The following is a 144,179-nucleotide window of genomic DNA, read 5'->3' as shown; positions in this document are numbered from 1 at the left end:
ACCTCTGGGATGACACCATGAAAACGAGGTATGGCTTCTCCTGGTCAGCCAAGGAGAGGCTGCAGTTACTCCACAGATGTTTTCTATTGTTTTTCTCGTGAAATCTCTGAGTGTAGTCACCAAGTACTTGGGAAATGAACTCACTTTAGGAAAAAAGCTTAGTAGAGAGAACTCCTTGCTCAAGTGGAAAACTTATAGAGGGCTTTATTTATCTGCCTATAATCTTAAAGAAGGAATTTTAAGTTAAATGTTATTAAAAATTTATTAGTGTCTTTAAGAAGCCATTTCAGGGAAGGCTTAGGTTAATATCTAATTCTTTATATACTTAAAATTCATCTATAGGTAAATTTAAAGACAAAATTTATGTCAGTTATTACAAGTTGCCAATGACTTAGAAATGAAATTCTCTCAGTGCTCTTGCTTTTTGTTCTAGAACTCCTTGCAAACATTAACAATAGTTATACATTAAGAAGCCACTGTCTCCATCTTGGCTTTGTGGCGTAAAATAGAAGCAAAGGGGTGGTTAACTCAAAGCCATGCACTTTCATTCCTCTGGTTTGGTCATTCTGTCATTCAACCTGAAATGTCCTTTCTTCTCAGTTTCTGCCTATGAACATTGTGTTTCTCTTTTAAGATTCAGATCAAATGTTACCTTCCTCTTTCTCCTAGGACAGATTTCTTAAAGAAAAAAAAAAGTCTAAGACTATTTTGGAAAGGAAGCAGTGATCACCATGGATTGTTGATAAAGACGCCATTCCACTCCAACCTTATCTCTTTTGGGGGAATTATTAACTCATGCAATAAAAAAGAAATGCAACAGACATGGTATCTTTGGCTATCAGCAAGTCTTTGATAAGGTCTCTCTTGATAACATTGTGGTCCATGTGATAGTCAATTAGGTAGATTCATAATTGGCTAGATGGCTGAAGCCAAAAATTACTGACTGATGGCCTTATGCCAGTGCAACTGCTTCCTGTGAAAATGCTGCCAGGGTTTGTCTTTGGCTCTATCTTACAGAAAAATTTTATTAATGGTGAAGCAGTCAGGATAGAATATTTTCAGGTGCCTGGACTTATTTCTCTTTACTTATCCATCTGAAGAAAGGCCATATGTGAAAATCCAATTTTCAAGAACAGACAAGACCTGGGAATTGTCAAGGGGCTTCTTTGGGGCTTGATTAAAAGACTAAAAAGGACACATGTATGGTGCTGACTTGGCAATTGAGTGGCAGTGCTGTGGGAAGAAGTGGCTGCCATGGTGGGACTTCATTTCATGGAAACTGATCCTGAGTCCCCCTGGCATGGATTCCAGTGGCTCCTGTGAGGAAAGGCTCACTGTTAATCTGTCTGTCAACAAGTAACAGTTTTCTGAACCCTCAAGCAAGCTGGACCAGCTGGGAGCAGACAGGGGCAAAAAGTCTATATGAAGGTAGTTTTCTGCAAGCATTACGGAAAACAAAATGGTCTCAGGACAGTGCAGGAAGTAGGACTCGGCCTAGGGCCTGAAGCACTGAAGTGGAACCAGCACAGATGCTGGCCGCTGGCTGTGGATTAAGGAGGTTTATTTAATTTTGTATTGGAATCTAGAGTTCTATTTCTTTTTTTTTCAAGTTTATTTGTTTATCCAGAGAAAGAGAGAGAGAGACAGAGAATGAGTGTTGGAGGGGCAGGGAGAGAGGGAGGGAGACTCCCAAGCATGCTCTGCACTGTCAACTTAGAGCCCGACATGGGGCTTGATCCCATGAACTGTGGGATCATGACCTGAGCCCAAATCAAGAGTTGGACATTTAATTGACTGAGCCATGCAGGTGCCCCTAGGGTGCTATAATTTCTAAAGTTTTATGTTATTGCATGGGCAGTTTTTCTTATCTCATATTTTCTTTGTTTATGTAGGTGAACAAAGGTTTTTATTTTATTAAAAAATGTTTAAAAAATGTTTATTTTTGAGAGAGAGAGAGAGAGAGAGTGAGCTCATGAGTGGAGGAGGTGCAGAGAGAGAAAGACACAGAATCTAAAGCAGGCCCCAGGCTCCAAGCTGTCAGCACAGAGCCCAGCACGGGGCTCAAACTCAAGAAGCACAAGATCATGACATGAGCCGAAGTCAGATGCTCAACCGAGTGAGCCACCCAGGCACCCCTGGACAAAGGTTTCTAGATTGCTCTCCTGTTTCTTAGGAAGAAGCCCCAGTCGTTTCTTTTTCCCAGAGGACAGAGCTCAGAGGATTTGTGTTTAGGAATTTCAGGTACCAGTTGGCAGGGCAATCTGTCAAGTCTTCAATCTGAATTCAGGATGGATCTGCGAAGCCATTTGAAGTTATAACTTTAGGTGAGACCTCTGAGTAAGTTTCTGAGAAGTGATTGAGGCAGATCAACAAAATCTCTGCAGCCATGCCAAGTATTTGCAAAATGCAAGCACCTTGGAGAAACACAAATATACATTATATAGCACACAGAATTGGGATAGGTCTTGTGGAGCTAAGCCATTTAAGAAAATCCCAGGATTCTAACAGCTAGGCACAAACAGCCCCAGGATCCGGGAGCAGCAGCTGCAGCGTTTAAATAAACATCCAGCCTCTGCACGTGTGTGCGTGGCAAGGCCAGTCAGTATCGCTTTTCAACCACACCTGCTCTCCCAGATGGCGACCACTGCCAGCAGCCTCTGCTCCTCAAGGAAGGACAGTCCGGGATTGTTTCACAGGCTTTACTGATGGGAAAATAACAACCCATCACCTCAGGCCAACACTGGGAACATTCTCATGCATTTCCTTTATCAAGCATTAGAAAAGGTCCTACTTTTTTTTCTTTTTTTTTCTTTTCTCCCCCCAAAAGACACCAGTTCTGAGAACCTCATGTCTTTCACCGTAAGCCTGGAACACAAGCCCATTCATTGGTACCAAAGTGGATTTGCACAGTTTCTATGAAAGCTGCTAGGGGCTAGGTGGGACCCTGATGACCCAGGGCAGAGCCACGGTACGAGAGCCACGGAATGGCTCTGTGATTTGAAAATACAGCCACTCCCCATGCTGTGTGGGCTCAATCTGAAAGGATAGCTCAACTGCCCATGCTCCTTGATTTCCGGAATCGATTTCCTCCTGGTGTTCCCAGCACAGCCCCGTCTGTGTTACCTTGCTCTGTGTGTTCTTTCTTAGTCTCTGATGCTTTTATCTTCCTTGCTTCTGAAATGTTACTGTCCTCAGAGCCACAACCTTGGCCCTCATCCCTTCTTCCTCTGCATGTTATCTGTGGGTCATCCAGATCCCTGCCTTCAGCCCCTCCATCGGGGGCATCTTCTCTTGGGTGTCTATGAGTCCCTCAAACTTCCCTTGTCCAAACTGCATTTTCTGTCTCAGTTACCAAGTGCCCCCGTCCCCTTCTGAGATTATCTGTCTTTTTTCATACCAGCCTTGTCCTCTCTCTCAGGTTTTTCTGTGTGCAGCACATTGCCTCTTGTTTTCCCATCTGGAAAAATCTTGATTAAAAAAAAAAAAAATTCCTGCTCATAGGCTGAAACCTCCGTGGAACTTTACCCATCTCCCTTCCCCTCTGCTGGAATTAATTGCTGCCTTCATTGGTAAAATAAACATTACCGCAACCTGCTGGGCAGGGAGGCTACAGATACAGGGTAAGTGCTGTGGGAGCAAGAGGCGGGGTGGGGGTGGGCGCTCACTGACACTCCATTTTTGGAAATCCCCCCAAGGTCGATTAGGGAGCTGGGAGCAGCGTGTGGCCCTGGGGGTTACCTGTGGAGTATTCCCTAAGCCGCCAGCCAAACACAACAGGGTTTTCTTCTTGTCTGTCCCTGCTAGCCCCCAATCCTGTCTGTCTTCTTCCAAACCCATCTATTGTCTATTTCCCCATTGGGAAGCTCCACAGATACAGTTTCGCTTCTCCTGTTTCCTCTTTCCAGATCTTAGAGTGAACTCATGACTTTAATGTCTTTATCTCCCTCAACATGACACGGTGATGTTGGCAAAAAAACCCACACCTGGCAAACTAAAAACAAGTATTAAATGGTGCACACTCGTAATGAGCCTCCAGGGTCTGCTCCCCTTAAAAACCTCATCAGAGATGATCCCCCTGCCCTGATGCCTGTGCATTTCTTCCCCGCGGGCTTCATTGTGTGACTCATGCTTTCTGAACACGCTGTCCTTTTTCCTGGCGAAAATGATCCCAGGGGTGCTGTGTGTGTAGCACACATCACTACATCATGCTTTGCGGGTTAACATGTCACATCCAACTGTTAATCCTACAGCTAAGTGGAGAGCCAAGGCCTCATTTGGGAGTTAGCACGCTGAGGGGAAGTAAGCATATTGGTCACTGCCCCATCACATGGAATCTGGCAGACCTAGGAACTGATTTGTAAGATGAACTCATGGACAGTGAATTTGTGGGATAGAAGGGAGTTTAGCGATCACTGAGTCCAACATGCTTATTTTACAGATGTCAGAATGGAAGCCCAGGGAGGTAAAGTGATATGTCCATGGTTCATGGAGAATTAGTGGCCAGTCGGCCTGATGTCCTGTTCAGTGGTGCTCTTTCCACTACTCTGTCATCTCTGGAACTCTGGTTGCTTGTAGCAAAAACCTTAACCTTATTATAACAGCCCTAGAAGGTAGGTTTATCCTAATTTATAGATGAGGAAACTGAGGCATATAGAAGATAAATAAATTGCCCAAGATCATGGAACTCTTCTCAGTCTAGACATTCTGGCATACAAAATGGGAATAAAAATATCTCAATCTATGGAATTATAGGAAATTAGGGAGATGAAATTTGTGAGATAGTAGATCATGAGGTGTTAATTTATGTGCTATTTTCCTTCCCATTTCCTTTCATCTTGGGACCCTATTTTGTTTAGGCAGCTATCTAAGAAGGAATCTGAAAATTGAGCCAGAGATCAAAGAAATAAAGTTCTTAACCCTTATTTTAAGTCCTTGTAGTGGATATTTACCTTTTTTCATCTGTCAAGAATTCTGAGGCTCTTCCTATTTTGGGGATCCCTGTGTCACATGAACTCCTGCCTGCCCCTGTCGAAAAACGTGGGGGGTGGATATTCCATCTTTCTGCTACCTGGCAGCCAGTTTATGGACATTGACCTGGGGGTGGCTTCTGCTGAAGACAGTGTGTGAAGGTGGTGACCCAGAGCTGCTGGTACACTTCACAGTCACCGTGGCCATCGAGGCAGGCAGCAAGACCCTAACTCTTCAGTGTTTGGTTTCTGCTGTCCAGCCTCTTTTTATTTTCAGCTGATTTTCTTACTTTCCAGAGATTCTGTGAACTGCCCAGTAATGGTTCAATAGGTTCCTTTTCTGCTTAAGTTAACGAGAGTTGTTCATACCAAGCACTCTGACTGGTACTATCCAGGTATAAGAAATATTTGAAACCAGACCTGCAGAACAAATTTCCCCCAACAGAGAAGTGACAACGCCCTCTGTGATGGAGAGTTGGAGAACTGAGATCTTGGAGGAGGGACTGTGTCTAGCTTCTCCCTCTCACTCAGCAGAGTTGACTGCAAAGGGGAATGATAACAGAACATACAGAAAAGTTTGTGTTCAAGAATAGGGTATAGAAATAGAGCCGTGGAAGGAGGCTGGTTCCTACATGTTTCCAGGAGTGGAAGCCATGAGTTAAGATGGCTTCATTGGGTGCCAGCCAGAGAAGAGGCCCAAGACAACCCACCTGATCCTCTCTTACCCCCAGAACAGCTGAGTTTTTCTATGTCCATGGAAGGCATGGAAGCTGGCCAAGAAAAAAAAAGGATACGACTAAATAGCACCCGTAAAGAGGAGAGCCAGTGGACCTGTACAGACATTAGGGTGCTACCAAGTGGTCTTTGCAGCAGAAGGTGGTAGTGGCTCCACAGTCAAAGACAAAGTGAGTGTACAGATGCCTTGATAGTGCTAGCCTAAAAGATGGCTATATGTGAGAATCAAGTGGGGCTAAACAACTCAGACATCCTGGGGAGAAGAGAGGACAGTCCCAACCAAAAATATCCCTATTGCCAATGCTGACACTACGACATTCTATGAGCCCCCTGGAACTCAGGTCAGCCCAGGGGAGAAAGAGAAAAGGAAGGGCAGGGGAACATCTGGAACTGACTTAACAAAAGTAGCAATGATTGAGAAAACCCCCAAGTACTGAACTTATCTAGAATAGATTAGATATATTTTTCTGCCATTGGTGGACTAGAGTTTGAGATAGAAAAATAAAATAGCATTTTTGTAAACCTGAGATTTATGGCCCTTGATTAAGAAAAATTGCTCTTAGTGAATCAGGCTTTGGGCAGACTTTATTATTATTATTATTATCATTACTATTATTACTATTTTAAATAACTTAGTGTCATGTTAGCCAACATACAGTGTATGCAGTGTAGTCTTGGCTTCAGGGGTAGATTCCCATGATTCATCATTTACATATAACACCCGGTACTCGTCCCAACAAGTGCCCTCTTCAATGCCCATCTCCCATTTTCCCAGCCCCCCGCCCCTCCGAATCCCACCCCCATCAACCCTCAGTTTGTTTTTGTATTTAAAAGTCTCTCATGGTTTGCCTCCCTCTCTGTTTGTGACTTATTTTTCCTTCCCTTCCCCTACGGTCTTCTGTTAAGTTTCTCAAATTCCCCATATGAGTGAAAACATATGATATCTGTCTCGGGCAGATTTTATTATTAAGAAGGTGTCCAGTGCCATCCTGGCTAGGAGACTCGCAAACATGCATAGTTTCATCTCTGAGCTACATCTCCGTGGCTGGTGCAGGGTAACGGGAACAAGGCAGCGCTCAACTTCCCAGAGATGTCGTACAGCCTGGTGCACACAGCAGAGAGTAGCCACCTTGGTAAGCGATGAACTAGGGATCCACAGGGCTGTCTGGGAAGCATGATGAAAAACATAGTCGTGAGAAACCGGCATCCCGGATACACAGTGGAGCCATTGGCAGAGAGCACCTGGAGAGCCACGTGGGATTCCAGTCCTTCTTTTCTTGCTATTTCATACTTGAAGCATTAAAAAAAATTTTTAAAGACCTTTCCAGGAGAGCAGTTGCACACTGGATATTGAGAGTGCCTATTAGTCCTTGTTATGAGCTTGAAGAAATGATTAACTGATGATCCACCTGGGTCTGGCAGACTAGTACATTTTAGAGAAGCTTAGCATCGTCTACAGGTTTTTACCACCATGACTTTCTATTGTTCGTCGAGATTCGGTTTTATGCAAAACATAGATATTCGGTGAAGAGATGGCCTATGCAGGAAGACGCATCCTGGTATGACTTATAGCGAAGACAATTTGACTTGGGGCCTTTTCCAAGTACTCTCCCAAATGAGAACTACCCCATGGAGGCTAATGTGGTGAAAAGAAAGATAGTGGAACGAACGCCTACTACCAACTCCTTCATTTCACTCACACACACAGCCGCGCGTGCACACACACACACACACACACACACACACACACACACGTTCCAGTTCCGGATCAGTGCAGCCCTTGGTGTGTCATCAGAGAATACAGCCCGTCTACATGTATGCTATCCTGCACTAGCCCTGGAGTCTGAATTGTGTGCTATGTGTGTTGAGGGTGGGAATGAAGTGAGATTGGAGGTAGAGAAAAGGCTTGAAGGTGTATCATGGGACTCTGGTAAGGTTGATTTTTTTTTTTCCCCCTGAGCCTAAATCTGGTGTTTTGGTCTGTGCTGAAGTGGAAAACACAGGCATCAGGCACAGTCCAGACACATCAAAATAGATGAACGTACCCCTTTGAATGAGGCTTACAGGATCTGGTCATTTGGGGGAACTTCAGACTGGGGGTGAGCCAGGAACAAGAGAGACCTCCAGAGACCCCTCTGAAACGTGAGCTGGGTCTGATTCCACCTTTTGTAGGGAAGAGTGAGGAGCTGGAGCCCTGCTAATCTTCTGTGGTGTATTTGGAGAAGCACGTAGACTCCACCAACAAAGCCGGGCCCTGAGCTGGGGACGTGGGGAGGTTTAATCAGAGCTCTGCGGATGACCTTTTATTTATGATCCTGACCAGTCCCTTCACCTCTCTGTGCCTCAGTTTCTTCTCACAGACAGCCACCTTCCTCCAAGGGCTGCTGGGAGGATTAACCGAAAATTGAAGCCTAAGCATTTTCACACATACAATGCTTCATGAGTGCTTAAGAACACTGCTATCTTAGTGGCATTATCTCTAAATATTAATCTTGTGCATATGTTCTCTACCGGCCTTGATAATTCTTAAGATATCTGTGTGGTAGGTTTAATGCAGTGGGAAAGAGTGTCAGCCCGCTGCGGGTCCTCTTTGGGGCCAGAAGTGAACTGAAACGGAGTCAGCGTGATGCCAGAAAGTCAGACACAAAGAGTTAAGTTAATCTTCTGAATTCTGCCTCCTTGCTATTGTGTAGGCAAATTATCCAGGTGATTAAATTGTCTTTTTCATCATCATGTTTGGAGATGTGTCTGTGTAGGTATGCTTGTGTGTGGTTTTGTGTCTGGGCAAGTGTGAGTTGCTAAATTATGTGTGAGTTAAATCATGTTTTGGAGATGTGTTCAGACTCAGAGTTTAACTTTGTGGCAAATTCTGGCTCTTTTGCTCTAGTGTTCCAGGAGCTGATTTCTGTTTCTCATTTCCTCTTCTGATGCCTCATCCCTTTCTGTTCTGTGCCTCTCACCATGTGGCTAGAGACTGATGGGCTGAAGTGATTAGGCCCCCAGACCCCTGAGCATCAGCCCTGCTTCAGCAGCACCTGCTACCCCTTTATTTCTTGTTTCCCTCAACCTCAGATCTTGCCCTTTTACTCATCTGCCATCTGGCAGCCCCCCTACATTCCATTCCATCACCACGGGGATAAGGCCAGGGGCAAACCAGAAATGGCAGTTGCCTTGGTTGACAGACCATCTTCCAGGAGGCCATGGCCCAGAAGGTCAGGTGATGATGCTGCAGCTAAGAGAGCATGTTGGCTGTGAATTACTAGACTATGTCTGGAAATCTAGAAAGTAGCATTTTTCTGTGCCCTGCCACTAAATTCCACTCTTCATGATTATTTTTCAGATAGGGATGTGCAACCTTTAAAAAAATTGTGGTAAAATAAATATAACACAAAATTTGCCCTTTTGATAATTTTTAAGTCCACGGTTCGGTGATATTAAGTACATTCCCAATTGTTATACTCTCATTACCAACATCCATCTCCAAAACTCTTATGATGTTGCAAAACTGAAGCTCCGTATTATTAAACAATTTTGATATTTAAAAATACATATTTCCCCCTCCCTCTGACCCCTGGAAACCAATACTATCTGTCTTTATGGGCTTGAGTACTGTATGCACCTCATTTAAATGGGATCGTATAGTATTTGTCCTTTCGTGATTGACTTATTTCACTTAGCATAATGTCCTCAAGGTTCATCTATGCTATAGCATGTGACAGAATTCCTTCTTTTTAAGGCTAAATAATATTCCACTGTGTGTTTGTACCATATTGTGTTTATCCTGTCATCCATCAGTGGCCACTTGGGCTAAGGACATAAAACTTGTATGTGAATGCAGTGTTTGGAGAGCCAGTATGTATGTGAGGTGGTAAAAACACCATGGACTTCATGGTCAGACCAACGTGGGCCCCCTGTAGCTCTGTTACTTCTTAGTATGACCTTAAAAAAGTAACTTAACTTCTGTTTAAAAGAGCAATTCTTAAAATTTAAAGCACATTTTACATACAAAAGAGTATAAACTTACATGTCTAGTTTAAAGAACGATAATATATTAATAACACAAAAATAGAACAGACAGCTATTTGCTAACCACATAGACTAAGAAACTGAGCATTACTCAGACCTTTGAAACCCTTCAGTACCTCTCCTGGTTGCCCCTTCCTGCTTCTATCTTGAACTGAAAATGTGTGGAAATTATTCCTTTGCTTTTCTCTGTAGTTATACCATACATTTAGATCTCTAAACAATACATTATTTAGTTTTGGTGTGAATTTTGAAATTTTTGTAAGTGAGATTCCACTGCTTTTTTTTCCCTTGTAAGCTTTAAGTTTTCAGATTCATTTGTGTTGAATTGTGTAGCTGTAGTTGATTCATTTTTATTATCTTAAAGTATTCCAGTTCCATTTATGGGCATAGGGTTCCTTTCCTTTCCTTTCCTTTCCTTTCCTTTCCTTTCCTTTCCTTTCCTTTCCTTTCCTTTCCTCCCTTCCCTTCCCTTCCCTCTCCTCCCCTCCTCCTCTTTCTCCCCTCCCCTCCCCTCCCCTTCCCTCCCCTCCCCTTCCTTCCCTCCCCTCATATAAACTGTACTTTTTTGAGCTTTATGCATATATCTTCTGGTACACGTATATAAGAATTTCTCCAGAGTATCTAATTGGAGTAGAATGACTTGGGCATGGACTATGTGCAAGTTTCATCTTATGAGGTAACACTCAATGGTTTTATTTATTTATTTATCTATTTATCTATCTATTTATTTAGACAGCTAGTAAGCACATGTGTGTGTGGGGAGGGGCAGAGAGAATGGGAAAGAGAATCCTAAGCAGGCTCTGTGCTGTCAGTGCAGAGCATGACACAGGGTTCAATCTCAGGAACCATGAGACCATGACCTGAGCCGAAACCAAGAGTCTGATGCTTAACTGACTGAAGCACCCAGGTGCCCCTTTTTAATTTTTTTCAGTTTTAAAGTTTAGCTCAATGGTTTTTCTAAAGTTGTGCTAATTCAAGTTGTGTTCCCACCAGCAGTGGATGGAAATCCCCATTGTGTCACATCTTTGCCAACATCTGGCAATGCCATTTAAAAATTTTTGTCAGTCTGGTGGGTGTGAGGTAGTATTATTCTTTCTTTTCAAATATTTAATCTTGGCCCACTTCACTGAGCACTTCAATGGTGATAGTGCAATGTATGTGGTACACAAATGAACATTTTTTTAAAACAAAATTATTCTATGAATGCGAACTTGGAACAACACGGATACTTGCTAACTCTCTGTAGAGATGGCTGATGGTTTCCGGGAATCAATGCTGTTGTAAACATTGATTAATCCCTTAGTTGACATCTTGATTTTGCTCAAGGAGAAATGGAGACTTTTTCCTGGCCCCCAGCTCCACACCATATTGTCAGTTAGTCACAAGTATTTATTAGGCGTCTACTGGGAACGTACAAAGCATGCAGAAAAGCAGGTCTTAATTTAATAGTAAAGGGGAAGAGAAACAGGAGGGTCTGCTGGGTTCCAGGCAGAGTGACAGGTACTTTCCTAAATGTTAATCCCCACAATATTCTCTTCAAGATAGGTGTAACACCTGAGTTCTTAGAGATGGAGAACTAGACCCAGAGAGGTTGTCAGTCAACTAAAAATATATTTTAGTTCTGAATGTGTTCCAAACATTGTCTTTGAATACAAAATGAATATACAAGGTTCCTGCTCTCAAGAATTTTATACCCAGTCTGGCAAGGAAACCAGATGTGAATACATCCATAATTACATTTCCATGTGTTAAGAGGTATGATGGAGGTGTATATACTAGATACAGTGAAGTCTTCTCAGGGAAGAAGAAATATAAACCAAGCTTTGAAGGGTTAATAAGCGCTGGTCCAGTAGCAAGAAGGGACATTTCAATTAGAAAGGTGAGCATGAGCTCTCAATATCAATGGATATTGAAATAGCATTCCCTTTCTCAAGAATGTACAAAGAGTTCAGTATCTGCTGTTAAGGAGTGGTAGCAGGGATCAGAAAGAGGATTTTTGGAGAACAGGCAGGGGTTAGATCTTGTGGGACATAAGGGTCCAGTGAAAGGAGTTTGTATTTTAGATTTTGGTTCTAGAAAAATCACTTGGATGGCTATGTAGATTGGAGAGACAAGGCTGGGGACAGGGAGGTTAGAATATGATAATGACAGTTCAGTCAACAGACAAGGAAGGCAGAGGCAACAAAAGTACATTTCAAGTCTATTCAGGTTTTAGTGACTACTGGACACGGTGGCTGAGAGAGCTGATGGTATTCAGGCATCATTCACTGAAATAGTGAATAGAAGAAGGTAAGCAGGTTTGGGTGGGATTTGGCAATGATTTTAGGGATGGCCAGGTTCAATTTGTGGTGCCTATAGGACATTCAAGCAGAAATGTCTAGTAGGCACTTAGAATTTGTTTGCTTAGAGTTTTTTTTTTTAATATTATTTATTTTGAGAGAGAGAGGGAGGGAGAGAGAGAACTTGTGTATAAGTCGGGGAGGGGGTGGAGAGAGAGTGAGAGAGAATCCCAGGCAGGCTCTGTGCTGACAGCAATGTGGAGCTTGGTCTCATGAATAATGAGATCATGACCTGAGCCAAAATCAAGAGTCAGACGCTTAACTGACTGAGCCACCCAGGTGCCCCCATAGAGTTTAAGTTTTTTAGGGTGACCAACTCACTCTGGTTTGCCTGAAACTTTCCCAGTCTTGAAACTGAAGGTCCTGAGTCTCAAGAAATCTTTCAGCCCAAAGGAAACTGGGGTAGTCTAAAACTCAGTAGAGTCTGGGCTAGAGAGACTTATGTGGAATTTATGGAAGTCAAGTGCATGGATGGGCATCCATAGGGAATGTGGAAAGTGAGTAGAGAAGGCAGCCAAAGATGATTATATATCAAAGATGATTATATATATTATATGGTGATATGTAACATATATGTTATATGTAGTTCTGAGAAAATCAACTTTTGCTGGGTAGCAAAAGAGGAGGAATTCATGAAGGAGCCTTAGAAGGCAACGGAGAAAAACATCTGTAATTGAAGCGGTGGTCAACTGTTGGAGACTGCAGAACATTGACCATAAGGTTGACGTTTAGAAGTGGTCAGGACTTTTTGTAAGAGCAGATTCATTTTGTAATAGGAATGAAATCAGACACCAGGGGGTGATTGAGGGCACATACTTTTAAGAAGTTTTATGGTGAAGTGATGAAGACAGAAAAGCTATCTAGCATAGGACAGAAGGATGAGAGAGAGTTTTGAAAAAAATTTGGTATGAGCTTATTTGTATGATGAAAGAAAGAAGTTAATGGAGAAAGAGAGATTAAAGGCACAAAGGAGGTATTAGAGTAAGTGGGAGGAATGGAGTCAAGAAATGGGTTGAACCAGAGCAGACCCCTCTTTTGAGACCAAAGGTATCAGAGCGGGGATGGGGGGAGTGTGCAGCAAGTGCATAGCAAGGTCATAAAGCCTCTTATCCACAGAGTTGGGATTTGAATCAATGTCTGCCAGACTTCAAAAGGCTATTACTTCCACTTCATCATAGAACAATACATTTAAGCTTAGTAAAAAAAAAAAAAAGGAATACACATATGCACAGTCACTTAGTGTTACACACAGACATATGTGTCATGGGTGAAACTGGGGAAGTGTTTGGAGCCAGGTGTAGTTCATCTGGGAGTGCAACAGGAAAGGTGAACTTTGAACAGAATTCTTAAAGAATAGGATAAGATGAGGCAAGAATGGATTTAAATTAAAAAGAAAAACAAGTTGTTCTTCAACTTTTAAGTAGTTCTTTTTTAAAGAAACTTGTTTCAATGAAATAAGAAATTTGACTCTTGTTCTTACTAGAATGTAGATTCTCAGTAGATGTAATGGACGTAGAAATATACTCATCCCCTGTAGCAGCAGGATTGCTGGGCCCTGCCTCTCCTGCATCCATTTTTCCTCTTCTTCCATAGGATTGAATTTTTAAGTGAGATCATGGCTGCGTTTCCTAATGACTACATTTTGTAACATTCCTTGCTAATGTTCTTGACCAAGTTCTGGCCAAGTGGATGTGATCAGAAGTGATATGGACAACTCCTGGTTGTGCCTTTAAGGACAGAGATGTGTGTCTTTCTTTCCCTCCTTCCTCCACCCTCCTGCCTGGAATGAAGAATAGCAAAAGTGAGCCGTGTTGGACCAGGCAGATAAGGGCAACATCCTAGGGATGGTGGAGAAACAATATAATTGGAATTTGAGTCCCTAATGCTGAGGGGCTACCATTCATAAGCCTTTGTTAATTTGGATTAATTTTCCAGCCTTTGAGCTATGTACTCCATTGCCAGTAATAAGACTAATAAGACTATTTTCTCTGCAGAATTAATAAACGTTTCCAGTATTATATGATGTCCGAATTCTTGGCTTGTTTCAGTCCTATGTTAAAGGCTTCCGAAGAGATCATCATCCCTGTGAAATAAAATCCCTTTGTCTGAGGCTTAACTCAGAGTGATACTTACATACAAAAGTACCAACTGGGAAGGATGGGACAGGCTCAGCCTTGGTCCAGATCATCCCTCTCCACCATCTTTAGTCACCATGCACAATAGATATTTTCTTCTTCATCTACCTCAGTGTTTAGAAGCTGCTGAGGTACTGTCTTATCGATTAGCATTGCATTTTGCTGTGAATAACAGAAAACCTGACTAGACAGTGACTTCAACATGTTAGGATTTTAACTTTCCCTGTGAAACAAGAAGGCTGGAAGGAGGCAGTACAGAGCTCCAAAGCGCACTCAAGGACCCCCTAGGCTACCTCTGTTTTCTGCCCAGCAGTTTTCAGCATGTGGTTTTTGTTCTCATGCTTGTCACCTTATGGTTCCACTTCAGGCATCACATCTGTGTTCCAGGCAGGAACAGGGGGAAAGGTGAAGGAAAAAGTGCAAGCCAAATGAATTGGCTCCCTCATTTTCATAAAAGTTTTATAGTGATATATAGCATATATACAGAAAAGTTCACAAATCACAAGTGTATACCTTGATGAATTTTTACAAAGTGAACACACTAATGTGACTGGCACCTCGAACAAGAACCAGAACATTCCCAGTAATTCCCAGTACCTCAGAATCCTCCTTATTGCCCCATAGGTCCCTCTTGTACAGCCAAAGGAACAGCATAGATTAATTTTGCCTGATTTTGAGCTTTATGGAAATGTACAGCATTTACTCTTTTGTGTCTGGCTTCCTTTGCTTAATATAATGTTTGTGGGATTTGCCCATATTATTGCATGTAATTTTAGAACAATTTATTCTCAATGCTGTATTATTCCAGTGTGTGAATATAAATTTTTAAAAATCCATTCCAGTATTGGTGGGCATTCAGATAGCTTGCAGGTTTTAGCTATTACGTAAATAGTACTTCAATATCTACTCTAATTCAAGTCTTCTGGTGAATATATGGTCGCATTTCTATGGGTATATCCCTAGATGAAGAATCTCTGAATTACAGATTATGCTTATATTTAGCAATGACACTGGCAAAAAATTTGTCAGAGTATTTGTACTGATTTACAATTCCTTCAGCAGGGTATAAAAGTTTTGGTTGCTCTACATCCTTGCCAACACTTGGTATTATCTGACTCATTTTAGCCATTCTGGTGGGTGATATATTGTGTTTTTAATTTTTGTTTTACTGATAACTAGTCTATCAACTAAAGTTGAGCAACTTTTCATATCTATATGTTTATTGGCTATCTGGATATTCTATATTTGTAAACTATTTGTTCATATTTTTTTGTTCTATTCTTGTTATATTGTCTGTTGTTTTCATACTGTTTTGTTAGAGCTCTCTACATCTTCTGGGAAGAAGGTGGATGACCACGTGCCCGGTCCTAGGAGGGGCCGAGGGCAGGTCCTTGGCCTTGGGCGGGACATGGAGGGCACACTGGACCACGGCAGAGCATTCCCGCCCCCCCCCCCCCCAAGCCCCGCCCTGGCAGAATCCTTTACCCCACAATGGTTCAGCTACCGATTCCCCATTTTGCTCGCCTTGGCCTTGGGGGGGCACAGGGAGGCCCTCGTCGCCTTCACTGTCAGAGCTGCAGCCGCCGACATCAGTGATCTCCAGCTCCGAGTCGCTGTCCTCCTTCCTGCCCAGTGCAGACTCTGGACCCCCAGTTCTGGGCAGTGCCAGGCAAGGGCTGCTGCCAGGCCCGAGGGGCGCTCAGGGCCCAGGCCCTCCCCTGTCGCAGCCAGCAGGGATGAAGCTGTGGGGCCTCCCCCTGTCCCTGCTGAGGGCAGGTGGCCCAGGGAAATGGGCAGAGGGTTGGGGTAGAAGTGTGGGGGGTAGAGAGAGGGGGGAAGCTTGGAAAAGGGGACGGTGAGGTACGGGTTATGGTTCCAGGGGTACTCTGGGAAGAGCTCTCTGCATCTTCTGGATGTGAGTCTTGTATTCGTTTTCTGAGGTTACCACTACAAAATACCACAGATTAGGTGGTTTAAACAACAAAGTTTACTTTGTCACAGTTCTGGAGGCTAGAAATCCAAGATCAAGGTGTTAGCAGGATTAGTTTGCCGTGTGGCCCCTGTCGTTGTCTTGAAGATGGCCACCCTCTTGCTGCCTCTTCACATGGTTGTTCCCCTATTCATGGGTGCCTCTGCTGCGTCTCTGTGTCCTAATCTCTTCTTACAAGGATATCAGTCAGATTGAATTAGGGCCCATCCTAATGACCTCATTTTACTTTAATTACCTCTTTAAAGGCCCTATTTCCAAATACATTCACATTCTGAGGTCCTGGGGGCTATAGCTTCAACTTTCGAATTTTGGGGGGACATGATTCCATCCATAAGTCTTTTGTTGGATATATATATTGTAAACATTTTCCCCACTTTGTTTGTTAGTTACCTGTTTATTCTCTTAATGGTGTTTAAAAAACACCATTATTTTTGAAATTCCAGTATAACTAACCTACAGTGTTATATTAGTTTTAGGTGTACAATATAGTGATCCAACAATTCTCTGCATTAGTCAATTCTCATCACAGTAAATGTAGTCTTAAACTCCTTCACCTATTTCTCCTATCCCCCCACCTCCCTTCCACCTGGCAACCATCAGTTTGTTCTCTATATTTAAGTGTTTGTTTGTCTCTTTTTTTCTTTGTTCATTTGTATGAGTGAAATCATGGTATTTGTCATATGGTAATGGTGTCTTTTGGTGAACTGAAGTTCTTAATTCTCAATATTCTTTATCAATTTTTTCCTTATAGTTAGCACTTTTGGGAAGTCTATTTAAAAGACTCTGCCCATTTCAAAGACAGAAAAATAATTTGTTCTCTTTTTTTCTAAAAGCTTTTGTTTTAGCTGTTACATTTGAGTACACAATAGGTCTGGAATTAATTTTTATTTATGGTATGAAGTAGTGGTTATGATTTATATTTTTCTATGTGGACCCAACATTGTTTACAACATTGTTTATTGAAAAAAACATGCATTCTCTATAGCATCGCAGTGCTATCCTTGTTGTAAATCGGGCATCCATATTTTATGGATCTGTTTTTGGGTCCTATTCCCTTTCATTGGTCTCTTTGCATATCCTTGAGTCAATACCACTCTGCCTTATTTAATAAAATGGGTCTTGAGAGCTAGTGGTTTAAACCTTGCAGTTTTTTGCTCCTTTCCAGGATTGCCTTGTTATCCTTTTCATTGCCATATGCATTTTATTTTTTTTATTTTTAATTTTATTCTAATTGAGATATAATTGACATATAACAACATGTAAATTTAAGGTGTTACAGCATGATGATTTGATACATTGATATATTGCAATATGATAGGCACTATGGTGTTAGCTAACACCTTTATCATGTCACATAATTATTACTATTTTTCTTATGGTGAGAACAATGAAGGTCTAGTCTCTTAGCAACTTAGAAATTTAACTACAATATTATTGACTATAATAATTATGCTGGACATTAGATCTTTAGCACCTATTTATCTACTAGTTGTAAGCTTGCTCTTTAAAAAAAATTTTTTTTTAATGTTTATTTATTTTTGAGACAGAGACAGAGTGCGAGCAGGGGAGGGGGACAGAGAGAGGGAGACATAAAATCTGAAGCAGGCTCTAGGCTCTGAGCCGTTGGCACAGAGACCAATGTGGGACTCAAACTCACAAACTGTGAGATCATGACCCGAGCTGAAGTCAAGACGCTTAACTGACTGAGCCACACAGCCACCCCCGTAAGCTTGTACTCTTAAACAACATCTTCCCATTTCACCCCTTCCATTCCCCCACTCCCACCACCTGCCCTGGTAACCACCATTCTACTCTCTGTTTTCATGAATTTGGCTTTTTTAGATTCTGCATACAAGTGATACCATACAGTATTTGTCTTTCTCTGACTGACATCTCATTTCACATAATGCCCTCAAGATTCATTTATGTTAGCACAAATGGCAGGATCTTCTTCTTTCTCATGTCTGTATAATAAATCTCTGAAGAATTGGTATTTTCTTTATCCATTCATCTGTGGCCACTTAGGTTAAATCCATATCTTGGCTATTGTGAATTATGCTGCAATAAACATGGGAGTGCAGACATCTTTTTCTTTTCCATTTCCTTTGGATATATACCGTAGAGGTGGGATTGCTGGATCATATGGCAGTTCTACTTGTAATTTCTTGAGGAACCTCCATATTGTTTTCCATAGCGGCTGAATCAATTTACATAACTACCAACAGGGCACTAGGGTTCCCATTTCTCCACATCCTTGACAACACTTGTTATCTCTTGTCTTTGTGATGATAGCCATTCTAATGAGGTGATAGCTCATTGTGGTTTTGATTTGCATTTCTCTGATGGATGCTTAGTGATGTTGACTATCTTTTCATGTACCTATTGGCCATTTAGATATCTTCTTTGGAAAGATGTGCTTACTCTGCCATTTTTTTTTTTTTTTAATCACATCGGGTTCTACCCTGCCCTGGTGTCCCCAGTACCAATGCCCCAGAGGCTGACATGCACGCTTGCACTGGGAGGCTGTAGAGCTGGTTTTTCATAGGAGCATAGGCAGCCCTGCCCTGGGTTGGTACCCTGGCTGCCGGGCCCCAGCTGCATCTCTGGGCACTTGCCCCCCACTTCCAAGCTACACAGCTCCCTCCCAGGCCTTCCAGCCTCCATCTTGTCCCAGCCCTGACTCTGCTTATTTTTGAATCGATTGTGGTTGTTATTGTTGAGTTATGTGAGTTCTTTCTATTAACCCCCTATATATGGCTTGCAAATGTTTTCTCCCCTTCTGTAGGTTGCCTTTTCATTTTGTTGATTGTTTCTTTTGCTATGCAGAAGCTTGTTAGTTTGACGTGGTCCCACATGCTTATTTTTGCTTTTGTCATTGTGCTTTGGGTATCATATCCAAAAAACCATTGCTGAAACTGATGTTAAGGAGTTTCTTCCCTATGTTTTCTTCTAGGAGTTTTATGGTATCAAGTATTCTGTTTAAGTATTTAATTTATTTTGAGTTAATTTTTGTGGGGGTTTGTGATAGGCGTCCAATGTCATTTTTCTGTATGTGGTCATCCAGCTTTCCCAGCACCATTTATTGAGACTGTCTTTTCCCATTGAGTATTCATGGTTCCCTTATCAAATGTTAGTTGACGGTGTATGCAGGGGTTTATTTCTGAGCCCTCTAGTATATTGGTCTATGTGTCTATTTTTCTGCTAGTACCATACTGTTTTGATTACTATAGCTTTGTAGTATAGTTTGAAATCAGGAAATGATTTTATTCTTCTTTCTTAGGATTTCTTTGGTTAGGATTTTTTTTTTCTGTTTTTGTGAAAAACACTATTGGAATTTTGATAGGGAATGCATTGAATCTATGGATGGCTTTGGGTATAATGGACTTACTAACAATTAATTCTTTAGATCCATGAACATGGAATATCTTTGTTAGTGTCTTCTTTAATTTCTTTCATCCAAGTTTTGTAGTTTTCATTGTACAATCTTTTACTTCCTTGGTTAAATTTATTTCTAAGTGTTTTATTACTTTTGATGCTATTGTGAATGGGGTAGCTTTATTCTTTTTTTTTCAGACATTTCATTGTTAGTGTATAGAAATGCAACTGATCTCTGTGTGTTGATTTTATATCCTGCAACTTTACTGAATATGTTTATTACTTCCAACAATGTTTTGGTTGAGTCATTAGGATTTTCTGTATATAAGATCATGTCATCTGCAAATAATGATTATTTTATTTTTCATTTCTGATTTGGATGCCTTTTATTTCTTTGTATTTACTAATTGCTCTGGCTAGTATTTCTAGCACTATGTTGAATAAGAGTGGTGAGATGGGTCACCACCATCTTGTTCCTGATCTTAGAGGAAAGCATTCAGTCTTTCACTATTGAGTATGATGTTAGCTGTGGACTTGTTGTATAATCCATGTATATTTTAGAATCAGTTTATCATTTTCAACATGCAGAATCCTTTATATGACTCTCTTTTAAAGAGGTTTCCTGGAAGTTCCAACCAATGACTTCTCATTACATCCTATTGGCTAGACCTATGTTACATGACCATCCCTATCTGCAAGAGTGACTGGAAAAATGTAATATTTTTAGCTGGACATATCATACTCTGAACGAAATTGGGATTTTCTTAGGAATAAAAAAGGAGAATGGACATTGCACAGGCAACCAGCAAGTTCTGACTAAATTGCTAATTCTTTCAAAACTAGTGGGGATAAGGGAAGAAGAGAATAACAGTTACCCTCCCTGCTTATTAAATGAGCAGAATTCCAGGGCTTTTGCTGTCATAGTTGGAATCACATTGGTGCAATTCAGGGGAATTGATGGTTCCTGTTATTCTCTTGTCTGTTAGGATCAGGCTGAACAGCAATGAAGGTCCCAGCAATTAATCTGGTAAGACTATAGGGGGGCCCATGGTGGTTTCCATTGATGATTAATAGGCCAAGAAGATTTTCTGCCACACCATCACTTTCGGTTTGATGGACCTAGGGTGGACCCAGAAAAGGTTCCATGGTGGGGTGGCTGGGTGGCTCAGTTGGTTGAGTGTCCGACTTCAGCTCAGGTCATGATCTCACGTTTCATGGGTTCAAGCCCTGCATTGGGCCCTGCTGCTGACAGCTTGACGCCTGCTTCCAAATCTGTGTCTCCCTCTCTCTCTCGGCCCCTCCCCTGTTTGTGCACTCTCTCAAAAATAAATAAATAAACTTTTTTTTAAAAGAAAAGTTTCCATGGCATTATAGCCCAATTCATCCACTGCTAAAAGAAAATTAATAGTTTTGGAACAAAAGATTATAAAGATACTTCAGGGAATGAGCTTTTATTCACATTGTCACATATAACTTAATAAAACTAAAAATAAAGCCAAACCTTTAAGTCATTGGACTATCTTGCTTATATTTTTAGTAGGATGATTTTTAGTATCCCTCATCAACCCTAATTCACTCTTTCCACCCCACATTTTAAGATTGTTTGAAATTAGTGAACTTAGGAGCAAGGACTAGTAGACAGGGTAATCTGTGCCTTGAAAGAAAGAAAATGTGAAATCATCTGTTCTCTACTACACTGGTTTAATCTATTCCCTCTAGACTGTGACCCAATCTAACAGAAAGTAAGGAGCCCATATCTGCATACTACGACCCTGCCTTCCTATCTTTATTAGAAAGGACCAAGAATGAAAAAGCAAGCTGTGTTATTCTGGTTTCTCTGAGAAGCAAACACTAAATGGGATTAAATGTGCAAGGATTTTTATCAATTTATTTTATAATTGTTAGATTAAAAATTTAGACAAAAACTTTTCAAATAAGTCGATTTCTCACATCCGCATCAGGCATTTTCTGTGTCGTGAGAGCAAAACAAATATAGGGCAGGATCTCTGACCTGTGACTTGTTGACAGATTCACAGATGATCATGTTCTTGTTTTAAAAACAGGCAACCTAGGCACATAATCAAGATATCAGGTATCTGAGAATCAACTTTTCGCTAGTAGTTTTATTTTTATTTTTCACACCATCAGGTCCTAGGATGGGCAAGCACAAATCTAAGTTCACCAAAACGTCACCCAGACAGGCATGAAACTGACAGCAAAGGGCCTTCAAACCTGATTTATTCTTCTGTCTTCTCTCTAAATCACAATTTGTGCTGATAAGGTGACTTAATTTATTTAAAAGTGAAATGGAGAAGCTCAAAGAAAATTGAGTGAACCCCAGGTTTATGTGTTGAAAACCTCCATTAGCAGCTGGGCCACAGGCAAAACGGGGTGGGAGAAATGCAGCTAGAAACAAGATTAAGAGGTGATAAAGCTCATGAGATAGTCTCACTTAAGTCACCATTTTACTGCTTGAAAGGCCTGGCAGAGGAGGAGGATGTTCTAAGTAATCTATTTGCTGATTCTTTTTCCCTCTTCGTTATAAATGATTTAGCTCATGGCTTTTCTGCTGTTTCCCTCAGGGAGATCATCCTCAAAAATATAATAAATAAATAAAAGTCATCAATACCTGAAGTTTTCTCAGATGAGTTTCATTTTTGCAGATAATTCTCTTACTGCATTAATCTTCCTGGAACAACCCTGAAATTCTTTTCCTTCATGCATTTGCTCTCCTGAGATACCTACAAACCATTATTCACCATTTTAGCCTTCCCTTCATCTGGCTATGGTTCTTTCTTTTCTCAAGTGTGGGCAGGTCAAATCCTTTGAGAGAATTTGCTGCATCTATAAATTTACCAATGCTTTTGGTCGCTTCTGTTTTTCACTTGGCTCTTGAACAGTCCCACAGCCTGTGACTAAATGACACATACTGGTGATCTCTTCCCAAAGGAGTTTATTCAAAAGCAACAGAATTGCACGTTGAAATCTATTCCTGCAGCAGTTTGAAGCTGTGAGCCCTAGCTCTGTGAAATGGAAGATTAGACATCCCCACAGTCTACATGGCTTGAAAATATTGCAGGATGTTTGGTAAACATAAAAAGCAGTCTTGGGAACATCTTCAGCATACAGGGGGAAGTTCCAACACATTTCACAAGAGAGAAAAGTAATGCAGAGAAAGAGGAATTTCAGTCTTCTCTGCTGATTACCCCTCCCAGAACTCTCCCTGCCCTCCCTCCAAGGGGGTTACCAAGGGCAGCTGGCTGCAAGGCTGCAGCTGTTCTTAATTGTTGATTTTAGCCTTGCAGTGGTCCCAGGTGGGAGAGGATGCCATATCTGCCCCCTGGAATGGACTTACAGGTGTTTGAGAAATGTTTTCTTTCCTGTGGGTTACTTGACACTCTAACAGACGAGCTATTATGATATACTGGCTGATGTCAGGAGACCCGGGTTTAATAGTCCTTACTTTCTCCTTCCTCTTATGTATAGACTTGCTGAAAAAGATCTGCTTTCTGTGGATTTCCCCGTTTATTCTCCTTTCTGTGATCTCTGCAAACGGGCAGGATACGTCGACAGCAGAAGTGAACATCAGGTATAAGATCTTTATGAACTTGCTCCAGGCAGGCGCTGATTAAAATGGGTTCCATACTGAAAAGCCACTAAAAGAAAAACTGAGTGTATTCAAAATTAACTTAAAAAAAAAAAACAAACCCAAAATGCTACTTGAGTAAAAATAATGAAAGCTGGTTTTATTTTTGTTTTGCCTTGTTTTCTTTTTTTTTTTTTTTAACATTTATTTATTTTTGAGACAGAGAGAGACAGAGCATGAACGGGGGAGGGGCAGAGAGTGAGGGAGACACAGAATCGGAAGCAGGCTCCAGGCTCTGAGCCATCAGCCCAGAGCCCGACGCGGGGCTCGAACTCACAGACCGCGAGATCGTGACCTGAGCTGAAGTCGGACGCTTAACCGACTGAGCCACCCAGGTGCCCCTTGCCTTGTTTTCTAAGAACAAATGTATTAGGACTTGGGTTCTAAATACGGCTGGGCATGTATTCACGTTTGTTCTGAGGACGTAATGACGAGGTTTCATTTGTGGGCTGTGGACGTCATGTGTGTCACATTGAATGCATTAATCTGAATATATCGATACTAGGGCAGTACTCCTGCCTCCTACACACCCCCTTAGGTTTCAGGTAACTGGGGCTCCTTCCTTGGGCCCCATGCCTGCTCTGGCCCACCTCTGACCAGTCCCTCATACCTCTCCTGACAGCCCACTTCTACACTACGCTCTGAGACCAGTACCTAGACTTCCCTGGCCCTGTGTCTACCCTGGGTGTGCGCCTGTGGAGTGATTATGTTTGGAGGTGGAATGAAGGGGTGTAGAGCCTGCACATGCTGGCTGGAGTGTCCACATGCATGTAATCAGTGCTCCTCAGGTGGGCAAAGAAAGGGGCACCTGAGCCTGGTCTCCATATGTGCTTTTGTCCGGATATTACAAACGTTAGGGATGGGCTTCTCCTACTGGCTGGTGCAATACTTCAAAAAAGGTAAAGAACATGAGTTATGATTTAAAATTAGATTATTTCTCACTCATTTTCAATCTGAAGGCAAGTGCACAGGAAATTAGTCTCAGTGGAAACAGAAAGTGAAACTGACCACTTTGGTTCCCCCTTTTAAGATCTATGAATTGCCTCTCTCAGCCAATGATACATTTATTCACATGTTAATTTGAATGTTTGAAAGTTATTGATATTTTAGTAAAGTACATTGGAAGGATCAAAAGTAACATTTTGTCGGAAAATGATAGATGTTGAACAGTATTTTAAAGACCTGCAAATTGTACCAGGGTCTTGAAGGCTGTTCAGGCTTAGGGTGACGGTAATAAGCCTAACCACAACTCTGCGTTATATTAGTTCAGTTAAACACCTGGACACCTGAATTTGGTTGAATACAACCAAATAAAAGGCTCCACAAATTTCTTATAGTGCCCCGCCGAGGAGGGCTGAGTAAATATTTACTGTATTTTAAAAATTGATCCCATGTTTGGTCAGAGTAGCTCACCCAATAGCCCGAGATGGAATCAGCCTAAATCTCTTGATGTTTCAGTGGCACTGAAAGCCAGCCCTAGCTTCCAAAGCCAATGGCTCCCATGATTTGTCAGATACTTTGGTGTAAGAAAGCACAGTTAACTTTTCCATTTACTATGCAAGTAGATGCAAGAGTGCACTAAAATCAGTGTAATTTGGCTCCCTCCTAGAAAAGTGGCCCCAGTTAAGTCTCAGCTTCCTAATGGTGTCAGTCCATTCAGTGGGCATTGACCCCTGGATCTTCCGTTCAGTGGTTTCAACTGGCCTCGGTTAAACAATGCGTGATGATTTCTGTTAGATTCTTTCCAGGAGGGTATATTATCTTTCTGTGATTGGGGATGAGTTTGGGAGGGCATGAACAGAGGAAGAGTTATGTAGTCAGAGGACTGATAGGATCTGATGAGGGTCTCCTGTGACTTTGCCTTAAATCTGGGATTTCCCCCCAGATGATCTTAGTTTTCTATCTTGAGTACCCTAATTTGTATTTTATCTGTTCTGTTCCAAAATGGCCTTAAATCTCAATGTTTTTCAGATTGTGAATCTTGACCTATTAGTGGTTGTTAAATTGAATTAATGGGTCAAAGCAGCACTGAAAAGTATAGAATGAAGTGGAATAGAAATTAGCAGAGCATATCTTAGGCAGCAGAAAGGAATTATTATGGCAGAACTTTTGTTTCTGTTGTGTGTGTATGAGTACTGAACATTGCTGTAAAACATTCTTTGCATGAGTTGTGATGAGAAAAATGTGATAAAGCACTGATTTAAGGCAGATCGTTTGAAGGTAGAGTTTTAGGTATGTGATAGGCATTAGGAGAGAGAGCTTTAGGGGCAGGAGACCTTCTGTGCATAGCTTCCACCACCCCCTCTGAAGGCAGTCAGCCTCCCACTTTGCCAACTCATTAAGGTCAAACCTTTTGATGTTGTTCTTTTATCCTTGCTTTGTAGAAGACCATCATGAAATCAAAATATTTTCAGTAAATAATAGTTTTCAGCTTATAAGATGCCCATGGTAACCCACTTGATTATGCATTCTAGATTCTAGATGCTATGTTCATCCCAGAAAAGAGGCCAGGTTCAACTCTCAGCCTCTAAGAAGGCCTCCAGCAGGGTATTCTCTAGTCTATTTTGATGAGTCAGTGTTAATATGACTACTGCCTTGAAGGGGGTGCACTTATCTGAAAGTATTTCCTGTTTCCAATTAACTTTTAAGTTTTGAAGGTATGTTGCTATTACTTGGCCTAAGTAAGGTATGATTGGCTATATGACATCTCCAGTAGCCAAGGGTTTATTCAAAGGGAGTGAAACAAGCAGGTGGCACTGGTTCTCAAGAACAAAGGTCATGGGGTGCCTGGGTAGCTCAGTCGGTTGAGCCTCTGACTCTTGATTTTGGCTCAGGTCATGATCTTGAGTTTGTGATCTCATGCTGGGCATGGAGCCTGCTTAGGATTCTCTCTTTCCCTCTCCCTCTGCCCTTCCCCTGATCTCTCTTTCTCACTCTAAAAAAAAAAAAAAAAAAAAAAAAAAGAATAAAGGTAACACATAGAAGGAAATGGTTCCTGGATGCTAGGTAGTTCCGTGGAGGCAGGGATGGCTCCATATCTTATTGCTTACTGGCTCATGGAATACTCCACTGAGGATCACAGACAGACTCAGGCAGCCAGTTGCCTTTTGAAGGGACTGTTTTTGGTAGTGTCATTCCATTACCATTCCAGGGGCCCAACTATTCCACTCTGGAATTGCTAACAATTCCCTTCATTCCAAATCAGTGCTATTTGTTACAAGCCTACTAGTACTTTTCCCTTGGGGAAGCATAGAGACAGGGTAGAACTCTTTGATGAAAAGAAGGGGGTTTACTCTTGGGCATTTAATTAGTAGAATCTATTTTCAAGCCTCTTCCATCAAGTAACGCCAGCTGATGCCAAGGAGAATGGGAGTCTTGTTGGCTTTGTTGTCTCCATTGAAGTCTCCTTGCATTCACCAAAAGATGCCTTGGAGAAATCTTAGGCCCAGAAGGAGTTAAGCTGTGTGTCTGCACAGTGCGGCTTTGTTCTGGCAACATCCCATCGGTTTAGGTCATTTCTGATGACTTCACTCTCCTGGTGACATCAGCCTCTAATCTCCTGAAGGTGAATTCATGTGCGATTGCTTCAAAATACTCACTCCCTGAGTTCCAGGCCATTCCCGTTGATATATGGACAGAGCTTGTCTTTCCCAGGCCGCAGTCTGGTCTGTGCACTGCATTTGTGCTTACCATATCATATTACTGTGTGGACATTATGTCACTAACTGGCACAGCCCAGCTCAAAAGTGAAATGTGTTTATTACAAGCAAAAACCCAAAAGCGAGCATCAACTCTCCTGCATCCTACCCCCAGGTATAAAATAAAAAGATTAGTGGGATTCCTCCACTGTATTTTGGGTTGATATTCTAATTGTTCTCTCTCTTCTCTCTTTATGTGGCCTGAATGTTGATAGTCTCTTCCTCATAGTTTTCAGTCCACTATACCCACTAACTCTCGAAAATGTTTGGTTACTGATGGCACAAATTAAATATAAATCTTTGAAATAACTTAATTTGGCCTTGTTCTAAAATATCAGTTCTGTGAATGAGGGTCACTTGCTTGCCTTCTAAAACCATTTCCTATACTTTGCCTTTCAAATGTCATGAAAAAATAAAGAGTGGGCAGGAAAGCAACTCAGGTTTATTGGGTGAGTGCCCAGAGTTGGCTTTGACCAAGATGGTGTTGCTGTGCACTTGTCCAATGCTGACAGAGGTGTGCATGCCTCTAGGTATTGTGGAACATGGACTGGAAGGGTCCCTGGAGCTTGTCTAGTCTCAGAGGCCAGTGTAAGCACATTTTATGCCCTTTACTGCCCTTTTTCTGTTATGTACAGACTGTGGTGACACCCAGTTATGTTACCAGGGATTCAGAATGTCACAGTGCCTCCGTGAGCCCTGTTGTTCTCCCATGGTTCCCACCCCTGAAGGGAGGGAATGTGCTGTACTTGAGGTCCTGTGTCTTCTGTTGGGACCTAAGCCAAAATGGGCAGAGGAGGGGAGCCTCTCTGCAGAGAAGCACAGTCCTTACACAATTTCCAGGATCCGGTACATCCATTTCTTTTTCTGATTAATGGCTCTTGGCAGTCAACTGTAGCTTCTGGTGGACATAACCAGCAGGGTACACACTGAGGTTTAAAATCACGTCAGGGAAGTTTCATACTAACACAGTATTTTTAAGAGGAGAGACTGGTGTTTAAATGAACCAATACAATGCCACTTTCACTGTTTATCTTCATTTCATATTGAAGGGAAAGAAAGCAATGAATAGAGCTATTCACCCTTCCAAGAAGAATGGTGCAGTTTTCAGATAGTCCTGACTACGTATATTTAGTTTTGGGGTCAGCCTACAGATTACAGGGGTACCGAGAAGATACTCTTTTCCCCCTTCCTCTTCACAAAATAAATTTAGAGGATTTTTTTGAGGAAGGAAATAAAGTCACTGGATGACTTGCAAATATATTTTTAAATGCAGGAATGGTTAGGCTTTCTGAGTTTCAGATCTGTTTTAGTTGAGGGTGGGGGTGGGGGTGGGGGTGGGAGACTGGCTGTAACAGAGGAAACTGGGGGAATCTTAGTCTAAGATGTTGGCACTATTACCATTCACATCTGCTCAGGATATACAAAGATATTAGATTTTTTTTAAAGGTTTAATATAAAGTACAATAAATTTCTTTCTCCTTTTGCTGCATCTCCAAGGAGGTAGAAATATTAGAGAACCCTCTTTACAAATGCTTTCTCAATGCCATTCTCTTCTCTGGTTCATGCAGAGAAAAAAAATAGGAGAAAGAATACAGGAAAAAAAAAAACCCTCGCAACCTAATTAAAATAAGTGAAAATTAAAAAAAAAAAAACAAACCTTCTTGTGCCTTACTTATTCTCTTCTGGCAGCCATGACTGTTTACGTACGCATACTTTATACACGCACATGCTTTAGACACACCCATATTTACTCCCTTCCCCCCAAATAAATACTCCTGAGGAATTGGAATTTCCCACTTCCCTGCTGTCTGTAAGCTTCTTGAAAATGAGATGGTAGAACCTTCTTATTTGGCTGAGAAGTCTGGAAGAAGTCCTCCTTCCTAGCAGTAAAATGCCTCATACGGACAGGGGGTTGTAGTCTCATTTGGAGATGAAAAGTAGTGGTGGACGTCTGCTGTTTGGGCAGGGAGGAGGGCGGTTGGAATAAGGAGCCAGCAGTTGATGGGCCCTGTGTCTTTCCCACGCACACTGTCGGGGTGGTCCTTGGAGAGAGAGTGCTTTATTTCTGTTCCTGAGAAGACAGAGAGATGTTTGCTTTTGTAGTTGGACAGGAAAGGCTGGCAGTGTCTGTAGCAAGCTAGGTAGTCTGTGCATTGTATGCATTTATTTGTTTGCATTTATTCCTGCTTTTTGCAAACTAACCTTTGATGAGCACGCCTTGCTGTTAGTCTGCTGAGTACTTTTCCTCCTGGGAGATGGCTAAACCACCACCAAGGCGAAACCACCCAGTTTGTCCACTGTCTCACCAACTCCCCCCACACCCCCCAGCGGGGAAGGCCTCCCATTCCATACCTCCTTCCTGGAGTCTTCTGCTTAAATTAGGCTCATGCCAAGCTTGTGCCAAGCTCGGGACCGGCAGGGCCATCACACTAGATGCAGACTAGGGAAGATGCCGGTGGCTGGAGGTACAGAGGAGAGGGAGCCTGTCTGCCAAAGTTGACGTGCACGTGTACATCCACCAATGTGTGTGATGGGAGCGTGTCTCAGCAAACCCTTCCCTGAGGCTCTGCCATCTACTACTGCCCGTGTGATCCTGAGCAAGAACCATAGCTCCACACAAGATGTGTATCCTTTGTCCTGGAATTCTGGCTCCGAAGAGAAGTTCTCGCTGGAGCCATCAGTACCTGCAGCCAATGGGACAATAAGCACTGATACAGTTGTGCTCACCAAGTATTGGTTTAATTAGTAAAAGAACTAATTTGGTGAACAAGTGTTTTGGGTAATCTTCCCTATCTAGAAGGCCAGGTGAGGGGCTCCAGATAATGAGCGCACAGGCACTACCTGACCTGCCCCACCCCACTAAGTTCTTTTGAGTTTGTGATCTGGTCTGAGACTAGGCACATTATCTGATGTGACATTCCCACAGGACCAGCCACCTGAAGAGGACCTCGTGTTAGCCCCAGTGGCGACCAAATGAATGATGACTAGTGAAAACACACTGTGGTACCTTCAATTTGTATCCTGTGCCTAGAGCAGAGCCTGGGAAATACACAGGCACTCAGGAACTACTTGATGGGTTGAATTGTTGAAATCAACTAAAATTTGCTATCTAAAATAAACCCTGAACATGAAAACGGAAGCTATAGATACATCCTAATGTTTCAATGATCCCAGGGATGTAAAACATAGTTTTTGTTTTTGTTTTTTAATGTTTATTTATTTTTTTAGAGAGAGACAGAGTGCAAGCAGGGAGGGGCAGAGAGAGAGGGAGACACAGAATCCGAAGCAGGCTCCAGGCTCTGAGCTGTCAGCACAGAGCCCGACACAGGGCTTGAACCCACAAACTGTGAGATCATGACCTGAGCCAAAGTTGGACGCTTAACCAACTAAGCCACACAGGTGCCCCAAACATACGGTTCTTTGAAAGGACCCATCCTGATATTCTTACTCAAGTATACCTACTTTTCTTCCATTTGACGTTTTAATAGTGTGGTCGTGGAGACAGCTTCCAAAATGGACTAAATCTATGAGTGGGGATCCACAATTTTCTCCAAAATGGGGGAGGCTTCATATAGTATCTTTCTGGTCTGCTGTTTAATCTTTAGTTAAGGAATTCAAGGAGGTAACTTCCATGGAGGTGGCTTCTCAGATGACGATTTTCTTATAATATATTCACTCAGTTTTTTGACAAAAAAGTGGTAGCTTTTTCATTGTTCATTCATTCCACACAATTTTTAATATTGCTTATTTTCTCCCCTCCCCCCCTGACTCCCTCTTGGCCACCCCTAGCACCCTGTACTGGATTGGGATTGCTCCATGAGGACAGTGATCATGCCTGACTTGTTCAACACTGAGGTTCAACCTCAGCACCTTGCCCAACACCTGGGCTGTAGACGATGTTTAATATTATTGTGTTTAATGAATGAATTGATAGGAATGAATGATGACTAGTAAAAACACAGGGGTTCCTGCCCTGGCTTGGTTTATTGCACTAGATCCTGACAACTATCAGCACATGTGAAAAAACAATTGAGAGTCATTTCTCTGGTGAATCTAGTTTTGGCAGTGGGTGATTGGTGTTTGGCCAACAGCTTCTCATTGTAGGCGTTACTCATACATAAGCCATAGAAGTCTGCCCAGAGAAGTCTGGTTTTGTTGCTGTTGTTGTTAATTTAGTATCATAAAAGTTGTGGAATATTACATACACAAAAACTGCATATAACAAGTATGTACAGCTTAATAATGTATCATAAACCAAATAATTGTTGAACTACTACCAAGAAATAGAGCATCACCAGCTTCTAGGAGACCCCTTTCATGATCTTTCCCAATCATAAATTCTTTTCTCCCTCCAAAGGTAACCACTACCCCAACTTTTATTATAATAACATCTTTGTTTTTCTTTATGTTTTACCACTTGAAAATGTTTGTGTCCCCAGATGCAAAGATTTAGTTTGGCTTATTATTATTATTTTTTGGACACTATATTAAAGTGAAGCCATTTAGTATATGTCTTTATTTTGTCTGCCTTCTTTGTTACACCATTACTTTTTGGGAGTAATCCATGTTGTTATGAATAGATATAGTTTATTTTTTTATTACTGTGTTGTATTCCATTATAATATAAATATACCACAATTTATTTATCTACTGTTGGACTTTTTCTCATTTTTTCCTATGAAAAATAATATTTCTATAACATTCTTCTTAACATCTTTGCATGTGTATTTTGGTGAAATTGATGAGCCAGAGGACAGGAGTATCTTCAGTGTTAGTAGATAATGCTAAGCTGTTTTCCAAAATGGTTGTACTAAAATTTTTCCCCCTTTCCCCATCAGACATATAGAGAGTTCCCGTTGGCCTACATCTTTGCCAGTATTGGTGTTGTCAATCTTTTTAAGTTTAGTCATTCTGGTATTTCACTGTGGTTTTTATTTTCCACTCTCTGATTACCTAGTACCTGTGCAGTGGAGTATCTTTTCTTATGTAAGTTAGCATTTGGATATTAACTTCTGGAGGTATCTTTTCAAGTGTCTTATTCCTTTTTTTTTCTACTGAGTTGTTTGTCTTTTTCTTATTGATTTGTAGGAGCTGTTTAAATATCCTAGATATGAGCCTTTTGTGAGATATATATGCAAATATGTTCTCATGCTCTGTGATTTCTTAATGGTATCTTCTGATGGATAGAAATTCTTAATTTTAATGGAGTCAATTTGATCTATGTTTTCCTTTACAGTTAATATTTTTTGTGTTCTGTTTAAGATGTCTTTCTCTCCCCAGAGATTATGAATATATTTGCCAATATTTTATAGTTTTTTGTTTATTTATTTTTGACAGAGAGAGAGAGAGAGCAGGGGAGGTAGAGAGAGAGGGAGAGGGAGAGGGAGAGGGAGAGGGAGAGAGAGAGAGAGAGAGAGAGAGAGAGAGAGAGAGAATCCCAAGCAGGTTCTACACTGTCAGTATAGAGCCCAATGTGGGGCTTGAACTCATGAACTCATGAACTGTGAGATTCTGAGCTGAAATAAAGAGTTGATCACTTAAAAGACTGAGCCACCTAGGTGCCCTGCCAATGTTATATTCTAACAGGTTATTGTTTTATCTTTTTCATTTGTCCACCTGAATTGATGTTTGTGTATAGTGTGAGAAAGGAAGTTGAATTTCAACTTTTTTTCCATATTGATATTCTATTGTGTCATCTTTGTCATAAACCTATCTTTCTGGACTATTTTATTTCATTCTATTTCTCCATTTTTAAGTTAATATTACACTGTTTTATTTACTATGCTTTTTAGTTAGTCTTGATGTTGAGTAGATGGAGTCTTCCAAAATTATTCTTTTTAAACCATATCTTAACTATTATAGGATGTTGCATTTATATGTAAGTATTGGAATCAGCTTATCAAATCTTAACTCTTCATCTTCAAAGTTGAGATATTCATGGGGATTTTGTAGACTCTATAGATTAATTTACACAGAACTTATGTCTTTACTATATCAAGTCTTTAGATCTAAGAACAAGTCCTCTCTATTTTTTTAGACCTTTATTTTTTCAATAATGTTTGGATTTTCTGAGTTATTTTTTATGTATGGTATAAGTTATGTATCAAAGTTAATTTTTGCATGTAGACATCCTATTGTTCCTGCACCATTTGTTAAAAAGGCTATTATTTCTCCATTGAATTGACTTTGTACTTTTGTTGAAAATCAGTTGTCCACAAATGTTTGCATCTATTTCTGGACTTTTTGTCCAATTCCAGTGATCTGTCATCCTTATGCCCATACCACACTGTGTTGGTTACTATAATTTATAAGTCTTAAAATCAAGTAGCGTCAATCCTCCAACTTTGTTCATACCTTTTGAAATTGTTCTGGCTACACCAGGTCCTTTGCATTTCCATATGAAAATTTTTAGAATTAATTTGTTAATTTCTACAAAAATGCCCACTGATATTTTGATTAAGATTGTGTGTTGCATCTATAGATCAGTTTAGCAAAATTTTACATCTTAAAAATATTGAGTACTCTAATCCATAAGCAAGATATAGCTCTCCATTCATTTGATCTTAAATTTTCTCAGCAGTGTTATGTTATTTTTCTAAGATTTTCTAATTTTTTGTTGTTATTGTGAATATTTTTAAAATTTCATATTCTGATCGCTCATTGTATGTAGAAATATGATTAATTCTTATTTATTGATATTATAATGCTGTGACCTTGCTGTATTAGTTAGCTCATTATTACTTCTAGTACCTTCTTTCTACATTCCATCAAATTTTCACCCAGATGATCGTGTGATCTTCCTTTTCCTTTTCCCTTTCCCTTTCCAATCTTTATGCCTTTGATTTGTTTTTTATCTTTTTACACTTGTTATAACCTTCAGTATAATGTTGACTAAAAGCAGTGAGAGTAGACGTTCTTGTCTTGTTCCTGATCTTAGAAGGAATCCACCCTATGAAGTGTGATGTTGACTCTAGGTTTTTTTATAGATATCCTGTGTCCATTTGAGGAAGTTCCTTTCTATTCCTAATTTTCTGGGAGTTTTTTTTTAATGTTTATTTATTTTTGAGACAGAGAGAGACAGAGCATGAACGGGGGAGGGTCAGAGAGAGGGAGACACAGAATCTGAAACAGGTTCCAGGCTCTGAGCTGTCAGCACAGAGCCCGACGCGGGTCTCGAACTCACGGACCGCCGGATCATGACCTGAGCCAAAGTTGGACGCTTAACTGACTGAGCCACCCAGGCGCCCTGGGAGTTGTTTTTTTTGTTTTTGTTTTTTTTTTATAAGAATAAAGTTTGGATTTGGTCATATACTTTCTATAGATGTATTGAAATGATACATGTTTTTTCTTTTTTAGTTTGGTAATATGGCGAATTACATTGATATTTTTGAATGTTAAATCAGCCTTGAATTCCTGGGACAAACTCCACTTGGTTATGAAATTTTATCCTTGTTAACTGTTGTTGAATCTGATTCACCAAAACTGTGTTTAGAACTTTTGTATTCATTTTTATGAGGAATATTGACTGTAGTTTTCACGTAATGCCTTTGGTTTTGCTATCAGTGTATTGATGATTTGCAGAATGAATTGGGAAATATCCCCTCTTCTTTAACTTTCTGGAAAAGTCTGTGTAGAAATGGTCTTATTTATTCCTTAAATGTTTAGTTGAATGTACCAGGAAAGCCATTTGGGCCTGGGGTTTTTTTTGTAGGAAGAGTTTTAACCACAAATTTAATTTTTCTTAGAACATTAACTTTATCCCACACTTTACATGATGACTAGATTTTGCTTGGATTTTTTGATGGTGTTGCTTCTCTAGAAAGTCAGGCAAGTGGAGACTACTCGTAGTGTTTCTCAGGCTCACTTTAATCAATTAGTTCATCTTGAGTCATTTTTCTGACTATTCTCTGGGACCCACTGGCTAATCATTGTTACCAAAACTTAAATTCTCTTTTCTTCCTTATTGTTCTGCCACCCTTACCTCCAGGAAGCACTTGCTGATTAGACCCATACTGAAGGTTCTCAGTCTCAGCTGAACTTCAGTATCACTCAGGTACCATTTTACTTTGTCCTAGTTAACAGCTTTTTCCATAGTCCACAGTGGCTATTCAAGTTTCTCAGGTTCCTATTTTTCACATCTCCCTTCTATTCTAAGATTATCAGGTTCACTTATGTCTTTACTGAGGCCCTGCTACATGTTTAATCCTCTGTTTGGCACTAGTTATACAAAGGCCCTTGACTTCAAGGATTTCACAATTTCATAAAAGAAAAAGAGTAAGACTGAAAGAAAGCTCAAAGAGAAATAATGATTCAAAGAAGGATATGGACAGAATCTAACAAAAAAAATTAGAAACAAAAAAATCTAATACAACGTTTCATGTATTAACAGAGGTATGCATATGTATAAAAATATCATATCACATACATATATACATATTTCACACATCTTTTATCCATTCGTCTATCAGTGGACACTTGGGTTGTTTCTATATTTTGGCTATTATGAATAATGCTCTAATGAACATGAATGCAGGTATTTCTTTGAGATATTGCTTTCATTTCCTTTGAATATATACCCACAAGTGAGATTGCTGAATCATACGGTAGTTCTATTTTTAATTTTTTAAGGAACTTCTAAACTGTTTTCCATAAGAGTTGTAACAATTACATTCCCACTGACAGTGCACAAGGACTCCCTTTCCTACATAGCCTCATCAAAACTTGTTATCTTTTGTCTTTTTGATTATAATCATTTTACTAGGTGTGAGGTGATACTTAATCATGGTTTTGTTTTGCGTTTCCCTGATAATTAGTGATATTCAGTTTCTTTTCATATACTTGTTGGCCACTTGTATGTTTTCTTTTGAGAAATGTCAATTCAGGTCCTTTACCCATTCTTTAATCTGGTTATTTGTTTTCTTGTTATTGAGTTGAGTTCCTTATATATTTTGGATATTAACCCCTTGACAGATATATGGTTTGCAAATATTTTCTCTCATTTCACAGGTTGCTTCTTTACCTTGTTAATTGTTTCCTTTGCTGTGAAGAAGCTTTTTAGTTTGATGCAATTCCATTTGTCTATTTTTGCTTTTGTTGCTTATGCTTTTGGGATCATACCCCAAAAATAATTGTCCAGATCATTGTAAAGCAGCTTTTCCCTCTGTTTTCTGCTAACAGTTTTATGGTTTTAGATACTATATTTAAGTCTTTAATCTATTTTGAGTTGGTTTTTGTATACAGAGTGAGATAAGGGCCTAATTTCATTCTTCTGCATGTGGAAAACCAGTTTTCTCAGCACCATTTATTGAAGAGATTTTCCTTGTCCTAATTTTATTTATTTTTTTTTATTTTAAAGTTGTTGATCCACTATCTTCTTGTTTTCATGATTTCTAACAGGAAATTTTCTGTCAGTCTGATCTTTGTTCCTGTGGCTATTTTTTAAGATTTTATTTATTTATTTATTTATTTATTTATTTATTTTAAATCTACCAGGGGTTTTGAGCAATTTGATTATGATGAGTTTTGGTGTAATTTTCTTTACATTTCTTGTCCTTGAGGTTTCTTGAGCTTCTTGGATATGTGGATTTATGATTTTCATCGTATCTGGAAAACTTTTGACCATTATTTCTTTTGCAGTATTTTGGCATTATTTTTCTTGCTTCCTTTCTCTCTCTTTCATTGGGGACTCCAATTACCTGTATATTAGACTGTGTGAAGTTGTACTATAGTTCACTTGTAGTTATTTTTAAAGTCTTTTTGTGTTTTATTTCAGTGACATTTTCTTCTCAGTGTCCTAGCTTCTGAATTTCTTCTTGTGTAGCTTTCATCTCTAGTAGTCTGATTTTTTAAAATATCTTTTCTGTCTCTACTTAACTTTTTGAATTTATGTAATATACTTATAATATTCTTTTAAATGCCCTTGTCCGTTAATTTTAACATCTCTTTCAGTTTTGGATTGTTTGATTTTTTTCCTCAATACTTTCCTGTTTGCTTTGCATGTGTGTTTGGGACAGCTCCCAAAACAGCCTTTCAACATGAAGGCCAAATTCTTTAGTAGAAGAGGTGAGGAGAAGATTAAGGGTGTAAGGGGAGGGGGCGGTGCTGAGTCCTAGAAACTTGAAGGTATGTAAAGGGAGGTTCATTAAATGCTAACAAGGGCTTTAAATTTTTTTTAATGTTTATTTTTGAGAGAGAGAGAGAGAGCGTGAGCAGGAGAGGAGCAGAGAGAGACAGAAAAAGAGAGAGAGAGAGAGAAACACCAAATCCAAAGCAGGCTCTAGGCTCTGAGCTGTCAGCACAGAGCCCAATGTGGGACTCGAACTCATGAACCACGAAATCATGACCTGAGCCGAAGTCGGACGCTTAACTGACTGAGCCACCCAGGCGCCCCTCCACCTTTTTAAAAATCTTTAAACCTGTTTACTTATTTACTTGGGATTTTTTATTTACATAATGTTCACACAAATACATTCTGATAAAGAATCAAGTAATACAAAGACTATGGAGGAGAAGAGGAGTTCATTTTATGGCTACTCTTGGTATCATTTTCCACTCTAAAAGGTAATTGCTGTTAACATTTTGTTGTAACTCTTTTTAGTTTCCCTTCTATGCATCTTCATGTACATATATGTCCACACACATTGATATCACACTTTTTTTGTGTGATATCACACAAGGTCTTGATGATCGTTTCCTGTTAGTACTGAGCATCTTCAACACTGAACACCCTGTATTCCACTTTTAAATAATCTCCCTCCATCCTCTTCTGGTCCATAGGGACATCCCCATGTTCTCAGATATGTCTTTTCTCCCTCAGTGATAGCTCGTGCGATTCCAGCACCTGCCTGAACCTGTAGGCCTTTTCTCTTCCTGGTGATGGTGATGCATGTAAGTCCCCCACTGAACTATGGGCTCTGTAGCATGGACATTGGGTCCCATCCACCATGGTATCTCCAGGGCAGGGTGGGCTCATGAGTGTTATGAAATAGTAAAGACAGATGAATACTATTTCTCCACACCCCTTTCATCTTCACTCAATGGGACCCATCCTGGAGGAGCAAGAGGATTACTATTCTTTGTAATTGTTTTGTACAGTTCTTCCCTGGCCTCTGCCAGTTTCCTCACATGTGTGCACTGATCAGTATTTTGAGTAAGTGGAGACCCTCTACAAATGTCCAGTTCTCTTTCCCTATACAGCTCTTGCTTCTCCCTGTATCCTGATAATGTCAAAAAAAATTTTTTTAATGTTTATTTATTTTTTGAGAGAGAGACAGAGTGCAAGTAGGGAAGGGGCAGAGAGGGAGACACAGAATCCAAAGCAGGCTCCAGGCTCTGAGCTGTCAACACAGACCCTGATGCGGGGCTTGAACTCGAGATCATGACCTGAGCTGAAGACAGAGACTTAACTGACTGAGCCACCCAGGCGCCCCGTGTATCCTGATAACTTTAGCCACACTGGTCTTTCCAAACTCAGGTGCATGGTAAAACACCACAGGGAGTCTGCAGACTGCATCTCAGTTTTCCCTTCCTGTGCGATGGCCTGGAAACTATTTCATGGCAGTAGGCTGGGGCTGTCGTAGGGCTCTCCTCATTCTTTTTCTGTCCTTTGTCTTCTCTTAGGTTCTGTTCTGGTAATTATTCACTATCACGTTAACTTTCTCACAGCATCAAACATTTTTAAAATAGTTTATCCTGTTACTCTACTATTCTTTTGTAAAAGGTTTGGCAGTAATTACTGTCTGCAATTGTTGGAATAAGAGCCCCAAACCTTTTCGTTTCAACCAAGTATTTTTCAGATAAGTGAGCAGTTGTTTCAGGTGTGGAGGGGTCCTCGGGTAGAATCTAAGTGGGATTTAGAACTGGTCGTCTGACATGTCTGGCAGTTTTGGTGGAAAAGCCAACTGGAAACCTCTCTTCTGATGAGGACTGAGGAGATGCTTGAGAGGGTGCTCATCCCGGGTGGCACCCAGAGCCAGCCGGGTAAGGTTGACTCAATAATGAAATCTTGGGGCCCCTGGGTGGCTCAGTCAGTTGAGTGACTGACTCTTGATTTCGACTCAGGTCGTGATCCCAAGGTCATGGGATCAAGGCCTGCATCTGGCCCTGTGCTGAGCATGGAGCCTGCTTAAGATTCTGTCTCTCTCAGCCTCTGCCCCTTTCCTCTGCTGCTGTGCGTGGTCTCCCTCTCTCTCTCTAGGGAAAAAAAAAAAAAAAGAATGAAATCTTAGTTATCAGCGAGGAGGAGGATTGAGAATGATGTCAGTCATTCATATTTCTGTCCAGCTCCCATTGTTTTATGAGGACTGTATATATAGAGAGTTCACTGTATGTTAAAACAGAAAGGGCACATTTACTAAACTTTTTTTTTTTTTTTTTAAGGAGGCAAAGTCCATTCATCAGCATGTAGGAGTGGGAATCAGTGTAATTTGAGCGTTTACTGTTAATATGACTCTTTACTCACACCCCAGCTGGTGAGGCTTGGAGAAATCAGGTTATAAGAAGCCAAGTTAGCCTGGGTGCAGCTGAAACTTGACAGAGCTTCGTTAGAAGAAATAGTAGTTAGAAGGAATAGTAGTCCTTGGCACAGACCCATTGTCCGTTAGAAACTAGCCTGAGGCCAGAAATTCATTTTACCTTGACCTCAGAATATCCATCAGATGGCAAGGTTCTCTCCTGGGACTGATATTGTTCTGGGCTGATATGCAGAGAGATTGACTTAAGAGTTCTTAAATTTTGGAAATGAGTCACACACAGGGTCAGGTTTGCTAAAACTTAACGTGCCGAAACTGCCTGGAGGCAATTTGTTGGTAACCTGTAGGCACTGGGCAAGATATAAAAACATTAATACGATGCATAAAATGAAAGACAAATAGTGGAGGTGAGGAGTGGGGGAAGCTATCTGCAGTGAACATAGCTCTAGTTCACAAGATGAAATCTATATTTCACTCAGCAGAAGGTACAAATCTGTATCGCATTAACTCTGCAGTTTTAACTAAAACAAAGACAGGGTGGCAAATATTTAAACAGTGATTAAAACATTGCCCAGGCAATAGGAAATGCCTCCTCTTGCCAACTGTTTGCTTGGACAAAATAAAGTAAATGAGGGGCACACAAACCATGTCTTCCTGGTTGCTCTCAGGGACACTTCTCTGGCATAAGGGCAGCTCCCTCAAACATTAACTGAAGTCCTGTGGGTCCCTCTGGAAAGAGCCTAATGGAAAGAACTCTGAAAACTGTCGATGGCTAAAAGGGGATGTAATATATATTTTTCTTTTAACATATTTTACGTGTGTAAGTGACAGGGTGCAATCAGAGCAGATTTCCCTACCACAAGTTTGAGTGCTTAACTTAAAACAAACCCATATTTGATTTGGTAGCATAACTCTCCCCTCATCCCCTAATTTGGCTCTTTGCCCACTGTTCATCTAATTGCCATGGGTGCAGCCTGAGATTCTATGGCCCTTAAGGGCAACTTGAAGAAAATAGTGCCATTACTAATTATAGTGATGTTGTGATTGAAATTAATACTCTATACTTTGAAATACCTAAACTGATGTGAGAGCACAGAAGCACCTGAATATTCCCCATAAATCTATAGTCTGTTAAAGTTCACCATGGCCATCATGTCATAAGTTACACTGGGAAATTCTCGTTTCGGCTTTCAGTCAGGATGACCACAATTTTGATCAAATCCCGCTCAGTGTTTTCTCCAGTCATATTAAAGGTGAGGCCTTTTGGTACGTTGGCCCAAAGTGGTAACGATGCTGCCGTGCTCTTTTGTAGACAGGCGAATGAGTGAGCTGGTAACTTAAATCACTTCGGTAAATAGTATTCACTGTCACATTCTCAACATTGGATTAAATACTGCAAATGAGCGGCCAAGAGAAAAGAGTGTTATGAATTGAATTGTGTCCCCTCAAAAGAGAGATGTTGAATTCTTAGCCCTGAGTGCCTCAGAATATGATCTTATTTGGAAATAAGATCATTGTAATTCATTAAGAGGAAGTCATACTGGAGTAGAGTGGGCTCCGAATCCAATACGGCTGGTGTCTTTATAAGAATGGCCATGTGAAGACGCAGACTCAGGGAGAACTCTATGCATGAATGAAGGCAGAGATTGGAGTTAGGCATTTGCAAGCCAACCACTGCCGTAGATTGACAGCAAACCACTGGAAGCTAGTAGAGAAATAAGGAAAGATTGTCACCTATAGGTTTTAATGACAATGTGGCCCTGCTGACATCTTGATTTTGGACTTCTAATATCCTGAACTGTGAGACAATTAATTTCGGTTGCTTTAAGCCACTCAGTTTGTGCTACTTGGTTCTGACATCCCTAGAAACTAATATAATTCGGAATGCCTCTTGTCTTCAGGACACATGGAATCTGGGATGGATATGATACATACACAGGGTGTAGTGAGAATGAAATGTGGAATATAGGGAGGGTCAGTCAAGACAAAGATACTAGAGGAGGTCAACTTTAATCTGATTTCAAAGTGTCATGAGGAGAGTCCTCAAAGACATTGGAAGTGACTTTTTTCCCCTTGTGAAGTCTGGAACCAAGAGAAGGCTATCTGTAAAATGGATGAAATGTCCAGATCTTTCTCTTCCCACAATACAGATTCAAATGATACAAACTAGCCCTAGCTTGACAGACACCCTCTTTATTACTAGTGAGCCAACAAAAGTATAGACTAGCTTAATTACATAGATAAAAAGGAATTTGAAATGTGGAATGTTAGAGCCAAGGATCCAGTAGCTAATTATCCCGCATTCAATGTAACTATCCTAACCCTAGTAGCTGTTCTAAAACCTAAATGGCTAGAACCCTGAGAAAACTTTCTTTTAAAGCACTGAACAGAGGGGGCACCTGGGTAGCTCAGTCAGTTAAGCATCCTACTTCGGTTCAGGTCATGATCTCACGGCTCTTGAGTTTGAGCGCCACGTTGGGCTCTGTGCTGACAGCTTAGAGCCTGGGGCCTGCTTCAGATTTTATGTCCCCCTGCCTCTCTCTGCCCCTCCCCTGCTTGCACTGTCTCTCTCTCTCTCAAAGATAAATAAACATTAAAAAAATTAATGTGATGAACAGAAATTCCACCTCTCTGCATTTGGTGATTTAGTGCGAATGTGGATCCAGGGCCAGTCTAACAGCCCATCCCAGCCCTCATAGCATGAAAGCAGAATGCTCGGTTCCATGCCTATGGTAGGGTGCTCCACAAAGCTCTGGTTCTCCTGGTTGGTTACCCACCATACAAGGGCCACATCAGCTCTCTAAAATGAATATCTCGCCACATAACTTCTTCTATACAACCTTTTGGTGGCTCTGGCTGCCTACGGATCAAATCTTAGCATGATGTAATAACAAGCCTCCATGATCCATTCCCTCTCTGGGTTCCTCCCCTGCCATACTCTCCCTTTAATTTTATATCTAGCTACACAAAATTACTTGTTTACACAATACAACCTTATATGTGTCCTGCCCCTGTAACTTTTTATTTTTTATTATTTTTTTTATTTTTGAGACAGAGACAGACAGAGCATGAACAGGGAGGGTCAGAGAGAGGGAGACACAGAATCTGAAACAGGCTCCAGGCTCTGAGCTGTCAGCACAGAGCCCGACGCGGGGCTCGAACTCACGGACCGCGAGATCATGACCTGAGCCGAAGTCGGACGCTTAACCGACTGAGCCACCCAGGCGCCCCCCTGCCCCTGTAACTTTAATTTACTATCTCCCAAACATAAAATGCCTTTACTTCTTTTTCTATTGGGAAAACTTTAGTTAATCTTCAAAACTTTTTTTTTAAATTAATTTATTTTCATGTTAGTTGACATACGGTGTTGTCTTGGCTTCAGGAGTAGAACCCAGTGATTTCATCTCTTACATATGACACCCAGTGCTCATCTCAAAAAGTGCCCTCCTTAATGCCCATCACCCATTTAACCCACCCCCAAGCCCCCACTCCAGCACCCCTTAGTTTGTTCTCTGTATTTAAGAGTCTATTATGGTTTGCCTCCCTCTGTGCTTTTATCTTATTTTTCCTTCCCTTCCCCTATGGTTATCTGTTGAGTTTCTCAAATTCCACATATGAGTGAAATCATATGATATCTGTCTTTCTCTGACCAACTTATTTCACTTAGCATAATACCCTCCAGTTCTATCCACATTTTTGCAAAAGATTTCATTCATTTTGATCACCCAGTAGTATTCCATTGTATATATATATATACCACATCTTCTTTACGCATTCAGCAGTTGATGGACATTTGTGCTCTTCCCATAATTTGGCTATTGTTAATAGTGCTGCTATAAACATTGGTGTGCATGTGCCCTTTTGAATCAGCTTTTTCGTATCCATTGGATAAATTCCTAGTAGTGCAACTGCTGAGTTAGAGGGTAGTTCTATTTTTAATTTTTTAAAAAACTTCCATACTGTTTTCCAGAGTGGCTGCACCAGTTTACATTCCCACCAACAGTGCAAAAGGGTTCCTCTTTCTCCACCTCCTTGCCAATATCTGTTGTTGCCCGAGGTGTTAATTTTAGCCCTTTTGACTGGTGTGAGGTGGTATCTCATTGTGGTTTTGATTTGTATTTCCCTGATGATGAATGATGTTGATCATCTATTCATGTGTCTGTTAGCCATCTGGATGTATTCTTTGGAAAAGTGTCTATTCATGCCTTCTGACCATTTATTCACTGGATTATTTGTTTTTTTTTGGGCGTTGAGTTTGGTAAGTTCTTCATAGATTTTGGATACTAACCCTTTATCTGATATGTCATTTGCCAATATCTTCTCCCATTCTGTCGGTTACCTTTTAGTTTTGTTGGCTATTTCCTTTGCTGTGCAGAAGCTTTTTATCTTGATGAGGTCCCAATATCTCATTTTGGCTTTTATTTCCCTTGCCTCCAGAAACATGTCAAGTATGAAGTTGCTATGGCCTAAGTCAAAGGGGTTGCTACCTGTTTTCTCCTGTAGGATTTTGATGGTTCTTGGTCTCACATTTAGATCTTTCCTTCATTTTGAATTTATTTTTGTGTATGGTGTAAGAAAGTGGTCCAGGTTCATTCTTCTGCATGTTGCTGTCCCATTCTCCCAGCACCATTTGCTAAAGAGACTGTCTCTTTCTTTCCATTGGATACTCTTTCCTGCTTTGTTGAAGATTAGTTGGATATGTATTTGTGGTTCCATTTCTGGGTTCTCTATTTTGTTACATTGATCTATGTGTCTGTTTTTGTGTCAATACCATACTGTATTGATGATTACAGCTTTGTAATTAATACAGGTTAAAGTCTGGGATTTTGATGCCTCTAGATTTTGTTTTCTTTTTCAACATTACTTTGGCTCTTCAGGGTCTTTTGTGGTTCCATACAAATTTTAGGATTTTTTTTTTTCTAGCTCAGTGAAGAATGCTGGTGTTATTTTGATAGAGATTACACTGAATGTATAGGTTGCTTTGGGTAATATTGACATTTTAACAATATTTGTTTTTCCAATCCATGAGCATGGAATGTCGTTTCATTTCTTTCTGTCTTCTTCAATTTCTTTCATAAGCTTTCTATAGTTTTCAGGGTACAGATCTTTTACCTCTTTGGTTACATTAATTCCTAGGTATTTTATGGTTTTTGGTATAGTTGTAAATTGGATCGATTCCTTGATATCTCTTTCCTTTGCTTCATTATTGGTATACAGAAATGGAGCCAATTTCTGTACACTGATTTTATATCCTGTGACTTTGCTGAATTCATGGATAAGTTCTAGCAGTTTTTTGGTGGAGTCTTTTGTGTTTTTTATGTGGAGTATCATGTCACCTGTGAAGAGTGAAAGTTTGACTTCTTTGCCAATTTGGATGCCTTTTTTCATTTTGCAGTCAAATGCTCTTCCACTGCCTTTTATTTCATTTTATTGTCTGCTGACACTAGGACTTCCAACACTATTTCTGTTGTTAAACAACAGCGGTGAGTGTGGACATCCCTGTCATTCCTGATCTTAAGAGGGAAGTTCTCGGTTTTTCCCTATTGAGGGTGATATTAGCTGTGGGCCTTTCATATATGACTTTTATGATGTTAAGTTATGTTTCTTCTATCCCAACTTTCTTGAGGGTTTTTATCAAGCATTTTGTCAAATACTTTTTCTGCATCTATTGACAGGATCATATGGTTCTTATCTTTTCTTCTATTAATGTGGAGTGTCACATTGATTGATTTGTGAATATTGAACTAGCCCTGCATCCCAGGAATGAATCCTACTTGGTCATGGTGAATAATTCTTTTAATGTACTGTTGAATTCAATTGCTAGTATCTTAAAAATTTTTTTTAGTGTTTATTTATTTTTGAGGGAGACAGAGTGTGATGGGGCAGGGGAGTGCAAAGAGAGAGGGAGACACAGAGTCTGAAGCAGGCTCCAGGCTCTGAGCTGTCAGCACAGAACCCAATGTGGGGCTTGAACTCACAGACCACAAGATCATGACCTGAGCCAAAGTTGGACACTTAATTGACTGAGCCACACAGGCACCCCTTGATTTACTAGTATCTTGAGAATTTTTGCATCCAGGTTCATCAAGGATATTGGCCTGTAATTCTCCTTTTTAGTGGGATCTTTGGTTTTGGAATCAAGGTAATGCTGGCTTCATAGAATGAGTTTGGAAGCTTTCCTTCTGTTTCTAGTTTTTGGAACAGTTTGAGAAGAATTAGTATTAACTCTGCTTTAAATATCTGGTAGAATTTCCCTGGGACTCTTATTTGTTGGGAGATTTTTGATAATGGATTCCATTTCTTTTTAAAAAAAAATTTTTTTTTAAACTTTATTCATTATTGAGAGACAGAGAGAGAGCATGAGCGAGGAAAGGGCAGAGGGAGGGAGACACAGAATCTGAAGCAGGCTCCAGGCTCTGAGCTGTCAGCACAGAGCCCAACGTGGGGCTTGAACTCACAAACTGTGAGATCATGACATGAGCCGAAGTCGGATGCTCAACTGACTGAGCCACCCAGGCGCCCTATGGATTCCATTTCTTTACTGGCTATGGGTCTGTTCAAATTTTCTTTTTTTAAAAATTTTTAAAAATTTAAAAAATTTTTTAATTTTTTAAATATGAAATTCATTGTCAAATTGGTTTCCATACAACAGCCAATGCTCATCCCAAAAGGTGCCCTCCTCAATACCCATTACCCACCCTCCCCTCCCTCCCACCCCCCATCAACCCTCAGTTTGTCCTCAGTTTTTAAGAGTCTCTTATGCTTTGTCTCTTTCCCTCTCTAACCTCTTTTTTTTGTTTCTTCCCCTCCCCCATGGACTTCTGTTAAGTTTCTCAGGATCCACATGAGAGTGAAAACATATGGTATCTGTCTTTCTCTGCCTGACTTATTTCACTTAGCATAACACTCCAGTTCCATCCACATTGCTACAAAAGGCCATATTTCATTCTTTCTCATTGCCATGTAGTATTCCATTGTGTATATAAACCACAATTTCTTTATCCATTCATCAGTTGATGGACATTTAGGCTCTTTCCATAATTTGGCTATTGTTGAAAGTGCCAACATTGGGGTACAAGTGCCCCTATGCATCAGCACTCCCGTATCCCTTGGGTAGATTCCTAGCAGTGCTATTGCTGGGTCATAGGGTAGATCTATTTTTAACTTTTTTTTTTTCAATATATGAAGTTTATTGTCAAATTGGTTTCCATACAACACCCAGTGCTCATCCCAAAAGGTGCCCTCCTCAATACCCATCACCCACCCTCCCCTCCCTCCCACCCCCCATCAACCCTCAGTTTGTTCTCAGTTTTTAAGAGTCTCTTATATTTTGGTTCCCTCCCTCTCTAACCTCTTTTTTTTTTCCCCTTCCCCTCCCCCATGGCCTTCTGTTAAGTTTCTCAGGATCCACATAAGAGTGAAAATATACAGTCTCTGTCTTTCTCTGTATGACTTATTTCACTTAGCATAACATTCTCCAGTTCCATCCACGTTGCTACAAAAGGCCATATTTCATTCTTTCTCATTGCCAAGTAATATTCCATTGTGTATATAAACCACAATTTCTTTATCCATTCATCAGTTGATGGACATTTAGGCTCTTTCCATACTTTGGCTATCGTTGAGAGTGCTGCTATAAACATTGGGGTACAAGTGCCCCTATGCATCAGTACTCCTGTATCCCTTGGGTAAATTCCTAGCAGTGCTATTGCTGGGTCATAGGGTAGGTCTATTTTTAATTTTTTGAGGAAACTCCACACTGTTTTCCAGAGGGGCTGCACCAGTTTGCATTCCCACCAACAGTGCAAGAGGGTTCCCGTTTCTCCACATCCTCTCCAGCATCTATAGTCTCCTGATTTGTTCATTTTGGCCACTCTGACTGGCGGTGAGGTGATATCGGAGTGTGGTTTTGATTTGTATTTCCCTGATGAGGAGCGACGTTGAGCATCTTTTCATGTGCCTGTTGGCCATCCGGATGTCTTCTTTAGAGAAGTGTCTATTCATGTTTTCTGCCCATTTCTTCACTGGGTTATTTATTTTTCGGGTGTGGAGTTTGGTGAGCTCTTTATAGATTTTGGATACTAGCCCTTTGTCTGCTATGTCATTTGCAAATATCTTTTCCCATTCCGTTGGTTGCCTTTTAGTTTTGTTGATTGTTTCCTTAGCTGTGCAGAAGCTTTTTATCTTCATGAGGTCCCAATAGTTCATTTTTGCTTTTAATTCCCTTGCCTTTGGGGATGTGTCAAGTAAGAAATTGCTGTGGCTGAGGTCCGAGAGGTTTTTTCCTGCTTTCTCCTCTAGGGTTTTGATGGTTTCCTGTCTCACATTCAGGTCCTTTATCCATTTTGAGTTTGCTTTTGTGAATGGTGTAAGAAAGTGGTCTAGTTTCATCCTTCTGCATGTTGTTGTCCAGTTGTCCCAGCATCATTTGTTAAAGAGACTGTCTTTTTTCCATTGGATATTCTTTCCTGCTTTGTCAAAGATTAGTTGGCCATACGTTTGTGGGTCTAGTTCTGGGGTTTCTATTCTATTCCATTCTGTTCAAATTTTCTATTTCTTCCCATTTAAGTTTTGGTAGTGTGTGAATGTCTAGGAATTTGTCCATTTCTTCCAGATTGTCCAGTTTGTTGGCATATAGTTTTTCATAGTATTCTCTTATAATTGTTTATATTTCTACAGTGTTGGTTGTGATCTTTCCTCTTTCATTTGTGACTTTATCTGTTTGGGTCCTCTTTCTTTTCTTTTTGAGAAATCTGACTGGGTGTTAATCAATTTTGTTTATTCTTTCAAAAAACTAGCTTTTAGTTTAATTGAGCTGTTCTACTGTGCTTTTTTTTAATTCTATATTGTTTATTTCTGCTCTTATCTTTATTATATCCTTTTTTCTACTGGCTTTGGGCTTTATTTACTGCTCATTTTTTAGCTCCTTTAGGTGAAAGGTTAGGTCGTGTACTTGGGACCTTTCTTGCTTCTTGAGATAGGTCTGAATTGCCATGTATTTTCCTCTTAGGAATTCCTTTGCTGCATCCCAAAGGGTTTGGACTGTTCTGTTTTCATTTGCTTCCAGTATTTTTTAATTTCCTGGTTAATCCATTCATTCTTTAGTAGGATGTTCTTTAACCTCCATGTATTTAGGGGCTTTCCAAATTTTTTCCTGTGATTGATTTCAAGTTTCACAGTGTTATGATCTGAAAATATGCATGCCATGATCTCAGTCTTTTTGTAACTGTTGAGGGCTGTTTTGTGACCCAAAATGTGATCTATTCTGGAGAATGTTCCATGTTCACTTGAGAAGAATGTGTATTCTTGTGCTTTAGGATGCAATGTTCTGAATATATCTGTCAAGTCCATCTGGTCCAATGTGTCATTCAGTGCCATTGTTTCCTTATTGATTTTCTGCCTAGGTGATCTGTCCATTGCTATAAGTGGAGTATTAAAGTCTCCTACAATTACAGTATTATTATCCAAAAGTTTGTTCATGTTTGTGATTAACTGATTTATATATTTGGGCATACCACGTTGGGGGCATAAATATTTACAATTGTTAGCTCTTTATGGATAGACCCCTTAATTATGATATAATGCCCTTCTTCATCTCCTTTTACAGTCTTTATTTTAAAACCGAGTTTGTCTGATAGAAGTATGGCTACTCCAGCTTTCTTTTGACGTCCGTTAGCATGATAGATGGTTTTCCATCCTCTCACTTTCAATCTGCAGGTGTCCTCTGGTCTAAAATGAGTCTCATGTAGGCAGCATATAGATAGATCTTTTTTTTTTTTTTAATCCATTCTGATGCCCTAAGTCTTTTGATTGGGGCATTTAGTCCATTTACATTCAGAGTGATTATTGAAAGCTATGAATTTAGTGCCATTGTGTTATCTGTAGATTTCATGTTTGTTGAGATGTCTCTGGTTTTTTGAAGTCTTTGCTGCTTTCCACTCACAGAGACCCCCTTAGGATCTCTTGCAGGGTTGGTTTAGTGGTCATGAACTCCTTCAGTTTTTGTTTGTCTGGGAAAGTCTTTATCTCTCCTATTCTGAATGATAGCCTTTTTGGATAAAGGATTTTTGGATGCGTATTTTTCCTATTCAGCACATTGAATATTTCTTGCCACTCCCTTCTGTCCTGCCACATTTCAGTGGACTGGTCTGTTGCTAACCTTATATGTCTATCCTTGTAGGTTAAGGACATTTTGCCCCTAGCTGCTTTCATAATTATCTCTTTATCTTTGTATTTTGCCAATTTCACTATGATATGTCACGGGGTTGACCTGTTTTTGCTGCTTTTAAAGGGAGTTCTCTGTGCCTCTTGGACTTGGATGCCTGTTTCCTTCTCCAGATTAGGGAAGTTCTCAGCTATAAGTAGTTCAAATAAACCTTCTGCCCCTTTCTCTCACTCTTCTTCTTCTGGAATTCTTATGATACAGCTATTGTTTCATCTCATGGAATCACTTAGTTCTCTAATTCTTCCCTTGTGATCTAATAATTTCCTTTCCCTCCTTTTTCCAGCTTCATTATTTTCCATAATTTTATCTCCTATATCACCTATTCTCTCCTCTGCTTCTTTCGTCCTCTCTGTCACTGTATCTGATTTATTTTGCTCTCAGTTATAGCATTTTTTAATTCATCATGGCTAGTTCTTAGGTTTGATCTCTGCAGCTAGATATTCTCTGCTGTCTTCTATGCTTTTTTCAAGCCCAGGAGTTTGTCTTATGACTGTTATTGTAAATTTTTGTTTAGATATATTGTTTATACCTGTTTTGAGCAATTTGTTGGCTGTGATTTCTCCCTGAATTTTTTTATTTTTTGAGGGAACTCCATACTGTGTTCCACAGTGGCTATACCAATTTACATGCCCACCTTCAATGTATGAGGGTTCCTTTTTCTCCGCATCGTTGCCAAACTTATTATTTCTTGTCTTTTTGACTTTAACCATTCTAACAGGTGTGAGGTGAAATTTCATTGTGGTTTCTATTTGCATTTCCCTGATGATTAGTGATGTTGACATCATGTGTATGTTGGCCATCTGTGTTTGCTTTTGAAATATGTCTATTCAAGTCCTCTACCCATTTTTAATCAGATTGTTTGTTTTTTTGGTGTCAGTTTTGTAAGTTCTTTGTATATTTTGGATATTAATCCTTTATTAGACATATAGCTTGCAAATATCTTCTCCCATTCAGTAGATTGTCTTTTTGTTTTGTTGATGGGTTCCTTTGCTATGTGAAAGCTTTTGATTTTGGTATAGTTTTAACAGATTATTTTTGCTTTGTTTCCCTGGCCTGAGGAGACACATCTAGAAAGACACTGTTGTGGCTGATGTTAGAGAAAATACTACCTGTGTTCTTTTGTAGGATTTTTATGGTTTCAGGTCTCACATTTAGCCCTTTAATCCATTTTGAGTTTAATTTTGTGTATGGTGTTAAAAGGTGGTCTGCTTTAGGGGTACCTGGGTGGCTCAGTCAGTTGAGCATCCAACTCTTGATTGAGGCTCAGGTCATGATCTCACAGTTTGTGGAATGGAGCCCCTGCTTGGGATTCTCTTTGTCTTCTCTCTCCGCCCCTCCCCCTCTCAAAATAAATAAATAAACATTAAAAACAGGTGGTCCAGTTTCATTCTTTTATATGTAGTTGTCTAGTTACTTTTCCTTTGTATTTATTTATTCCCTATTGTATAATCTTGTCTCCTTTGTCATAAATTAATTGATCATATAATTTTTGGTTTATTTGTGGGCTCTCTATTCTTTTCTTTTTGGGCTCTCTATTCTTTTCTTTTCATCTATGTATCTATTTTTGTGCCAGTACCATAGTGTTTTAATTACTACAACTTTGTGGTATATCTTGAAATCTGGAACTGTGATACCTCCAGCTTTGTTCTTTCTCAAGATTGCTTTGGCTATTTGGGATCTTTTGTGCTTCCATACAAATTTTAGCATTATTCTGGTTTTGTGGAAAATGCTGTTGGTATTTTAATAGGGATTTCATTGAATCTGTAGATTTCTTTGTGTGATATGGACATTTTAACAATATTAATTCTCCCAATCCATGAGCATGATATATCTTTCCATTTGTTTATGTCATCTTCAGTTTCCTTTATGTTTTATAGTTTTCAGAACACACGTCTTTCACCTCCTTGGTTAAGTTTACTCCTAGGTAATTTATTCTTTTTGGTGCAATTGTAAATGGTGTTGTTTTCTTAATTTCTTTTTCTGCAACTTCATTAGTGGTGTATAGAAATAGTACTGATATCTAGGTATTAATTTTGGATCCTTCAACTTTACTGAATTCATGTATTCCTCCTAGTAGTTTTTGGTTGAGTCTTTAGGATTTTTTATGTATAGTATCATTCCATCTGCAAACTGTGACAGTTTAACTTCTTTCTTACCAATATGGATGCCTCTTGTTTCTTTTTTTTGTCTAATTGCTGTGGCTAGGACTTTTCAGTGCTATGTTGAATAAGAGTGGCAAAAGTGGACATCCTTGTTTTGTTCCAGATCTTAGAGGAAAAGCTCTCAGTTTTTTCCTATTTATTTATTTATTTATTTATTTTCTAACATTTATTTATTTTTGAGACAGAGAGAGACAGAGCATGAATGGGGGAGGGTCAGAGAGAGGGAGACACAGAATCTGAAACAGGCTCCAGGCTCCGAGCTTTCAGCACAGAGCCCGACGCGGGGCTCAAACTCACGGACCGCGAGATCGTGACCTGAGCCGAAGTCGGCCGCTTAACCAACTGAGCCACCCAGGCGCCCCAGTTTTTTCCCATTTAATATGATGTTAGCTGTGGGTTGTCATATATTGCCTTTATTATGTTGAAGTATGTTTTCTCTAAACCCACTTTGTTGAAAATTTTTATCATGAATGGATATTGAATTTTGTCAAATGCCTTTCTGCATCTATTGAGATGATCATATGATTTTTGTTCTTCATTTGGTGGCTGTGGTGTTTCACATTGATTGATTTGTGAATATTGAACCATCCTTGCATCCCTGGAATAAATACTACTTGGTTGTGATGAATGATCTTTTTAATGTATTGTTATGTGCAGTTTGCTAATTTTTTTGAGGATTTTTGCATCTATCTTCATAAGGTATATTGGTCTGTAGTTTTCTTTCTTTATTTTTTTCTGTCTGTCTGTCTTTTTCTTTTTCTTTTTATTTTTCTTCTTTTTTTGTGGTGTCTTTATCTGGTTTTGGTATCTGGGTAATGCTAGCTTCATAGAATGTATTTGGGAGCCTTCCTTCCTCTTCTATTTTATGGAGTAGTTTGAGAAAAATAAATATTAACTCCTCTTTAAATGTTTATTAGAATTCACCTGTGAATCCACCTGGATTTTTGTTTCTTGGAAGTTTTTTGATTACTGATTCAGTTTCTTTACTTGTAATCTGTCTGTTCAGATTTTCTATTTCTTCCTGGTTCAGTTTTAGAAGATTGTTATGTTTCTATGAATTTATCCATTTGTTCTGGGTTGTTCAATTTGTTGACATATAGATTTTCCTAATATTCTCCTATAATTCTTATATTTCTGTAATGTCACTTGTTAATTCTCCTCTTTTTTGATTTTGTTTATTTGAGTCCTTTATTTTTTCATGATGATTCTGGCTAAGGGTTAATCAATTTTGTTTATTTTTTCAAAGAACTGGTTCTTCATTTTGTTAATTTTTTCCTTTTTCCTTTTTCTTTTTTTCTTTTTTAGTCCCTATGTCATTTATTTCTGCTCTGATATTTATTATTTCCTTTCTTATACTCACCTTGGGTTTTGTTATTCTGTTTCTAGTTCCTTTGGGTGCAGGGTTAGATTATTTATTTGAGCTTTTTCTTGTTTCTTGAGGTAGGCCTGTATTGCAATATATTTCCCTCTCACAACTGCTTTTGCTGTGTCCCAAAGATTTTGGACCATTGTGTTTTTCTTTTTATTTTTCTTCATGTATTTTTTTTTTTTTTAATTTCTTCTTTGATTGCTTCATTGACCCATTGGTTGTTTAGTATTATGTTGTTTAGTTTGCACATTTTTGTGTTCTTTACAGTTTTTTTCTTGGGATTTATTTCTAGTTTTAGTCCACTGTGACCAGAAAAGATTCCTGGTATGATTTTGTTCTTAAATTTTTTGAAGCTTGTTTTGTGGCCTCATATGTGATCTATTCTGGAGAATGTTCCATGTGCACTTGAAATGAGTGCTGTTCCTGGATGCTTTTGAATAGAATGTTCTGTATATATCTGTTACGTCCATCTGGTCCAATGTGTCATTCAAAGACATTGTTTCCTTATTGATTTTCTGCCTGGATGGTCTATCCATTGATGTACGTGATGTGTTAAAGTCCCTACTATTATTGTATTACCATAAATTTCTACCTTCATGTCCATTATTATTTGCTTTATGTATTTAGGTGCTCCACTATTGCATGTGTACATATTTAAAATTGTCCTATCTACTTTTTGGATTGATCCCTTTATCATTATGTACTACCTTTCTTTGTCTCTTGTTATAGTCTTTGTTTTAAAGTTTATTTTGTCTGATATAAGTATGGCTGTCCTGGCTTTTTTTTTCTTCTTCCATTTCCATGGTAAATGTTTTTACATCCCTTCATTTTCAGTCTGTATGCATGTTTAGGTCTGAGGTAAGTCTCTTGCAGGCAGCATATAAATTGGTCTTGTTTTTTAGAAATCCATTCCACCACCTATGTCTTTTGAATGGAGCATTTAGGCCTCCGAATAGATTTAATAATTTCTTTTTTTGCTTATTATTTAAAATACTTTTTTTAAATGTTTATTCTTGAGAGAGACAGAGTGTGAGTGGAGGAGGGGCAGGGAGAGAGGGAGACACAGAATATGAAGAAGGCTCCAGGCTCTGAGCTGTCAGCACAGAGCCCAACATGGGACTCAAACTCACCAACCATGAGATCATGACCTGAGCTGAAGTTGGACACTTAAACGAGTGAGCCACCCAGGCACCCCTTTTTTCTACTGTGTGTCTCACATTATATTTAATGATTTATTTATAAATCATCTCCTAATTAAACTGTGTGAGCTTCTTATGGGAAGGAAGTATGTCTTATTTATATCAGGATACCCGGTAGTAAGCACAGTGCCTATAGCAGGTGATTAGCAACAATTTAAATGCATTTATTCCCCCAACAAATATTTATTGAGGCTTTTAATGTGCCAGCTGTTCTGGGCCTTGAAAATAAAGCCATAAACAAGACAGATAAAGATCTTTCCTACATAGAGCTCACATTCTGGTAGAGAAGATGGATAAACAAGTAAACAGATAGATACGGTATATAGTTTTGATAATAATATTGGTATAAAGAAAAACAAAAGAATGTAAGAGGTAGATAGTTGATAGAGATTCTCTCAGGTTCACAAGTCAAGAGGTAGTCAAATGAAACTTGCCAAAAGGGCAGAGACTTCTGTCCAGTCATCCTCGGTTACTGATAGCCTTCTTATCCAAGTCAGCATAATGCGCTATTGGAATCAGGGTGAAAGGAAGGGGATTAATGAGACAAACTGGACTGGCAGCTTTACCTACATTGTCTTACTGGATTGTTATAACATCCTGAGATAGGTGCTTTTTAGATGAGTGTTAACCTGAACTTCAGGGATGTCAGATAATGTGTCCATGGTGTAGTGTCTGAGGGTGTGAGCGAAGATTCAAATTCAAGTAATGCCAGCCACCTACTCAACACCATTTCTCCAGTTGAGTTCAATGAGTAAATACAGTGAAGTGCTGAGTTTGTGCCACACCCTGTTCTAAGTGCTTGGCATACATCAGTGAATATACCAGATAAATATTTCTGCCTTTACAGAAAATAACAAGTGTTGGTGAGGGTGTGGAGAAATGGAAATTCTTGTGTATTACTGGTAGGAATGTAAAATGGTGCAGCCACTATGAAAAGCAATACAGCAATTCCTCAAAAGATTAAAAATAAAGTTACTATAAGATCCAGCAATTCTATTTATGGATATATACCTAAAAGAATTGAAAGCAGAGTCTTGCAGGGATACTTGTACACCCACATTCAGAGCAGTGTTATTCACAACAGCTGAAAGATGGAAGCCACCTGAGTGTCCACTGACAGATGAGTGGATAAACAAAGTGTGAGCACGGTCCAGCCTTAAGAAGGAAGGAGATTCTGAAACATGGATGAACCGTGAGAACATTATGCTAACCGAAATAAGCCAGTCACCAAAAGACAATACTGTGTGATTCCACGTGGAGGAGGTGCATAGAGTAGTCAAATCCATAGAGATAGAAAGTAGGACGGTAGTTGTCAGGGGCTGGAGGGAGGGAGAATGGAGAGTTGGTGTTCAGTGGCAGAGATGAAAAGAGCACTGTGGAGAGATGGTGGTGATAGCTGCAGAACAATGTGAATGTATTTAATACACTGCATGGTACAGTTGAAAATGGACTTTAAAGCAGTCAGTTTTATGTCGTGTGTATTTTACTATAATTAAAAATATCCCGGGGCGCCTGGGTGGCTCAGTCGGTTGAGCGTCCGACTTCGGCTCAGGTCATGATCTCGCGGTCCGTGAGTTCGAGCCTCGCGTCGGGCTCTGTGCTGACAGCTCAGAGCCTGGAGCCTGTTTCGGATTCTGTGTCTCCCTCTCTCTCTGACCCTCCCCCGTTCATGCTCTGTCTCTCTCTGTCTCAAAAATAAATAAATAAATGTTAAAAAAAAAATTAAAAAAAAAATATCCCTGCCCTTATGGGGCTCATGTTCTAATTGGGGGAGATAGACAATGAACAATAAACAGATTAAAATGTATACCATAAACTTTTGTCAGAAGGAGATGAGCTATACAGAGGAAAACAGAGAAGGTTAAAGAGGGCTGGGGGCAGGGAGAGAGTATCTTCGGTTTTTAAAAAAGGTGGTTAGGTCTGTGGTCTTCTTCAGCTGAATTCAATATGCTGTCAATGAAGTGTGTCAGCCCTGAAATTGTGATATCTTCCTTGGGATCCATGTTTTGCCTAGAAATTTCTGGCTTGGTGGAGTCTTAAGTGGGAATTTCAAGTCTTTCAGGAATAACTTTCAGACACCATCACGAGGCCAGTGGATTTTCATATGGAAACACTCAGAGGTGTTTCTTTTCAAATGTGTGAGAGAGACAGTTCGGAGGGGTGTGCACATTAGGAAATAACCAACAGTTAAGTGGGAGAGGTGGGAACAGAAGCGAAGTAACTTGGCAGGGTGAGTAGTTTTAGGCAGAGCAGCAGGCTCTAAAACTGGTAGGCTAGGTGATGGGAAGTAAGCACAGGATCCTTGTTGTTGACTACTTTTTACCCCATCCAATGACTCCTTCTGCAAGTGTTCTGAAGGTCCTCTCTGCATGTGCCTCTGGGTTAGTTCCTGGGGCTCAGAATAGAAATAGAAGCTGTCCCCAGGGAGTGGCATAATCTAGTAGGAAACCCAAAACGTATGCCCCTTGCAAATACTTAAATAACAATGGCATATAGTTTTTGATAAAATATCCAGATGAGTGATAGAGAAAATGAATGCTGTATTTAACAAGGTGTATATTACACAGGCATCTGGCGGGATTAGAATGGATGTGACTTGGTCAGAACATACTCTCGGAGCGAAGAGTCAGTCCACCATGACCAAGAATATCAGTTTTGGTTTCAGGAGCTTTGAGGAGAGAAGAGCCCTGGGGACAGGGGCCACTGCAAGACATTTCAGGGAGGCGAGGGAGCTCAGACTGAGCCTGAAGGGTGGGAAGGGAGAGAGGACCAGGAGTAATTACGTTTGTTTCATGAATTAAGTGGAATTCTTGGAAGATTATTCTGACAGTTGTGTGCGGGACAGAGGGGAACTGGAGGAAGGAGAGGAAAATTGGTGAGGCCGTAATAGGAACTGAAGTGTGAGGTAGAGAGTGGAGGACGTGCTGTTGGAGAGAAAGGGACAGTTGAGGGTGGAGACTAGCTGACTCCACCTCATACTACGAAGGGCCAAGGCATTTCTTTCTTACCATGAATTCTTTAGATGTCATTAGGAAGTCTAATAGAAACATAAAAAGGTGTGAACTTAAGCTGCTGACAGTGCCCCCATTCCCTTCCCTGAAATTCCTCTCTTAGGACCCAATGAGGGAGCTGGAAAAGAATATTTGTGGAGATGGCTTGCAGAATTGAGCTAGGCCCCCACAGGAGTAGCCTCGTCAGCAGGAATGACTCCAGGGTCTGCAGTATTAGAGGGCACATAGGTGGGCATCTCAAACTCAGCCTTAGTTGGGATCTGGAAGGATAGTATAAATGTTTTGAAGCTGTCAAGCCCTGGAAATGCTATCCTGGGAAGTCTCACCTTAGGGCTATATCTGGGAATCCAGAACCAAGGGAAGTTTCCTGACCTGCTGTTCCAGTAAACCCAAGCTTATCATCTTGTTAAAACTGTACTTTGGGCATGTAGTTCTTAGTTCTCCATCTAGGCAAGCTTTAGACAGAATTCAGGAGGCTCTAAGAGTTGTAAGGTTTCCCTTTTACAGTTTTAAAGTTTTAATGTGGGTGCTAATCAAAAATTCTTCAGGCAAGTGGTAGTGTTTGTACAGATCTTTTTAAAAAGAGGAAGGGGAAGCTATATGACTGAATGAATTTCTTAAAAAATTTTTTTTTTAAGTTTATTCATTTTGAGAGACAGAACGGAGGAGGGGAGAGAGAGAGAGAGAGAGAGAGAGAGAGAGTCAGTCCCAGGCCGACTCCGTGCTGTCAGCGTGGAGCCTGATGCGAGGCTCAAACTCATGAACTGTGAGATGATGACCTGAGCTGAACCCAAGAGTCAGATGTTTGACAGACTGAGCCACTCAGGCACCCCTGAATGCATTTCAACTCACAGAAAAACTACTTAAAGGGGATGAGGGCTAAAAGGAAGTGGATGCAGTAGCGGGCTAGTTGGAGCTCAGGAGTTTTAGCCAAGATAACTTCACAAACACCATTGGATACATTATATTACTCAGAAATACATTTGTGTTAATGTGCTTCTGGATTCTAGTGTTCAACCTAAGATCCATCACATTTTATTATGACTTCAAATATAGTCAAGTAAGTCCACTGGGATCAACAACTCTCAGGGAATAGACCTTGGGCAGAAAAGGTGGGAATAGGAGGGTGAGACGAGGGGAGGGCTTTTGAAGTTGTGAGCTACAAAGAGCAATTGAAGCAGGCCAGATGTAGGCAGGAGGGGGGGTTTCTGAACAGTGAGAGGGTAGCATTGAATGTCAGGATGGGTATGAGGCAACTGGGGAGAAGCAGAGATTGACACATGCCATGATGGAGAGGTGAGGGGCCACCAAAGACAAAGCAGGTACCTTATACTAGGTACTGAGTATAAAAGAGGAATAAAAAACATGGTTCCTCTCCTCGGAGTTTCAGAGACAGAGAAATAGGCAAGCCAACAAATAATTTGTGCAGAAGGTTTTTAGTTGAAGTAATTTACAAAAACTCAGAACAAGGAGGAATAATAACCATGAACACCCATTGAACACTTTTGTGCCAGACACCGTGCTAGGTGCTTTGTATGTATTATTCCAACAACTCTACGATGGCCGTTCTCATCATCTCCATTTTTACAGGTAAAGAAACCGACTTCTTAGCAGAGCAAGTAACTTGCCTAAGGTTGTAGGTGGTACAGCAGGTGTTCTCTAAATTTGACATGATCCCAGCAAATTCCAGGATTATTAATTATTAGCAAGCTATAAATTAAGCTGCTGATACTCCTTGCATTCCCTTCCCTGAAAAATAAATTTGGACACTAGGAACTGGATTTTTAAAGTTCATACTAAAATATTCTGAAAAGGTAGAGCAATAAGAATGGACTAGAGCCCCCAGATGTTAAAGAATTCCAAGAAACTATAATAGTTTAGATGTTACAGTGCTGGTTCAACGAATAGGGTATTAATGATGCAGAATAGAGAGTACATGTGGAAAATTTTGACACCCCATGATAGGAATGTGGCATATGATAAGGCTGCACATTATATTTGATGGGAAAAGTTGCTTATTCTGTTAGAAGCAATGAGATAATTGGGTAGTCATTTGTAAACACGCACACACACACACACACACACACACAATACAATCACAACTCTACTTTGTGCACCAAATGCATCAAAGATTTAAATATGAGACAATTAATGTCACAAACATCCTGTAGGAAAACATGGTAGCATTTGAAATAATTCACTATAGAAAGGTGTTTCTAAGCCTGGAACAAACTTCTGTAGCTGTCAAAGGAAAGTTTAATGAAATGAACAACATAAAAATATTTTATTATCATTAAAAAACCATAAACAAAGTCAAAAGACAAACAAACTGGAAAACATATTCGCAACATATGACCTAGACAAAGCATTTTTATTTTGTTCCTATATGATAGTATGAGATATTTAAGTGTTTAAAGCCACAGTTTTTAAAATTAAACTTTTAATTTTAAGATAATTGTATGTTATCATCACAATCTGTTCCATCCATGTTGTTGCAAAGGGCAAGATTTCATTCTTTTTGTGGCCGAATAATATTCCACTGCATATATATATACCACATCTTCTTTATCTGTTCATCAGTCGATGGAAACAGGTTGCTTCCACACTTTGGCTGTTGTAAATAATGCTGCTATAAGCATAAGGGTGCATGTATCCCTTTGAATTAATATTTTTGTACTCTTTGGGTAAACACCCAGTAGTGTGATTATTGGATCTACTTTCTGAGGTACCTCCATACTGTCTTCCACAGTGGATACACCAGTTTGCGTTCCCACCAACAATGCATGAAGGTTCCTATTTCTCCACATCCTTGCCAACACTTGTTTCTTGTGTTTTTGATTTTAGCTGTTCTGAGAGGTGTGAGGTGATATCTCACTGTGGTTTTGATTTGTATTTCCCTGATGATAAGTCATGTTAAAGCATCTTTTCATGTGTCTTTCAGCCATTTATATGTCTTCTTTGGGGAAATGTCTTTTCATGTCTTCTATTTTTTTAAATTGGATTATGTTTTTTGTGTGTTGAGGTGTAACTTCTTTATATATTTTAGATACTACCCCTTTATATGATATGTCATTTGCAAATATCTGATCACATTCAAGGTGGCCTTTTTGTTTTATTAGTTGTTTCCTTTGCTGTGCAGAAGCTTTTATTTTGATGTAATCCCAATAGTTCATTTTTGCTTTTGTTTCCCTTGCCTCAGGAGACATATGTAGACAGATGTTACGACTGATTTCAGAGAAGTTACAGCCTGTCTTCTCTTGCAGGATTTTTATGGTTTCAGGTCTCACATTTAGGTCCTTAATCCATTTTGAGTTTATTTTTGTATATGGTGTAAGATAAGTGGTCCAGTCTCATCCTTTTGCACGTAGGTGTCCAGTTTTCCCAGCACCACTGTTGCATCCTGGGAATATATCCCACTTGATTGTAATGACTGATTTTTTAAATGTCATTTTGGATTTGTTTGATAATATTTTGTTGAGGATTTTTGCATCTATGTTCATCAAGGATATTGGCTTGTAGTTCTCTTTTTTTGTCGTATCTTTATCTGGTTTTGGCATCAGGGTAATGCTGGCCTCATAGGTGAAACTGGAAATTTTCCTTCCTCTCCTACTTTTTGGAAAAATTTGAGAAGAATAGTTGTTAACACCTCTTTAAATGTTTGGTAGCATTCACCCTATGAAACCATCTGGTCCTGGAATTTTGTTTGTTGGATTTTTTGGTTACAGAATTAATTTCATTGTTATAATTTGTCTGTTCAAATTTTCTATCTCTTCCTGTTTCAGTTTTGGTGGGTTATGTTTATCCATTTCTTCCAGGTTGTCCAGTTTGTTGGCATATAATCTTTCATAATATTCTTTTAATCCTTTTCATTTCTTGGTGTTGGTTATTTCTCCTCTTTCATTTATAATTTGTTTATTTGAGGACTCTACCTCTCTCCTTTTTAAAAAAAAATTTTAAATGTTTATTTATTTTTGAGCGAGAGAGAGACAGAGTGTGAGCAGGGGTAGGGTTGAGAGAGAGGGAGACACAGAATCCGAAGCAGGCTCCAGGCTCTGAGCAAGCTGTCAGCACAGAGCACGACATGGGGCTCGAACTCACGAGTTGTGAGATCATGACCTGAGCCGCAGTCAGACGCTCAACCGACTGAGCCACCCAGGTGCCCCAGTCTCTCCTTTTTAATAAGTCTGGCTAGAGTTTTATTAATTTTGTTGATCTTTTCAATAAATCAACTCTTGATCTGTTCTATTGTTTTTTTGTTGTTGTTTAGTTTCTATATCATTTATTTCTGCTCTAATCTTTATTATTTCCTTCCTTCTGTTGGTTTTGGGTTTTGTTTGTTCTTTTTCTTGCTCCTTCAGGTGTAAGGTTAGGTTGTTTATTTGAGATTTTTTTCTTGCTTTTTGAGGTAGCCATGTGTTTTCATGTTCATTTGTCTTTATGTATTTTTTGATTTCCTCTTTAATTTCTTGGTTGACCCATTCATGGTGTAGTAGCATGTTATTTAACCTTGATGTATTTGTGTTCCTTCCAGATTTTTTCTTTTGGTTGATCTCTGGTTTCCTAGCATTGTTGTCAGAAAAGATGCACGGTATAAACTTCAGTCTTTTTGCAATTATTGAGACTTGTTTTGTGGCTTAATATGTGATCTATTCCGGAGAATGTTCTGTGTGCACTTGAAAAGAATGTGTATTCTGCTGTTTCAGGATGGAATGTTCGGAACATATCTATTAAATCCATCTGGTCCAGTGTGTTGTTTAAAGCCACTGTTTCCTTGTTGATTTTCTGTTTAGATGATATGTCCATTGATGTAAGTGGAGTGTTAAAGTCCCTGACTATTCTTGTATTATTATTGATTAGTTCCTTTATATTTGTTATTAATTGCTTTATGTATTTGAGTGCTTTCATGTTGAGTGCATAAATATTTACAATTGTTATGTCTTCTTGTTGGATTGTCCCCTTTATTATTATATGGTGTCTTTCTTTGTTTCTTGTTAGTCTTTGTTTTAAAGTTAGTTTTTGTCTGATACAAGTATTGCTACTCTGGCTTTCTTTTGACATTTATTTGCATGATAAATGTTTCTCCATCCCCTCACTTTCTATCTGCATGTGTCTTTAGATCTGAAGTGAGTCTCTTGTAGGCAGCATATAGATGGGTCTTGTTTTGTTATCCATTCTGTCACCCTATGTCTTTTTTTTTTTTTTACTTTTCTTATATACATTTTATTTTTATTTTTTAAAGTAAGCTCTACACCCAACATGGGGCTCAGACTCACAACCTGGAGATCAAGTGTCACATGCTCTATAGACTGAGCCAGCCAGGTACCTCAACCTGTGTCTTCTGAGAGGAGAATTTAGTCATTTGACATTCAAAATAATTATTGATAGGTATGTATTTATTGCAATTTTGTTATGTTTTAAGTTTGTGTTTGTAGATCTTCTCTGTTCCTTTCTTGCCTAGCTCTCCTCTCACCATAATTTGGCTTTCTTTAGTGATATACTTGGATTCCTTTCTCTTTATGTTTTGCATATATATTACCGGTTTTTGATTTGTGGTCACCATTAAATTTGTGTATAACATCTTCTGCACATAGCAGTCTATCTTAAGTTGATGAATCCTTAAGTTTGAACCCATTCTTTACTCCTCTTCTCCCCATGTTTTAGGCATTCAGTGTCATACTTTATTCCTGTTATTTTGTGAGTCCTTTGACTCATTTTTATACACTCATTTTTACTGCTTTTGTGCTTCCTACTTTTCTTACTCTTACTTATGGTCTTCCTTTCCACTCACAGAGTCCTCTTTAACATTTCTTGTAGGGCTGGTTTAGTGGTCGTGAATTCCTTTAACTTTTTTTTAAATGTTCATTTATTCTAGAGAGAGAGAGTGCGAGCAGGAGAGGGGCAGAGAGAGAGGGGGGGCAGGGGATCTGAAGTGGGCTCCTCACTGACAGCTGTAAGCCTGATATGGGGCTCAAACCCATGAACTTGAACCATGTGGCTCATGACCTGAGCCAAATTTGGACGTTCAATTGACTGAGCCACCCAGACACCCCAACTCCTTTAACTTTTGTTTGTCTGAGAAACTCTTTATCTCTACTTCTATTCTGAATGACAACCTCACTGGGTAGAATATTCTTGGCTGCAGATTTTTTCCCTTCAACACTTTTAAGATATCATACTCCTTTCTGGCCTGCAAAGTTTCTGTTGAAAAATCCACTGATAGCCTTATGGGGTTTCTTTGTAGTAACTATTTTCTTTTCTCTTGTTGCTTTTAAAATTCTTTTTATTTTATTACTGCTTTTTTGCCATCTTAATTACTATGTGTCTTGTGTGGATGTCCTTGGGTTGATTTTGTTAGGGAATCTCTGTGCCTCCTGAATCTGAATTTCTGTTTCTTTCCCCCAATTCAGGAAGTTTTCAGCTATTGTTTCTTTAAATAAATTTACTGTTCCTTTTTCTCTCTCTTCTCCCTCTGGGATCCCTATAATGTGTTATGCTTGATGGAATTACTGAGTTCCCTAAGTCTGTTCTCCTTTTGCATAATTTTTTTTCTCTCACCTGCTGAGCTTGATTACTTTCCATTACTCTGTCCTCTATATCACTGACTCATTCTTTTACTTTATCTAGCCTGCTCTTTATTGCATTTAGTGTATTTTTAATTGCAATTATTGTTTTCTTCATCTGTGATTGGTTCTTTTTTCTGCTCTGTTAAGGTTTTGATGTCCTAAACTCTTTTCTCAAGTACAGTGAGTATCTTTATGATCATTGCTTTAAATTCCCTGGAAGGCATATTACTTATCTCCATTTTGCTCATGTCTCTTGCTGTAATTTTATCCTGTTCTTTCATTTGGGACACATTCCTCTGTCTCCTCATTTTGCCTCTTTGTGTCTGTTTCCATGTGTTAGTAAAGTCAGCTAGTCTCTTGCTTTTGAAAGTAGTGTTCAAGGGTGTGCGCTTTTAACAAGGTGGTGCTGGTTCTCTTCTACAAGGGTGCCTAGGTGGTGCTGAGACCAGGGCAGCTGGGGCCACTCCACAGAGCATGCTGATGGGGGGCGTAATTCCAACAAGGTGTGTGCATCCTCCAGCCACCACTGCTGTGATTGCAGCCCCGCAGAATTTGAGGTTGGAAGACGTGCCAGCAAGGCATTTGCAGGTTCCCTGGTAGAAGGGACCCACAGCCTTGGATCTGAGGCAGGCCCAGCTGAAGGTAACAGGTTGTGGTGCAAGCAAGTTAGGTAATGAATGCTGGGTGCCATGCTGGTTCCCACAGGTGGCTGTGTGTTTATGTGGGACAGGGGAGGAAGATGAGGCCTGTCAGCTCCTTTGTTCCCCGAGTGTCCTTCAGTGAACTCTGAGATCAGTAACTCTCCTTCCTAAATGCCCCGGGTGTTTTTCCAACTGCTGCTTCTATGCTGTCTCTTTGTGGCTGTTTGTTGTCCTGTCTTCTTAAGGGCAGGGGCTCAGCTTCTGATTGCCTTCCAGACTCTCCCACAGCCAACCCCACTGATTTTGAAAGTTCTAGGCTTTAAGTCCCTCAGGTTGTACGAACTCACAAAATTCAGCCCCTCTGTTTTTGCATGTGATCTCTTCTCTACATTTAGCTGTGGAATTTGTTCTGCCAGTCTTCAGGTCATTCTGTGGGTTATTTACACTTATCTGAGTGTTATCTCGTTGTATTTGTGGGGACAGGGTGAGCCCAGAGCCCTCCTATTCTGCCGTCTTTGCCGGAAGTCTCCCTTCTCCGGAGACGTTTCTGGCGGTCATGACTGGTGAGGAGGATGCTACTGGCATCTAGTGGGTAGAGGCCAGGGACGCTGCTGATATCCTACAAGGCACAAGGACAACCCTTATGACAAGGAATTTTCTACCCCGAAAAGTCAACAGTACTGAGACTGAGAAACCTTGGTTTACGGGGGCCTTGATTAAAAGGTTTCACCTGTGCTACTGCGAGATGTTCCAGTGTGTGTTACCAGTGCTTCAGAGCATCAACTTTATTTTCATCCGTAGCATGTGAACTAAGATCTTTCTAAGTGCCAGCTGCTGGGGAAAGACTAATCAAACAAGAAATTCTCACTAATTTCCTTTTACCAAATTCTTCTTTTTGCTGGTTAGAAAAAAATGGCCTTCTCTATTTTAGCAAAAGCACCATCTGTATTCGAATATGGTCTTTTGGTTTTGACAAATAATGTGCTTCAACAAATGGAAAAAGTACCACAAATGGCAACAGATGTAGCTTAGTGCTGACTTTAGAAGGTGGCAAGGCCTCCTATTGGACGAGCAATGCTACACACGTCCCACTCAGAGCTGTCGAACAGAACGCTTACAAATTAGAAAGTAATGACCATTGCTTTACTTGTTACGATAAACCAGAAAAACAGGCTTCAGCTTATTGAATCTATTATTGAACCCTAATTGGCTGTGGTGTTTGGACGTTCTGAGGCCTATGGTAAGATAAATAATATTTATGGTTTCTTCAATGTATCAAATCATTGTTTACGAAATACAGTGTAGTATGAAATGCTCTCCTCTCTCAGAGTTTAGACCACAGAGTGACCAGGCGCTCATTCTGGGGTTGTGATTGAAACACTGGAGCCTAGTATGGGTAATCTTCACGTAGACACTCTAACCACAGATGTCAGAATGCTTAGCAGTGCCTCAGGCCCATGCAGACTCCTCGACGGGTTCTTAACCAATACCCTTAACATCGCCGTGCGGGCTTTGGGTGGAATTGAGGAAGGGTAGCATTAAATACACTGAGTAATCTGAAAATGAAGGGTGGGGAATTAAAAATGAGTTCAGTTGGGTTCAAGGAAATTTTCTGAGGATGTCAGCGTTTTCCATTTTGGGGAAAAAAGATGTCTTTTAAAATGTTTCTCTAGGAGAATTTGCTAAAATCACGTCAGTGATACATGATATGTGAACTGAAATAGTGTAGAGAAAAAAATTTTAAAACATTAATTAAAAAGTAAAGTCTCAAGGACCCAAACTAAAATACCAGGATAACATTATCAGTGAAGACCTGTTTCCTTATCTGTAAAACAGGGAGAAACAATCCCTTCTGTGAAACTCTTGGAGCCAAATGAGTTTCACAGTTTGGGATTTTTAGTATTTTAGAAAAGTAATAAAGCTCATGTATCATTTATTGTATAGAACCTTAAGAGGGGTTTGGGACACTATCCTCTAATGACACATATTAATATCTCTGTAGTGAAATGTACAGTAAATGGGTTAAATAAATAATACAAGTAGCTTCATATCAGGTCAAGTCAGGTTTTGCTGCCAAGTGAGTTTGCTATAGACTTATTAAAAAATTTTGAGTTTTCAGAGCTTTGGGATTTAGGAATTATAAATGAGGGATTGTGTATCTGTATCTGTCCCGAAGAGGTATAATAAGAATAAAATGCTACAATGGATAAACTGTGTATAGTGCTGGCGTATAATAAGTGTGTGATAACAGTAGCTATTATTATTAGGTCGAGACATAAGACATTTTTATTTTGTAGATAAAAAATAATCAGATACTTTAATTAAAAATTATTATCACTATTGGGATTCTTTGGGTTGATATATATTTTGGCTCCGTTTCTATTCTATTTCTTTTCTTTCCCTCCTTCCTCCTTCCCTCTCTCCTTGAGGGCTTCCACCTTAAAATCCCTGCATATAAAAAAAAAAAAAAGTACTGTGAATGGTCATCTTTGACCTGGTTTGGTTACTGAACAGACTTTTAAAGCTTCATCTACTTATGTATGGGCAGGAGGGCTTTGCTTAAAAAAGATAAAAAGCAAAACAAAAACAAAAATAGCAAAATAGGCAGCAAGCATTTTACTTGTCTTGTAGTTCCATGCCCTTCTTTCACAGCAAGACCTGAGTGTTTTAACCACTTCTGATTCTGGTGACCTGGGATTCCAGCCCTGGCGGTCTGAACTGAGTCAGAGGGATCTGAGTTGGATCAGCACAGAATCCAGGCCAAAGTCATGGTGAACTGGTGCGCATGCGCGCACACACACACACACACACACACACACACACACACACACAACATACAGCAGCCAGCCAGCTGCTAACCACCTCAGAATCGCACCTATTTAAATAACCTGCTTCTTGTAACTCCATTTCCTGGGCCCCATTTCTCTAAATCTCTTTCTGGCTGCAGACCTTTTAGCCATTCTCTCAGATCATTCTAGATTTTAATGTTATGGACTATCTACAGTGGCCGAAAACCCAACAAACTCATAAACTACATTCTGTTTACAAGTTCATTTCCCAGGCCAATTATTTATTTGTTTAATTAAGAAGTTCTATATCCCTGAGAGGACCTTAGTAATTGAAAGCTGCTTTTATTTCACTAATATGTTTAATAACTCCTGACTTTTTTAGTAGGAATGAATCTAGGCTTGTCAAATATTTTCAAGGTAATTCTTCTGCTGAACATGGAAGATTTTGATTAACCAAATAATTTATGATGATAATAAAGGCATAGAAAAATGGAACAAATATTATTGTTAATTGTTCTTTCCTTCTGAAAGATTGCATGATCTATAGCAGTAACTCTTAAACTGGGTCCCATGGTTAATTGGTATTAGGTAGGTGTTTCAGAAAAAGAAAAAGGATGCTATGCTCAAATAACTTTGGGAAACTTTGCTTTGAACAAAATGAAGCAGGTATCTTTCCTATAGAAACCCTCAATAGCTTTTAATATACTAATTTGTATTATGACTATAAGAGGGGACTGAGTTTGTAGGAACTCCTAAGACTATTTGAACATGAAAACTTTCCTTTTGCCAAAACAATATTTCATGGACACCAAAGCTGCAGGCAATACGGTGTTTGAAATATTGGCTCTGGCCCATACTGGTAGGTCGGTTGTGATGCCTTGACATTCATAGTTTTCTTACAAGGAAAACTGGTCAATTAAGAAGCCGCTGATCACAGGCAGCCATAATTTGACCTTTCCCTTCCTCATGGCTGTTTGGAGCAGAAGTGGACACCCAAGTCCCAGGTGACCAAGCCCATGGACTAGACAGAACTGAGATATGTGGAAAGGGTCAATTAGCTGACACGTAAAGAAGCTGCCATGAGGCAGTCGGCTCCTTGAAGGTCTCTGACTAAATCATAGTCATGAGGAGGCAGACATTTTGAGAACAAGGCAGGAAAGACAAGCAGAGTAGAGGGTGAGGTGGCTGATGAGCTATGTCAAGGGCCATGGAAGCAGAGATAGAGCATGTGAGTCACCAAAGAGGAGATTAATTTTGACCATTTGACCTGGAGGGGCAAAGAGGTAACCCCATTCCTGGATCAGCTCTCAAACCTTCGAACTGCTTTTGCCAGGCTGGGCTGTGCAACTTCCTGGGCTCCTCATGATGTTCCTATTCTTATTTCCAGTGACTTCTTATTATAAACTCCCTCCTTATCCACTGCATTCTTATAATTTATTCCATCATAATTTGAGATAACCTGACAACTCAGCACCTTGCAACTTTAAAAAGTCCAATGAACACTTCTGGTTTGTTGTAAAGACTATTTTTTCCTATTAGAAATTAGAAAAACTTTTTTCTTCCTGCAAAACTGATGCATAGAGAAATTAAAAGCCCAACTAAATGCAAAGCAGACAACAAAAATTACTACAATTCTCCCCACTTGGATAATTGCTGTTAAATTTTGATCTGTGTAGCATCTTTTTTTTCTCTAATTACAAAATGGGAGCACACTATATATCCTATTTTATATTTGTTTACTTAACTATTATAAATATCTTTTCCTTTTTATCACAACATATTTAATAGTTAAGTCTTATTTTGCTGTGTACATAGTTTATTTAATCCCCAATGTTGAACATTTTGGTTGTTTATTTTTTTGCTAATATAAACACTTCTGTGATAAATAACTTTGTAACTAAATGTTTGCACACATATGTGATTATCTCTCAGGATAAAGTTCTAGAAGCAGAGTTATAGGACCAAAGTGTATGCGTAATTTTAAGGATTTTGATTCTTAATGGACAAATTGCCCTCCCGAAAGTCTGTACTAATTTACACAACAATCAAGCAGTCTCTGACAGTCAAGCTTTGTTTTCTGTGGGTTCTCTTTCCAAGCTTTTCACTGCTTTTTGAACCAAATTGCTTGTGCTAAACTTTTCAGCTCTGGCTCTGGCCACTTCGTCTCAGAATCTACCACAATCTTCTCTTCTTCTGCCACTGGATCTCCCTCTATCGATTTGGTTACTGAGCAGTGGAGGAGAAAAGCGTACCCAGTTTTATTTGTACCCCATCCAGTTTGGGAAGGCAGTAGTAGCAGCAATTTAAACTAGAAACTCTCAAGATTTGCTTCTATTGGGAAATGAAAGACTCATAAGGTTCAAGGAGTCCATTAGTGGCAAGTAAATTAAGAGCGTAAACGTAAGGAATGCCTGCAGCTTGCAGCTTGGTATTACATGGTTGCTCTCGTTGCTGAAATGTGTATAAAAGACAATGACAACTTCAGTTATATTCCTGATATACTAGCTAGGGCCAACCACCTGTGGCCCTAGTCAACAGAGATGGCTGTGACAAATGTTGCATGACAATAGCTTAGAGAGGAATAAAAACATCAGTTCTGTTTTTTATTGCATAACTTCTCATCTTATATGTTTAGGGGAGCAGGGCCCGAGAATCCTATTTATGGGCTATAAGACTCTTTCTTTTGCCCTTGGTGGTCAAAAGGGCATTTGGGGAATTTTACCATTACTTGGAAGTTCTGGTGCAGCAAGCAAAGGCCAGCTGGAAAAACAGTTATTTTTACTGCCTGTTTGCCTTTCTTATGAGAACTTCTGAAAAGTCTGAGAAGTTTGAGGTTACTCATTAATTTTGTGAATTACCTATTTTAGTTATTTATATTCTCCCTAACCAAATTAGTCTGTGCCATTGAGAATAAACTGTTTTTCATACATTTACCTTTTCACTCACTTCTCTTGTTCAAAAGACATCTATTGAGTCTCCACTATGGTGCATGTTTTGCACATGGTTTTAAGAAATATTTGTATGTTGGGTGCCTGGGTGGCTCAGTTGGTTAAGGGTCCGACTAAGGCTCAGGTCATGATCTCGTGGTTCATGAGTTCCAGCCCCATGTAGGGCTCTGTGCTGACAGCTCGGAGCCTGAAGCCTGCTTTGGATTTGGTGTCTCCCTCTCTCTCTCTGCCCCTCCCCCTCTCACGTTTTATCTCTTTCTCTCAAAATTAGGTAAAAAAAATATTTGTTTGTATTTCATTTCAGAATTTAAGGTCCATCAAAAACAAGGTTTTAGATTCTTAGATATTATTATGCCTGGTTTCATTACAACCTCATAATCTACCCTTCAGAACCTTTCAGATCCTCTACTCTTATTGGTGGGATGGGAGGGCTGGGGGATTGCTCTTTAACTAAATAAAAAGGGATGAGTCATGACAGAAAGATCAGAGCTTTACCCAATGTATTTCCAAGGTTTTTCTGTGGGGTTGGGGGTGGGGACTCATGCTATGATCTGGGACCTGCTGTCACTTAGCTGCCATAGTCTCTCTTACTTCCTGAGGCAGAGATCTTTTGTTTAAATTGCTTTCTCCCATATTGGGTCTCCCCTCGATTCCCCCAAAGCACTGCTAATATAAGACTGTTGCATGAAGTAGATTTTCCTGAGGGTTTTGGGGGTAGTGCAGGGTAATTACAGTGGAGTTTGCTGAACTGCAAGGTCTGAGGGAACTGTCCTCACAAGACTTCCCTCAATTCTAACACCAACAGTAAGTTCAGGGGCTTCCCCAAACTACCCTCAGGTTGGACAATTTGCTAGAAGGAGTCACAGAACTCACTGAGAACTATACTCGTGGTTTATTACAGGGAGAGGATACAAGTTAACATTAACCAAAGAAAGAGACTCATAGAGCAGAGTCAAGGAGGGGTCCAGATGTGGAGCTTCCAATTGCCCTTCCCTCTTAGGGTCCTGGGTGGCATTACCTCCTCCAGACCACAATGTGTGACAGTGTTCAGAGTATTGCCGACCAGGAAACCTCACCAGAGTCTTTAGTGTCCAGATTTTTTTTTTTCGATGCTCTATCACACAATGCCTATGTGAATGACTGTTAGTGTCCAGTCCTCTAGGGCTAACACCTTTAGTCTTCATTTTCTCTAGATATGAGGGTTTATACAACATGGCCCAAAGCCTCCATTATAAGTCACATCATTAGACAGTCAGTAGCCAAATGCCTCAGGCAAACGAAGAGATTCCATCATGTAAGACAATTCAGGGGTGTGGAGATCACCTCCAAGTAGCCAAGGGGCAAAAGACAGACCTCTTTTTGGTTAAGGTTAATTCTTAACTACATAAATTACACTAATGGGAAATTTCTAGAAACTTATTAGTCGTTCTTAATCTCACTGGCTGGGTCACACTCCTTTTCTATTATGTTTTTTGAGTTTCTTTCTTTAGACTTTCTTATGGTCTCCCTTTTACCTAATTTCTGGATGCATAGGTTTTCTTTGTTAGGCTACCCTTAGAAATGCACAGTTCTCACTTTACTAAACAGAGCAATTCATCTTTCTTGGACTTGCCCTAGTACAACTAGATTGAGCCTGGAGGCCTCCCTTTTCTTGTCCTAAAGGCCCACCAAAACCCATAAGTTATTTTCCTCAATTAAAGAATCATCTGTTACTAAGTCAGACCACTCCTTTATATGGCATATACTGAATGAGAGTAGCCATCAACCATAGATTTCTATACCTAGTGAAACCATTTGTACAAATGAAGATAAAATAAAGACAGTTTCAAACAAAAGCTGAAAGACTTCCACTATCAAAAGTCCCTTTTTGCAGACTATGAGTCTGGAGTTCTCTCTTATCCAGCAAGACAGTGGACACAGAATTGAATATGAGAGAGGCTAATGTCCAGGAGGAGACAAGAGCCCCAAACAGGGCTTTCATCTCCATATTTATTGAGCTCACAAGATATTACCCACGTGGTGAACATGAAGAAAACAATCAGATAGTAATCATTAACTTGTGTGTGTAAGAAGCAAAGAGTCTGGGGGGCAAGTGGAGTTGGTGATCAAAGTACAATAGTATATTGGCATCAGATGCAAAGTAATTTCCTGCATGTGATATAACAAGTTATTCGTGATTCCATTACAATATCTCACTAGCTAACCTTGGGCACTTTTGCTCTGTGGTGGTGGCTTTCTGTAAGCTTTTTTTCTAATCCATTTATGTAAATAGAACCTTTCCCCACAGTCCCTTACTAAAAGGAAAGTCTGAGATACATGAGAAAAGTGGAGTGAACAACTAAACAATGAACAAGAAGGTAAATATGTGGGCAAATATTTTAAAAAGTGTAACTGCAATTGGTTTTGTTTAAAATAAGGATTTTTCCCCCATTGCATGAGCTACTTTTATAATTATATTACTTTTATAATCATTGGTGACCTTTTCTTGTTATTGCCCAACAAAGTAAGTCACTTTTCCTTTAGAAACATTTTCAAAGAATCCAACCATCTTACTTTAGTTATCAAATCAAAGTATTTTTTATTTTTCAACTAAGAAGAGTAACAGATCATTTATGGATTTCATAGCAATGATGGAACAGTGCAAACCAGAGATTATTCATGTTGAAAAGAAATGAGTTACAAAATCCTCTGGGGCATTCTGTTAAATATCCAACTGGGACGTTCTGTTAAATATTGTTAGCCAGTGGTTCTTAGTATAACTGCTTAAATTTTAAGTTTAAGAGAACTAGTAAGAATGGTAAACTGCTCTACATAGTGTAGTTTAGTAAATGAACAAACAAAAACACAGAGATCAGGCTGTATCTGGAATTTAGTGTTTTAGAGCTGGAAGGGCACTTGGAGCTTTTCTGTCCTAGGTAGAAAAAAATAGAGAATAAGGATAGTACAACAGACAAGTTGGGATCTGACAAAGAGATGGGGCCATTCTAGAGCTCTGATAAGCAGAGGACTGCAGAGCATTTCAAGCTGGCAAAGCTGCCTCATGCTTCTCCAACCTGTGCTCTTCCAATGGGGAACTTTTGTGAAAGCCTCTTTGATTTCAATTCATTTCATATGGCTGCCAGTTACAGCTGTGCCGCTATTTTCATTCCAATAACAATACTTTGTTCATTTGGGAAGTTTTGTGATCAGGTGACCATTGTATCTGGGCAAAAGCATTCGGGAAAATTTGAAGCCAGGACAAATTCACTTAAGATTGTTATTGTTGTTTTTAGGGGCGCCTGGGTGGCTCAGCTGGTTAAACGTCCGACTTCGGCTCAGGTCATGATCTCATGGTTCATGAGTTTAAGACCCACAAAGCCTGGAGCCTCCTTTGGATTCTGTGTCTCCCTCTCTCTCTCTGTCCCTCCCCTGCTCATGCTGTCTCTCAAAAAATGAATAAACATTAAAAAAATTTAAAAAAAAGATTGTTATTGTCGTTTTTAAACAAGTGGTCAGCCTTGCAAAGTTTATGGATTGGTGTCCAAGCCTTGTACTCTGTGACTGCTCTTTCGAAGGCCACACTTTAGGAAGGAATAGCCATAGGGGTGTTGGGAGATTGATGTGTGTGTGTGTGTGTGTGTGTGTGTGTGTGTGTGTGTGTGGTGGGGTGGGTGGGCATTGCTGGAGAAAGATGACCAAGTATAGGAGAGAAAAGAATGGTTGCCATATTTTATATTTGACAGAAATTTCAAAATCTCTGTGTAGAGATTTTCTTTTGCTGTGCATGGACATAACTGGGAAAAACCTCAAAAAGTTGAATGCCTTAGACCTCCAAGTTTCATTTTCTCCCAGAATGCCCATTTGGGTATGGTAAGCAGCCTCTGGGTCTGCAGAAATGTGGATGTATGTCTTTCTTCTCTGGGGGCTGGAACTCGCCCTGAGCATGGGCATGTCTGCAAGTGTGGGTGAGTGGTGCAGGGTTTGTGCCAGCCTGGGAGGCCTTCAGGAGTGATCTAATCTCTGTCATTTCTAAAATGTTCACACAGACGTGTCCTTTGCTGTAAAATGGCTGCTGTCATTTGTCAGTAGTGGTATATATCTATACGGGCACAAAGTCCTAGACCTTTCTACCTCTTCCTGGTAAACTCTTCTTTTCTTTCTTCATAAATTGAAGTATAGTTGACATTCCTAAGAGCTTTTCCAAGGCACTTGCCTTGTCTCATTTTGGGCAACAAACTTGTGAATTGTGTGGGGTCCAATTGAGCTGTCTTACTGACTTAGGGGGTTTTAATTTAGTTTCTCTATTTGGAAATGGGGATTGTGGAGGTCTTTTCTTTTGCTTGGTGTTATAAACATATGTGGATGAAAAAAAAACAGAGGCAAGCAGTCTTTGGAACTTAAAGAGGGCATACAAATTCCTAAAATGTCAGCTCTTTCGCCAAGTCTGACTGACTGAGACACAACCAATGGAACACCAGGAGGCTTAATTAAAGAAATGAGGGGCGCCTGGGTGGCTCATTTGGTTAAGCGTCCAACTTCAGCTCAGGTCATGATCTCATGGTTTGTGGGTTTGAGCCCTGCGTCAGACTCTGTGCTAACAGCTCAGAGCCTGGAGCCTGCTTCAAATTCTGTGTCTCTCTCTCTGCCCCTCCCCAACTTGCATTCTGTCTGTCTCTCAAAAATGAATAAACATTAAAAAAATTAAAAAAATGAATAAATAATACAATTTGAATCAGAATATTAGTGGCTTCTGGAATTGAAAATTGTCTTAGAATTAGTTTTATCTTACTGTCTTATAGATGAGAAAATAGAATGAAGATATTTCATGACAAATACCTGTTTTCTAGGTTCGGGAACATTGCTAGACAGTCTGGGAAAGTGGCCTTGAACGTAGGGCCTCTGACTCTAAGAGATGTGGGGTTTATTTAAGGGCCTTCAGCTTTGTGCTCTTGCCTTGGGGACATTTTCACGTGGCATCATTAAAGATGTTTCTCTCTCCAGAGCTGATCCAAGTTCTTTGCCCAGGTGGCCCTTTTGAGAATGTACTTTCTCCTCTCTGTTGCTTTTTCCCTATGATATCCTATGATATCTAAATTTTTGTATAATTAAGACATTTTTAGTGTGTGTTTTTCCATTAAGACTATTTTGTTATAATGATTTAAGTTCTTCTTCTTCTTCTTTTTTTTTTAAGGATCCTTTCCCAGTATAGTGTTATCTTCCCTTTGTTTTCTTGCTTCTATTTCAGGTTTCCTGTTATAACTTTTACTCATCAATATCTACTTTATGTGGTGATGATGATGATGATGATGATGATGACAATGATAGAAAACAGTCACATAGCAACGACTATGTATATAATACATGGGGGCCTATTGCTACTGCTCAGTTATAAATGGATGTGTACTCAAACATTTTCTTCTGATTAAAATAGATTTTAATTCTGGTTGTTATCCAGTTTTGCACCTCAAGTTTCAAATTTATCATTCTTAAATTTTTGTTGCTAAAATATTCTTTTGTCTTAAGCTCTACTCACCAGTATTTTCTCTTATTTTTGTATTTTACTTGCCTAATTACATTTAGTAATTTTTTTGGTGCCTTAGGTTTAATATTATTTGTATATTTTAATCTGTCTTTTAAAAATGCTTCCTTTTCACATAGGAGATTGAGAAAAAAAATGAACAATCGCAAGAGGGTATATTCAGGCAAACGCAGGAAAGAGCCAACATTATGGAGGGGAAAAGGTGGGGATGTGACTGTGTCATCCCAAATAAAAGAGATCAAAGAGAATTGACCATATATCACTTGTGAGCCTTGATTAGATGCTGGTTCTAAAACAAAACAGTTTTTGAATATGGACTGGAATAACTGTTCATTTCTTCGTTGCGATAATGGTATGAGGGTTACGGAGGAGAATATCCTTAGTCGTAGGTCATGCATGAGAGAGATGGATAAAGCAAATTTCACAAATGCCGATGATTATTGAATCTAAACAAAAAATATATAGGTATTGACTTTACTATTCCTCAACTTTTCTGTAGATTTGAACGTTTTCATGATAAAGGTTAGAAAATACAAACAAAACGAAGCACAAACAACAACAAAATCTACCTTTATTATCTCTTAATTTTTGTTCATAACTTGCATATTTTTATTTATATTATGTTTTTCTGTATTTTTAATTTAACATTTTCGATTGTCATTGTCTTATTTTACATTGTCCTTAGGGTCTGTTTTATCAAGTCAGGTAAGGCTTTGGGCCTAGGTGGTGGCTGGGGGAAAGGAACAGCATGCATATATTGACCAAGATAATCAGATGAAGTTTGGGGATCCGGTGCTTTCTCTGGCCTCCTTGTCAGACCACCCACCCTTCGTTGTTGGTTTTCCCAAAAACTCATGTATAACCAGGGAAGCCACAGGTTAACATCTCTCTCCTAAATTACCAGTTAGCCCCAAGTGGAGAAGTTTCATTTTAGGAATTCCGTGTTCCCATTGAAAGATTCGTGAAAATGACAATAACAGAAATGCAAAGTGCCAGAGCAGGACAAGTGCAGGACAGTGTCCAACGACCTGGGTGTGGGGGTGGCTCTGATGCTGGAAGACAGCAGCACATCTCCCTCACACTCTCCTGCTGCTAAGAGGGCAACCAGGCTCAAAGCTTGCCCAGGCGGACGTGCGCCTTGTCAAAGGGAACGCAAAGCCAAAGGCAGAACGCAATGCAATTTCCTAAAGCATGAATTTCACTTTAAGATTTGAGGGAAGTTGCTTTTATATTAGAATAAACACAAGTCTAGGGGGTACCTGGGTGGCTCAGTTGGTTAAGCCTCCAACTTTGGCTCAGGTTTGCGTCGGGCACCACGTTGACAGTGTAGAGCCTGCTTGGGGTTCTCTCCCCGCCACTCGCTACTAGTGCTTTCGTTCTCTCTTAAAATAAATAAACTTACAAAACAAAAACAAAAACAAACATGAATCTAAGAGAGTAGATCTTAAAAGGTCTCATCACAAGAAACAAAGTTCTAACTATGCATCATAGTTAAGTCATCTAGACTTACTGTGGTGATCATTTCACAATATATACAGATATCAAACGTTCTACATCTGAAACTAATGTCAGTTATACCTAAATAAAAAATGAGATAAAATAAATGAAACATGGGTATATTGTAGACTAGCTTGCACAATGGTGGCTCCAAAGGAATTGCATGCTTATTGAAGACTGTTTTTGAGATAGCCGTTAAGATTCCCAGGAGTCTTAGTGGAAGGGTCTGTGATGCTCTGTATTATGATTTGTTATCGGTATGTTTGGTTAAAGAAGGTTTTATAGGGAGAAAGTTTTTGTGGACTAATATTGTGGACTAATATATATTTCAATATTTTCGTATATATTATGTATCAATATTTTATTTATATATATAATACATATACATAAAATTGCGTACCCCCCCAAATTTATATATTGAAGTGGTTACTCACCAGGCCTGTATACACATATTAAATTTTTCTGAGTTGTTATAGCAGCTGTTGCAATTGAAAATAATTCAGCAAACAGGATCATTTTCTGTGTAGTTTATGGGCTCGGGAACAGGCCAGGAGCATTGGAATTTGAGTTACCGTTAGCCCGCTCAGCCAATCTCCACATGTCACAGGCTGGTAATTTGACCTACAGCTCCCTTGAAGTGAGTCTGCGTTGAACACAGAAAGCTTTTTTTTTCTCCCTTTTTGCCAAACATTAAATGGACTTTTATGTGTGTCTTTTTTTTCCCCTTACAAAATCATGATTTGATTCAACAAAAATATTACACACCTTCTTCCTGAGGGTTTCGTATCCTTTCCTTGGACTCACAGCCACACTTTTTCGGCAGCTGTCTGCCCTCCCTTCACTGGAGAGCCTGAGTACGTAAGACTGGGAGAGGCGGGCCTTGAATTTAGCTGTGCCTAAGAAAACACAGGCGGCAGTGAGAAAAATATCTTCCAATGACATTTCTTTTCAAGATTCAGGAAGTCGGCTGCTTCTCAGTGCTCTTATCGTTGCTGTGAGGTTTTGATTTTTCCAATCTCTAATGTGTGCTGGTTTTCAAGGCAAATTAGAGCAGGAGCTGAGAGAGCCTTCTGTTTGCAGAGAGCAGGAGGCTCTCCTCAGGTTGGAAGGAGCCCCACCTGGTCTGCCAGGCTACCTCCCAGAAGCTGGGGCTGGCGGGTGTGTCTGATGGTGGAGACAATTGGAGCCACTTCAGCAATGGAAGCTGGCGCCATGTTTATGACATCCATTGGGATGTAGATTGTGGTGGGTGGGGCAGAGTGCCTAATGATACCATCAATTCACCGCTAGGTAACAGGTAACCTGCTTTCCAGCTATTTTGTATGATATCCAGACTTCCTGGCAGTAAGTCTTGGCAGTTCCCAGATGCGGCACCATTGAGCTCAGTTGCTTCCGTTTTTTAATGATACCCTAACCAGTGGTTGAAAGACCTAAGATGATAGTGGCCACAATGATGTGCTATTCTGGGTTACTGAAAATGGAAATTTGTTTTTTGCTGCAGACTGTTTATCAGTGTAGTAACTTGCATTTCAGTAATATTAGGAGTTCTGTGGGGCGCCTGGGTGGCTTAGTCGGTTGAACAACTGACTCTTGATTTCGACTCAGGTCATGATCTCATGGTTGGTGAGTCTGAGCCCTGATTCAGGCTCTGCCCTGACAATGTGGAGCCTGCTTGGGGTTCTCTCTCCCTCTTTCTCCCTCTCTTCCTCTCTCTCTGTTCCTCCCCCACTTGTGCTCTCTCTTTCTCTCTCTCAAAAGAAACTATATATATTAAAAAAATGGAATTCTGTTTTATCAGCCAGTTATACTATGAAGGAAAAATTACATATAAAGTCTTCAGGGGCACCTGGGTGGCTCAGTCAGTTTAGCATCCAACTCTTGGTTTCAGTTCAGGTCATGATCTCACAGTTTGTGGGTCCAGTCCCCATGGCAGGGCCGAAAATGCAGAGCCTGCTTGGGATTCTTTATCTCTCCCTCTCCCTCTCTGCCCCTCCTCCCTCTCAAAATAGATAAAGAAATTTTTAAACAAATTTAAAGAAATGTAACGTTTTCAGAGTCACGGAAGTTCTTGTAACATTTTAAAGTTAAAATCCGTAGAGATATCTAAACTTATTTGATCCAAGTTTTGGGAGTCCTAAAGCCATTGTGGTTTAGATGATATCTGTTTATGATTGACAGAAATTGTAACAACTGTGCAAAATCTTGAGTTATGGGGTCTTGCCGTCCATCTGAGAGATCATCTGCACACAATAGAAACGTGTGCTTGTCTGGAGTGTCCAAGAGGAGGATGGAGGAGGATGGTGGGGGTTCAGATTCGGATGGGTGGAGTGCAGAGCACATACCTGCTATACTTCGAAGAGCAAACCCCAACTGCCTCAGCCTACCTCTAGTTTTTCAGCACAGAAATTGAGTATGAAGGAGGCAAACAAACAAAAAATCCAACCAAATACTGGATTATAACATTAATTTTTGTGACCATTTCTATTTGTGAGTGTGTGAGTGACATTAATTGGGTTCTGATTCTGCAACAGACAAGACTTTGACCTTGAGCCCTGCAGGATGGCATCCCCAAGAAAGCCCTACTTGTGTCTTGACAGTCAATGCCTGGGGAGTAGGCTATCCCGAAGCTTTCCACAAGCAGGTCTGGGAGGGCAGACTCAGTGACCCTGGCCTTGTTCCTGTGCTTACCAAGAGGAAGAGGATAGACCTGAGCCACCCCTCACACTCTGTGTAATTCTGGGATAAAATATGTTAAAGGTTAAAAAGCCTTTAAAAGGGGGTAACCTCTGGTCTCCCTGTGGAAGATGATCAAATACTATTAAAATATTCCCATTTCTGGTAAATAAATCAATTTCCAAATACTTACAGAATGCCTTCCATGGTCAAGATCTTGATCCAGAATTGCTCATTAGAGTAACTTCATCTGCAGAAAGAACTCACTCACGAACATTAAATGGCAGCGTTATAACCACGTACAAGGGCAAACTGTGCCGTCCAAACAGCAATGCACTGGTTTGCAGCTCAGTAGGGGTGTGGGTCTGGGGACAGCCTCCAATCCAGACTCTATACTAAGAAATTAGGTAATTCAATGACAATAATATTTTTAGCTGCAGCTTAAGGGAAGTTTACAGCTTTAAAACAGGAAATGGAAAACAATAAGTAAGAAACTATAAAATAAATTAAGCACACAGCTTTCTGTTACATTTTATACCCAGGATATATATACCTAAAGCTTTTACTTTAGGAAATGACAGGCTTACTTGGAGGGCCAGCAACTTCTGGAGTCTTTCTCTTTTTTATTGAAATGGAAGTGGGAGCAGTGTTGGCTACACTTAAGGCTTAGGTTTTTATTTCTCTGTAAATTTCAAATTGTGTCTTCAATATGTGTCTAAGAGGATTTTTTTCTTTTAATATTTACAGGCCATCTTACGGTAAAATGAACCTTTGCTGTGTATTAGAATCTGCGTATTATTATTGGCCACATTTTTTTGAGTGATTACAGTGAGCCGGGTCCTGTATTAAGCACTAAAATGCACTAGTTTATTTAACTTATTTAACATTATGATGCAGGGATTATTATTATCTCCATAGTATAGATGAGGAAACTGAGGATGATGAGAAAAGTTATACTGCTTGCTAGCAAGCTCCCAGCTACTAGCAAGCTTTGTACCAGGAACTCAGATCTGCCTGTCTCCAGAGCCTGAGATCTTAATCTCTTCTGCTGACTTTCATTCAATGTCATAAACTTGAGAACTGGGGAGCCATGGGTTGATGAGCCATACACGTGACAACCCTCATATTGCAGTTTCTTTTAAAGTTTCTTTAAAATAACTCTAAGAGGGGTCTCTGACCAATAAACTCAGATCTCCAAACTGGCTGAATTTGCCATATGTTATTTCCCCAGAATTTGGGTTCTAACAAATGGCAAAGCTGGAATGACCACTCCCTTCCCTGGGCTTCAAAGAATTTAATGTCTTGCCTCTACGGGCGGAGACCTCTTAATTTTAGCATTGGTGGCATGTGTTGTCTGAATGGGAAGAGTCAGGTGTAGTTAAGACTTGATAGGATTTGTAGTCTAAAGAAGGTCAGGAATCCCACTGGCTCAACTCTGCCTTAAAAATCTCAGTTTTCTTACCTTTAATAGAAATGATGTCAATATCTATTCAACTGGAGTGTTAGCATTAAATTAGACAAGACGTGTCAATGAAATTTATGAGTTACTGTTTTTGGAGACATTGAAGTTCTCCTCCACTGCCTTGATAACATGTGAGCTGGTACTTTACCATCCTCTGTTTCTAAGGATCTGTTAAAGTCACTTTTTTTCTGAGAGTGCTCGCTCTAATGGGACCTGGCTGGAAACAGATGGTGCACTCACACCGGGAAGAGTTTAATAAAGTGCCTATTTACTTAGGTGTGTGCTGGGTTTAGGAAAAGCAACAGAGGATGTTGTAGTATCCTGGTGGGAAGCCATTACCAGTAAGTCTGAAGAGACGAGGGGAGGGAGGGTTTACGAGAGCCCAGAGTTTTTGGAGAGGCCCTCCTGACAAGAACTGTGGCCTTTGGTGGAGGGATGTGGTCCACCCACAAAAACTTACCTGGGAAAGATCCTGGGAAACATTTCTTTCTGACTTCACTTTCTTCCCTCCCTTTGATCTTCTGCAGATACTCACCACTGGTTGAATTCAAATGGAAGCCACAGGGGAAGGGAGCTCCTGATGCAGCCTGAAGACCGTATAGGTCGGTTCCTGGGGCAGAGGGCAGGTGGAGAAGAGTGGAAAGCAGCACTGGGCAAGTAGAAGGTACTGAGCACAGTCACGTGGCCTTCCAAATATGTTAACCAATAATCTTTATCACTTTGGTCAGACTTGGCCTAGTCAACTGTAATTCAGCATTATGTTGTCTTTGGTGACTCTTCCTCCCCTTGTGGATTTTCTCCACTTCTAGAAATATTCACTCTTTATTTCTAAGCTGCCTTGTGCTCTTTTGGTTCTCTAAGTCTTCTTGTTATGAAACGAAATTAATACAAGATGTTCATTTTCACACTTAAATGTCTTATGCCTAATTGTTATTTTAAAAATGCATACCGATTTCCACCCCTGGGATGGCTAAGTTTGCTACCGGACCGATTGCAGATGAAAAAAAATACAAAGAACAACTACTTGGAGGCACTGGAAAGTGGATACATACAAACAGATTATGGAGGGTAATTGGATGAGAGAATAAGACAAAGAATTCATTCCTCAGTTATGGTTTTTAGCTGAAGAGTAGTTCATAAGAAATGTTGATAGCCTTTTTGGCATGAAGAATTAGAGGAGAGAGTTGAGAGCAATCACGGCCATTAAAAAGTGAGGAGGACATCTCTACAAGGAAAGAGCCAGAGAGGGGAGTCCCAAATTCTGTTTACAAACTTCACAAATTTCTGGCTGGCCCCTGAACCATAGATGCATGTGGCACACTACAAGCCACTCAGTAAAAGGTAAGTAAACTGAGCTGAAATATGAACTATTGCCTGAAACATGGAGTACTTAAATTTTTTTTTTTGCAGCTTTGCCCCCCAAAAAATATCATACCCTTTGGGAGAAGTATAATAGAACCCAGAGTCCTCCCAAGAAAATATTCACAATGTCCATTGTGATCTATAGATTAAAAATATACTTTTTTTGGTACAAATTAAGAGGCTGATCTAAAATTCATATAGAATGCAAAGGCTTTAAAATAGTCAAACAACTTTGAAAAAGAGCAAAGTTGGAGGACTCATATTACCTAATTTCAAGACTTATTATAAAGCTATAATAATCGAAGTATAAGGGTAACAATGATAAGATGGACAAATGTCAATGGATATAATGGAAAAATAAATCCATATATATGGGGTCGATTGATTTTTGATAAAGATGCAAAGGCAATTCAGTGGAGAGAGGGTAGTCTTTCCAACAGTTGGTGCTTAATCTTAAATAAGTGCAGTTTATTGTATGTCAATTATACTTCAGTAAAGATGGTAAAATAGCAATAATCAACCAGGAATATTTATTGAGAGGCAGGAGATGATAGTATAGAGGTTGAGCTCCGAATCCAGCTTTTCCACTTACTATTTGTATGACTTGGGATGGTTTAACTCTTCTGGACCTGTTTTTCTGTATGTAAAATGTAGTTGTTATAAGTATTGTTAGTTTATTAATACCCTTTTGGTATTCTGTGGCATATAGGAAGGATTCAGCAAATGTTAAAAAGTCTTGTGCGGGGGCACCTGGGTGGCTCAGGCAGTTAAGCATCTGACTCTTGATTTCGGCTCAGGTCGTGATCTTGCAATTCGTGAGATCCAGCCCTGCATGGGGCTCTGTGTGCTGACAGTGCAGAGCCTGCTTGGGATTCTCTCTCTCCAAATAAATAAATGAGCATTAAACAAATGTATTGGGCACTATGCTGAGTGTTTTATAAGAATTACCTTACTTAAACTTCATAATCCTGTAAAATAGGTACCAATACCCTTATATTACAAAGGGGAAAACTGGGGTGCCAAGAGGGTGTATGACCTATCCCAGGTTGGTTGCACAGGATGCAAGTAGCAGAATCTAGACATAAAGGCAGTCAAACTCCACACACTTTTCATCCTATGAATAAGTGTTAACAGATGAGGCACTGACTCAAGTGCTAGTAAGTAAATTGTCCAGACAGTGCCCATGTTTTCTAGGATGTTATTATCTGAGATACATGAAAATACTGAAGACCAACGTGTTTGGGCGGCTTTCTGGGAGTTCCTCTTGTAATTACTCCTGGCATCTGGCTCAGTGCTTACCAAACCTGTTTCTTCTTCCCGGGCACATAGTCAAACTATATTTTCCAGCTCCTGTATCTAGTGAGGTCATGTGGCTAGTTCTTGCCAATGGAATATGAGCAAAAGTGGTTGTATCCTTTGTACATTAAGGTAGGTAGGAATGGGTGGGCTTTCTCCATTCTCCACTCCCATACTGGTTTGTGTTTAAGACAGGGGAGCCACAACGTTGGGAGGAACCTGGTTCCTGAATGACTACCTGGAGCAGAGCTCTTATTGCTGACTTCATTGAATGACCTTTGATGTATTAAGCTACTAGAATTTTGAGATTTGAGGTTGTTTCTTGTAGGTATGAACATACTCTAACTAATGAATTATTCTTGTGGAATGTTACCTTGCTGACATATCCCATCTCTAGAAATTTCTGAAATATAGGTCAGAGATCTAGATGAACTCTATTGCTAGGAGATGGACCACAGAGGAGTTAGAATAGACATTTAATTAAGAAGTAATGTCTAATGGGGCGCCTGGGTGCCTCAGGTGGTTAAGCGTCCGACTTCGGCTCAGGTCATGATTCGGGGTCTGTGAGTTCGAGCCCCTTATTGGGCTCTGTGCTGACAGCTCAGAGCCTGGAGCCTCCTTCAGATTCTGTGTCTCCCCCTCTCTCTCTGCCCCTCCCTTGCTCATGCTCTGTCTCTCTCTCTCTGTCAAAAATAAATACACATTAAAAAAAATTAAAAAAAAAGTAATATGTAATTAATAGGAGATAATATATGAATACTACATGGAACCTAAGGTTTTTAATATTTAAATTCTTTCCAAAGTTCCAATATTTAAATATCCTTAATCTCACTCATGGTGGTTGAATCCTGGCATGTGCTCATGGTTCATATTCCCTACTGGCTTTTGCTATGTCTGCTTCCTGTTTCTTGGGGCTTCAGTTGTGGGCATCAACTTTAGGCTTTCCAAGACCCACAAGAAACTGAATCATCTCTGGCCCTCTCAGACGTATAATTGTTTCCCCGGGTTGTTTTGAAACCCTCCATTCACATCTCAAAAACCTATTCGGTGGGACAGGTTGATACCATCTGTTTTTCAACTACAATCTTCCCCCTCCTTCTCGCTCATCGGAAGGTGTGCTTTCCACTCATTTTACCAACTTCCCAAACTGTGGTATGTCTTCTCTCATGCTGTGCCCTGTCTCAACTCTGACAATTCATGGTTTGCTGACAGACCTTTGGTTCCTGGCCAATTACAGCTGGCTTATGACTCCAACAATCTCCTGGCACAAGAGCCTTCTCCTGGTTTTCTAGGGCTTCTGAGTGAGAGAAAAGGAACACACACCCTGGCTTGAGGACCATCTGTGACAGCCTGAACACGTAGTTATTACTTTTATGTTTCATTTCTTCCTTTTTTAGTTCTGGATTGAAAAAAAAAAAAGCACCCAGAGATAGTACCCTTTGTGCTGCTTGAGTTAAAGAAATTTTGGAGAAAATAGGCGTCTATACAGCTGGACAGTGTTTACCTTATGCCATTGGTCATGGAGAAGGGGCTTGGTTCTAGGCGTCTGGTTCTGAGTACCTATTGTTTGGCAAAAGGTGATCACTTACAGCATTCCCGAGGTTAAATATGAGGAAACATGAAAGTTCTGATCCTCTGGTTCCCTGCTTTCGTTTCACTGATGAGGAAAATGAGCCCTCAGCTCCTCAGACTGTGGTCTTCAGACTGGTGTCTCTCTGGGAACCACTTATTACTGGTTGGTGGCAATGTAGGTACAGAGTGTGAGAGTAAGCATTTAGAAACGTTTGTAAAAATTTGACAGAGACATTTTGTTGATTGACACTAATAAAAAGACAGGGCTTATGTATATATTTTTTTAAAAATTCATTTATTGGGGTGCCTGAGTGGCTCAGTCGCTTGAGCATCTGACTTTTGATGCTCAGCATGAGCCTGCTTGGGACTCTCTCTCTCTCTCCCTCTCTCTCCCCCACCTCACTCCCTGTCCCTGTCCCTCTCCGCCACTCATGTTCTCTCTCAAAATAAAATAAACCTTTAAAAAAATAAAAAAATTCATTTATATTCGGGGTGCCTGGATGGCTCAGTCGGTTAAGTGTCTGACTCTTGATTTTGGCTTGGGTCGTGATCTGACTGTTGTGAGACTGAGCCCCATATCGAGTTCTGAGCTGAGCAAGGAGCCTGCTTGAGATTCTCTCTCTCCCTCTCCGTCTGCCCCTCCTCCATTCACACAGGTGCACTTGTGTTATCTGTCTCAAAAATAAATTCATTTATATTTGATTTATTTTTTAGAACAAGCTTTATTTTTTAGAACAAGTTTAGATTTACAGAAACATTGAGAAGATAATACAGAGAGTTTTCATATCCTCTGCACCAAGTTTCCCCTATTATGAATATATTGCATTAGTATGGTATATTTGTTGTAATTAATGGACTCATATTGATACATTATTATTAACTAAAATTCATACTTTACTGATATTTCCTTAGTTTTTAACCTAATGTCATTTTTCTATTCTAGGTTCTCTTCCAAAATGCCACATTATCTTTCGTTGTCATGTCTTCTTAGCTTCCTCTTGTGACAATCTCTCAGACTTTTGTTGGTTTTGATGACTTTGACAGTTCTGAGGAATACTGGTCAAGAGTTTCACAGGATGTCTTTCCGTTGAGATTTATATGTTTCCTCATGATGAAATTGGGCTTATGAGTTTTTGGCAGGAAGACCAGAAAGGCATAGGGCCATTTTCATCTCATCAAATCAAGGCAACATATTGCCAACGTGACTTATTACTGGTGTTGTTGACCTTGATCATTTGGATAAGGTCATGTTTATCAGGTTTCTCTGCTGTAATATTTAAAAAAATTTTTTTCAATATTTATTTATTTTTGAGACAGAGAGGGATAGAGCATGAATGGGGGAGGGTCAGAGAGAGGGAGACACAGAATCCGAAGCAGGCTCCAGGCTCCGAGCTGTCAGCACAGAGCCCGACGCGGGGCTCGAACTCACAGACCGTGAGATCACGACCTGAGCCGAAATCGGAGGCTCAACTGACTGATCTACCCAGGCGCCCCTTTGCTGTAATATTATATTCCCACATCCCCCTCCTACCATGTACCCCTTTGAAGGAAATCACTATGTGCAGTCTCTACTTAAGTAGGGAATTATCATCCATTTTATTGTACTTTATAAAATATAGTTTATAAGTATATTAAATATATGTATATATATATTTGGATATAAAAAGTATTGTTGGTTTGTGATAGACTGAAAATGAGAAAGGTCATTTGAAAACACTGCTCTAAAAAAACTTGCTTAAGGGCACACCCAAGAAGCTCTGGGAAGGAGCCCTAGACATGTTAGCTTTAAGCCAACTAACTTTCTTACTCCCCAGAGCCCAATATCCTCTCATTGTGGAGCAAGTTGATGGCTGGCTGTGTGATACCAAAGACTACCCATGACTATTTCCTTGGACCTTAAGGAATGCTTCAGGACTCGGTGGAAGTTTCTGAAATATCAGTTTCACTGATCTTTGAAATATTAGCCTTCTGGGCTGTTGTTTTAGGTCATGTTCAATGGCAAACAAAGAGTGAGATAGATCTGCACACAGGAGTTTACTGGGAGTGAGGGGAATGGCATTGGGTAGAGAAGTTGAAGTGTAGTGCCGTCCAAACAAAGACCCTCATCAACCTATGGGAGTGCTGGACCTGAGACAGCCATTCAGAATTGCTCTGAATTTAGGCAGAGAGATTCAGCTTTGAACCCTCCCCGTTGACCAGGTATTGGATGCTGTCTGTCTTTAGGAAGAAAGTGTAAACTCGGGAGAGGTGGTTCTTTAAGCTTAAGTACATAACCTAGAAAGGGACTCAGTTGTCCCATCAGCAGCCAGCACTCCTGGTAGCTGACGGAATGAGTTGATGGGGAGATCTGGATGGTACCCCACAGGACTAGCTATAGATATTATTACTTTTTAAATTTCTTTTGCTTTTGTGTTGTGCCTAGATTCTAGGAACCATGGGGTTGTTTGCTGCACTCTTCCTTGCCTTATTAGCTGTCTCTAGTGCTTGAATGCACTAATTGTACTTTGGGTGCGGATGAGGTAATCAGAGAAAGGGATGCTGGGAAGAGAGGCCGTATGAGAAGTTTAGGGCGGACGGAAGACACAGTGCGGAGGATTTGTATTTGTGCAATCTGGCTGCTTCTATGATTCATTTGGGTCTGTGTACCCTCATAATCAGCAGGCTTCAGTGAACTGAGTGTTGCTTTCTAAAGAAAAATGAAAGCTGGAAATTCAACAATGATGAGTGCACACAAACACATAACCCCAGGGAAGCCACATAGAATGAAGCTGCAGGAAGATTCTTGTAATTTTTTTTTTTTTTTTTTTTTTTTTTTTTTTTTTTTTTTTTTTTACAGGGGAAAGTGAGGCAAGTGAGAGAATTATTTTAATTGGTCAAGAGTTTTTCTCTTCTGTCACTTGTCTCTTATGGGATGTTAAGCTTCCTTTTTCCTACCCATTTTGATTGGGACTGGGGACAAGGGAATTTCAATTACAGGGCAAAAGATGGAATTCTGGAGTAAAGCAAATTTGTCAAAAGTAAATTCTTAGACAAAAAACATGGTTCCTGTGCTCAGCACCTTGTTTCCCTGGCTTTGCCTGATGTATGTTTCTTTTGTTTATTGTGTTTGAATTCACTAGTGTGTCTTTCCCTTCAACTTCACCTTGGATGGTGAAGAGTGCTTGGCATGAATTAGCTCACTCTAATTGATAGGAGAATCTTGTACTTGGCAAAGAAACTCCAAAGAAAGAAAGCCAATTCCTTCATGAGCCTTTTCCACTAGCAGCCTCAGAACTTGACTGCCACCATTTGGATTATATTTAGCTATGGAGGTAGGAAAGGGTTAATAGACTTAGAAGCATTGAAATGGATTTCTTTTTCCTATTGAGATAGTAGAAGTTTGAATGCAAACCACCATTTTTGCATAATGACTACAGGCATATAATAATAGCTAGCATTGAGTTCTTTCTAAGTGCTGAGCGCTGTGCTAAGCACTTTATAAGTATCATCTCATTTTATGTTCATAATGATTCCATAAGGTGGATATTATTATAAACCGCTCAACACAGATGATGCAATAAAACTTGGAGATGTTAGGTAAGTTGCCTATGTGTGGAGATGGGATTCAAATTTAGGTGCTAATACCTTTGCACCACTTTCTATACTGCTTCCGTAGCCACGGGATCAGGACAGGGGAGTGGTTGGAACAGGAAAACAGAAAATGTGCTCAGACTGGCTTCCTTTCAGGAAAGACCTTCTGAGGGGCATCCTACTTGTAGCTCAGGCCATTTTCTTCTAGTCCTAAAAGGAGAGACTAAGGGGACAATTAAGATCTAAGAGTCAAAACCTCCATACTGGATTTGGAACTCTGACATTTATTTGGGAATCTGTGGTGTAAATGTGGTGGTCAGAGGCCCTGGGTGTGGATACAATGGCCTGAGGAGAGAAGGTGTAACCAAGAAATCAAAGGATTCAGGCTGGATTCCTGGAAAGCACATTTAAGGGAGGTGTAGAGGAAGATGAGCCAATAGGAAGGTCCAGGAGAAAAGTCAGTTTTACTGTGATTATCCAGGACAGGATGGGGTGTGTTCGTCCAGAAGAGGATGGGATGTAGTCATCCAGGAAAGGGTTATGTGGTCATCCAGGAGAGGGTGGGGTGTGGTAATCCAGGACAGGATGGTGTGTGATCATCCAGGAAAGGGTGGGATGTGGTCATCCAGGATAGGGTTATGTGGTCATCCAGAAGATGTTGGGGTGTGGTCATCCAGGAGAGAGGAGTCATTGGGGTGAAATGATACAAAGCTGCCAGGTTAGGTGACATCTTGTCCTTAAGAAAGAAGAGAAGAAAGGAAAGATGAAAAGAAATTCAGATACATTAGAAAGTAGGGAAAAAGTTAGGGAAGGTTATTTCAAGGCCTGTATATTATTAATGAAGTAGAATATTCTTTGGGGTTTTCTGGTTCAATTCTCTTTCCCAAAGTATCTTGTTAATAGCTCCTCTCACTTGGTGCTTCAGCAGGAATACCTGTACCCAAGAGTAAACTAGCTGTGGACCCTGCCAAAATCATGACAGGGAAAGGCATGTTTGAGCCTCTGCTAGGTCACTGGTGGTAGAGATTGTGGTTACAGCTCTTAGGTGGCCCTGTTGGGTGGTTTTCGCCCCCTGATGATCTTCTTCAGACTTTCTTGGAAAACCAACTGGACAGTTTTACCTTTTGTCTATTTATCTTGGAAGGAGCTTATTTCTTTTTCTTTTTCTTTTTTATTTAAAAATTTTAATGTTTATTTATATTTGAGAGAGAGAGAGAGAGAGAGAGAGAGAGAGAACACAAGTAGGGGAGAGGCAGGGAGAGAGGGAGACACACAATTAAAAGCAGGCTCCAGGGTCTGAGCTGTCAGCACAGAGCCTGACCAAGGGCTTGAACCCACGAACCATGAGATCATGACCTGAGCCAAATTTGGACACTGAACCAACTGAGCCACCCTGGCACCCCAGAGAGAGCTCATTTCTTTTTATTTTTTATTTTTTTATTTTTTTATTTTTTTATTTTTTAATATATGAAATTTACTGTCAAATTGGTTTCCATACAACACCCAGTGCTCATCCCAAAAGGTGCCCTCCTCAATACCCATCACCCACCCTGCCCTCCCTCCCACCCCCCATCAACCCTCAGTTTGTTCTCAGTTTTTAACAGTCTCTTATGCTTTGGCGAGAGAGCTCATTTCTATCCAAGTTTAGGTTCAGTTATTTTCTGGCTGCCTCCTTCCAGGAGTATCCAGGGATGGGTGGCATGTGGACACTTAGCCCACTCCTATTTTTACCAGGAACCTGGGCTGCAGACGACTCGTTTGAATGTCAGAGTGGTCAAGGGTTGGCAAATTCAGGGTAAACTCTAAGATTAGACTCCCGTGAGACATTCAAGATCTGTGCTTCTTAGGGGCTCACTTCTCTGAAAGGTCTTCGTTGTTCTTCAGTACACTGGTGCCTGCCAGAACCTTCCTGCTTCACTTATGTGACTGTTAGCTGAATATTCTGTACTTTGAAAAGATATGAAATCCATAAGTCAATGTAGTAAGATTTTAGCAGCCTCGATCCCTCATTTTATGGGGTAAGTGACTGAGGTTCAGAGAGAATTGAGTTGTCCAAAGTTGCATAGCTAGGTTTTGAACACAGGTCTTTGGGTTCCTAGTCCAGTGTTCTTTGTATATTTCATCTTCATCATGCAATAAAGGGTAACTTGTTATAGAAATGTAAGGAGACAAAACGGTGGCCTCTGTCCTTTCCCATAATTCTCACTAGATTTGTACCTCTTGCTCCCAGTAATTTAGTATATAATTGACTTTGTCTCTCTAGGGAAGGGTACCTATAACTCGTCCCTATGGCTAAAATCAACTCAATCCCCTGAATCTTTCCTATTTACAATATGCTTCTTGGAGTTTTAAAATTAGTGAGCAAAACTCTTCTTTCCACAGCTAGAGATAAACCCATAGGATAATCCTGGAGAAGTTTGACTTAAATTTGAACCAAATCATAAAATATTGGTATAAGATGTTTTCTGGGAAGCAGGCATTTAGTGGAGGTGGGAGGAAATTATGATAGTGGCTGCAGTGCTGAATATTTTTCGTATTTTATTCCAAGTTTGTAATAACTCTGGGCATTATTCCACTTTACTGCACAGGGAACTGGGTCACAAAGATGTTAAGTAATTAAACCAGGTCCCCTAGAGTTAATTATGTCAATTAATTGTCAGTGCTGGATTTCAAATCTTGGTTTATCTGGCTCCAAAACCTGTGTTCTTTCCACTACCCAGTGGTTCTCTAACTTGACATTAAAATTTCTTGCAAAATTGTCCAACAAGCAGATTTCACCCAATCCAAAGATTCTAATTCAGCAAGACTGAGGTAGGGGTCAGGCATCTATATTTTTAAAAAGTGCCCTCAGTGATTCTGATGTACAGCTTGTTGGGACACACAGGAGGAAAAACAAGAAAAGGGCAGTGATATAGAGGTCAGAGTTCCCTATTTGACAGTTTGGAGGGAGGCCAGCCACTCTTCAGAGGCTCACAGCCTCTCTAGACCTGTCTGGTGTCCTGACTCAAAAGAGGTAGTTCTTCACGAGGTAGGCTAGAGAAACTTGCACCTAGGCAAGGCTTCCCAGCATGGAAATCCAAAGTTCTTCTGGACCAAGTTAGGAAAGTAATTCCCTGTTATTTTCTTCTATGGAAAGGCCCATTTGCCAGCATAGGCTAAGTTGCCCAGAGATGGATATTCCTTGTCTGTATCCCAGCATCCAGCACAAATGGCTGGCGCATGGTGGGTGCTCAGTGTTCAGTGGGTCATGAAGGACGGTGGACATGCTGGTGTTCAGTCCTGGTGGGGTTAGGACTGAGGGCTTATGTTTTTAAGTATCTCCTGTTTGGAGACTACACTGTTTTGGGGACCATCCCTCTGGCATGTAGCTCTGAGAAGGGCATAGCTGAGTCCAGATGGAGCCAGTGTTCTAAGGTACACAGTGATGAGTTGTGTAGTACCTTTTTTCTTCATGATGTTTTATAAGTTGAACCTTATTTACTTATGGGAAAGTACTGTGGAGATTAAATTTCTAATCTAGTCAGCCTGTAATTATTTCTTTACTTTGGTCGATTACTAATATTTCAGGTGGCTGCCTCCCATTTCAGACTCAGCAGGATCATTAACTTGCCTTCTAGTATTTCTCCCAGATCATTAGTATGAGATGAACAATCAGGAGATTCCAAGAGTCTGAAGTTTAATCAAGGAATCTGGTCTCTGGTTCGAAGATAGTATCACATGTTCCAGGGCTCTAATTTCCCATGCCTACAAACCTCGAAAGCTCAAGTGAAGGCCTCTGATGATTTTCAATAATGCAGTTCCATCTTTTATAGAATTCCATACCTGTTCCCTGCCTCCAGCTATACACTACATTTAAAGTAAACCACATATGTAGAGGAGACAAGCTAACTCACCAACCTGATATTCAGAATGATATCATTTATATGAATTTCAGATCCTCCTTTTGGCCCATGTTATCCAGACGGCTGAAAATGGTCCAGGCACAAATGAGTGAATTTGTGCCATGCTCTCCCAGAGGAGACTCAACATCTGCTTCCTTCCTTCCTTCCTTCCTTCCTTCCTTCCTTCCTTCCTTCCCTCACTCCTATGCCTCTCCTTCCCTTCCCTTCCCTCCCTCCCTCCCTTCCCTCCCTCCCTCGCTCCCTCCCTCCCTCCTTCCTTCCTTCCCTCCTTCCCTCCTTCCTTTTTTATCTACCTACCTTCCTTCCTTCCCATCTCTCTCAGGCCTTCTTTTCTTCCTCCTACAAATACTTTTAAGCTCCCTCCTCCCTATATTCCCCACATTGCAGTAGGCCCCTGAGAATACAAAGTAGCAAATGACATGATTTTTGCCTTTTAGGAGCATAAGGCTCACTAAAGCTCATAATTTCTCAACATGGAGCTGTGAATGGAGTGCACGCCTTCTGGACCATCATTTTTGCATCCCTGACCCTGGAAGGTTTACAGATTACAGAGCCTGGTGACTGTTTTGATGAAGAATCAAGTGAGAGAAGGTGGTTAAGTGCTGCTCTCCTGTTTCCTGTGTCCTGTATTTCCTGCATCAAATCCATCTTTCCTCTCTATCCAAGCACTTCCGATTTAGATCAGAACTGATTCCTGGTCTGGGGAGGAAGTCCAGAGAGGTCCCATTTCAGGGTCCCTTTTCTTCGGGCGTGTTGCACTGTGATTGCTGTGCAGTCAAAGCAACTCTGATTCTGAGTGGTCATGGGTTTGAGGATATATAGCCATTGCTTCTGTAACTTGGCTACTGGTAGCTGGTGGTGATAAGGACAAAGAGAGAAGAAACCTTCATGTTAGAGAAATGAAGTATTTATAGTGAAAGAAACGTTATAACATTTCTAAGAAATATCCAGATAAGGAAACTATTCAGAGGACCATCTGCTAGGCTGGTCCACACAATGCCCAATTGTTCATTTGCTCATTCACCCATCCGTTGTAGTGGGCACTGGAGAAGGAGCTGGGTTGCACATAAGCTGCAGGCCCTTCTCAGTCTGTGATTGAGAAACTGATGTTTCCAAACACTGGGTCTGACTATCTCGGCATTGTGAAGAGAAGGACTTGTGGCTGTGTGTGTCTGGTGGGTAGAGTGGAGGGCTCTTGGCATTTAATCTATGTTAAAAAAACTTTCCAAACTCGTTTTACCAGCACCTTGGAGCTGTAAAATATGTTATGAAGTTAAAAGAGAAAAATCAGAGAAGCACCTATTAAAATGTAGATATTTCAGCCGAGCAACTTGGATATAAAAGAAAAAATTTTCTACTTGGGACCTCTTTGTCTCAAAGGAGCTTAAAAAAGATCTTAAAAATAATAGGAGCTTTAAAGCAGGTGGTCATTTATTGTATTCACGGCTAAGGGAAGATTAAACTCACAATGTTTAGTGATTTTTTAAAAGTTCAGCTAAAAGATATTATTTTGGGGTAGAAAAAGTCCGGTTGTCCCTCAACTCCAGCCATTGCAAATCAGGGGATGGACTGTGCTCCCATCTTCCAATGCAAGTGAGTTTCCATTGGGTTGAGACCAAGCATGGACAATTTCAGCCTGAAATGATTACTTTCTGGAAATTTTCAGTGAGTGGAAACAGTCATGTAGAGGTGTGGATCTTGCTACCTGGATCAATAACTTTAGCTAGTTAAGATCCCTGCCAAGAAAGGCAAGGAAGATCAAATTTCATAGACCTAACAAACCACTGGAAACTTCTTGCCTGCGTGTGTTCAAGGATCACTTTTTATGATTTATAGAAACCAAAGCACTCATTGGAATATGAATAATAGCTAACATTTACTTGTCATTTATTATGCTGGCCACTATGCCAAGTACTTTATGTACATTGACTTATTTAATCCTAATGACAAACCATGAGCAGGTACTGTTATTTTTCCTACTTTGCAGATGAGAACATTGAGGCACAAAAAGGCTGAATTACAGAATAGATCAATGTGTCTTTCACTTAGAAAATGAGTCAAGCTCAGGAGTGCCTGGGGGGCTCAGTCGATTAAATGTCTCATTCTTGATTCATGCCTCAGGTCATGATCTCATGGTTCATGAGTTCAAGCCTCGCATCAGGCTCTGCGCTGACAGTGCAGAGCCTGCTTGGGATTCTCTCTCTCTCTCTCTCTCTCTCTCTCTCTCTCTCTCGCTCTCTCCCCCCCCCCACCTCCCCTTCCCTCCCTTCCTCCCTCCCTCCTTCTCTCTCTCTTTCCTTGTCTTTCTGCTCCTCATTTGCTCTCTCTTTCTCTCTCAAAAGTAAAGAAACATTAAAAAAAAAAAAAAAAGAAAATGAGTCAAGCTCCATACATGTGAATAAATGTGAGCATTCCTACTTCCTTGTTGTTTAGTTTTCTCTCTCAAGTGTGGTGAGAATATTGATAACTTCTTAGTCCCTGGATGAAAAGTAAAAATTTGAATTCACAAGAGAGTTTTGAAATTCGCAACATGAACTCAATAACTTAAAAGAAAATCTGATTTTGCAAATAGGATACTAACAGCTTGGGAAATTCTATTTTCACAGGGTTTGTTCTTGGGGTGGGGGTGGGGGGGGGCTTTGTCTTTCTCTCCAAGCACCCCTTATATTTCCTTTTCAGATCAAAGGTAACAAGATGCAACCAACTGACTCATTTTCTAAGTGAATGACACATTCACCTACTCTTGCAAATCTGAGCTTCTAGCAATTTGCTAATGCTTAGGACGCATGAAATTTAATTTTTTCTTCCTGAAATGCTTGGCCTTCTCCAAAATGGCTTCCGACCACTCATTCCTGGCAGATGATCTGGTACCACCTGTCTCCCAGGTTGAGGAGGGTTTCTGGGATGTCCTTTGAATACAGTGTCCGTCCTCAGTCGATGTCTCAGCTTGGGCCATTTTCCCTGTGTCCTCCTCCCATCTAGCTTATGGTCTGCTTCTCCGAATGACTCTTGAAGTGAGCTGTTAATCACTACGCTTTATTGCTAAGTTAATTCTGGCCACAGGTGTTCTAGTCAGGATGCTCCCAGGGCCTGGACCTGCAGGAAGAAAGTCCGTGAAGCTTCTGGCTCTGGCACCAAGCCACAGACTAGGTGAATCACATAACTCCTCTGAGGCTCAAAGAAGGCACTTTGTAAATTGTAAAGCATTAACCAAACGACAGGAGAGCGCCAGGAGAGCGCCAGGATTCTATTCTACACTTAGGGATGGGTGTCTTATTTAGTTGTAATTGTTAACACCTAGAGGGCCATCATACCCAGAAATGTGCCTTACTTACATGTTTCTGGACATGCTTGGGCCTTCGGAACATGCATCGGAAGCCAGGGTCAGATAGTATCGGCCGGGTGAACACTTACAGAGGCTAAGGCTGTTGGAAATTACCTCTATGTTACATTTTCCTTTAAATTCCTTACCTCGAAACGAAGCAAAGTCAGGGCAGAGAATTGGATGGATTTGCTCTTGGCCACAGCATCAAGCAGTAAACGGAAGGAGAATAATCGTAAGTGTTAAAGGCCGTCAGCATTTGCCAAACCATGGTCTTTTTAAAAATATATACATATACTGCACAAAGAGTTTGGCATTATAAAAAGGATCTTGTAAGTACCATAGTCTTTTATCCAGAATGCTATTAAGAACTTTTTATTAAAAATTAAGATGCTTTAGAAACCACATAAAATTTTAAAAGGCTCTACCTTTCCACTTAGCCTTTTCAAGGGCACCTCTGGAGAGATGGTGGCATTCTCAAACAGTTGGACAGGTCTGTGGAGGAACACTCCACTCTGCCAATTTGTCCCCATATTGGCCCAGGGCAGCCATTCACCACTTTGTTTTTGGTTATTTCAGCTGCTGTTAGACATTCTCCTTCAAACACACCTGCACTGCTTTCCAGACAGCACCATAGCAGGCGGAAGGCGATGGGGTCCTACGCACTGTGGGCTGTGGGCTCCTGTGATCCCACCTGTGCCTCTGCCTCAACTCACCGAGCTCTCTGGAAGTTTTCTGGGTTTTGTGAGAATTCGCTTCTAGACTGAACTGAAATACAGAATCAGCCTCATATTTATTCATTGGGGCAGTTTTCTTTGTTCGGTTCGACTCAGCACAAATGGGGTTACTTCATTTAATGGGCCGCAAGCAGTCTGCCCACTGGTTTCCTCCTTTTCTTATCCTAAATTCCTAAATTCCTCCTGGGAGAGAGCCTTCCTAAATTCCTCCTGGATGTACGTCCTTTTATGTTCAAGAAACCCTTTGCCGTTCTAGGTCCTATAATATGACTAATGAGCCTTAAGTGCCTCCCCATCCTTCCTCATCTGACTTACCCCCCTTCCTGGTTTCTTCATCTTGATGCTGTCCTTTTAGCTTTTGAGTGCCCATTGTTTCGAGTGCCCGCCATTTTGTCTGCCATTCACTGCAATCCCTTAAGTCCTCTCCTCTTGGGTGCTCTTTTTGTATTTCTCTAATTCTAACAGGAGGACTGCAGGCCCAAGTTGCAAAAACATACATTCCCCTCTTTTATCTCTGCATGATCAGTTGAATTTTCCTTACTAACAGCTCCTGTGGTTGAAAGACCCGAAAACTCTGACTTTGCCCTTTCCCAAGATTCTCTTTTTTGCTCATAGAGAAGCAAGTGAAGCTCTTAACCATTCTGACAGAGTCAGGATTTTTTTGCTTACGGCTATTGTTTTTTCATCCAGTAAATATTTGAGGGGTCCCTTCTTCATGCAAGACAGTATCGTGGGCACTAGAGGTACGGAGAAGAAGACACAGGTTCTTTCCAGAAGAGCTTGCAGGCTGGTGGGAAGATAGACATAATGACGCATCCTACGCTCTACTGGGGTACGGTGGGGTACCCCACCGTTGGAGGAGGGGTGTGTGGGATGCTCCATCCCATATGAAAGAGTAGACCACCTATTTCAACAAAGGAGGGCTGTCAGGGAAACTGTCACTACAAAGTCCTGGTTGAACTGAGTTCTGAAGTATGAGGAGCTCTTCACCAGGCAAAGTCAGCCACAGCATTCATTCAGGGAGCAACACTGTCAAAGGCTCAGACGTATGAAAGAGGGCTGACAATGTCCAGTCTGTTTATGAACCTTGCCAAAGATCGGATAATCTAGGCTTTATGCATTTTTTTGCTGGCCCTATAAGCAGAACGTGCTTTGAGTGGGTTATCAGGAAAGGTCAAAGCCTGCATGGCTGGTGTGAGGGGCTCAGGGGCTGGGTAGGGAAGGGTTAGTCACTTGAAAGTTTTGTGTGCTGAGACAAGGCTCTTAAAGGAGCTCTGGGGTTTTTACAGAGGAGAAAGTGCTTAAAAGCGGATTATGCAGCCAACGGTGAGCCAGTAAATGGTTTCACTGGGGCCAATCCTGGGATATTTTGGCAGCCCTCTTTATTGGGCGTGGGGCTCTCTGGCTATTCAATACCATTGTGACTCTCCTTGTGAATGCCCATGAGGGGTTAGGGTGAAAATATAGAGCTTTTACGCATTTTAACGTGATTTCGATTGCATTTTAATTTTTAATAAAACTTTTAATAAAGTTCTGCTTTAGGAGCCACAGAGATCAAAAGATTCCATTTAATAGGGAGTTCCAGGGTTATAGCACTGGGAGATAGATGGGCTTAACAAGACTGTGGTACATCTCTTTCAAGTAAATGCAATAAATGGTTCTGTTGGAATGGGAAAAAAGAGAAGATGCATACATACATGCATACATCTTTTTTTTTTTTTTTCTTTCTGTGTAGCCAGTAATTTCACTCTTTGGAAGTAATTGCTGAGCTCCTGGCATCTTTGAATAATACCCTTCTCATATGATAGTTACACTACTCCAAAGACAGTACAGACATCTGAGCCAAACAATTTTCTCTTTCATTTGTGAGAAATTGAACGGACAGATCTACCTGTCTCTTTTGGTTCCAAGAAAATGTCATGTTAGAAATGTGTGATAATATATTATATGACAGTCGCTGAAAATGTTTCAGACGCGGCAATAAATTGATTGTGGTTTTTAGACCAGATGTGCACCATGTTTAGAATGCATTGTGCTTCCTCGTATTCTAGCCTGGTGCTTAAGTAAATAGAAAGGAGTGTTTTGCTTTTCAATGAAGCCTCTTAAGTGAGCGGATGGCATTCCCCCCCACCCCCCCCCACCCCCCAGTGAGTGATAGGAAATTATCAGAATTGTGCAAATTGGAGCTATTCACTCTCTTCACACGCATTGTGTAGCTGATAGGGCTCCAACTAAGGGCCTGTTTTGTCCCACTCCTAGAGTTAAGAGTGAGACAGCTGGAAAATGACCATTGCTTAACTGTGCAGCCCTTCTGTGCTTACATAGAAACTAAAGAAATGTGCTTCATATCTGATGGCGGTATTTTAAGTCCCTGACTTGTGATTTAATATATGGTATGAGCTCATACCAGTATATGGTATGGTATCCGAATGCATTTAATTGAAAAAGCTGAAGGAGACATCTTTTTATTGCATATCCCCCGCAAGATTCAAGGCAGACTTTGCTAAAGGTATTAGAAACAGGACATTTGTTTTTCTATGGGTGTTCAGTAAAATATCCTTCTAAGCATCGAAGTGGTCTGTGTGTCGTGACCGGTCTGCTTTTTTATGCTATCTCATTTCACGTTTCAATTCTAGTGGCACATTGGTTTTGAGTGGTTAAAGGTCTGTCTCATTTCCTTGCCAACGGAGATTATGTTCCCAGCTCTTTGTTAATTCCGTGCACTTTTAACAGTCGCTGCCGATCGTGTCCCGCTTTACTGTGCTCGGCGTTCTACGAACCCGGGAACCAGTGAGCGATGTGATCCTGCCCTCAGGAAAGCAGTGAGACAGTTCATGGAGGGCAAGAAGGCCAGGAGTTTCACATGCTAGACCTCATTTAGTGCTCATGGCAACTCAGCTTCGCAGGGGTGGGTGTTTACTTCTTCATTTTACAAATAATGAAACTGGGCCTCACGTAGCTCAGAAATTAGGCTCCAGAGCCAACAGCTGCTTGACTTCAGAGCCCACACCCTCTCTCCAGCTCACTGTCTGGCTGGTTGGAGAGCAAGACATAACAATGAACACAAGGCTGGAAAAAATGTGAATAAATGCAAACTTAGACACTATAGCATTAAAACACCACGTGGATTAGAGAGGGATCTCTGTGTACCCTGTGCTCACTGAAGGGTTTCTGGAGGAGCACCTGGGCAGTGTTTGGAGGCCTGGAAGGATGAGGGCAGACATCACAGGCACGAGGGCATCGAGGGCATAAGCTTCTAGAATTGACAGGAAACCTGATTGCCAGGGGCGGGACTGTAGGGCTGGGGAGCAGTGGGAAGCAGGGGAAGGTGTAGGGCAGGGGCCTGGATGCAGAATGGAGGTGTTTAGAGCCTGTGAGAAACTCCTCCCTGCGGCCCCCATGTGTGTGTCAGAGAGGTTTTAAAATGTGGAGAAAAAGTGCCGTTGAACTGAAAGTTGCAACATTTGGGGGCTGTATGATGTTGAATTTTCCCTTCGTAGCAAGAAAAAGTGGTGCTTTAATCATGAGGAGAATGTCACGTTTCTTTTCCCATCAGGGAATAGAGTTAAGTCAACCTCTCTGCTGAACTGAAAGTGTCTGAGAGTTCTTGGCAAAATAAACAAATTCCCTTTGCCTCTTGGTGGGCGGGGGAAATGGCAGAGGGGCAGTGGGGCAAGTAAAGGAAGACATGCACGCAGACCACCATTCCGGCAGTTTCTCTGATTTTCAGGAGATGCCTGGGCACTAGGAGGCAGAGGAAAATATGAAAGAAAGAAGATCCAGGGGGAAATCCTGATGAGCCCAGGGAAGAGCGGGGAGCATGCAGACCAGCTCTTGGGATGATGGGGAGGGGTGGGGGGAAGAACTGACCTGTGGCAGGGGCTTAGCCTCACTCCCAGAGAGTATAAGTTTTTGAGTGTCATCCTTGAGCAGGGTCCACGCTAATCTTCTCTGTATTGTTCCAATTTTAGTATATGTGCGGCTGACGCCAGCACAGTATAACTTTTTGAATGTTTGCAACGAGTATTTTTTGGGCCAGGCACTACAGCATAAAGCGTGAAGGCATAAAGTAAGATCCCCGCTCCCCTTTTGTTTATAGGGAGATACTGTGCAATTTTTTACACAGTTTTTAAAGTGATTGTGACTTGTGGTTTTATAATTGGGCAAAAGAAAAAGCTAAGATTTAACGAGTGACTTAAGAATCCCTTCTTTAGTGATCGTGGATGCTTCTCTACTGGTGCGAGTCCTGTTTCAAACATGGGACCTACATTTAAGAAAAAGGTGCACACTAAATTCACACCTGCATTTTTTTGGTTTGAAAGGAAGTAAGGGAATTTTGTGAAACGTTTGAAAAATTGATATGAAATTTTCAGTGTGTTCATAATCATTTATGTGGCCGACAGTGCACTAGATGCTGGGGATACAAAGAGGAAGTCCCAGGAACTCATAATCTATTGAAGGCAACAGAGAAATATATGATACATAGCGATTGGTGCTCTGATGCACAAGTGCTTATAGAACAGTGACTCACAGACTGGGTAGATGAGTTACTATGGAGTGGTTTTTGCAGTACAGATAGGAGTTCAGATGGAGAAGAGAGAAGTGAGATAAAGGAGAATGGTGAGAGGCATTGTAAACAGAGGAACGTATCAGTAACACCTCAAGCATGTGAAGGTGTGCCGTCTCCTTAGGGAACTAATAGCCTAACAAGGGTAGTGCGTGATGTATGGGAACGAAGGAATAAGAAGTGGGGTTGTAAGAATCTACTAGAGGCAGACAGCAACAGCCTTAAATACCTTGTTAAGAAATTTGAACTTTTTTTCTCTAGGCTAGTGTTTCTCAGGTGTTCTGTTTTGTTTTGTTTTCAAGACTAGTCCAGTAATATGCCCTGGAAGAAAAGGGTTCTATAGCCATAAGCTGGGGAGATACTGTAAAGATGCATTCTTCCTCTTGGCATAAGTGTATCACTGCCCTAATGCACATCAACATTGTAAAAGCTCTGAGAATTCCTGAAAACGTAACACAACCAAATAGTCCAACTTTGTTTTACTCGTTGCTTCCCAAACTTGTTACTGTAGGCCTCCTTTCCAGGCAATACCTGCTCAGATTTCCTGAAATTACTCTTCCTTAACCTAGATTGGGAAATGCCTCTAGGGGAGCCACTGAGTTTTTAAGTAGGAGGGGGATTTAGTCTGGAATGTACTGGGGGAAGGGAACCTGCGGAGGCAGGAAGGGTGATGGGCCTGGCGCTAGAACATCACAGAAGACTGAACCTGATGCTGGCAAGTTCTTTGTTACAGAACTTACTCGGTGCTGTAACTTCCATTTCCTCCACTCATCTGGGCATCCCAAGACCAACACGTAGTAGTTTGTGATTACATCTATGTTGGATGAATCAAGGGAAGAATGAGCCTACTATGGCTGTTTGGTTCAGAAATCCTAATGAAGATGTGGGCCTCTTAGAGGCTCATTTAGGGGCATTCTTTGGGGGCTAGAAAAGAAAAAAAGTGAATGTCTGAATCAGATGTAGATACAGCTCTCACTTTTGATACGGACTTTTAATAAGCAGTATGACTAATTTTTTAAAAATATTATAAAGTATCGAGGCGCCTGGGTAGCTTAGTAGGTTAAGCGTCTGACTTTGGCTCAGGTCATGCTCTCACCATCCGTGAGTTCGGAGCCCCGCGTCAGGCTCTGGGCTGACATCTCAGAGCCTGGAGCCTGCTTCAGATTCTGTGTCTCCCTCTCGCTCTGCCCCTCCCCCACTCATGCTCTGTCTCTCTCTGTCGTTCAAAAATGAATAAACATTAAAAAAATTATAAAGTGTAGTATTTCATGTGGACATGTTTTCTGTAAATCACCAATAAATTATTTTGTCCACCTTGAAATATGTGTCTTATTCTTATGAGATAATAAAATATATAAAGGAAAGTATTTGATATAGTCACAAAGATGGGGAAGCACATTAGGCATGATAAATTATGATCCTTTCGGTGTGGAGTGACAGTTATTTTCACAGGTAAAGGAAAAGTTCTCTTCATGTTTATCACAACTTTCATAGAAAAGGTGAAGCCAGGAAAAAGGACAAATCTCTATTTACAACTTACTTTGCTCCCAGATTTCTCAGTGTGAGACTTGCTCTAAAGGTGAATCTTAAGGAAAACTAGATAAATGGTTCAGCACACATTGCCACCACCATCACATTTGAAAGGGCAGAATCATAGACGCGTTAGCCTAACTGAAGATCAGAGTTGCCCCACTTCAGCTTGGCCAACATCAGCTAGAGGAAATGTCCAGTGAAATCAAGGTCTATGACCAGAACGAAGCTCTGTGAGCCTAAAGGGTCCCAACGCAGTGTGGTGTGGCAATATTTTAAAGTCTCAACTTGAAGATTTCTTTAGTTTTTTCTTGGGTCACTTGGTTCTGGCTTCTAGTCAGTTAATTAGGCCAGTCTGGGTTCCTTGCCTTGGGGAAAGTGGAACAAGCCCAGGAAACGAAGTCATATCTTGGCTTTTGGGCTCCAAAATCTAACCCCAAGAAGAGAAAATAACTCTTGGACATTACTAATAGATGAGCCTAGGATGCCATGAGACTGGGGGCCAGCTGCCTACCCCAGAGGGAGACGAACGTCCATAGAGCAGGAAGCATCAGGCTGTCGTGGGGGCACATTTAGAAGCTTCTGTATGGATAATCCCTGAGAAGGAGGACTGGTGCCCAATCCTCACCCAGGTCAAGCCTCGGGGATGTATGACTGTATGGGGAAGAAGGGCCTTGTACAACATCAGGTTCCCATGGCTCGGCTGGTGGGAAGAACATTCTCTCTGAGCTAAGTGGATGGGTTTCTGAACGGCCCCAGTTTCTCACAGCCTCACATGGTGTAGAGCAGCAAGTGACTTCCTGGGTACCAGAGAGGAGCACAGGAGCGGCGAGAGCAAAGGCACAGATGGGGAGCTGGGCCAGACAGCAGTGGATTTGTTGGTCGATAAGCAGGACCGGGCAGCCCAGGGGCATCGAAGCAGGTGCCCCTGTGGATGACGGGGAACTCAATGTCTACCATTCTCATCCCCGCTTCCTTGGTACTACTCTGACTCTCTAGATCCTGAAATGATTGCACTGAGTCTGCCACTCCTCCAGCACGGTCTCAGGATAGAAATTCCATTGCGTTATAGAGAAATAAAGTTGCATTTCTGACACACATGAGTCTGGGGATTGAGATTCAGGCCTGGTTTTTGTATAATAATGAAAAATTCCATTTGATGATGTCTGGGCAAGAACGGGCACTTCTCTGTCCTGCAAAGATCAGGATGCCCTTAAACTTAGGCAAATACAAAGAGGGGTTTGTGGAAAGGATACACAAAAGTCTCTTAGAAATCAAGGGCAGAAAAGTATAACTGGGTCTGAGGAGATTCTTGGAAAGGCGAAAATGGGGCTTTTTTCACTGTCTCTAAGGGCTGCATGAACTCTTTCATCTCTCCCTGTGTGCCTTCATTTTTGGCTTCTTCTGCCTGGGCAGTCTGTGACGGCGGGGCCCCAGGTCTCCCGCCTCCTCGCTTGCCCGCCTGGGGAGGCTCCTTTGTGCCTCTCAGTTCCGCGTCCACACAGCAAGCATCTGATTGGCTCTTTTTGGCCAGGTGTCTTCTGGTCCAATCACTGTTGTTGGTGAGGAGTCACAAACCAGGTTTAGAGCAGCAAGGGCAGGGCTGCCAAGTTGAATAACTTCAGGGGGGTGCTGGTCAAATATTGCTTTGTGAATGGCTCTGCCTGGATTTGTATAGTGCGCATTCCGCGCAACCAGAAGCAGCAGTCCTGGCCAAGAGCCCTGCTATCCTTCTTTTCACGAATGCAGTAAAATGGCGGAACTTAACTGTTGTTTGACTTGAGTGAAAGTCTTCCTAACGTGCCATGTGGCCATATGAATGCACGGAGTAGGACGAGGAGTAGGAGGATCAGCATAGGTGAATGTTCATGTGAACAGAAAGAAGTTAGCTACCTTGTCAACGTGGGTGGTTCTCTGGTTAGTACAGTGGTTTAGAGACAGGCTTTGATGTTCAACAGAACTGTGTTCAAATCCCAGCTCTGCTTGTAAAATGTGATGGTGGTCAGGTTACTTGATTTCTCTAAATCTCAGTGTCGTCATCAGTAAAGTGGGGATGATAATTTCTTTCCTACAGGGATTCTTACAAGGATTAAATGATTTAATACATTTAAGGAACTTGGGCCAGTGTCTGGTGCCAACTAAGTGCCAGTTCTATTATCGTGATAATAAACCATATAAACTAAACAGTCATGAAATCTTGACCCATTTTTTAAATCTGCATCCAAGGGAATTGCTCTGTATTTGGTAAAGGTCTATACAGTTACAATTGAAATCAAAATCACAATGTTGTACCAATGTTGACACAAATAATAATTAGCAACAATTCCAATGATATTGATGATGATGAAGAAGTAAACCTGGGTAAACTTTTGTCTCAGGCTTGTGTGGTGCAGGTACACACATATGTATTCGATCCGATTTTAACTTTATTTACAAATCTTTGTCTTAATGGCTTTTTCCTTAGCATCTTGACCCTATTTTGACATCTAGCAAGATGAGATTTTTTTTCGAGCTGCATGTTTCATAAACAAAATATATGTTTATATCTGACTGTACCCAAGCTGCTAATTATGGGCAACTCTTTCTATAGCTCACTATTAATCACTCTTGTCTTTAGGGTGATATAGAAAACAATTTATGTTACAAAATAAAATCCTCCCTTAAAAATGTTTGCCCTAGGAGTGAGGAGGGAGGAAATCACAAACTGTTATTGTTTTCCCTTAGATGGATCTAAATATTAACATTCCCTTAGCTTTAAAGATTATTTTTATGCCGCTCCTTTATAAACAATCAAAGTACACTAACTCTTCTGTTGTCTGGGGTTCTGTCTACAGCATACCCAAACAACTAAGCTTAAAAAAAATGACAAAATCAATTCAGCAGGTTATTTGGCATTGGATGCAGAAAATAATAATGTTTGAATAGCTTAAAACATTTCTAAAAGCACAGCATATAGTAAATTGATTTTAATGTTTATATACAGCCTAAGGATCCCTCACACAGTGGAGGGAGTTGTTTCTAGATGTCGTTGCAACTGTATTAACTACCTAAGCCCCAGAATAGGGGCCAGCGGCTGAGGCAGCAGTCGTTCATAGGAGGAGGAATTGGAGGAAGAGGAAGAAGGATAAGCTGCTATGGTAACAACAGCGGTAGTAGCTGTATTAGTAGCCGCTGTAGTCATCGTTAACGCTGTGTGCAGACGGTGTTCTAGGCACTTCCTCCACAGCAACGTGCAATCTGTACAGCAAACTTGAGAGGTAGCACTGTTATTTCCTTCTTACAGAAGAGGAAACAAAGGCTGTGAGGGGCAAAGTAACCATTGGGGAACCACCATTTGAAGAATAAGAACAATGACGGACACCATGTTACACGCTTCTCAGCTATTGACAGGCATCATCCCGTTGAATTCTTCCGGTGATCCCAGGAAGTGGGCCTCTTTATTATGCCAGGTGAACACAGGAGGAAGCTGGAGTTTGGAGGCCTGACTAATCAAATGGCAGACGAGGGACTGAGTCCAGGGGTCGGAAGCCACAACTGCGATCTTGCCTTTCAGCTTGGGGTTTAGAAGTGTGTCCGGTAGGTTCGGCTTGGACTGATTTGTTGAGAGAAGGGAAGTCCTTGAAGCAGAAGTGGCTGTCCTGAGGCAGCACTTAATGCCTTGGTGCTTGCCCTGGAAAGAAGGTGTTCTTCCTTTGAGGGGCCTCCACAGGAGGAGGTAGAACAGTAGGGTAAGAGGAGTGAGGCGCTTGCCTCAGGCACAAAATTTAAGGGAACATCAAAAATTCAATAAATCAGATCAATACTATTTGAACGGAATATTTTAAATATTATTATTTATATATATAAATATATATAATTTATTTATAAATTATATATATTTATATATAATATATATTAAATATTTACAATAAAAACATCTTAAAAATCCATACTTGAACATAATATCAACAGTTAAAATAATAAAAATAAAATATTATTTATATATATAAATATATATATTTATTTATAAATTATATATATATATTTATATATAACATATATTAAATATTTACAATAAAAACATCTTAAAAATCCATACTTGAACATAATATCAACAGTTAAGGTAATAAAAATAAAATATTATTATTTATATATATAAATATATATTTATTTATAAATTATATATATTTATATATAATATATATTAAATATTTACAATAAAAACATCTTAAAAAATCCATACTTGAACATAATATCAACAGTTAAAATAAAGGCAGGGTCGGTATGGTCCTGGGTCACCGGGTGCCAGGCCTCTGGATGGAGATCAGACAGGACTGTGAGTCCGACGGTGGGCCTCTGCTCACGGCCACCACTGCCATCTTTACTCTCACGGGTCCTTGGTGGACCCTTCATTCACATTTTGGTCCCTGTGTCGGCTCTCCGCACCAGTGCGCGCACAGGTCTCCCTCCCAGAGTCACCATGAAGGAGAGGAGCCTGTATGGAAGTGCTTCTGTAGGCATCACCCAAGTGCTATTTCTTCATCTGGTGCTATTTTTAAGGAGTGAGAATGGCATTTTCCAGTGATACGCTAAAAAAGTTAAGCGTTTTCCCTTCTACCTTTTCTCTCCAAAACACAAACAAGGGAGTTGTTGAACAAAGAGACTGTCAGTGTCTTTCCAATTTTAGGTCTGTGTATTGGGCTACTCTTGGTTTCTCTTTTCCTATTCACTGCTTGGGGTGTCCACTTAAGAAAACACTGGACCTTCTGCTGGCACGTCAGCTGGGACACATGTGTCTTGCTGATCTCTTCCAAAAGCTCCGCAGAATTGTCCAGTCCCAGTGGCCTTGGGCTTTGAGGACTCAACCCAGCAGTCATGCTGTTGAATACGAATATAACTGCTTCCCACCCCAAAAGGCATTTTATTTATTATTTTAAAAATATTTTCTTTGGGCTCCTTTAATCCTAGGGGACATTCGCTTGATGAATAGCAAATAAGTTCCCTTAACCAGACTGTTGTTATAAATATCCATGGCATTAATTCAAACCATTTGCATCGGAAACTTCTTCTTTTTTTTTTTTTTTTTCTTTTCTGGAGGAAAAGGGGTGGCTGACTTAACCTCAACATTTGGGACATGATTTTCCCTAAAATAACCACAACATCCATCATTTTTTTTTCCTGCTGGTGTGTCAATTTTTTAATGAGAGGCTGGGTCCCTTCAGTACCTTCGGTCTCCATGGTAACAATTCCATGTGTTTATTCTGGCTTACTGAAACAAAATGCTGAGGAAAAGGTCAGTGACTCATTTTTGATTGGGGGTTCCTCTAATTAGAGAATGAAATTTAGAAGTTGATCAGTAACACAAAGATACTACGTGCTTAAAAGTAAGATCCATGGCAAGCATTTTAAATGACAAGTTCTAAAACTTTAGGCGGTCAGATGTTTTAAAATTCTGTCTGTTTCTTCACAGGTGCAGGTGTTTTTGAGACTATTATTGTTTCATCCATGTATAACCAACCTTGACTTCCTGCCATTCCCTCCTGGTACCAGCATCTGAGTAATGCATTAAGTAATGGATTAAAGTATCTAGAATGACTAACGCAGTTATACGAGTCTATTTGGACCTATGGTATGTGCATCTGAGATGAGCTAAAGCAATACAATAAAGTCTTTCGGGGTGGCCACTGGGTGGCCAGAAGAGGCAGGAACATTGCTTAGGTCCCGATTTTTCCACCTCCTCTGTCACTTTAAGTTGTGTTTTAGATCTGTGGAAGGCAGAAAGGGGACTGCCATGCTTTATGATTGTTGCCTTGGGTTGGTATTGTTTGATTTAGTAAGTATCAGGCGTCTCTTTCCTCATCTGTAAAATGGGAACAGTAGCAGAATTTGCATCATAGGGTGTTTGAGGGGATTAAAAGCAATAATGATGTAGGCATAGTGCTTAGCAAAATGCAGACTCTTAACATAACACCAAATAAGTGTTGACTGTTGTAATTACTCTTTAACTTTCGTTTTTAGATTAGTACGTTGGCCTTTGGATTAAATTCCTTTGCTCTCAAGGGAATTGTGCAAAACTAAGTAAGACTGAGAAGCAAATGAAATTTCCACATTAGAGGGCAAGAAATCAGTTTGAGCTGGTGAGGATATGTCAGTCTGTGGGGGAGTACTACCCCTCCATCTCTACCCCAGGGCTCCATGAAACTCAACTCATTCATATCTGAGAGCCATGGGGCATCTTGGTTTGAGCACAGGCTTATCTGGACAGGCTCTCAGAACTAAGGGCAAAGCTTAGGTGGAGAACCTGATCCTTATACCCCAGTGGTTGAACCTCAATCAGTATCTAAAATATAAAGATATGAGGAATATAAAACAGTCAAGCTCATGGAACCATAGAGTAGAACAGTGGTTCAGGGACTGGAGGTTGGGGACATAGGAAGATATTGGTCAAAGGGTATAATCTTTCAGTTATAAGATGAGTAAATTCTGAGGCTCCGTTGCACACCAGGGTGACTGTAGTTAATAATACTGTATATGTACTTGAACTTTCTGAGAGAGTAGATCTTAAGAATTCCCATCACACACACACACACACACACACACACACACACACACACACACACAGGTAACTATGTGAAATGATGGATGTATCTATTAATTTGATTGTGGTAATCGTTTTACAATTTATACATATGTTAAATCATCATATTGTATACCCTAAATACATATAATTTTTATTTTCCAATTTTAACTCAGTACAGTTGGAAAAATAAAATAAAGCACAAAGAGATCCTGTCTTGACTGGCAGAATGTGGAAGTCAGATGCCTCCCTGTGACCCCTTGTCAGTGGCCTGAGTTTGTTTGACTCCATGGGACTCCATGAGACCAATGTGGACAGAAGTTGGGTGGGCTTGCAGACAAGTTATAGAGAGAAGCTGATACATTTTAGGTAGAATTTTTAGACACTTGCATGAAGGGATTTTCTAGCTACTCTTAGAAATCAATCCCTCTGATGGCTCTTAGTAAAGCTGTAGATCGTAGAAGCCAGACCTTTATTAGGGAACTTCACCGTTCGCTTAACAAATATCTATGTCTGTGGTGTGTCAAGCATGTGGCTAGGTCAGCTGCAAACGCAAATGACATGGTTCCCCTCCCCTGGAGCTTACATTCTAAGTTGAAGAGATAGAAACAAGTGAAACAAAGAAAGAAAATAATTGCATGTATTAAATGCTATGAGGGAAAAACATATGCTAGGCAGCGTTTGTGTGAGAACCTTGACCTCTGTGTACTGCTCCAAGAGGAAGCTTGTCCTTCTGCAAGAAATAAGGTTGGAGATGATATTCTAGTTAGTTCCTCTATGGTAAAGACTATGGGAAGATTCTTAGTCCTTAAATGTTGATACCAGCTATGTCTTTTCTCTTGGGTTGTGCAACTGGAATGAGCAAAGTGATCGCTATTGCTGTTTTTATTTTACTCACGAATAATAATGTTGCTAGGGCTCCGAGTCTCTGTTAAATGCTATAATTACTATTTTTATCCTCATTGTCAGAAAACACAGCTTTTGCAAATCGATTTGTTCACAAACTGCTTTTTTCTTCACAAAGCATCTCGTAGGTCTGGTGTTTGCCAGAGCACATTTTTTTGGAGACAGTGTTTTAGAAAATACAGTTTGGATGGTCCTGTGATAATACATTTTTAAAGAGTAGTAAGTATATCTTTGAAGATACATATTCCAGATAAGGTATCTATACTTGTTTGCTATCTGGGTTTTCAAATGCATGGTTAAGGTCACTATTTTTTAGCTTATGTCCTTGGTCTCAGGCATTTGCCTGTGATTTCTTGAGACTCATCCCCCCATCCCCATCCCTACTTGTCAATATTGTTGCAGAGAAAACTAAAAATGGCCCCCTACACAAAGAAAAACAAAACAAAACAAAACAAAACAGCAGGTATTTGATGGCAAACATGTAAGGAGATTCTATCATAATGGCTAATGCAAAACAGACATAAATCAGGCTTGTGTCTAAAGTTTACAGAGAATAAAATGACGCAGGAATTCCTCCGGAGAAATAGTCTATTTGTCAGAAAATGCGGGGCTTCTCTTTTCCATTCTTAGACCATTTAGTCATTAAAAGATTTTTTAAAAATTTAAAACAATCATATAATCTCCTTTGCTGGAAATATTTAAAAATATTATAGATTTATTTATTTTTTATTTTTTTAATGTTTACTTATTTTTGAGAGAGACAGAATGCGAGTGGATTAGGGGCAGAGAGAGAGGGAGACACAGAAGCAGAAGCAGGCTTCAGGCTTTGAGCTGTCAGCACAGAGCCTGACGTGGGGCTCGAACTCACGAGCTGTGAGATCGTGACCTGAGCTGAAGTTGGACGTTCAACACACTGAGCCACCCAGGCGCCCCTAAAAATATTATAGATTTAAAAGGAGTTCAGTAGTATATCCATTGACCTCTCATCCACCAGTAGAGAATGCAGTAGACTGAGACCAGGTTGTTGGTCTGGGGGCCAACACAGTGTCCAGCTTCTCCCGGTCATCTCCATCTACATGGAATCTGGGTGCTGATCATCTGTGGCCACGTTTGAGTCATGGAACCTTGGTGGTAGGTAGAAGAAAAATGGTAATGCTCTAAAAACTAGTTTTAGGTGAGAGCTTTTTTTTTTAAGTAAAACTTTTCTTTTTGTCCTTTAAAAATACTGAGAATTATCAAAAAGACAGTGTTCGTATACATGCTGTATTTGGGATGACCAAATGGTTCTATTAGGGAAAACATTGTCTAGCTCTTATCTCCTCTGTGGTCCAGACAACACTGTACCTGATAGCTCACTGATTAAAGGTAAAGGATGCCCAGCTCTGGGTAAAGTTTAGCCCGTGGCAGTGCTTCAGAATAGACAGTCTTGCCTCATGAGTTTCAAATACATCCTAGAAGACTATGCATCTTTATAACTTGGGGCACCATGCAACAAGTCCAAAAGAGAATACTGTGATGGCCCCCCCCTTCCCATTCGCTATAATTTCCCATTGCTCATGTTACTCCTCATTTAGTTCTTTCTGTACCTTCCTCAAAGCAAACTCTCTTCCCCACATTTGTTGGCTTGCTTATTTTGGGGCTCTTCCTTCAAAGTAGACGTAGTTCTTAAACATTAATGTGTATCAGAATTAATTGCAGAGCTTGTTAAAAATGCAAATGTTGCAATCTCTAGGTGATCAATAAATGAACAGTAAAAGAGTAAATAGTTTAAAGAACAGTGATGCTTTCCATCACTCAGTAATACTAATATTCATGTTTGGAAAGTACTTTATTTTTTTTTAATGTTTATTTATTTTTGAGAGACAGAGAGAGACAGAGCATGAGTAGAGGAGGGGTAGAGAGAGAGAGGGACACACAGAATCTGATGCAGGCTCCAGGCTCCGAGCTGTCAGCGCAGAGCCCAATGCGGGGTTTGAACTCACAAGCCATGAGATCACCACCTCAGCCGAAGTCAGATGCCCAACCAAATGCGCTGCCCAGGCACCCCTGGAAAGTACTTTGTAATGTCTATGATACTTTTGCACAATTTGAGTATTTGTCAAGAGATGAGTTGTTGGAATTGCGATCCCCTCACACATATACCTACAGATGACACTCTCAGATTTCTGTCCCCAACTCACTTTCCTTTCACTCATGATACAATTTATTCAACAAATATCCATTCAATGTCTCCTCTGGGCTGCACACCATTCCGGGCACTCAAAAGAGGGGATTCCCATCATTGTTAGGTCACACTGGATGGGTCAATGTATGAATGCATCACAGAGTGTTTTGAACGTGCAAACATGTTGTCGTGGTCCTGCAAAAGTCATCTGGATGCGGTGTGGTCTCGGCCCTGCGCCCTTGGTGAGACCTTGGTGAGACTTCCTTCCCCTCTGTTGTTCTCCTCACCTGTGAACATTCCTGCTTGCTTAGCTCTGGATTTCAGCCACACCCTCCTCACCCTAGGAAAGAGTTGTCATATAACGCCCCTGGAGCTTAGCATGCACTTTGTGATCCTTGAGGGCAGTGTGCAAAGCCTCGGAGACCCACTCCGAGAGGGTGGGCTTTCTGCAGGGGTTGGCTCCTGGGCTCCCAGTCATCCTATGTTTCCTTCTCACAGGAACAGTCCCCTCCACCCACTCTGGGGTCAGGTGGATACCACCAAGGGCCTCCAGAAAACCACCTTCTGAGGTAGTTTTTCAGACCCACGAAATGTAGCATGCATAAAACTGGAGGTACAATGCAGCCACAAGACAGACAAAAGGGTGAGGGCGAGGAGAGCTCTATAAGCCAGTGTGTTTGCACAGCCATCCTCATGCAAGGCTAATAATCAGCAGGTGAATACTTTTCGAGAGAAAGACAGTACAATGGAGCACCCCCCCTCCCATTGCTGAAAGTCTGACAATACCAGAGAGAGTCCAGGGCTTAAACAATTTTGGGTGCTGTGGGGCTGCTGGCTGGGATCCCAAGTGCCTGCTTTGAGAGAGAGCAAAGAAACAGGAACTTTGGGGAGCCTCTCACTGACCCTCCCATGGGGGATGGAGTTTCTCCCATAGAAGCCTTGCTGTCAGATTCTCAGGCCTGCAAACAGACATTCTAGTTTTCGAGTAATTTAAGTGGTAACTATAAGTTCACTGAGAGCTGCACTGAAGGCCGACTTTTCTCTCTAGTGTAATTATTCAAGGGCAACCATGTGTTGGCAAAAGAAGTATAAAGGGCAGACCCTGCCTCTTATTCCTTCCAGACAGAGAAGCCCAGGGCTTCAGTGTGGTTGGAGCATATCATCTATAGCCTATTTTTAAAGTTTGGGAAAACTCAACGGGTTGATAGGCTCACTGGAGTTTGGGTCACTGGGGGGCCATGGTTGACAACTATTTGCTGTCCAGTCAAGAATACGTTTGGGCGCCTGGGTGGCTCAGTTGGTTGGGTGTCCGACTTCGGCTCAGGTCATGATCTTGCAGTGAATTTGGGCCCCATGTTGGGCTCTGTGCTGACAGCTCAGAGCCTGGAGCCTGCTTCAGATTCTGTGTCTTCCTCTCTCTCTGTCCCTCCCCTGCTCACACTCAGTCTCTCTCTCTCTCTCTTTCTCTCTCTGTCTCTCTGTCTCTCTCTCCCTCATAAATAAATAAATGTTAAAAAAAAAAAGAATATGTTTTCAGGTTATTTGTTCAACTCTGTAGATCCCCCTTGGTGCATGGGCTACTTTAAAAGTTTATGGGGGGGTTGTGCCTGGGTGGCTCAATCATGTTGAATTTTGGATTCTTGGTTTCAGCTCAGGTCATGGTCTCGGGGTTGTGGGGTCGAGCCCCATGTTGGGCTCTGTGCTGACAGTGTGGAGCCTGCTTGGGATTCTCTCTCTCTCTCTCTCTCTCTCTCTCTCTCTCTCTCTCTCCCCGCACTGTCTCTCCCTCTATGCCCCTCCCCCATGTGTGCTCTTTCTCTCTCAAAATAAACATTTTAAAAAAAGTTTATAGAAAGGCCCATTTCCTCCTTTTTTTTTTTTTTTTTTTTTTTTGAAAAGTAGTGTAGATTTTGGTATCAGACGTGATTATCTGTAAGTTTGGGCATTGCCAGTTTTAAGTTATATGAACATGATATGAGCATGTCCATGTCCCTTAAACTCATGGAGACTCAATTACCTTACCCTTATGATGGGAATAATTGCCTTGCTCTGACAGAAATCATATGTGTTGTGACTTTGGTGACTTCTTTTTGTGTGTGTGTGCATTTCAGGATACTTTTATAAAAAGCAAAAAAAAAAAAAATCAGGTTCTTTTTAGTTCTGCTTGCACATAGAGAGGTAAAGTTCAAGGGTCAGCAAGAACGCTTGAGCCTGTGCCATGGGGCTGGAGGAATCTGGCTCACTACAGAACCTTGACCGTTGGGAATCCATAAGTCAGGGTTTGCCCTGGAGATATTGTCCACAGATAATCTGCATAACACCTAGAATAGCAATCAGAGGTAAAATGTACATTTGGTTTGACAGTGTATAAGAAGTACTTGTCATGGTACATACTTATCATTGTCTACAAATCACTAGCTCCAGCAGTGTTTAATACAAACTTGGAATGAGTAAATACTTGGCCAAGCAGAGCTGAAGACTTCTTTCTTCTTCCTTCCTTCCTTCCCTCACTCATTCTCTCATTCACTCACTCACTCACTCATCCATCCATCCATCTATTATTTCCTGAGTCCCTCCCTAGGACCAATACTGGGGATATGTTAGTGAAGACAACAATTTGCTGTCCTCAGGCAGCACAATTCCAGTCAGACAGACCAACAAATTAAGAAATTAAAATGTGACATAATGTTAAGTCAAATACAAAGTATTTGAAACAGAGTAAAGCAGGGAAAGGAGATAGAGTTGTTTTCAACAACTCAACAGGGAGATCAAGGAAGACCTCTGTGAGTAGATAATGTTTGATCAGACACCGGGATCAAGTGAGGAAAAGAGCCAAAAGGGTATCGGCGGAAGGACCTCTTTAGCCACAAACCAGGATTGTCCAGGAAAACTAAAACCTATAGTCACCCTGTAGGACCTGGTGAGGACTTCAGATTTTATTCTAGGTATGAAGGGAAGCCATCAGGGAGAGATAGGATCTGATTTTTGTTTTAAAAAGATCATACTGGCTGCCGTATGGAAGGGAGACCATAGGAAGGTAAGACTGGAAACAGAGAGACCAGTTAGGAGGCCACTGCAAAAGCCCAGATGGGAGATGACAGCTTATCTTTAAGTAGGGTTGACTTCCATCATTCTAATTTGACTCCACACTGAACTCATCCTGAGTATTTAGCCCTCTTTTTCACTCATGAGGCAGAATTATTTGCTCTCAATATTAAAGAAAATCAGAAAGATCAGTGATTCTCATCGTCTCTCTTCCAAGGATGGTGCTGGGCTTGTGGATGAAGGCAGATGCCTCCTGCAATGTTTCAGGTCTTCTCTCCTCCCTTCTTCCCAAGGAGGTATCAATCTCTCTACTTGCTCTTTATTTCTGATAGTCTTTTGGTTTCAGAACTCAATGTCCTCTCCTCTTTCTCACTTTCCATTGTGAACCAAAAATTTCCATTAGTCTTCCAAAGTAATTTTGAGCATGCATCAATTGCATTCATAAATAGTCCCATCAGGGACATTCTGTATTTCATTGGAGTCAGCCCAAAGGTCATGATATATGAATTTGGGATTGTCTTTCAGTAGTCCTTGGAAAAATTTTATTAGGTACGTGGTGGAACTGGAAAAATGTCTTGGAACTTGTAGGTTATGTAACTCTAATAGCTTCATTGCTAGAATGCTTGGGACTCTTACTCATGACTTCATTTCTCCTGAATGTGGGTTTCATGCATCTGGTTACTTGGCTGTTTTCAGAAAGTAGGGGTAATAGTCACATTAATGTATCATCTTTTCCATGATTAGAAAAGAAACCTGAGAATGCTTTCCTAGCAAATATGTAGACACAGTTTCCTCCAACACCTGTTCTTTCAAGTCATGAGATGTTTGAAAATAACCACATAAGTTCCTGTGTCTGATCCAGCCTTTTGAATACCTACTAGGGCAACATAAAAATTTTGCTAGTGTGAGCAAATGTCAGCATGCCCCCCTTTTCTATCCCTCCCATGGATTCAAGTACAGTAAATGTCTATTGATTTGGAATGACCAGGGGATTGGGTATTTTGGCTCCATGTAATTAACCAGCAGATTAAAAAACACATTTTTCGCAAGAAAATCCCTAATGTCACATTGCTATTAAGTTAAGGAGCTGGGACTCTGATTCTACATTCTAAATACTCATTTACCTTGCTAAGTTTAAAAATTATGCAAAAATGCATTCTTATTGTGGAAAAATTAGAAAACACAGGTGGATAAAAAAATGAACCTCAAAAAAACAAAAAGTTCACCATTCAGAGATAACCACGGTTAATGTTTTGGTTCACTTCTTTCCAGATACTTTAAAAAAAAATTTTTTTTTAACATTTATTTATTTTTGAGACAGAGAGAGACAGAGCGAGACAGAGCATGAACGGGGGAGGGTCAGAGAGAGAGGGAGACACAGAATCTGAAATAGGCTCCAGGCTCTGAGCTAACAGCACAGAGCCTGATGTGGGGCTTGAACTCACAAACCGCGAGATCATGACCCGAGCCGAAGTCGGACACTTAACCGACTGAGCCACCCAGGCGCCCCTCCAGATATTTTTTTATACAAATATAAATACAAATGCTTTTTCAAAAGTGGATACTACTTTCAACTTCATTTCACCTTTAATGATATCTTGTGTTTTGTTAATGTCTTTCTATGTCATGAATATAGACCATGACCTTTACTGCTGTTTTTTAAAAAAAAAATTTTTTTAATGTTTTATTTATTTTTGAGACAGAGAGAGACAGAGCATGAATGGGGGAGGGGCAGAGAGACAGGGAGACACAGAATCTGAAGCAGGCTCCAGGCTCTGAGATGTCAGCACAGAGCCCAACGTGGGGCTCGAACTCACGGACCGTGAGATCATGACCTGAGCCGAAGTCAGATGCTTAACCGACTGAGCCACCCAGGCGCCCCTGCTTTTGTTTTTTAAAGTAATCTCTATGCCCAACTTGGGGCTCAAACTCACAACCCTGAGATCAGGAATTTCATGCTCTACTGACTACACCAGGCAGGCGTCCCCAGCATTATCATTTTTAAACTTGCATTGTTTTCCGTTCCAGGATGCTGGAATGACTTATTAAATGCTTCATTATTATTTTTTTTTTTCTGCATTGGACTACCACTTGATTACCCAATCCCCTTGTTTTTGGACATTTATTGAGTGCTAATGATATTCCAGGCTCATGGTGAGCACTTTACATATGTGCTTTCATTTCTTTAACTTGCTTACAACTTCTTGCCATTACTGACAATGCTTAATCTGTATGTACCTTTCTGTATGATTATGCAGTGGTTATTTAAAGGCTTCTCTTAAATATGGCCAAAAAGTACCTCTCAGAAAGTTTCTAACAATTTGTACTCACAAAGCAGCAAAACTGTTTAATTCTTCACATCCACACAACTGGTAGGTGTTATCAGTTTTTAAAATTTTCTCTAATCTTTTATAGAAAAATGATATCTCATTATTTTAACTTGAATTTCTCTGATTGCTAAAGGAGCAAAATATTTTTCTATTGGTGTGTTTATTTTTTTCCTTAAAAATATTTTAAATCTAATATATATTTTGAAAGAATCCATATTTTAACTATATGTACCGACACATACATAATTTTGTCAAATGCATACTTGTAAAACTATAAATGCTCCTTTTACTGATATTTTTCTTTTTCTTTTTTGTTTGCTTCACCCTCTTCCTTCCTTTCACCTCAGCCTCTCTGGCTCCCAAGTAGCCTTTAAAACAGCACTGAAGGGCACCTGGGTGGCTCAGTCAGTTGAGCGTCCGACTCTTGGTTTTGTCTCAGGTCATGATCTCATGGTTCGTGGGTTCCAGCCCCACATCAGGCTCTGTGCTGACAATGCGGGGCCTGCTTGGGATTCTCTCATTCCCTCTCTCTCTGCCTCCCTTTGTGCACACACACACACTCTCTCTCTAAATGAATACACTTAAGAAAACCCAGCACCGAATACATCTTTGTTTGAATATTTCTGTGTTCTCATACAATCCTCATATAATGTACCATATACATTGTACATTGTCCAATGGATATAAAGTGATAATCCTATTATTGTATTTTGCATATTCATGGTTACTACTTATAAATTTGTACATCTTTTGCTTACCACAGATTAGTTCATCTGTGAATGGTCTTTGCTCATCATTTTATTGGGTTATTTGTTCTTTCTTGTCTATTTTTTTTTAATGTTTATTTATTTTTGACAGTGAGAGAGAGAGAGAGAGAGAGAGACAGAGCATGAGCAGGGGAGGGGCGGAGAGAGAGGGAGACACAGAATCTGAAGCAGGCTCCAGGCTCTGAGCTGTCAGCACAGAGCCCGACTTGGAGCTCGAACTCACGGACCACGAGATCGTGACCTGAGCCGAAGTCGGACGCTCAACTGACTGAGCCACCCAGGTGCCCCCTTTCTTGTGTGTTTGTAAGTGATTTTTGCGTATTAATTTAAACTTTTGTATTTGTTACATATACTTTTTTTCCCACATCTATTTTTTTGTCTATTATCTTTATTTATGAGATCTATTGCCATACAAAAGCTTTTAGTTTTTGTTTTATTTTATTTTATGTTATTTTATTTATTCCATTGTATTTAATATACACTGTTGTTTTAGTCTCAGGTGTACAATATAGCGATTCAACAATTCCATATATTCCTCAGTGCTGATCAAGACGATTGTAGCCTTAATCCCCTTCACCTATTTCACCCATTCCCCCAAACACCTCCCCTCTGGTAAACCATCTGTTTGTTCTCTATAGTTAAGAGTCTGTTTCTTGGTTTCTCTTTTTCCCCTTTGTTTCGTTTCTTAAATTACAGATATGAATGAAATCATATGGTATTTGTCTTTCTCTGACTGGCCTATTTTACTTAGCATTATACTTTCTAGATCCACCTATGTTTTTGCAAATAGCAAGATTTTATTATTTTTAATGGTAGAATAATATTCCATTATATATCCATATATATACATATATACCCAACTTCTTTATCCATTCATCTACCAATAGACACTTGGGTGGCTTCCATAATTTCCCTATTGTAAAAATGCTGCTATAAACATTGGGGTGTATGTATCCCTTCAAATTAGTATTTTTGTATCCTTTGGGTAAATACCTAGTAGTGCAATTGCTGGGTCATAGGGTAGTTCTATTTTTAACTTTTTGAGGAACCTCCATACTGTCTTCCAGAGTGGCTGCACCAGTTTGCATTCCCACAACAGTGCAAGAGTGTTCCTCGCCAACACCTGTTGTTTCTTGTGTTGTTAATTTTAGACATTCTGGCAGGTGTGAGGTAGCATCTCATCATGACTTTGATTTGTATTTCCCTAATGATGAGTGATATTGAGCATCTTTTCTTGTGTCTGTTAACTATCTGGATGTCTTCATTGGAAAAGTGTCTATTTCTGAGTCTGCTCATTTCTTTTTTTAAATTTTTCTTCAACATATGAAATTTATTGTCAGATTGGTTTCCATACAACAGCCAGTGCTCATCCCAAAAGATGCCCTCTTCAATGCCCATCACCTACCCTCCCCACCCTCCCACCCCCCATCAACCCTCAGTTTGTTCTCAGTTTTTAAGAGTCTCTTATGCTTTGGCTCTCTCCCACTCTAACCTCTTTTTTTTTTTTTTTCTTCCCCTCCCCCATGGGTTTCTGTTAAGTTTCTCAGGATCCACATAAGAGTGAAAACATATGGTATCTGTCTTTCTCTGTATGGCTCATTTCACTTAGCATCACACTCTCCAGTTCCATCCACGTTGCTACAAAGGGCCATATTTCATTCTTTCTCATTGCCACGTAGTACTCCATTGTGTATATAAACCACAACTTCTTTATCCATTCATCAGTTGATGGACATTTAGGCTCTTTCCATAATTTGGCTATTGTTGAGAGTGCTGCTATAAACATTGGGGTACAAGTGCCCCTATGCATCAGTACTCCTGTATCCCTTGGGTAAATCCCTAGCAGTGTTACTGCTGGGTAATAGGGTAGGTCTATTACTAACTTTTTGAGGAACCTCCACACTGTTTTCCAGAGCGGCTGCACCAGTTTGCATTCCCACCAACAGTGCAAGAGGGTTCCCATTTCTCCATATCCTCACCAGCATCTATAGTCTCCTGATTTGTTCATTTTGGCCACTCTGACTGGCGTGAGGTGATATCTGAGTGTGGTTTTGATTTGTATTTCCCTGATGAGGAGCAACGTTGAGCATCTTTTCATGTGCCTGTTGGCCATCCGGATGTCTTCTTTAGAGAAGTGTCTATTCATGTTTTCTGCCCATTTCTTCACTGGATTATTTGTTTTTTGGGTGTGGAGTTTGGTGAGCTCTTTATAGATTTTGGATACTAGCCCTTTGTCTGATATGTCCTTTGCAAATATCTTTTCCCATTCCGTTGGTTGCCTTTTAGTTTTGTTGATTGTTTCCTTAGCTGTGCAGAGCTTTTTATCTTCATAAGGTCCCAGTAATTCATTTTTGCTTTTAATTCCCTTGCCTTTGGGGATGTGTCAAGTAAGAAATTGCTGGGGCTGAGGTCAGAGAGGTCTTTTCCTGCTTTCTCCTCTAAGGTTTTGATGGTTTCCTGTCTCACATTCAGGTCCTTTATCCATTTTGAGTTTATTTTTGTGAATGGTGTGAGAAAGTGGTCTAGTTTCAACCTTCTGCATGTTGCTGTCCAGTTCTCCCAGCACCATTTGTTAAAGAGACTGTCTTTTTTCCATTGGATATTCTTTCCTGCTTTGTCAAAGATTAGTTGGCCGTACTTTTGTGGGTCTAGTTCTGGGGTTTCTATTCTATTCCATTGGTCTATGTGTCTGTTTTTTGTGCCAGTATCATGCTGTCTTGATGATTACAGCTTTGTAGTAGAGGTTAAAGTCTGGGATTGTGATGCCTCCCGCTTTGGTCTTCTTCTTCAAAATTACTTTGGCTATTCGGGGCGTTTTGTGGTTCCATATGAATTTTAGGATTGCTTGTTCTAGCTTTGAGAAGAATGCTGGTGCAATTTTGATTGGGATTGCATTGAATGTGTAGATAGCTTTGGGTAGTATTGACATTTTGACAATATTTATTCTTCCAACCCATGAGCACAGAATGTTTTTCCATTTCTTTATATCTTCTTCAGTTTCCTTCATAAGCTTTCTATAGTTTTCAGCATACAGATCTTTTACATCTTTGGTTGAATCTGCCCATTTCTTAACTGGATTATTTGATTTTTGGGTATTGAGTTTGATAAGTTCTTTACAGATTTCGGATACTAACCCTTTATCAGATATGTCATTTGCAAATATCTTCTTCTGTTCCATAGGCTGCCTTTTAGTTTGTTGATTGTTTCCTTCACCATGCAGGAAGGTTTTTATCTTGATGAGGTCTCAAAAGTTCATTTTTGCTTTTGTTTCCCTTGCCTCCGGCAACATGTCTAGTAAGAAGTTGCTCTGGCCAAAGTTAAAGAGGTTGCTGTCTGTTTCTCTTAGAGAATTTTGATGGTTTCCTGTCTCATGTTTAGGTCTTTCATCTATTTTGAATTTATTTTTGTGTATGGTGTAAGGAAATCGTCCAGTTTCATTCTTCTGCATATAGCTGTCCAGTTTTCCCAACACCATTTGTTGAAGAGACTGTCTTTTTTTCCATTGATTTTTCTTTCCTGCTTTGTCAAACATGAGTTGACTATGTAGTTCTGGGTCTATTTCTGGGTTTTCCATTCTGTTCCAATGATCTGTGTCTGTTTTTGTGCTAGTACCATACTGTCTTGATGACTATAGCTTTGTAGTATAGCTTGAAGTCCAGAATCGTGATGCCTTCAGCTTTGCTTTTCTTTTTCTGGATTAAGAAGCTTTCAGGTTTTTTTTTTTTTCTTTTAATATTTATTTATTTATTTTGAGAGAAGAGAGAGAGAGAGAGAGAGAGAGAGAGAGAGAGAGAGAATGCAAGCAAGGGAGGGGCAGAGAGAGAGAGGGAAAGAAAGAATCCCAAGCAGACAGCCCTGTAAGTACATAGCCTACAACGGAGTTTCATGACCTGAGCTGAAATCAAGAGTCCGATGCTTAACTGACTGAGCCACCCAGGTGCCCTGAAACGCTTTTAGTTCTTATTTAGCCAAATGCATTTAGACTTAACTCCTGGGTCTCTAGTCATAGTTAAGAAGTCATGAATTGTAGACACTCATAGACTGTGAGGTCACAGATTTTCTTACAGTTGCTTAATTTTGTTACATAGAATTTTAATCTCTCTGGACTTTATTTCTGTATTTGTTATAAGAAACAGTCCATATTTATCTTCCAGATATGTATCTAGGATATTAGTATCAATTATTAAGTATGCCACAACTTTTTCCTATTGAAATTATGCCATTTTATAAGCCAAATAAATTCTAAACTCTGGAGTGTTTATCTTATTTCAAGGCTCCATTTACTTGCTCCTATTTGATTACAGTGGCTTTATGATATATTCTGATATTTGGTAAGGCAAATCTTCCTATATTAATTTTTTGCATGTTTTTTGGATGTATGTTTTTTTCCTAACAATTTAAAAATAATATACCCAATTAAAACATATTGGAATACCAACTGAAATGTAGCAACTGTACATTAAGTTTTAGAGAATTGACATTTTTTTCTATGTATTCTTTCCTTCTAAGAATATGGAATACATTTTTATATTTTTTAGATCATACATTATACATATGTATTTTATTTATTTAAATTTGGATTTATTCATTTTGAAAGAAGGAAAGAGCAGGGGGAGGGGCGGAGAGAGAGGAGATAGTATTTGCACACGCTGACAGCATGATCCTGACGCGGGGTTTGATCCCCTGAACTGTGAGATGGTGACCTGAGCCAAAATCAAGAGTCAGATGCTTAACTGACTGAGCCACCCAAGTGCCCCCATACATTATATATTTTTATAAGATTCTGACATCCTATGTCTTGTTTATTAAATTACTTATAAAGTATTTTATGGTTTCTGTCACTGTTGTAAAAAGATTTGAATTTTCATTTTTTGATCCTAATTGCCAGAGAAAAGCTGTCAATTTTAAAAAGTTTATTTTTAATCCAGAAATTAGAATAAATCATTTTATTAATTTTAGAATTTTTTTTTGTACTAGAATTCCTTGAGTTTTCTTTCTTTTTTAAATTTTTATTTATTTGTTTTTGAGAGAGAGAGAGAGCGAGAGAACGTGATTAGGGGAGGAGCAGAGAGAGAAGGAGACAGAGGATCCAAAGCGGTCTGTGTGCTGACAGCAGAGAGCCCGATGCGGGGCTCAAACTCAGAACCAGGAGATCATGACCTAAGCCAAAGTCAGATGCTTAACTGACTGAGCCACCCAGGCACCCCTTGAGTTTTCTATCTATACAGGTATACTGTTATGTAATCAGCAAAAGATAGGTTTTTTCTTTTTTCAATGCTCTTTGCTAATTATTTCGTTGTCTTGTAGTATTTACTACACTGCCTATAACAATGTTCAACATAATAGGTCATCTTTGTCTGCTTCTGATTTTAGAATTTGGTACTAGTTTTTAGAAAATTATCTTTATTGAATTTGAATACTTTTTTTCTGGTGCTATTTTTAATTAGGTTTGGCTATTGGATTTTGCCAAATGCCTATTAAATATCTACTGATAAGACATGTGCTTTTATCTTCTAGTTTTTTGCTGGACTGAATTAAGTGGATACGTTCATTTCCTGATATGAAAGCACTCTAGTTTCCTGAAATATGTTTCACTTAGTCTTTTGATATATTATAGATTCTTTTTGCTAATATCTTCTTTAGAGTTTTTGCTTTGATAGTAATAAGTCAAATTGGTTTACAGTTTTCTATTTTGCTTCTGTTTTTATCAAATTTGGTCAGGAAAGTTATGTTGACATCATTGGGGAGTTTTATATATTTTTCTATGGTAAATTTTCTCTTAAAGCCCAGGTAAAAGTCAGCCATGAAGCCATCTCATCTTGGTATCTTTTTAAATGGTAGATATTGATCATATTGTGGATTATTTGGTAATTGATTTATTAAAATTGTACAGTTATTACTGGGATGGTTTTGTAATTGATATTTTGCTAAGAAATAGTTTATTCCTCTGGGTTTTCAAATCTTTTATCAGAGAATTGCTTTTAATATTCTTATGTTCCTCTTTCATGTCTCGTGAATCAATGATTATGTTTCCTTTCTTGTTCCTAAATTGTGCTTACTTTGTACTTTTTATTATTTATTTTATCAAGTTTTCAAGGTCTTTTACATTTTACTTTTTTTTTTAAGGTATATCAGCTTTTGGATTCAATTATCTTTTCTATTATTTTTGCTGTTATTTCTCATTTTGTGAATTTTATCTTTTCTCTTTATAAATGCTATTTCCCAGCTTATTTTAGTTAATTTTATCATTTTTTTCTCGTTTGTTAACACAAATTTTCTTTGTTTACTGCCTTTTAAAACAGATTAAGGCATTTAAAGCTATGTATTTTGTGTTGACGATACCTTTTATTTGTGTCCTATTGGTTTTGTTATAAAATGTTCTCTTTTTTATTGCCTCCAATGATTTTCTATTGGTATGTATTTCTTCATTTCTTAGTAAATATTTTTGATTACCTGTCAATTATTTATTATTTATATTTTTTGTTTTACTTCCTCATTTTAATTTTGTAAAATTGAGGTACAGTTGACATACATTATAATAGTTTCATATGTATAGCATAATGATTCAGTATTTATGTATATTATAAAATGATCACTACAATAGGTCTATTTAACATCCATCACCATACATAGTTACACATTTTTGTTTCTTGTGATGAAAACTTTTAAAATATACTGTCTTAGCAATTTTCAAAAGTGGAATACAGTATTATTAACTATAATCACCATACTTTACATTAAATACCCCTAATGTATTCTATAAATGGAAGTTTGTAACTTTTGATTCCCTTCACCTATTTTGCTCACCCCTGGCCTTTGGCAACCACCAATCTGTTCTCTATATATCTGAGCTTTTTTTTTTTATTAGTTTGTTTGTTTTTGTTTTTGTTTTCAGATTCCACATGTAAGTGAGACCAGACGGTATTTGTTTTGCTCTCTCTGACTTATTTCACTTATCACAATGCCCTCAAGGTTCATCCATGTTGTTATGAATGGCAACTTTTAGTAATTGTTATGGCTGAATAACATTGCATATATGTATGCTACATCTTCTATATCCATTCATCCACGGATAGATACTTTTCTTATTTTCTTGTCTTGGCTATTATAAATAATGGTGCTGTGAACAAGGGGGTACAAATCTTTTTGTATTAGTGTTTTTGTTTCTTTTAGATATATATCCAGAAGTGGAATTGCTGGGTAATATGGTAATTTTAATGGTTTTCCATAGTGGTTGTACCAATTTACGTTTTTTTAACTTTACATTTTAAAATGATTTTCCATAGTACTTGTACCAATTTATAATCCCATCAGCAGTGAACAAAGGTTCCCCTTTCTCCATATCCACACCAGCATTTGTTCTCTCTTGTCTTTCTGAGGGTGGCCATATGAACAGGTATGAGTTGATATCTCATTGTGGTTTTAATTTGCATTTCCGTAATGACTAGTGATATTGAGCACCTTTTCATGTACCTGTTGACCTTTTGTATATATTCTTTATAGCAATGTTTATCCAGGTCCTTTGCCCATCTTTTAGTTGGGTGTTTTGTTTATTTATTTTATTTTGTTGTTGTGCTATTGAGTTCTATGAGTTCTTTCTATATTTTGGATATTAACTCCATCTTATATATGGTTTACAAATAGTTTTTCACATTCCATAGTTGTCTTTTCATTTTATTGATTATTTTGCTGTGCAGAAGCATTTTAGCTTGATGTAGTCCTACTTGTTCATTTTCTATTTTATTGCTTATGCTTTATGTGTCATATTAAAAAAATCATTATTAAGACCCATGTCAAGAAACTTTGTTCCTATGTTTTTTCTAGGTATTTCATGGTTTCAGGTCTTATATTTAAGTCTTTACTCCATTTCAATTTAATTTCTATAAGTAGTGTAAGACATGGGTCCATTTTTATTCTTTACATGTGAATATCCAATTATTTCAGTACCCTTTATTGAAGAGACTGTTTTTTCTCCATGGAATATTTTGGCTCTCTTATCAAATATTAGTTGACCTTATATGCTTGGGTTTATTTCTGGCCTCTTGATTCTTGTGTTCCATTTGTTTGTGTGTCTATTTTTATGCCAGTGCCATACTGTTTTGATGACTATAGCTTTATAGTATAGCTTGAAATCAGGCATTGTGATACTTCTTGCTTTGTTCTACTTTCTTAGCATTCCTTTGGCTATTTGGGGTCTTTAATGGTTCATTTGAATTTTAGCAGTGTTTGTTTTTTTTTTCTACTTCTGTAAAAAAATGCCATTGAAATCTTTTTATTATTTAAAAAAAAATTTTTTTTAACGTTTATTTATTTTTGAGACAGAGAGAGACAGAGCATGAACAGGGGAGGGGCAGAGAGAGAGGGAGACACAGAATCGGAAGCAGGCTCCAGGCTCCAAGCCCTCAGCCCAGAGCTGGACGCGGGGCTTGAACTCACGGACCGCGAGATCGTGACCTGAGCTGAAGTCGGACGCTTAACCGACTGAGCCACCCAGGCGCCCCAAAATCTTAATAGAGATTATATTGCATCTGTAGATGGCTTTTGAGAGTATTGACATTTTAGCAATATTAATTCTTCTAATACATGAATATGGGATACCTTTCCATTTATTTGTGTCTTCTTTGATTTCTTTCTTTGTCCATTTATATTTTTTCTTATTTTGTTTTCTTGTTTCTTTTTTATTTGAGTATAGTTGATACACAATATTACATTAGTTTCAGGTGTACAACATAGTGATTGAATAAGCTTATACATTATGCTGTGTTCACCACAAGTGTGGCTACCATTTGCACCATACAATGCTGTTACGATATTACTGACTTTATTCCTTATGCTGTGTCATAAAGTATCACATTGCTCGTAATGTGATTATGGATATGGTTAGATTTGTATCTATCCCGTTGCTATTTGTTTTCTGCTTGTCCCATCTTTTTTTCTTCCCTTTTCCCTCATTTTGATCATTAAGAAAATTTCAGGCAATACAAGTCCTGTCCCGGCAAAATTAGAACTTCAATTTTATTTTGAATTTAAAACTTCTTCCCTCACCCTGCCCAGTTCTGACCCATTGCTCAAGGACCCCTTCCTGTTCCTGAAAACTCATTTACTTCTCTTTCTCAATTGTTTTTTGTTGCTTTTGGCGTCTCCAGCATCAAGGTAAGGGGAAGCTAGATTAGAATAAAAAAAGACTATGCATTTTTTCATTCAACAGCAGCAACAGCAAGCAAAAATCTTTGTTTTAGTTTATTTGTGGAAGTCTCATGTATTTAGCTCATTGAAGGCCTTTAATATTGAAAAGCAGATCCCGGTATCAGGCTATTTACAACTTTTACAAGCCTGTTGGATTTGAATGCTAGAGGCAATGGATGTCAAAAATTGATGTACAGTTGTTTACTTAAAATCGACTGGTCATTAGTAACTTATTAAGTTAATGAATAATTAGTTCATCAAGTCTTATTGTGAACTAAGATAGGATATTTGTTGAGATAATGTGAGCTACTATAACAAAAAAAAATTAAAAGTGTTATTATGTCACCCATGTAGTATCTAAAATTGGTTCCCTTTCAAAAGACAGCTCTCTTCTAAGTAGTGATTAAGGACTCCTTCCTGGGCTCCTTCCGTCTGTGGCTCTGCGACCTTTGACATATAGCCTTTAAGGTTGCCACAGTCATCTACATCAAGCTGGCATTTCTTGGGGAGATACTTTTATAGGCTACGGCCTAGGGGTGACATACGTCACTCCTGCCCACATTTCAGGGGCTAGAGCTCGGTTATACTTACCTGCAAAGGTCGCTAGACATATAGTATAGTTGTGTGCCAAAGGAGGACAGAAACAATTTGGTAAAGAGCTAGCTAATTTCTGTGTAGGATAAGCTTCCTTATTGCAAGCATGCCATGTATTTAAATTAGAAACTAAACCTCAGTGAATATGGCTGTCATCCCCCTTTTCTGTGGCTGTATCTTGACGTCATATGACCAGATGATATAGTCACTCACCTCTAGCTCAGCCCTCAATAAGGGACATTTTTTGGGCTGGGTTGCCCAACCATCACACAAATATCAAAGCTCTCAGAAGTTGCTAAACTTGAATTTTTAAGAAAACGTCTTAATGGGACCAAACCTTAACAATGAACATTTAAATATTAACGTTCGTTAAAGTCAAGCAGTGGTGTCTTCAAACTTCATCTTGAAAGGTTGTTTTTTTTTTCTTTCTCTTTTAAAATTAACTCTTAAATGTCTTTCTAAGGTTAGTTTTCTTTTAAAAGTAGGAACCCAAAGTTCTGTTTTCTGGAGTTTTGATTTCAGACAAAAAGGCATTTGTATAAAGAATCTTTTAAAGTGTTTATACATGTCTCTGTGTTTAGTATTTTTCTTACAAATCCCAATCCTCTGGAGTCATGGGGTACTCTGGGCCCAGGGACTCCAGTCTAACATTAGTTTAATGATTCTGACCCCTGCTCTGAAGTGGATTTGTACAAAGGAGTCATGCCTCGCATGTCCTCGAGTCATTAGTTTGGCATGAAATGGTCCTGCTGCTTGTGTTATGTTAAAATTATTTCTGAGTTGGGCTTCTGTAAAATGGCCGTGTCTATTTTAAGACCTGAAGAATTTAAGACAAACTACTTGTGGGGACGACAGCCTTCGAGGGCCAGTTACTATATGATCCTTTATTTCAAGGGGCAACTGCCTCTACCCATTTAGTTATCTTAGGTACTAACCCATTTAATGATTTGAGTGGCATCCCTTTCCAAAAATGCTAAGTCTTTCCCACCATGACCATGGAAATGGTTCTGTCTGTTGGCCAAATCAGCTCTCAGCAACCTGTTGGGAACTTAATATCACGCTTGTTTTGGTATTGGATATTTTGTTCATGAATTTGGGGTCCTAAGTTGGTCTCAGTTGCTTAATATACAGTCTTTGGCAGTGATAGCTGTCTGAACTTATATGTTAGGAGCCAAGGCTTGTAGCTTTATTAATTTGACAATGATTTGCTGAATGCCTACTGTGGGCAGGTATCTAGAATCAAAGGTATCTATCGAGTGAATGACAAGGTGACCATATTCAGACTAAAGGGAGGACTTAAAATAAATTGAATAAATTTTGTAGTATGTTTAAATTTGGTAAGCGCCCTGGAGAAAAAGAAAAGGAAATGGGAAGTTTCAGAATGGTGGATATTATAGACTTAAATAGGGATCAGTGACAGTGACATTAATTATAGGATATTTGAACAAAAACTTGAAGGAACTGAAGGAGGAGCACTGCAGGCAGAGAGAAGAGCAAGGAGAAGGGTTCTAAACTGGTATATTTCAGTTAGCAAAGAAGTCAACTTGTGTGGCCGGTGAAAGTGAATGAGGGAGCCATGATAGGAGATGCGGTCAGAGAATCCTAGCTCAGGGGTGAGCTAGGCACGAGGGAGCCGAGGAAAGTAGGCACTGGCCAGGAGCAGAACTTGGATTGTGTGGCATCCTTGATGCCAAGTGAAGAATGTGTATAGTCAGTCAAGTATAGTAAGTGAGGAGGGAGTGATACACTGTGCCAACAGATGCTAATAGGGGATATAAGATAACAGCGTGAGAAATGACCATTGGATTTACTCTTGTGTTGAGTAGTTGTAGTGGGATCAATCCTGAAGGGGAGGAATGGAAGTACAGATATCTTTCTAGAGGAGTTTTGCTGCGGTGGGTGGTAGATGTGGGAAGAAGAGTTAAGAGCATTTTTAAAAAATTTTTTAAGAAGGTAGAAGTTACAGCATGTTTGTATGCTGATGAGAATAATCTAGGAAAGGGGAAATAGGTGCCAAAATGAGAGGAGAGAATTAACGGAGGTGAGTGGGAGGGTGCCTAGTGCATGAGTAGAAATCTTGTTCTTAAATGGAAGCCTGGCCGGTGCATCCATGGGGAGGGCACAATAAATGGGCACCCGTGCTGGTAAGTGGGTAAAAGTAGAGGTGGGAGCATCTGGAACTCTCTTCTAGTTGCTACTCTTTTCTCAGTACAAGAGGGGGCAAGGCCATCAGCTGGGAGTGGGAAGGGAGAGGCCTGTTGCAGTTTTGAGGAGAGACAAGGTGTGATGTAATTGTCTATGAGAGAAGGAGAATGAATGGAGCAAGGAATTGTACCATTATTGCTGGGTAACTTTTGGTATAACAGACACAAAGGACTTAAAAAGATGTAAGAATTAGCATCTGAGAGATAAGTGGGGGCAGATCTAGTAGCGCCTTACAGGCTCTGGTAATGACTTTGGATTTTTTTCCCAAGTGAGATGGGCAGCCATTGGAGGCTTCACGCCGTGTGGTGATGCTATGTCACTTTAACCATTCATGTACAGAATGTTCCGCAGAAGCAAGAAGCCTCGTTCAGTAGCTTAAGTGAAAGATGCTAATGGCTGGAACTAAGGTGGAAGTGGCCAAGGAGGTGAGAAGGGGTTGGATTTTGAAGGCATAGCTGACAGGATTTACCAATTACAAGTAGAGTGTGTGAAAAAGGCGTCAAGGATGAAGTTAAAGTTTAATCCCGAGCAGTGCGTGAATGTTAGTGCCAATTACATATCAGGTTTCTCAGCCTCCAATACATATACAAGATCAACACCAACTCTGCTGACATCCTCAGCCAAAAGGCAAAATGATCTCCCTGTAGACGGAGGCAATAGTCCCATGTAGGTTAACATTGTTAAAAGCCTCATATTTCAGAAAAAAAGGAAGCAGATTACCACACAGGAGTCTAAGATGCATTGTTTTCTTTTAATTTTGTAATTTCAAGATTAATTAAGTAGGTAGTAATTTAACCTAACTTCTAGAAAAGTGCTAGCAATGTCTTCTTTTAAAAGAAAAAAGGACAGAATTCAGTTAATAGTCTGGAGCTCATTAGAGTTTTCCAAACAATAAAACAGAGTGTGTTTATTTTAATGGGAAGCTCTGCTCTGTCCATTTAGTATTTTAATGTTTTCACTTTTTCCTTCTTTAAAACTTAAGTAAAACTATAAAAGTCTGAAAAATGAATGCGCCATCAACTTTACAAAGAAAGATGACACTTCGCTCCTCCCTTTTAAAGAGCAGCCTGTCTCAATTTTCGCCGTCTTTGTGTTCTTGAAATTTTACTAGCTTTCTGACCGGGTCAGTCTCATTTCATACCTGCAAGCTACTTCATTTCTTTTTCATCAGCACACTTATGGACTACTAAGGAACAATTGTGTTCACTTCTGTCCCCTTAAGTGGAAGGACTTCAAAAGTTCCCAAAGCAGTTCACTAACCGGAAAAAATAGAACAAAAGGATGCTAACATATTTCCCCCCAAAATGCAATTTAGTCACATTGTGTTTTCAAATGATGCCACTGGGACTGAGGCGGGAAATGGATGTATTGTGTAGGAATCTTTGTTTTGTGGTTTGGGGAGATCAAGAGGAATATGGCACCTGGATCTTCTATTAATGTCTTTGGTTTGTTTCTTCTTGTCTTCTTTCTTCTTGGTAGGGCGAATGGTTAATTTCAGGTGGAAGGAGGCAAGAGCTGGAGTGCTTTTTCCCGTACTCAGGCTCTCAACATGAATGTGATGGCTCCTATTGTTGGTACTTTAGCGTGCAGATGGTGTCCAGTTTGTGGATTCATGCCGGGTCCAGAAGCCCACCTGTTATCTCAGGGGTAAAAGCAATGTTGAGAGCTTGGGCTCTGGAGTTCCACTCGGGTGCGGATTCTAGTGTCACCACTCTAGCTGCCCAGGTCACTTAACCTCTTGGCGGCTCAACTTACTCATATGTAAAAATAGGGATAATAGTATTTACCTTACAGAGTTGCTGTGAAGGTTAAAGGAAGTAGTGTATCTTATGCAATTACCATAGTGCCCTGTATATAATAAACAACTCAATTACTTTTTGATTTATTAATTTGTAATTTAAGGGGTATAGTAAAAAAGCATAAGAGACTCTTAAAAACTGAGAACAAACTGGGGGTTGGTGGGGGGTGGGAGGGAGAGGAGGGTGGGTGACGGGTGTTGAAGAGGGCATCTTTTGGGGTGAGCACTGGGTGTTGTATGGAAACCAATTTGACAATAAATTTCATATATTAAAAAATAAATAAATAAAAAGAAATTAAGGGGTATAGTAAGATAAGATTGTTATAGTTAATATTATTTTATATCTTACTGTATGTTATATAAAATATTATATATACATATATGTGTGTATAATTAATGTATATGTATGTATGCATGTATATGAATAAAGTAAGATTTATATTTTAAAAATGGTACAGTTGACCCTTGAACAATATGGGTTTGAACTGCATGCGTTCACTTACATGCAGATTTTTTTGGTAACTATAGTACAGCACTATAAATGTATTTTCTCTTCCTTATGTTTTTCTTACTAACATTTTCTTTAGCTTATTTTAGCTGCTGTAGCTTACTTTATTAAGAATACAGCGTATAATACATGTAAATACCAAACGTGTTAGCTATGTTATTGATGAGGGTTCTGGCTAATGATAGGCTATTAATAGTTAAGTTTTGGGAAGCCACAAGTTATATGTAGATTTCTAACTGCATGAGGCAGGGGTCAGCACCTCTAATTCCTACATTTTCCAAGGGTCAACTGTACTTTACTTTCTCCAGGCACCTCTGAAGGCCTAGACCAGTAGTTATTAAAATGCAGTCTCCAGGGGCGCCTGGGTGACTCAGTGGGTTAAGCATCCGACTTCAGCTCAGGTCATGATCTCACGGTTTGTGAGTTTAAGCCTTACATCGGGCTCTGTGCTGACAGCTTAGAGCCTGGAGCCTGCTTTGGATTCTGTGTCTCCCTCTCTCTCTGCCCCTCCCCCACTGCCTGTCAAAAATAAATAAACATTTAAAAAAATTTTTAAAAATCAAATGTAGTCTCCAGACCAGTGGCATCAGCATCACCTGGGAACTTGGTAGAAATTTGAAATTTGATTTTTTTAGTTACATCCCAGAAATTTTGGGAATGGGACTCAGAAATCTATTTCAGTGAGTCTTCCTGGTAATCCTGATGGACTGTGAAGTTTGAGAACCACTGGAACAGAGCATGTCTCCATTCTGTGTTAATGATTTTCAATCCAAAACATACTTGGTTTAGTTGGTGTCCTGTTTCGTGTAGTCACTTTTAAGCAGCCTGTAAATGCTGAACGAAAATCAAATGGTAATATTAAAAACACAAACGCCTGGTTCGTTAAATGTGTGTTGAGTGCTTACGAGGTGCAAGGCGTCATGCTAACGTGCTCTGATGTCCGTTTAGTGTCACTGTATTTGGCACGGTGGGCAAATAGGTAAGACACGGCAAGGCACCACTTTGTTTATTTCTTGTTTGAAAAATAGCATGGTTGTGGGGCGCCTGGGTGGCTCAGTCGGTTAAGCGTCCCACTTCGGCTCAGGTCATGATCTCACGGTTTGTGAGTTTAAGCCTTACATCGGGCTCTGTGCTGACAGCTCAGAGCCTGGAGCCTGTTTCGGATTCTGTGTCTCCCTCTCTCTCTGACCCTCCCCCGTTCATGCTCTGTCTCTCTCTGTCTCAAAAATAAATAAACGTTAAAAAAAAAAAATAGCATGGTTAGACTTTCTTCCTCTCATGTCAAGAGATCGATTGACAGTATTTGGGGTCAGCACTGTCAGGTCTCCTAAAATTCAAGGCATGGAACAAAAACCTAATGATGGTGTCAATCCTGTTGGGCATTTATCAGCTGGATGGCAAGGAGACCCAGTGCAGGGGGAGGGGCGTGAGTGCCCATCAGTCCTGACTCCAGTGGCATCCAGGATGACGTCACCAGTTTGCAGAAGTGCTCCTTCTCCTCAAGAAACCTTTATTTATTGAAATGTAAAACTTTTATGAATTATGAATTAGTTCCGTATCATTGTTTCTAGTGTGATTAAAATAATTAATGTTTTCCCTGTGGCATCTGTCAGATTAAAGAATGACTGTATATGTGAAGGGAATATTTAGAATAAAAAAAGCATACAGAATATTATAACACACTCACATAGTCATTATTTAGATTTAACATAGTTTAATGTTTTTTATTTACAATTTTTTTTTTAATGTTTATTTTTGAGAGACAGCGAGAGAGAGAGAGGGAATGGGGGAGGGGCAGAGAGGGAGTGAGGCACAGAATCCGAGGCAGGCTCCAGGACCTGAGCTGTTTGCACATAGCCCAGTGGAGGGCTTGAACCCACAAACTGAGAGATCACAAACTGAGAGAACCCACAAACTGAGCTGAAGTCAAGACGCTTAACTGACTGAGCCACCCAGGCACCCCAACCTACTTCAGTGTTTTTCCATTGTATTGGCTCAGGCTATTGTAACAGAATACCATAGACCATGTGACTTAGACAACAGAAATTTATTTTCTCACAGTTCTGGAGGCTAGAAGTCCCAATCAACCTGCCACCTGATTCCGTTGGTGGTGAGAACTCTTTTTGGTTTACAGACTTCTCACTGTGTCCTCATTTGGTCTTTTTTCAATGGCGTGTACATGGAGAGAGAGTGTGAGTTCTTCCGTGTCTCTTCTTATAAGGACACTGATTCTATTTAATAGGGCTCCACCCTTATGGTTCGTTAAATCTTGATTACTTCCTTAGAAGCCCTGTCTCCAAATATAGCCACACTGGGGATCAAGGCTTTAACCTGCGAATTCTGGGGAGACACAATTCAGTCCATAGCAGCCATGTGTCTAATTTTATCACCTTGTCTCCCATTTCCCTTCCTTCCTCGCCAGAGGTATACTTTCTTGAAGTTAGCATGTGTTCATCCTTTCCTTAAATTTACCATACATATGCATATACATATTTATGTCTGTAAACACTATATTACATCATGTGATGTGCTTCACCCTTGACATAAATGGTACTTGCTTTTTTCTCTCTTTTGTTTCTGACGTATCCATGTTGATAATTGTAGATCTAGTTAATTCATTTTAACTTCTGATTGATGTACTATTGAATAAATGCATTGCAATTTATTTATTCATATAAAGAGTAATAGACATTAAAAAGGAGTTCCATTTTTTTCACTCTTACAAATGAGGCCACAAGGTTGAGCCTCCTTGTGTGTGATTCCTTGCAGATATGTGCTAGAGTTGCTTTAGCATACATGTCTGGGCTTTGAATTCCTGGCTGGTAGGGTATATTCACCACCAGTTTTATTAGATATTGCCAGTTTACTCTTGTAATAAATGTTTACACAAATTTTAAATTCCATCAGTAGAATTTTCATTATTACACATCCCTCATACCTCTTGTCAGACTTCTTAATTTTTTCTTATCTCAAAGTATAAAATGCTATTTTACTGTTGTTTTAATTTACATGTCCTTGATTATTCATGAAGTTAGGCATCCTTTATATGTGTATTTGTCAGTCACATGGCTCTTTTGTGAGTTGACTGTTGACGTCTTTGTCTACTTTCTATTGTTTTTTTTTTAATGTTTACTTTGAGAGAGAGAGAGAGAGAGAGAGAGAGAGAGAATGTGAATGGGGGAGGGGCAGAGAGAGAGGGAGAGAGAAATCCCAAACAGGCTCCAATGCTCTCAGTGCAGAGCCTGACATGGAGCTCAAACCCATGAACCGCGAGATCATGACCTGAGCCAAAATTGGATGCTTAACTGAGTGAGCCAACCAGGCGCCCTTCTTTTTCTTTATGTAAAAGTTATTTATATATTTTAATTACTAATATTTTGTTTATTTGTAGTGATTGTAACTCTCTTCTCCTAGTCTGTGACTTTTGAAAAATAGTGTTCTAATTATATAGGTTTGTTTTTAATGTAGTTGAGTTGATCAATTTTCCCCTTTAAGGTTTGGGCTTATTATGTCTTCTTTAAGAGATTACCTCCTACCCAAGGTCATAAAGGTATTTTCTTCAACAAGTTTTGATTTCTAAACTCTCCATTCTTTTCCATTGGCCTATCTGTCAGTCTTTTTGCACATTGTTTTAATTATTGCAGCCTTACAGTGGCTTTGGTATCTGATGGAGGAAATCCCCTTTTTAATCTCCTTTAAGGAGGTCTTAGCTATTTTTGACTTTTACTCACCTAAATAAAATTCAGGAAAAGCTTGTCAGTTTTCGTGACAAGCTGTAATATTTGTTGGGATTCCTTTGAATTTGCAGATTAATCTCGGAAGAACTGACATCTTTATTATGCTGAGAGCCTTCTGGTAAATGAATATGACATATCTTTCCATTTACTTGAGTATTCGGTTATATCCTTCATTAAAATTCTATCCTTTCAGTTAATATACTGCTTTTGTTAGATTTATTCCTAGGAACTTGTCAGATTTTTTTTTTTTAATGTTTATTTATTTTTGAGACAGAAAGAGACAGAGCATGAACGGGGGAGGGTCAGAGAGAGGGAGACACAGAATCTGAAACAGGCTCCAGGCTCTGAGCTGTCAGCACAGAGCCCGACGCGAGGCTTGAACTCACGGACCGTGAGATCATGACCTGAGCCGAAGTGGGACGCTTAACCGACTGAGCCACCCAGGTGCCCCGGAACTTGTCAGATTTTAAAAGATTTTTCCATTTATTATGGAATGGATGTTTTAATTGGACATTTTTCAATAGGTAGTTTTTAAAAGGTAGGTTTTTTTTACATTTTTTTTTTTTTACATTTTTAATAGGTAGTTTTTGTGCATGGGAATCTCGTTGATTTTTTGTTAATTCATTGATGTATTCAGTGACTCTACTAAACTCTCTTATTAGTTCTAAGTTTGTGAATGCTTTTGGCTTTTCTGTAGACAATAATGTATTCTATAGTTAATGACAATTTTGAGCACCCCTCCACTTTCTTCTTCTTTCTATTCCTTGTTTTATGGAATTGATGAAGACCTCCAGTTACAAGTTGAATAGTTGTGTTAATCGCAGGCATCTTTATTATATTCCCGACTTTATAGCAGGTGCTTCTGTCATTGATTACAAAATATGACACTTAATTTTTGTAGTTTTTCTAGATAAAATATATTTTTTTCTTCCAAGTTTATTAAAACTCTTTACTATGAAAGGATGTTGACTTTTTCATTATGTAATTTTCTGTAACTACTGAGATTTTTTCTTTATTAATACAGTGTTCACATAATAGATTTTATATTAAGTAAATGTAAATCATCCTTACATTCCTATTTAAAGCTTGCTTGGTGCTAGCATTATATGCTGAAGCTTTACAAATATGATCTATATCCATATAGGTGATTAAGCCTGTAATCTCACTTTCTTATGTTGTTTTCATTTAGTTTTGATATTAAGGTTTTGCTAGCTTCATAAAAGGAATTGAAGAGCTTTTCCTCTCTTGTAGCCCCTGGAATAGTGTGAATAAGGAAGACAAAACCGTGGTAAAATATGACTGTAAACCTGTCTGGTTCTGATGCTTTGGTGTGTCTATATGGGATACTTTAAAATTTTTAACTACTCTGATTCACTTTCCTTAAACGATGCATGTCTCTTCCAGGTTTCTGCCTCTTCTTGAGTTAGTTTTGGGAAATTGCAATCTTTTTCCAGGAAACTGTCCATTATATTTAAGTTTTTAAAACTTACTGGTTAATTTGTTCATGGTATTCTCTTACAGTATCATAAACCTTTACAGAATATCTCTATTTTGACTCTCTTTTCGTTTCTAATACTGTTTATTCTGCATATACTCTCTCCTCTTCTACTTTCTCACCAAAGATTTATCCATTCTAAGAAAGAGCAGTTGATTTTGTTGATACTGTTTTTTTTTCTATTTGATTAATTTCTTATTTACTCATATTCTCTTCCTTGTCTCCCCTTTATTGGTTTATTTTGTAGCTTTTTAAATAATGTCATGAGTTGAATGCATTAATTATTGATTTTCAAACTTTCTTTCTGAATCCGAATTTAAGGTTATTCATGTATCACCATAGTTGCATACCGCAAATGCATTGTTTAATTCTAAATATTTAATAACTTTCATTATAGTTCATCTTTGACCCTTAGAGTATTTATAAGTGGATGTTTTGTTTCAAAGTACATGAATTAATTTTTTATTGATTTCTTATTTTACTGTATTATTTTAGGAGAATGTAGTCTATATGATATGATGTCTTTGGTGTTTGCTGAGACATCCTTAAGTTACTTCGAGGATATTTTTGGAATCATTTCATGTATACTCAAAAAGAATGTCATTCTGTATGTGATACATGCTTACTACATCAATCTTTATTCTTTTGTTTGAATCTTCTACATCTTATTTTTTTAAATCTCTTTTAGGAATGTGAAAATCTCTCATTATGGTACTCTCATTATGGTTCAGATTCTCTTCACTCACCAATTTACAATTTATATATTTTGAAGTTATCTTGTTAAGTGAACGTAGCCAAGTGTCTATAGGGATGGGTATAGAAGTATAGCATAATGATTTGGCAGATGTCAAATACCACAGACAAAAACCAGAGGAGCCATAGAAGAAAAGCTTTTTCTCAAACTTTAAGCCAAGCGTTGTCACAAAAGCAGTGCCAGATTATGTGTGCCAGTAACTCATGGGAAACAGACTCATACTAGGATCTGTGTGTTAGATGAAGAACGAAAGCATAAGAAGGGGGTCCAAGATGAAGTCAGTTGGATGTAATTCACAGCCACTGTTTCTAACTGCTGCCATACCTGTGTATTTGTTTGAAAAGTGGCTAGAATTGAAAGTTGCTACCTGACACTGAATCCTGGCAGGAAGGCATTCTTTTTGTTGACTGAAGCATATCAGAGCAACTTCTAACATTTGATCAGTTCCCACCCACACTTTTATTTTGGAAGGAAATTCCTGACTTTTGTACACTTCTTTTTAAAATCTTAATATCACATTTCATATTGCCCTTTGTGTTTTGTGTTCCAGGAGGATGAATTATTCCAATCGTCTTACTTAACTGGTTGTTATTGTCTGGCGGAAATTTTAGTGAGTTCAATTTACCTGGTAGCCTTTCCCTCTGAGATTTTGTTTCTGGTAGACTTCACCATGGAGCAGAAATACTCCTATTACAGCGCTCAGTTTATCTGTAGATGAAAACCTTTGCATCTTAAATAAAACACTCAGCTAGTGGGGTCATGTTTGGCTCTGTTTCTCTTCATTGGTGCTTCTAAATCCATTTGCCAAGTCTGAGGTCCTGGGCTCAGACATCTTGGAGGAACTCTAGAGGTAAAGGTGCTTTTCACTGAATGTGAAAAATAGCATTTTGCTGAAGGCTATTTTGCTCAGTTGCTCCAAAGTAATTTACCTTGGGGAGTAGAGACCAAGTCTGAGACATTCAAGACTAAAAGGGAATTAGTTGTATTTTTTTTAAAGTACATATAGTTATAAGTAATCAACAAAAGGGAGCTTATGATGAAAATTATTCTTCAGCCCCTGCAGTGACATTCTCTGCGGTGAAAGATGCTGCTCTCTCATCAACATAAGGGAAACGTAACCCCTCTCCTCTCATTCCATTATTACATTCAGGTCTCTTAATTTGGGGTGAAGAAAACAAGCAAAGTTTATGGTGAGATTTATTTTAGTAAAACAGACAATTACCCAGATGATTCAAGATTCTGCCCTTCCCCAACTCATACAAACATGTTTTCTCCTTTATTTAGTTTATGCAAATGTGAGGGCTCATGGGGGATGGAGAAGGTGTGCCAAATGATCCGTAATTTCACAATTTTAAATTTTGGTTTCCTAATACAAAGTCGATATCTAAGACTATATGATATTTTCAGTCTCCAAAAACTTTGTAACAAGCTTTACAAATTCTGCACTTGAGCCTGAGCGTTTTCCTCTTTGGTCAGTTTCACGCTACTAGATTCTACTGCTCCAGATTCCACCTGGGTAGGTGTGACACCAGATCCCTTCCATGAATAGACATTAGTTTTCTTTTCTTTTTCTTTTTTTTTTTTAATGTTTATGTATTTGTTTAGAAAGAGAGAGAAAGAGATAGAGAGCTCACACACATGCAAGTGGGAAAGGGACAGATAGGGAGGGAGAGGGAATCCTAAGCAGGCTCCTGACTGTCAGCGCAGAGCCCCACACAGGGCTCAATCTCATGACCATGAGGTCATGACCTGAGCCGAAATCAAGAGTCAGACGCTTAACCAACTGAGCCACCCAGGCGCCCCTCCATCACCTTTCTGAATTCAACACTATAGAGTCAAAATTGCTAAATTTAGCAGTAGATTATGTGATAATGTCAGGGTTAATTTTTTGGAGGAGGCAAGAGCAAGATTCCAGTTAGACGGAATTCACTTTAGGACTAATGCTTAATTACATGAGTTCCAGAATAATCTAACCCAACTATAGCCTCCAGATTTTGATTATAAGTCTCTTTGCTAAATTACTCAGAATTCATTTTAAACTCCAATCCCTTCCAAGGTAGATCCAAAATGCTGGGGCTTTAGGCCATCTTGCTGTTAAAATTCCCTTCGTGTGCCCTTTTTTTTTTTTTTTTTTTTTTTTTTTTTTTGATTATCGGCAACTTTCCTTCTTCCCGGCTGAAGGTGGTCGAGTTACCCTGACCCTGCCGCTGTGGGTAGAATGTGGACCTGCTTAACTAGTTGGTTGGTCTGTATATACTCACTAGTGAATGCCATGCTGCTTTCTCTCCCTATTGAATAGAATATAAAAGAGCCCCAAAGCTGCCACACGCTGTCCATACGCTGCCAAAAGGCAGTCCCTGTCCATTATAATCGCAGAAAGAATAATAGGTACCACCCTTCCTTTCCCAACAGACATTCAAGTTGAAAGCAAGAAATTTATACAAAAAACAGAGGCTTAAAAAATTTTTTTTTGGTTTAAAGATACTATAAATATTCAAAAAGTTGTTGCAAAACTATAGTTTGCATGGCACTGCGCTCCACAATAGGTGGTTCTGCATTTTACAAATTGGTGAGAGAGATGAACATATATACTGGCAACCAGAATTCCAAGCAGTACAGAATAAGTATCCTATGAACACTGCAAACAAGCAGCGTTGGCAAATTGACCTTTTCTGGCCCAGGAAGCCTTATGGAGGAAGTTGCCTTAAGAGATGGGTAGGGATTGTCAAGGGGCAAACATGTTTCAGTGGTATGAGCACTACTTTGAATGGAACATGATTGTAAGTAAAACAAAGTGCATGAGCAAGATGAAGGAAGAAAAGAATGAGTCGCGCTCAAAACCAGGGAAAGCCAGTTACGCTGGGTAGAAAGGGGTATCAGATGTCATCAAGGGAGTAACGGTGGGAGGCTGCACAAATGTGGAAGAAGGAGAAGAAGGAGGATGTAGGTGGAGGTCACATTATGAAGAGTCTTTGGTGACTGGGCTTCGTAGACCTTGGGAATCACTGACTTGGGGCAGGGCAGTAACACAGGGACAGTGGTATCTGCAGGGTACTTCCGTGGTGGAGTTGTAAGGACTAGAGCCAGCAGTCTACAGGCACGGAGTCCAGCTGGAAAGCTCTAGCATTAGTCTGGTGTTAGAGTCTCGAACTGGGACTCAGATCATGTGTCTTCCTATCTCGAGGAAGATGGCAGCTCTGTCTCTAGGTAAGGGACAGACCCAGGTTTGCCGGGGCTTAAAGCTTATCCAATTTGGGGGAGACCTCCTTAGGAAAAATACAACACATTTACAAGTAAAAAGTCAGTGTATTTCTTCCTGGGCCTTAGAAGGGGTACCTGAGGGGCCCTGAGCCCAGCTTCATGGTAATTCAGCCTCTGGGTGAAAACCATGACAGTTGCCGAGTTAGAACGACCTGTCCCCTCTCGTTATCGTTAAATGCGTCTGCTTGTCCAGAGGTTTTAGGACAATTGGCTCAAGCAGACAAATGAAGCAGTATTGCCCATAAGCAGAAACTGCCTGTTTGTAAAAAGCCTGGGTCAGGTGGGAAAAAAAATAGTTTGTTTCATCTATTGACAGATTTTAAGTTAATAAATTTAAACACTCAAACCACTTTGAAAGTTTAAGAATGTTTGCACTGATGAAAGCATAAAGTAGGGATTGGTCCCGCAGAGCCTTGGGCCAGACTGCCCGGGTTCCGTTGTGTGTGCCATCCACTTCACTCTGAAAAGTGTATACAACTGTGCCTGGCACACAATAAGTGCTCAGTAAATATTAGATATTATTTTTGTCAGTGGAGAATTAAAAAAAAATTTTTTTTTAATCTTTATTTATTTTTGAGAGAGTGAGAGAGTGAGAGCAGGGGACGAACAGAGAGAGAGGGAGACACAGAATCCGAAGCAGGCTCTAGGCTCTGAGCCGTCAGCACAGAGCCCGATGTGGGGCTCGAACCCACGCACCGTGAGATCATGACCTGAGCTGAAGTCGGATACTTAACCGACTGAGCTACTCAGGCACCCCATGAGTGGAGAGTTTAAAAATAAAATTAATGAAAATGTGTTTAACGCAAGGTAAGTGTTAATTGCTTTTAACCAGACCGCTTGCCTCTGGGCATTGTTACTGTTGTCACCTATATTTAGGTTTGCAAATTGAGTCCCAAAGAAGTTTATTTCCCTGTGGTTTTAGGTTCATGTGGTTCTCAGCTGGCTGCACATTGAATTACCTGGGATACTTTTAAGTCCTCCCTTAGCCAGGGCCCACCCTTGCCAATTTGATCAAAACCTCTGAGGTGAGTTTGGGCATCAGGATGTCTTATAGGCTCCCTGACTACTTTGCTGGACAGCCAGAGTCAGAGTCAGGGCGTGTGGCCTCCCAGTGCCTTATGGTGACCTGACTGTTAGGCCTAAGGCAACCTGACTTTGGCCACAGGTGAGATTACCTGAGGAAGTTTCAAATTTTTCTTTTTTCTATTATATTTTTCTATCAAAGGAAACCATAACTTATTTCTGAAATAGATAAATGTCAAACAGTGAAGAAGATAATTCCAAGAGTGAGTTAAAAAAAAATCCTTCACGCTCATTCTTAACTATATTAGCTATTTCTAAAGCCAAATCTCTTCATAAGTGTCTATTATGATGGTTCTTATTATGCATTACTGTTTCTTTTAACTTAAATATAAAAGTAGTTGTATTTAAAAGTATTTCATAAAATGCTGAAAACAATGGTCCTTGTATCAATGATCACGTACTAAACATTTCCTAGGCCTTGGGCCCTGTGTTAACTCTTCGTATGTGCATTATCTCCTTGTCCTTATGACTGTATATGAGGTAGGTACAATTCT

At 39.9% G+C, this 144,179-nt stretch overlaps 1 pseudogene; it reads right to left on the bottom strand.

The window, feature by feature from the left end:
- Positions 1-101,096: 101,096 nt before the first annotated feature.
- On the bottom strand, positions 101,097-101,194 carry LOC122202633 (annotated as a pseudogene).
- Between the last annotated feature and the right edge of the window lie 42,985 nt (positions 101,195-144,179).

Source organism: Panthera leo, chromosome A1 (assembly GCF_018350215.1).
Source record: "Panthera leo isolate Ple1 chromosome A1, P.leo_Ple1_pat1.1, whole genome shotgun sequence".
Lineage (NCBI taxonomy): Eukaryota > Metazoa > Chordata > Mammalia > Carnivora > Felidae > Panthera > Panthera leo.
This window is presented reverse-complemented; position numbering and strand designations above follow the sequence as displayed.